The 144,179-nt window shown below is 33.9% G+C and overlaps 6 protein-coding genes, 1 long non-coding RNA gene and 3 pseudogenes across 12 annotated transcripts; 2 read left to right on the forward strand and 8 right to left on the reverse strand.

Annotated features, from left to right (window-relative positions):
* LOC142617947 (UPF0481 protein At3g47200-like) overlaps positions 1–3,641 on the reverse strand; it is a 4,225-nt pseudogene extending 584 nt beyond the window's left edge.
* A 34,767-nt stretch (positions 3,642–38,408) lies between these two features.
* Positions 38,409–43,624, reverse strand: LOC142617780 (UPF0481 protein At3g47200-like). Of its 2 annotated transcripts, XM_075790740.1 has the most exons (3): positions 43,419–43,624; positions 42,388–42,484; positions 38,409–40,035 (listed from the first exon to the last, which is right to left on the reverse strand). In XM_075790740.1, exons 2-3 carry the CDS (start codon positions 42,436–42,438, stop codon positions 38,665–38,667), a joined length of 1,422 nt encoding a protein of 473 aa, XP_075646855.1. In that variant the 5' UTR covers positions 42,439–42,484; positions 43,419–43,624; the 3' UTR covers positions 38,409–38,664. The 2 variants fall into 2 exon arrangements, with proteins under 2 accessions (XP_075646855.1, XP_075646857.1); XM_075790742.1 differs by lacking the exon at positions 42,388–42,484 and having other exon boundaries at positions 38,414–40,035; positions 43,419–43,620.
* Positions 43,625–60,565: 16,941 nt separating this feature from the next.
* Positions 60,566–62,359, forward strand: LOC142617695 (uncharacterized). Its single transcript, XR_012841022.1, has 2 exons — positions 60,566–60,738; positions 61,335–62,359. It is a non-coding gene; the product is annotated as an uncharacterized LOC142617695 (long non-coding RNA).
* Positions 62,360–66,010: 3,651 nt separating this feature from the next.
* Positions 66,011–70,416, reverse strand: LOC142617781 (UPF0481 protein At3g47200-like). 5 transcript variants are annotated; one of them, XM_075790746.1, is made up of 4 exons: positions 70,225–70,416; positions 68,991–69,086; positions 68,404–68,465; positions 66,011–67,462 (listed from the first exon to the last, which is right to left on the reverse strand). In XM_075790746.1, exon 4 carries the CDS (start codon positions 67,433–67,435, stop codon positions 66,089–66,091), a length of 1,347 nt encoding a protein of 448 aa, XP_075646861.1. In that variant the 5' UTR covers positions 67,436–67,462; positions 68,404–68,465; positions 68,991–69,086; positions 70,225–70,416; the 3' UTR covers positions 66,011–66,088. The 5 variants fall into 5 exon arrangements, with proteins under 5 accessions (XP_075646861.1, XP_075646860.1, XP_075646859.1 ...); XM_075790745.1 differs by lacking the exon at positions 68,991–69,086; XM_075790744.1 differs by lacking the exon at positions 68,404–68,465.
* Positions 70,417–71,934: 1,518 nt separating this feature from the next.
* On the reverse strand, positions 71,935–74,958 carry LOC142617950 (UPF0481 protein At3g47200-like; annotated as a pseudogene).
* Positions 74,959–94,143: 19,185 nt separating this feature from the next.
* On the reverse strand, positions 94,144–102,498 carry LOC142616666 (UPF0481 protein At3g47200-like; annotated as a pseudogene).
* LOC142615329 (uncharacterized) lies at positions 95,253–96,560 on the forward strand. Its single transcript, XM_075788071.1, has 2 exons — positions 95,253–95,836; positions 96,050–96,560. The coding sequence occupies exons 1-2, from the start codon at positions 95,253–95,255 to the stop codon at positions 96,558–96,560; spliced, it is 1,095 nt and encodes a 364-aa protein (XP_075644186.1).
* Positions 102,499–109,028: 6,530 nt separating the features above from the next.
* On the reverse strand, positions 109,029–114,131 carry LOC142615187 (UPF0481 protein At3g47200-like). Its single transcript, XM_075787887.1, has 3 exons — positions 113,788–114,131; positions 113,564–113,636; positions 109,029–110,533 (listed from the first exon to the last, which is right to left on the reverse strand). The coding sequence occupies exon 3, from the start codon at positions 110,504–110,506 to the stop codon at positions 109,160–109,162; it is 1,347 nt and encodes a 448-aa protein (XP_075644002.1). The 5' UTR covers positions 110,507–110,533; positions 113,564–113,636; positions 113,788–114,131; the 3' UTR covers positions 109,029–109,159.
* Positions 114,132–120,835: 6,704 nt separating this feature from the next.
* On the reverse strand, positions 120,836–126,427 carry LOC142615183 (UPF0481 protein At3g47200-like). Its single transcript, XM_075787879.1, has 3 exons — positions 126,288–126,427; positions 125,614–125,937; positions 120,836–122,316 (listed from the first exon to the last, which is right to left on the reverse strand). The coding sequence occupies exon 3, from the start codon at positions 122,287–122,289 to the stop codon at positions 120,943–120,945; it is 1,347 nt and encodes a 448-aa protein (XP_075643994.1). The 5' UTR covers positions 122,290–122,316; positions 125,614–125,937; positions 126,288–126,427; the 3' UTR covers positions 120,836–120,942.
* Positions 126,428–130,970: 4,543 nt separating this feature from the next.
* Positions 130,971–135,228, reverse strand: LOC142618007 (UPF0481 protein At3g47200-like). Its single transcript, XM_075790986.1, has 2 exons — positions 135,016–135,228; positions 130,971–132,524 (listed from the first exon to the last, which is right to left on the reverse strand). The coding sequence occupies exon 2, from the start codon at positions 132,510–132,512 to the stop codon at positions 131,178–131,180; it is 1,335 nt and encodes a 444-aa protein (XP_075647101.1). The 5' UTR covers positions 132,513–132,524; positions 135,016–135,228; the 3' UTR covers positions 130,971–131,177.
* Between the last annotated feature and the right edge of the window lie 8,951 nt (positions 135,229–144,179).

Raw genomic sequence — 144,179 nt, forward strand, 5'->3', positions numbered from 1 at the left:
TGGTTTACCCACACTTTTTCATCGATTTCCCCATGATTTTCGTTTCACATTTTTCAGAAAACTGAGAAATGGAAGTCACTCTTTCTCTCATTCTCTCAGCAATGGTGTTCAAGGTTTCTCGCGTTGAGACCAAGCCAATCGATGGCCAAAAGCCTGGTACCTCTAGTCTTCCCAAGAAGGTTCAATTTCCCTTTCTTTCTATTCAATTCGATTCGATTCGATTCGATTCTTTCACTGTTGCGCTTTAATGTTCGTTGCTTTTTATTTGATCTATTGCGTTTCACAGAATCAATCACTTTATTGAAATTAATCCATGCAAATTCGATCTCTATTTGATTGAATTGATCAATTTTAATGCAAAATCAGATTATTCGAAAACTTGTTTTTTTCATTCAGATTCTCATCGAATTAGATTTTAGTATAAGTGCACTACTTGCTTGGATCAGTGAGGCTTGTGAAAATCAATTTGAATTCGCTGCCTTTTCATATTCTGACTATGTTGATGAACGAATTAGATTTTAGTATAAGTGCACTACCTGCATTTTATAGTTATGTATTGCCTTTTGTACCATATGATTTTTATATTTTATAAATTACTTGACTTCCTACTCTTCATTGGCATTAACTCTTCATTGGCATTAACTCTTTATGCTTGCTTTCTCAGTACTTGCAAGTACTTTTACATTCCCTACTTTAGTCTTGTCATATTCTAATCCCCCTAGATTCATTCTAGGCTGATGTAAAAAAGTATCAGCTCTGTTATGCTTTGTCTTTTATTTCTTTCAACAGATTTGTTTTCTGTTCTGACTTGTAGTCTCCCTTTTTTTTATTTACTAAAAGGCCTTTTCTATTCTGCCCTTCTTCCTAAGTTCTAGTTATGTCAACTAGAAAAAATCATATGATAGAAAGGACTTTATGGGGTTGATTTGATAGATGGTGTTTCATCTTCATGAATTGTGCACGCACGCTATAATATGAACAGAACACAACACAAAAGCCAGCCCAAAACCACCAAACAATAAAATAATCCCAGGCCAAATCCACTATGATTGGCTTGACTGTTAATGTTCTTTTGACACTGACTGTTAATGTAAGGTGTTGAAAGCCTGCGGAAAGGATAATATGTTGAGGAGATGATTGAAATAAATAGGGAAATGAATAGTTCACTTCCTAAGTATACTCTTGCAATGGTTAATATTTCCTTTACAATTATGATGTCTAATGCAGGCCATCTCAATTTAAAATCTGCTTTCTTAACTGCAAGACTTACTGTATTCTCTCATGTATTTATCTGCTATGCAATATGTTAGGATAGTTTACAAATTTTTATATGTAATTGAAGACCACATGTCATTAATGGTCCCTATAAAGATTGTTAAAATCATAGAACTTGGCAAGTTATTAAATATATTGAAATTTGGTCAATTTTACACAAGTACTATTGTTGTATGATCTATCTCAATAGTATTTTTTTTGCAAACTGAATGCCTTTCAAAACTGTAACGTTACTACAGTTGTGGTTTGGAGTAGGAAAGGGTGCCTCTAGTATAGGATGCCATGATTACTATGCTTGTTTTAAGATCTATGTTGTGGCCCTTTATTAGTTTATATAGGTGTAAGCTTATTTATTGGATGATTTGGTATCTCACTAGTTTTGGTTCCACTGAAGTCTGTTCTTGCTTTTAGGTTATTCTTCATGGTTTTCTTCTGGTGTTCCTTACATGTTTCAATTTCATAGTCTGTATCATTCTCTCTTTTTCAGAAACTTGAGAGCACCCATAATGGCTGAAATGTTCAATTGCACTAGCTGAGAACTTCTTGCTTTGGAGATGATGATGATGAAGAATAAAATATATCAAAACTTTTAACTCTTGGACAAATTGGTCTTTGTACAGTGTGGTTGATATCTTTTCTCTTAAACAATAATTGACATATCACTTTTGAGACCGTTGATATCACTTTCGCTATACATCAATATCATAGCATATCATTTCAACAATTGTAAATTTTTTTGTGTGTATAGATTTTGTGCATGATTGTGGTTTTTTTTTTTTTAAATAAAATAAAATCTTATTTTAAGGGTCAAGAGACCCTCTTAAATAACCTTATTTATCAAGGGTTGTAAATGTAAATCTTTTAAACTTGCTAAAAGGTTATTTAAGGGTTTCTTGACCCTCAAAATAAGATTAGAGCACTTATTTTGAGGGTCATGAAGGCCTTCAAAATTTCATTTTCAACGGTATAAGTTTTGAAGGTTATCAAGGGTCAGTAGAACTCTTAAAATAATATTTTTCAAGGTTTTTAAGTACTTTTTTCAAAGATTTTGACCCTTGAAAAAAGTCAAATTTGTTGTAGTGGGCCACAAGGACTATGATCCCAACAACAGTTGCTGTTCCTCTCCAAATATCCCGAAAATATACTGTTTTTAAGGATGCCATATTTTGATTCCACAGGTTACGGTAGTAACTATTAAGATCTTCAGCAACATCATGGTAATAGGAATTTACTTCCACAATTTCGTGGCCAAGTTTGTTAACCATTTCGGCAACTGCTTCATTGCTGCCTAACGAGTTGACAATAACTCCTTCCTCAACAAGCAACTCCACATCATCTTTATTGTTGATAAGAAAATCCAATAGCAAGATATAATTGCATATGTAAGCTTCTTTTGGATAATGACACTGCTCAAGGGCCATGAGATTTCGAAAAAGGTCTTCAGTTTTGTTATCTACCACAAAGTGTGGAACTACCAAGTGAGTTTGCATACACTTCAAGTATGGAATTTTTTTCAAGCACGGTATGCAACCCCAGAGCCATGAGCAATTGAAGCATGGAAATATTTATTACACTTCTGGATTTGTACGTTAAGTAATCTCTTTTTTTCTGGTCCTTTTTGAGTTTGGAATATCAATCCCGCCATCTCCAGTTTTGTTGCACTATGTCGATGTTCAATAGGATCCCCAGGATTCTGGTTGGGTGGTTTGAAGAAATATCTCTGCAAATCAGTGAAATGTTTTACTATCTTCTCATCGCATATTTCCTCCTCGCTGTTAAAAAAGTACTTACAAGCAAGCGTAAGAAAGGAAGTTTGAATGTCTGTAGACTTTGCAAAATCTTGATACAACTCATCAACAATAACAAATGGAACCTGATTCTCGAGTAATATCAAGTCTTGCCTTATACCATCCTTTAGCCACGGTTTACTTAGTATATAATCCTTTTCTTCTTCCTCATCATCAGTACTCCTCAAGAAAAGCTCAATGATAAAGATAGAATCCAGGAGAATCATATCCACAAAATGTTTCCCTTCGGGTAGAGTGATCTCTTCAGCAAAACAATGGCCGACCTTATCTTTGTTTTTTTCGACGATCTTTTCAAAATCCTCTCGGATTTTCTTAGTTCGAGAAAAGAATATATTGAAATATCTTTTTTTCAGAGTTTCCATGATCTTCATGTCCTCCGGTTCCTCCCTGTTGTGATGAACAGGGCCAATTAAAATAAGCTTTGGAGTGTAGGCTGCATTCTTTACATTGCGAAGTCTTTTGGGGACCTTGCAGATGCAACAATCCGTGTCCCAATTAGGGACCCTAAATAGTGATATGTCAATGATAGTCTCTTCTGCGTAACTGGTAGGCATGGCAATCTTTTCCTAGTGACAAAAACAACAAACATTAGCACTAGAATACAATCACCAACTCCAAAACTTATTCCGAGAGGCACCATTTGCAGCCAATTCAGTTGAAATTGAAACCAAAAGGAGTTTAGATCTAATAGTTTAGAGGGTGTCAAGGAAATCTTACATAAAATATAAAAGGAAAAGTTGAGAGAAAATTTAACCAAGAATCTAAATTAGATTCTAATTGCACCCCAATTTTAAATTGTGTATTAATTATGTTTGCATGCAAATTCATGTATTTAAACTTATAAAATATAGACAAGGGTCTTGCAGCTCAATTATCACATCTTAATATTTTCAATAAAGATATTCATGATTCAAATTTTCCAAAATTCCGACTATCAGTGCATCCAAAAAAATCTCAGAAAATATGTAGGCATCACAATTATTTCATGAGAAATTCCGTTACATCATAATTACAACATGAATAAGTGATGATATGTGCACTATCTTGTGCTAAGAAATGTAAAGAGTCCAAAAATCTTCAATAAATAAGTAACTTCGATATTAGGAAGCTACAGAATCACGTTAGTATAAGAGAATTATTCACCTATTATTATTATTATTATTATTTTGAGAATAAATCAATAACATAGTGTGCATATGTCAAGCAATGTTTAGACAAAGGTCCTTACACAATGAAATATTTGTATTTTCTATAATTAAGTTTATAATTATTTTTTGAAGAAATAAAATTTATATTTCTACCGTGTATTTTTTGGAAATTAATCAAGCATTTTTCCTCCTATTCTAATTAACTTTATTTTTGTATAAATACGATAGATTTACATTTGTGGCATTGGCTCTATAATGATTGATCTTTATTATTAGACTATGGCACAAATTAGTTTTTTTCGTTAAATAGGCACCTACTATTATTAAACTATTTGTGTTACTATTATACATGTGAAGGGAAAAGAATAAATAAATAAACAAACCAAAAAACATAAAGTTTTCTATATGTTTCCAATTTCGACAGTTTTGAGCATGATTAAAATTCTTTACAATCATGATAAAAAAATCTTACATGCTAATAACTCATAACCGTAATTCTTAGTATTACATGTTTACAACTTGAGAGAAAGATAGATCCTATTGAGTACCGAAAAGCATATATTTAATGTTCACACACTTCAAATTCAAAGTTCACTAATGATATGGACTTTTGAATTTTTTTTTCTTTTACTTTAGTTTTGTTTGGTGCTAGTTAGACTTAGTGTTAGTAATTTAGTCTTAGTATTTAACTTAGCGTTAGATTGTTAGTAGTATAGACATGTAGTTATAGACGTTTTTGCCTTTTGAATTTTTTTCCTTTCAGCTACCTATTATTATTATTTTTTTTTTAAAAGTAAAAAAAGGGCTAGATCACTAGTTAGCTGTCAGGTTGGGTTGACCCGCAAAAAAGAACAGGTCATAGATTGACCCTTTTTGGATTCAAATCTTCTAGAGTTCCTAGGATACTCTATCAAATAGATTTCTTTTAATCTTGACTCTTCATTTTATAATAAATATCTTAGATGATGCTACATCATTAATTTAATAACAAAACATTAAAATAATGATGCTATGTCCCCTAATTGAAAAAAAAAAATTTGACATGTCAGATATTTTAACATTTTTTAATTTTCATAAACTTTAAAAAACACAAATCTAAAACCCATTCTCACAGCCGTGACCCTCGCCGGTGGTTTAAAACACAGATCTAAAACCCAATCTCACAATCATGACTCTCGCCGGAGGTAGATTGTGCCATCAGTGTCCACCAATTTCATGATCATAGCAGGCCCTTAATCTCATAGTTACGTTTCAACTTTTGGTGCCATCATTGGCTTTTTTCTTTTCTCTTTCTTTGTTCTTTTATTAATTACTGTTCTCTTTTTCTTTACGGCTTGAAATTGATTTTGCATAAATCTATGATATAGATGCGGCCTCATTCAAATACAAATCACAACTTATTATACCAATGAAGGTTTACATTGTATTAAGTAAAAAAAGAAAAAAAAAAAAGCACATAATAAGGATACAATTTCATTGGAACGAGTTGAACTATATAAATTGCACTCTTTGAGATATATTAAGAGAGAGAGAGGGAGTGTTGTGTGGGTTTAGATGTTAAGATCTTAGAGATTGGGTTGCGTGGGACTTCATCTTGATCAAATTTTCTATCGTCGTTGGTGTCGAGATCTCGCTAGAGACAAGCTGTGCTGTTAGTGTTGGCAGAACTGGCGGTGAACAAAGAGGTGAAACGAAAGAGACGGTAATAGAGTTTCTGACTTAAAATCTGATGTGTCAATTTTATTTTTTAATAGCTAATGTGTCACTTGTATTTTAAGGATATTTTTAATTAAATTAATGATGTGGCATCATCTGAGACATTCATTATTGAAAGTTCAAAAAGTGTGTAAAACACTTTTGAATGTTTAGACTCCAAAATCACAAATTACCAATTCAAGCTTATTAACAAACAATGTATGTGCGGAAAATGTAAATAAGCTAAAATAGAATTGATAACATAACCTAAACCAGATAAAATCATATCCACAACAGAAATTAAATGGCAAAGATTAATGGAAGAGAGATGCAAACACAAGGACAACACAACGATGTGTTATTGAAAAGGAAACCGAAGCCCTCGGCGTAAAACCTCTTTGCCACCCTCCAAGCGGTTAATAATCCACTAAAAAATGTAGTTGGGATACATGGACAATAGAAGACCCTCCAAGCTCCTACTCCAACGAGGTTGCGTCGAACCTATTTCTTCTTTAGTTTACCGGATTCCGCTAAAGCCCATAGCATCAACCAATATGAAATTGGTCCCTTCTTAACTACTTCCCAAAGCACCAAACAGCCTTCTCACAGATATAGGTATGGTGAGAAAAAGTTTTGGTAATGAACCTCTCAAGGATGTAACAATGGAGAAGAAGAGAGTAGAGGAATTTGAAAAGTCTCTATGTAAAGATTGTGAATGAGTCAATCTTGTTTTTCTCTAGGGTTTCTCTCTCAAAAGTCTCTCTAGAAGCTCTCTATATTTTGTAAGTATAAGGGATATTTATACTAGAATGAGAATGGAATTCAAAGAATTAGGTTTTTCTAAACAGAGCTGGCTAACGGCTTGGCCTCGCGACTTGACTAAGTCACGAGTTCAAGCTGCGAGCAAACAGAATGGCCAGACTGGACTTTTTGTCCTGTAGTGCTCCAGTTGGAGTGACTGTTCAACTTCTCTGCATGCTTCACTTGTGTGCAACATCTGGCGGCTTGCAAGCCGCGAGCCACCTGCGAGATCCAGCCGCGAGTCCCTACTTCACTGCACAATCTAGAGCATTACTTTACACTTTCTCACACACTAGCCTTACATGGATCCCACCTAAAAACAGGGTTTCTAAGTGCTGAATTACAAGAAAATTAGTACGGAATAAAGCCAACAAAATGATTGATAAATTTCAAGCTTACATTTATAAAATGAAGAGTTAAGATTAAAAGAAATCTAATTGATAGAGTACCCTAGAGTTCCTAGGAACTCTAGAAGATCTAAATCCACCATTTTTATTCGGGTCAAAGTTCACCTTTGACTCAAGTCAACGTGCATTCTGCCATGTCTATGTAAAAGTATAGATTTAGAAGACATACTGCATACGGTATCTGATATTTTCTTTGTTGATCAAACCAACCGCGACACATACCGCATTTGATATTTTCATGCTTGGAAGAATCATAGGCCACCGATTTCAAACCCAGACCTTCGATCTCTCTTCTTCCCCAAGAGTACTCCTTACTAAATTTGTCATACATCTGAGATCATTAGAGAGAAGGGTAGGCCTTGACCGATTTGGTGGAGGTGTGTGTAATTGGTTTATTGGTCTTGGGTGAAGGTCTGTTGTGGTGGTCGACAATGTTATAACGACATAGAAAAAGAATTGCATTGAGAGAGAAAGAGAATGAGTGGAAAGGTTTTGGAAAAGAAAGAAAGAAACAGACTTAGCGGTTTATAACTCTCCTTTCAATTTCATCACGCTAAAAATCTTATAACTTTGAGAAAAAGTTTCCCAATTTTCTCATAGAAGAAAGACTTTGAATTTGAATTCCCCTACTTATTAGAGACCCACCTCGCAAGGTATATTTTTTTCAAACTAAAATCCCGAAGTTTACATGTTACGGAGTATGAACTCAATCAATTTATTATATGATCAATTATTTTGGCAAAATGTATCTTGAAGAACAAAAAAAGAGTGAAAGGATGAAACAAAGAACCTGCAAATTTTATTTTGAAGAGAATGCTTGAATGCTTAGCTCCCCTGGGACAGTGCAGTCAGCTAGAGATCGTGCCTGATGAAGCAAGCTTTTGGATTTGGATCTCTCAATTCTCTATTCGGCATAGCTAAAACTCAATCATAATAGACAATATCTTGTACATTGATAGTACTTCCTAAAATCTTCTTGCGCTCCTATTTTATAGTGTGATCTCTCACAAGATGCATAGAAGCGTAGATGTGAAAGAGCCAATCAAAATCAAAATTTAAGGAAGCTTTATGAATTATTCAACTTTTAAGGGCTAGCATTGTTGTATATTGTAAAATGTAAAGCAATGTGAAACGAAGACTTGCACAGTTGCAGTAATATATAGCATGCTCTTTAATTTAGTCATAAGGACCATTGCCATTGTTATTTTTCAGAAGAAATTTATTAGGTAATTCCTGAGAAATACTTGCCTCTCTCACATGAGGAGTGAGCCCCGTGATTGGACCCACTCCTCATAGGGAGCACTATTCTCAAAATATCCAATAAATTCACCTTCCAAGAACCCAACAATGGTTATTTTGATGCCACTACCAACTTATCTACTGGATCCCAGATGGCGAAAAGCCCTAAGTCTTTCGATTGATGTGGGATTGAATTGCTTTCGGAGTCTTTGTGGGACAAGAAGAGAACTCACACATGAGCTAATTTGCTTTACTTTTACATCTTGCTGACACGAAATTGTAGAAACAGGACCCAAATTCTGTTCTATAAGATATAATTTTTGTTTGCTGAATAAATGATTTCATTAGAAAGAACAAAACAAACAACAAAAACCTGACAAGAGCCAATAGGGGCTAGGCGGCTAGCACATCTCACGCACTCGATTGCACATGCGTGCCTTATGATTGGTCCCATTGTGTTTAGCAAATGGCGGACCAAACTTGTAATTAGGATTATTGAAGTTGTTTAGATACTCAAATTAATACAAAATTTCTCTTAGGGATGACAATTTTGTTCCGTCCCACTTTGACCTGCCTCGCCCCGTGCGGGTTTTCCCTGCCCCACAAAGGTGGTGGGGCGGGGATGTGACAATATTTTGTCCCCGCACCCCGGGGCGGCACGGGGCGGGGATGGGTTTAGTATTTTTATCCCCAACCCGCCCCGCCCTGTCCCCCACCCGCACTAATAAAGACTATAATTATAAATTTAGTAAACCCTAAATCACTAATATTTAAAGTGAAACACAAGAATACAAGATATGAGATAAAATATTTTTTATTCTAAAACCCTATTGTTGTTGCCTCCTTTGACCCATCCTTCTTCTCTGTAGTACATACGTGTTTTTCAAGGTTCATCTCATTCACGTTACATAGTGCTTCCAGACTTCCAGTAGGCAGGTTTGTTTCATGTTTTTTGCTCATTTTTTTGCACATTGTTTCGTATATTTGACTATAGTAGGCAGTAGGTTTGTTGATATATTCGGCCCCACATTATTTCATGTTTTTGCACATTGTTTCATTATGTATTTTGCACAGGAGGGGAGAGATCTTCTATTCGGTTATATTCCAAAAGCATTAAAATAATTGCAAAACTGAATGTTCAAAATTTCTTCAATTCTAGAACAAGCCAGAATAGTGAAGGGCCTACACTTAAAAAGAGTTTTTTTTAATTTTTTTTATTTTTTATTTTTTATATATATATATCTCACAGTAGTTGAGTTTTATTTATATTTTTATAACCAACTTATTTTTTTCTTTACTATGTGATAGAGTCATAGTTTTTAAAACTTATTTGATTGATAATCTTAAAGATTTTATCTTTGTTAATGTGGTTAAATACTTATATCTATATCTTTCTATTGACAGTATTTTTCCTTGAAATGTGTGAAAGCATTACACACACAATTTAATTTACTTGAATTTTTTCATAAGTGATGTAAGTTTATCTTTTACATTGTTCTACATTGTTTGTGTTGGAGACTTTTGGCTTAGGTTTTGGTGTATGTATATTACTTTTTTATGATTGCTAAGTTACTAAATTATCATAAATAATTTTTTTAGGAATGACTTCAAGTGAAAACAATGGTAGGTCCAATCCATCTATCACACCCATTAGCAGCCATCAATCTCCAATGATGGTAGATGAAGATAATACAAGTCCCTATTCAACTCCATTGGATAGGCCAGAAGATGCCCAAGCCCAACCTAACAATGAGATTGCTTGTAGGGGGGGGGGGGGTCTAAAAATGGTACTAAACATTTGCATGACCACTTAAAAATATGTCCTAGGAAAAAGTGTAAGGACATTAAGGGATATGAAACAAAAAATTTTGGTGAGGGATCAACATAATGTGGACTCAATGGCAGGTGTGAATGCTTATCATTTTGATCAAGATGAATCAAGAAAAGAACTCGCACATATGATCATCTTACATGAGTATCCCCTTTCTATAGTTGATCACATGGGCTTTAGAAGATATTCAACTTCTCTTCAACCATTGTTCAAGATGGTTTGTAGTAACACAATCAAGAAGGACATTATGAGCATCTATGATCATGAAAGGGAGAAATCAATGCATGAAATAGAAAAGAATCGGAGTAGAATTGCTATTACCACTGATATGTGGACTTCACAAAACAAAAGGTGAGGGTTTATGGTTGTAACGGCACACTTCATTGATGATTTCTGGAGATTACAAAGCCGAGTTATGAGGTACATTTTTTTAAGTATATATTCATTTTTTTTTTCAAATATTGTATGAACTTATTTCACTGTTAGTTATAATAATTTAAATTTCTTATTTTAGGTTTATTTATGTGCCATCTTCACATACAAAAGAAGTGCTTTTTGATGTCTTTTTACAAACCTTGTTGGAATGGAACATTAATAGGAAGTTATCTACTATAACAGTGGACAATTGCAATACCAATGATGCATTTATAAATATTATACTAGACAAGCTTCAACATAGTACCCTTGTTATGCGTGGATCAATGTTGCATATGCGTTGTGTAGCACATGTTCTTAATTTGATTGTTCAGGATGGTTTGAATGTTATTGGATCATGCATTGAGAAGGTTCGTGAGAGTGTGGGATTTTGGACTGGATCAACAAAAAGAAGGCAACGGTTTATAGATATGGCTCGACAATTACATGTTGAATGTACCAAAGAAGTAGCCCTTGATTGTAAGACTCGTTGGAACTCTACCTATCTTATGCTTTCTACTGCTATAGAGTATCGAGATGTCTTTTTTCGATTAAGCCAAAGGGAGTCATCTTATAAGTGCATTCCAAAAGAGGAAGAATGGGAGATGGCTAGTAGTATATGTGAGAGATTGGCATTGTTTTACAAGGTTACAGAGCTATTCTCAGGTACCTCATATCCTATAGCTAATCTTTTTTTTCTTAAGGTGTGTGAAATAAAAATTGCTTTGAATTCTTGGTTCACAAGCCCAAGTGATATAATTAGGAGTATGACATTTAAAATGTTAGAAAAATTTGACTGTTATTGGAATGTGATTCATGGTGTTATGGCTGTGGCAACCATTTTAGACCCAAGATATAAGATTGAATTGTTGGAATATTATTTTCCTCTTATTTATGGTCATGAAGCTGAAAATGAAATTCAAAGAGTTAAAGATACTTGGTATGAAATGATTCGTGACTATACTTCTGGGAGAATGGGTAGGGAAGGTACTCGTGGCACTTGTGTAAGTGAGGATCCACAAGTTGATGACTCCCTTATGGACTTTGAAAGATATCTTAGTTAGAAAAAAAAGGGTGGGAATATTAAATTGGAGTTGGAGCATTACCTTGAGGATGATCTAATGCCAAGAACGTTGGAGTTTGATATTTTGGCATGGTGGAAATCTAATGGGCCTAAGTATCCTACTTTGCAATGTATTGCACGGGATATCCTAGCCATTCCAGTGTCAACTGTTGCTTCAGAATCAGCATTTAGCACAAGTGGTAGGTTGCTAAGTCCACATCACAGTAAACTTCATGCAAAGACCGTGGAGGCATTGATGTGTACTCAAAATTGGTTATGGGCTGAAATCAAAGGTAATCAAATTTACTAGTTAGTCTATTTAATGATTCATGTTGCTGCATTCTTCACTGTATTTTTCAATTGTTTGATTAAATTTATTTTACTTGTTTTAGGCCCTTCATCTATTGTAGATGGAATTGAAGCTAATACATTCCAAAACATCCTTGATGATTCTGATGATGAAGAAGAAAGTGGTGTCACTACATTGGGAGAAAGCGAAACTTATTCTTAAAGAACTAGTCAATTTTTATTTGTTATAAGACAATGTTTATTTTGTTATAAGAAATTTTGAATTATGTTGTTAAGTATTTGACTATTTAAATACTTGGTTTATTTAAATGCTTGGATTTTAAAACATTTTGTTTTGTTGTGATTTATATTATTGTACCAAAAATTTTATTTATATATATAATTGTATTAAGGGCAGGTCCCCGCGGGGCCCCAAGGGGCGGGGATGGGGCAAGATAGTTTTCCCCGCACCCTGAGGCGGGGTGAGGATGGAGAAACGCAACAACCATGCGGGGTGGGGACAAAGATCGCATCCTCCGGCCCCGCCCCGCCCCGCCCCATTGCCATCCCTAATTTCTCTCCCTCTAACCATACTTTATGAGACATCTTTAATGATATTATAATCACCATGCTATCCCTTGGACAATTATAAGAGCATTCACATCTCAAAATTCTATGCCATCCTATTTTACCATTCCAAAAAGTTATTTTATCAATTATACCATACCATTTTATAATACTCTCAGCATCTCAACTTTTATTTTACAATACAACACATTAAAATAATATTTCTATACAATAAAATAATATATCTCAAAACCCAAATAAAAACAAAAACCCAAAACCTAGTGAGAGAGAGAGAGAGGGGGGGGGGAATTGATAAAGTATATATATATATATATATATATATATATATATATATATATTTTAGGATAGAGCTACAGGGCAGTTCTAAAGATAGAATTGCACTGTAGCACTATTGTAATTTTTTTTGCAATAGTTGGTGTTTGCAAGTCCTGATGCTGGGCTTGTTTGGTGCATTAATGCTAAAATTATTTTACATATAGCATTTGCAATACCAAATGCAAATGCTCTAAGTCTCTCTTTAGTCTTTAGTTATAGCAGCTGAGGAATGTTTGCTTATTGGATGATTAAATTAGTAACGTTTGTTAAAAGTTTCTTGAAGGCTATAGATGGATAATTATTCCTACAAAAAAGTTTGCCTACAAACTTAATTGTAGCCTAGGCTATAACTTTCACTAAAAAAATTAACATAATTACATTTTTTAAAATTTAACTATTGAATTCCATGTCCTTTATATTTTTAAAACATATGCCAAATTTCATATCAATAGGATGGAATTTATTATTCGATCTATAAACTTATTTTTAATACATAATTTTAAACTACAAAAAAATTAAATTTAAATATTTAATTAGTTAATGACATAACTATCAATTTTTGATCTTTTGGAAATTTTGTAAGTATTAAGGATAAAAGAAAAAAATACAATCCAGTAGTAGAGTTTTTAAAATTCATATCCAATAAAACGATATTGAGTGAAATTGTAATCTTAAGTTACAACTAAATTTGTTGCCAAACTTTGTCCTGTTACATATAAACGTTTGTGGGACGGGCTTGATCTTGGGATTATACATCTGCTAATGTGAATATGGCTCCACTAGGCTCTAAGCACAAAGAACGATTGGCAACTATTACTTTTTTAAAATAAATAAATAACCCATGAAATTAAAATTCCAAGTCCGACAAAGTCAAAGTCTCAAATCCTATTTTTTTTTACTTTGGTTCTTTTTTCCCTCAAACTATTTATGTTAGATCAATTATGGTCCAAAGTTAAGGCACAAAGTTCTCGAAAAGCCCAAATCTCTATAACTAGGTATTTACAGGACAAGTCACTTAGGCCTATTAGGATTTGTATGTGCAAAATTTTGGATTTTCAAAATCTTATTAGAAAACTTAAAAATGATAATATATATCTCAAAGATTTTCATTTTATAATATATATATATATATGTGTGTGTGTGTGTGTGTGTGAATGTTCTAATGTTCAATTTTATGAAATGGATATCAATTTAGCTTGCTTCCTTCTTCCATTGCATTTAGAGTCAAAAGTTTGAACCCACTTAGAGCAATCTCCTCACTATGTTTGCTTTCTATAGAACTTTCTGTCACTAATGAAAATCCTCTAATATGTCAACACCAGTCATAGTCTAGCCTCTTCTCTCTCAATTTTCCACTACAGTGATTATAGACTTAGAGCATTCGCATCAGGCCGTCAAAAAGTTTTCGTCTATTTTAACATAACCACCTACTTTTTCCATTTTACACAAGTACTTTGCAAAAACATGGACATTAAATTTTTTTATTATACGCAGTATTCTCTTTAAATAATCAAATTTTTTATTATTTTACCTACCCACATTAAAACACACTTTCTCTCTCATTTTCCAACATGATGGTCTAGCCTCATTTCTTAAAAAAAAATCTCTCTCTCTCTCTCTCTCTCTCTCTCTCTCTCACATGGCAACAACAAGCTCTCCACGGTAGTGTTGGGTTGGGTTTTGGGTTGATTTAGGTATTTCTGAATAGGTTTTTGGTTGTGTTTTATTTTGAGTTGATTTTGAGTTGGGTTTGTGATGAGTTTGAGTTAATTTTGGTTTGATTGTGTTTGAATTGTGTTGATGTTGTAATGGGTTGTGGTGTGGAGGTTGGTTATGGTGATGGGTGGATGTTTCTCTCTTCTTCTTCTTCTTAATCTGAATTTGAACATTGAAGAGAGGATGAGACTTGAGAGAGAGAGAGTTTGACAATGCAAGAGAGGATAGAGAAAAAAAGCAAATAGAACGCTACAATAACCGTGTAAGTATACACGAAAACTGTAGTAAGTTTTTATATGAACAGTGTTATAGATGGATTAATGTGGATAATTTTTGAGTAAAAATGTGTAAAACTAAACACTTTTATTTTGTATTAATTGATGCAATTGCTCTTAGAGGTCCATACACTAAGAAAATATTCACTCTCAATCATAGTTGTGAACTTAATAATCTCTCCAATCAAGTGTCTGTTTGACATTACTGTAGAAGAAGAAGAGCTTGAAGTTTTATATTCTGTTTGGTTAGATGTTTGGGGAAATGAAAAAGAGTGTTTTTAAAACATAAAACTCTGTTTTGTAATCATAACTCCTCATAGTTTTTTTACAAATGCTTATTTTAAAATAAGAACAAAATTTTCTAACAACTTTCACAAATGCACCCTTAACTATTGAGCGGTTCTAGGATCATGACTTTTTGCCATAACTTTGTCACAATTGACCACACATTGTTGAGTGGTTGATTATTATTTTAACATAAATTCACAATTTTTCTCCATTATTTATAGTCTACAACATTAGAATTGTGGCAAAAACAATCGCGGTCCAATATTTGGTAATGACTGTCTAAAGAGTTTTGGCATGTAAAGTGTTGGGATGTAAAGTGTTGGGTTCTAAGACTTTAGGTTTAAATGTATTAGAACTTCATTTTGTAATATTGGCAAACCATGATCAAAACGTTTAGTCTTGTTTTTATACTTGCTCAAAGTATGTTTTTGTGTAAAGTTGGAATCGAGTGCACTACAGGATTTACTGTGTAAATTTGTCTAGCTTAATCGATCGAAAATTAGACTCGATTGATCGAAGCTCGTGCAGATTTTTTTTCTACAGAATTTTTCCAACTCAGCCCAAGCCCGTTTGACGTATAGGGTTTTATGTTTTTCCCTAGGTATAAAAGGGAAAACCCTAGCTACGTTTTAAGGGTTGTTGCAGTTGTTGTTTATGTTGTGTATGTGAATCTCTTGTGAGATCTAGAGGTATTTGCCTTCACATATACTTAGGGTTATCAAGATCGAGATTGATGTCAAGAACTTGATGATCATTCAGTTGCTGCATTAAGAACTTAAAGATACACAAACGGGAGTGCTTGTACTTGCTGAGAATTTAAGAAAGAAGTAGTCAGTGGACTCGGAGCTGTCATGTGGTCATGGTAGCAAGTTTCCTACTCGAGGTGGCAATAGGATGTGGTGGTAATAGGATGTTAGTGGTCTAAGTCGCTATTGTGTAAATTTCAATTCCTTCATAGTGGATTCGTTTTACCTTGAGGATATCTAGGTTAAATCCTCCTCAGATTTTTTACCGGTTTGGTTTTCCTGGGTTATCATACCATTGTGTTATTTATTTTCCGCACTGTTTCAATAATATGATTTATATGTATTAACCTAGATTTGCATAATTTACCTAAGTTAACCACTTTGGCTAAATAACTAGGTTAATATGGTTGTGTTTAAGGGGTCTAAAAACGTACAAGTGGTGTAGAGTGGGTTAACTCTTGTGTTTAGATCCTTTGATTTAGGAGTTGATCCTTGACCCTTGTTGTCATGGAACACGGTCACTCTCTTGTGATCCCACCTCACTTTGATAGGAACAACTATGTCTATTGGAAAGTAAGGATGAAAGCATTCCTAAAATCCATTGATGAGAGAGTCTGGAATTCCATTGAGTACGGATGGGAGAAGCCCACTACTTCAGTTAGTGAGTGGCAAACTTCACAGAAAGAAGCAGTCGTTTTTAATAGAAAATTTATGAATGCTATTTTTAATGTTGTTTCTATGGAGGAATTCAAGAGAATCTTAAATGTTGAGGTTGCTCATACTGCTTGGAATATTCTCCAAACTGTGCATGAAGGCACAAAGGCAGTTAAAATCAATAATTTGAAGCAATTACCAACTAGATTTGAAAGCATTAGGATGTCTGATTATGAAAGTTTTGATGAATTCTATGCTAAGCTTAATGATATTGTTAATTCTGCTTATAATTTAGGTGAAATCTATGATCAACCTAAAATTGTTAGGAAAATACTTAGATCTTTGACTGAGGATTTTTGACCCAAAGTAATTGTCATCATTGAAAGTAAGGATGTGGACTCTGTCCCTATTGATAAACTTGTAGGATTTCTTCAGTCCTATGAGTTGGACCTACCTAAGACAAGCAAATCCAAATCAATGGCTTTTAACTCTGTTGATGTAAATGGATTTGATGATGAACTCTCTGCTATAGAGATTACCTATCTTGCCAAGAATTTTAGAAACTTTCTTAGGAACAATAACAGAAGGGTAAGAGGTAAAAACAATGTTGAACCTAGAAATTTTAGGAGGAATGATCTCACTAAGGTTAATAACACTGAAAAATTCAAAGAGAAAGTAGGTCAACCTTCTAATAATTCTATGAGTCAATAATGTTTTGGTTGTCAAGGGTACGATCATGTGAATACCGAATGTCCAACATTCTTGAGGTCTAAGGGTAAGGTTATGGCTGTAACCCTTAGTGATGATGAAGTTTCTGACAACGAGTCTGGTAGTGATAAGAATGGAAATTTCATTGCTTTCATTGCTACTGCTGTAGTTGATGAAAGTGTTGCTGTTAAGGAGAACCCTTCTGATGGGGAACTCTCTAAGGATGCATATTTGCAAGAAGCCTATAATAAACTTTGCAAAGTTGCTGCAAAGGATGCTGTAAGTGTTGATTTAGGCTTAAAGAAAATTGCATCTCTTGAATTTGATAAGAAAAATCTGCTTGTGAAACTGTTTGATGCTAATGAATTGTTGAATAATGTGAAGACTGAGAACAAGCTTTTGCTTGATAAAGCCAAGAATTTGGAACTTGAACTGTATGTTGCTAGAGAACAAACTACTAGGTCTGAAAGCTCCAAACTTAAGCACATGCTGAGTGTTCAAAAGTCTCCCTCAAACAAAACTGGTTTAGGTTTTGTAGAAAGTATCTCTGAGCTTGAAACTCATTCCACAAACTTTGTTTCTTCTTCTATGCCCCTTGTGAGTAAGGTTGTCAAATTTGTAGAAGTTACAACTCCTAGGAAAATTTGGGTTGATCTTTAAGAATCCAAATCTTAGACTCCTAATCCTCTTAAGGGCAAGTTGCATGACAGACCTGCATGGGTTTGTCATTTTTGTGGAAAGTCTGGGCACATTCGTCCAAACTGTTTGCTAGCTGCTAAGCGAGCACATAAGCCAAAAGTACATGTGTCTCAAGCACAAGATCCTATGGTACTTATTGGTGAGTTGGTAAAGTCTTTAAACCTTTATTCTAAGCCTGGAGTTGCTCATCATTCTAATAAGAATAATAACTCCAATGCTAGAGTTGCATTTAAAAAGCTTTGGATGCAAAAGGCTCAATCTAATTGAATTTTTTCTGACATGGTCCTTGTGCTTCTTTGCTCTTTTCTTTGTGACCATTCTTCTTTTGTTGTTGTTTTTTTCTAGAATTTGCATTGCATAACATTCATGCATTTCATTCTAGGATTGTCTTTGTTATTTCTTTTCAAAAAAAAAAAAAAAAAAAAGGAAAAGGAAAGCAAAATGTGTTTTACATTATTTTTCTTGGATTTGAAATCAAGGTTGGCCAATTTATTTTTACATAACATGTCAATGTACCTTATTTAGCTTAGATGAGCTTATTTATTGCACTTTACTAGTTTTAGCTTTGTAGTGCATGTTGTGTGGGAAGATGTTTATAGTTCTTGATCATATGATCTTGATTTTGAAATCACATGTTTTTTATCGTCGGGCTTGAACTTGTTGAGAAATGCATAAATAACCATCACACCACTGTTTACTATCCAATCATGAACACCTTAGTGCATATCTTAAGATTTTGTGCTCAAGAAAGTGTAGCACATGCACAAAAAGAACATAAGGTATAGCCTCAGTTTAAATGCTTAAATTGGTGTGTACATTATTTGACTATTATTAACTCAATCAAATAAAATTGGTGTGTACATTATCTTTGCTATTTTAATAAGTTTCAAATCAAATAAAATTGGTGTGTACATTATAAGGCAAATTCAAGAAACTTACATGATTGCAAGCTTTTATTCTAGGAGATGTGGTAGTTATATGATGTAACTCTTTAAGAGATAGTCTCTTTTAAATTTATGTGATGGATTTTGTAGAAATTGTGATTGCTTACTATCTACTTATCACCTCACATGTATCTCAAGTTTTTGCTAGTTGCACACACTTCACAAATTATTCTTTGCTAAACTTGGCACATGTTATTATGTGTGATCTTGTTGTGTCCATCCAAGATTGAAAAAACCTTGATTTTGATGCAAAATGTGTTTAAAGAGTTTTTGAGTACAATTTGATTGAAAATCTTACTTTTGGATAATGAGAGTTAAATTCAAGGGTTTTTGAAAAACTTTTCATCTCATACTCATAGATTTTATTCATAAAATACTATGCTTTGAGGAGTTTTTGCATTAAAATGATCTTCTTCTTTTTTCAAAAAATTTGTTTTTCCAGTTTTTCAATCGATCGAGTGTGTTTTTCGATCAATCGAAAATGCGATTAGAATTTTGGTTTGAATCTGTCTGTTTCGATCGATGCTCAATTGTTGCTGGATCAATCAAATGCAATTTTCAATTGATCGAACCTATTTTTCAATCAATTGAAAATCGTTCAAAAGGTTTTTAAAATTTTTAGCTTTTCACGTGTTCATCCATTTTTCAAAACTTTCAAAAGCTTTTCTCTCTCTCTTCGATCGGTCCAGATTCAAAGTTGATTTTTTTGTCGTTTTCTCTCCAATTTTTTGCAAGGTTTTTGTCTTCTAAAGCCGGTAAAACTCTTTTGCCCCTCCTTTTTCATTTATTTTCATGTTTCATGCATTTTTTCATGCATTTTGGGGAGAATTTCGAACTTATGAAAATTGGGGTTTTTTGGTGTTTTCAATCAATTCATTCAAAATTGATCATTGGTTTTTGTTATGGGATGTTGTTAAACTGATCTTTGTGGTTTAATTTGATCAATTTGTTGATTTGGGACAAATTGAATTCTCTAGGGCTTGAAACTACCCGAATTGGGGATTTTGTTCAATTGAGCATAAATTGATGATATTGGCTTGTTTGCTTGATTGATTTGGTCATTATATTTTGTTATCTATCTTGTGTAATAATCAATTGATCAATTTGTTGGGATTTTTGAAAGTGGGTTTTCAAAATTTTGGGGGTTTTGATAAAAATTCTTTGCTCAAGCCAATTTTTTGATTTTAAAGTGAAATTGAACTTATTCTTACTGAATTAGAGCATGCATCATTTGTTGATATTGTTCATGCATCATATAGATTGTTATCTTTCTATATTTTTGTGCTAACTTGCAGTCTGCCCTTGGTTTTTTGTTTTTCTTCTTTCTCTTTGTCTCTTTTGTGTCTATCCTTTTGATCCTTAGCATCATGACTAGGAAGACTAGAGCAAATAGGAAATCCAAGAGACGCATGAGAAGCTAAATAGTCTTAGGTCTGTGTGGGCTAAGCAGAAAGTAGTATTAGATGAGTTAGATGGTGAGATTTGGAGAAATTTTGAGAGTAGGGGTTGGCTTCCTTTGCTGGACATTTCACATCCCCCTCTAGCTGCCTTGATTAGAGAGTTCTACTCGAACTTCTCCATCCATTCCTATGATTCCAACACTCTGGTGAGGAGTTGGATACAGGGTGAAGAGTACACCATTACTCCTTCGGTAGTGGCTACTGCTCTCAGGGTGCCTTTGGTTCAGCATCTTGTTTATCCTTACGATGAGTCTCCACCCCTTGATTACATTATGTCATATCTTACTGGGTCTTCTATCCAGTGAGGTTCTGATCCTCGGATCACTTCTCACGAGTTGACCGAGATTCATTATCTATTTTTCTAGATTTTGTGTCATTCCATCTGACCTATCTCTCATTGGCACACTATTCCTTTAGAGCGATGTGCATTTTTGTATGCGCTTGTCATGAATGCTTCTATGATTTTTGTTCATCTTTTCATTCGTTCTTTGATTGAGGTTCATAGGAGTAGTTCTGTTTCTCATGGTTTGTTCTTTCCCATTTTTATTCATCGAATTTTATTTCATCTAGGATTGGATGAGTTTCCAGGGGTTGAGCTCGTTCATATTATAGCTCCTATAAGTGCCACCTTTCTTAGGTAGAGGGTTGCTCATATGTGAGCTAGCTCTAAATGTCCTAGAGTAGAGTCTTCCTCTAGTGCACCACTTCCTCCTCCTCCTTCTATAGGTGATCTTGCTGCTGATGATTATGTCGATCCGACTATTGCTGCTACTCCTCCACCATCTACTTCGGATGTTTCTAGCATTCATCGTGATTTGGATACTATCATGACCGTTCAAGCGGCTCATGGTCAGCTTTTAGTGGACGTACTTACCGAGCTTCAGGCTTTGAGAGCAGATTTGGCGAGTTTTAGGCGGTCACCTCCACCACCTCCTTTTGATGATGAGTAAGTGCCCTTTGGCAATTCGTCACAAAAATGGAGAGTACATATGGATAGGAGTTTTTGCTGATAGGGGGAGAGTTTTTTGTTGTTTTGGAGCTATGGAGATGTAGATTGTATCTAGGTGTCTCACCATGTATTTATTTATTTTTGGGTTGTCTATGATAAGGGGAGATACTATGATATGTTTGTCTTTGTTTCTTGTTTCACATTGTGCTACATTGATTATTGATTTATATTTATGAGGTTATTAATGATATATATCTTGTAGTTTATGATTATGTGAAATCAAGAATTTATTTTGTGTATTTATATTTTTCACACATGCGTTTATGTGTTTGTTAAGTGTTACAGGACTATACAAGTTGATTTAGTCATGGTGTTGTCTACACTTGCAACTGATAGAGAGTAATTAGGTTGAATTTGTATTTGTTGGGCAATGTTTTGTAATGGGCTGCTTTTGTAACTTTGAGCACTTTGTTAAATTTGTGTTTTGTCATGGATTGCCAAATGGAGAGTTTGTTGGGTTTTAAGACTTTAGGTTTAAATGTATTAAAACTTCATTTTGTAATGTTGGCAAACCATGATCAAAACGTTTAATCTTATTTTTAGACTTGCTCAAAGTATGTTTAGGTGTAAATTTGGAATCGAGTGCACTGTAGGATTTACTATGTAAATTTGCCTCACTCGATCAATCTAAAATTAGACTCAATCAATCGAAGCTCATGTAGATTTTTTTTTCTACAGAATTTTTCCAACTCAGCCCAAGCCCATTTGACATGTAGGGTTTTATGTTTTGCCCTAGGTATAAAAGGGAAAACCCTAGCCACATTTTAAAGGTTGTTGCAATTGTTGTTTATGCTATGTATGTGAATCTCTTGTGAGATTTAGAGGTGTTTGCCTTCACATATACTTAGGGTTATCAAGAATGAAATTGATGTCAAGAACTTGATGATCATTCAGTTGCTGCATTAAGAGCTTAAAGATACACAAGCGGGATTGCTTATACTTGTTGAGAATCTAAGAAAGAAGTAGTCCGTGGATTCGGAGCTGTCACGTGGTCATGGTAGTAAGTTTCCTACTCGAGGTAACAATAGGATATTAGTGGTCTAAGTCACTATTGTGTAAACTTCAATTGTTTCATAGTGGATTCGTTTTACCTTGAAGATAGCTAGGTTAAATCCTCCCTAGATTTTTTACCGGTTGGTTTTCTTGGGTTATTATATTGTTATGTTATTTATTTTCCGCACTGTTTCAATGATATGATTTATATGTGTTAACTTAGATCTATATAATTTACTTAAGTTAATCACTTAGCTAAATAACTAGGTTAATCTGGTTGCATTTATGAGCTCTAAAAACGTACATAAAGTGATAATAAAGGACAAATAAAAGTATGTTGTATTTTAGAATTATTTGATATAAAATAAAAGTGCTACTAATTCATTTAATGGCAACATGTATTCAATTAATAAACTCTAAACAATTAATCCTAGTTTTGAACTAAACATAAAGTTTTAATTTCTATCAATTAAATCATGTAATTAAATAATCAGTTCAGTATTGTCATCCATAAGAACTCTCTCGTCTTTTGTGGGAATACTAGTAGAAAATTGAAAGGAAGCCCACATGAGAGTCGCCATTCAAACTAGTTTTTTGAAGTGAAGCAGTGATTTTGATGAAGAGCTAATTGACCAAGCATGAGACATTAGATGAGAAGGCTTCACCACATTCGTGGAGCATAGAGGGGCGTCCAAGACCTGCCAACTATGACCCGCAAACCCAGCACCAATAAATTTGATGACTCCAACGGTTGATGATGGGTCTCCACCATCTAGAAAGTCTCACCTTAAACCAGACAAACTTGACTCGGCCATGAATAAGCCTTAATCAGGCAAGCTCTAAGCATTTTGGCAAAGTGCCTATTCTAGCGACATATCTAATTGATACATATCCATCAAATTGGATGAGATCTTTACCAGATCTAATGAGATCTATACCAGATCTTTTTTTTGGATATGGTGAGTTTTCTAACCTCTCTCTTCCATTACTGGTTTCAATCAAATTGACCACCACCCAATGATACTCAACTCTTTTGATTAGTATCCCTTGCCGATTGGCAGCAGGTCTAATTTTTCTCCTCCCGGTCTAACTGGGTCAATTGCAAGTTGGGCATAAATCCACCCTGAACCGACTCGTAAATACCTTGAGCATAGAGCATCTAAAAAAAATATTAACATTAAATCATCCAATATGTCCATAATTCTTTTGCAAATTATTGAAATGATTTCTTTCAAAAAGTTTAATAGTGAAGGTGTTTTCCAAGGCATAAATAGGCCTTGTAAACTTTCAAAGAAAAAAAAAAACATGTCATATCATGAGATTGGACAAGCAAGTTATGGGATTCACCAAAACTTATTAATACAAAAAAAAAATAAATAAAGAAAAACAACGTTCCTTGAAGATATGTCGGTTCATACATAAGAGCAGTAGCATCTAATTTCTATAAGATATCTCATTTACGATTTCAAAAATTACTTTATTTATTTTACAATATCATCTTACAACTCACCCAACATCCTAATTCTTATTTTTCACATCACACTCAAATTCTATTTAATTTTTTTATTCATTTCATTCTCTTTGTTCCTCATTGTCTCTCTCTTCAATTCACTCTCTTCTCCTCCCCATTTCTCTCTCTTCACCCACAATCAAAACCAATCACCACCTCCACAATCAAAGCCAACGAACAAGCAATTGAATGTTTCTACTAGTGTACTACTTGTTGCTTCTTGTAATTTATGCAATGGCCTTTGTGTTTTTTTTTTTCTTGCATAATTGTTGGTCTGCAAATTAGCTTTGCTTTGTATAATGTAATGGTCTGCATAACCTACTGGTCTACAAATCAATTTTCTTGGTTCCCCTGATGGTCTTGTCTCAGGATTTATAGACATTTGTATTTTTTTCCATCAATAAAATTTCGTCCTTTTATCTCAAAAAAAAAAAAAAACAAATACAGCCACAACAACCACAACCGATCTACGACCTCTACCCCGATCTCCACCACTAACCGACCACAATTCCACCACGATCTCCGCGGCTAACCCACTGCGAACCCACTCGATCTTTACCCACAAACACAACAAATACCCACCAATGCAAGACCCACCACCACCATGAGATTCAACACCACCGAACATAGCATATACTCATCACCACAGAGATGACGAGATTGACCTCCACCTAGTTCGTTGCCCCACCTAGAGGAATTTTGGCACTAGATCAAAGAGAGAGGTTAAGAGTTTAGGGTTGGAAAGAATAATCACTGCTCACGATGGTGGTGACAGAGAGAGCAAAAAAAATCGGAGAAGAGAAATGAGACACAAAGAGAGAGACAAAGAGTGGGAGGAGAGAGATTAAATTAATTAAAAATTATACAATTGTGTTACAATAAACTCATACATATAATAGGTTACTGTAGCACAATTTTTAAAAATTTTACAATTAGAAATTCGGGTAATGCATTGGTTTTATGCTTTGATGCTAAAACATAACAAATTTTTACAATTAGAAGCTCGAATACTAAGAGCATTCACATCCGCTATCTTCAGACTATTCTATTTTACCCTCTCAAAAGCTATTTTATCAATTATATGATACCATTCTATAGCACACCTAACATTCCATCTTTTATTTTCCTATACAATATATTAAAATAATATATCTACCCAAAAAAATATGTAACCCAAAATCCAGCACATCTCTCAACCTCAATCTCACCACCGTGAACAAACCTAACACGACCACCCTTCAAACCCAACCACCCCAGCACCTGCCACCATCAACAACACCACCACCACCGGCCACCACCATCATCAACAATACAACCACCACCCAAACCCACCACCCCACCACTGTTGCACCCCCCAAATAAACCTAACAAATCACTACAAACCCATATCAAAATCACCCAAATCAACCCAGTAAATTCCCAAAATAACCCACTGCCACCACCACCAATCCAAACACAACACAACCCATTGCCACCAAGCCAAACACCAACCACACTAGGACCAAAACCCACCACTACATGAATCAAAACCCACTGTAATCTCAAAGAATCAAACCCATAGAAAAACCCATACCAAAACCATCCAAGAATCAAACCCATAGGAAAAAAAAAATTACAAAGGATCAAACCCATTGAAATCTCCACCGCAAACCCCCTGCCACCAAGCCAACCCACCAATCAATTCATCGATCTCAACCCACATCAACCACCACACACACAACATCGAAACCAAAAACCTACCACAGGCCGATCTCCTTCACAACGGGCCGAACTCCAAGCATCATCTCCATGCCAATCTAAGAGAGAGGAAGTAGTGAGAGAGACCGAGACAAAGTGAGTGCGGAGAGAGATGGAGGGAGGTTGGCTTAAGAAGAGGGAAAAGTGATTCAGGGAGAGAGAGAGGAGAGACAAGTGATTTAGAGAGAGAGGAAATTAATAAAATATGGATTAACAAGTTTTACAAGTTGCTACAGCACTGTCATACATATAAGACAGTACTGTAGCACTATGGCAAAAGTTTTTGCAATTAGAAGACTAGATAATGCATGTTATTTATGCTTTGATGCTAAAATATATCATATTGTGCCATATACAAGTCTGGATGTGAATGCTTTAATGCTCAAGATTGGACAAGATTTGATGAGCATTTTTATATATTATAAAATATATATCTAAGTTTGCCTCACATGATTTCAATATAGTTATGGTCACAAACTTTAACCATCTCACCAGCACGCCATTAATTGGTTGTCACTTTCAACTTATAAGCTGCTTGGCTAAAATGGTCATATATTAATGGCCACACTTAAAAAATGACTAGCTCTTAGTCTTTGTGTGAAAAGAAGAGAAACAGGATCCACTCACACATGACCTGATTTAATTAAAAACATTAGAAACTAACTTGCAAGGTATATACTTCAATTAAACTCCCGAAGTACACGTTGCAAATTACAAAATATGAAGTCAATTAAGAACATTAGAGCACTCATAGCAGTAAAGTTAAAGGTAAATTTTTTACCTTCATTGCTACAATGCACAGCTACATGTGGTTGTGCACTGTAGCTAAAAGCTAAAAAAATAAAAATAAATAAATATTAGTGTTCACACTACTTTTTTTTTTAAATTCTTTCTTGTTTTCATTCCCCTTTCTCTATGTCTCTCTCCTCACTGCCTCTCCATCTCTTCTTTCTTCCTCCACAGACCCATTTCTGATCTACACGAGCCCAGTCACCATAGAGCCATCGCCGCCAACCCATGCTTAACCGCCGACCTAACCCATCTCGGCCTCTCTTCTCTATTTTCGACGTTTTGGCTTTACGTTTCAGGCTGTGCTTATGTTTCGGCTTTGTGTTTCGAGCTGGGTTTTTGTTTCGGGATATGGGTTTCGGTTTGGCTGCGTTGATTTTTCTGCTTTCTTTTTTTGTTCTTCTTCACTGGTTTTGATGGGCATGGCGGGGTTGTGGTTGTGTAGTGATTTTTATGGGTTTGATGGTGGTTGTGGTTGTGTGTTGGTGGTTGAATGAAATATTATTTTATTATAGTGTTTATATTATTTTATCGTATTAAAAACTAAAATAGCTCCACTACTGTAGGATGTGAGAAGGTAAAATAGATAAAGTGACTTTTTGTGTAGCTAAAAAGCTAAAAATTTAGCTCCACTACTGTGGATGCTCTTAAGTTACTAAATTATCAAGTTTTGGCGAACATTATCTTGTAAAACAAAAATATACTATGGAAAAGTGGAGAAAAAAACCTGTAAATTTAATTTGAACAAAGATAAAAAGTGAAAGGATGGAGCAAAGAACCTGCCAAGAAACATCACAATCTGATAGAGATCTTGAACCTTTAAGGGCTCATATGGTATATTTGTTTAAAAACTGAAAATTGTTATTTGAAAACATTTATGGAAATATGTGTGGGTGAAAAAGTGTGTGAAAAAATTTTAAATATTGTTTAAAAACTGAAAATAGTTGTTTGAAAATACAAACCAAACACCCTCTAATTCTCTCTCTCCTCATGGCTAACACTCACTCATCAAAGAAAAAATCTTGTACTTTTGTACACTCATAGCAATTCTTAAAATCTTCTTTTGCTCCTATTTATTGAGCGATTCCCCCCCCCCCCCGCCCCCTCTATCTCTCTGTTTCTCAACCAGAATAAACACGTCTCAAAAAACAAAAACAATATAACAAAAATAACAACAACAAACAAAACAAGGACAACAGTTTCTAACAATGACCTCTTTTTGAGAAACTTACAACCATAAAGTTATTCATTAGTAACAAAAACCAATGCCATAGTCCCTTTTTTCTTTTTTTCCTCTCGAAGACAAGAATGGTTAATGACCACCCAAGGGTGTGGTTCAACATTGGAAGTCATTGTTACCCCATCGCACGTGCTTGCAAGAGTTGTGGAATTCAAGCAGTAACACGTTTTATTGTTACTCTAATAATATTTATGTTATTATTCATTGCCGTCACAAAGCGTAGGATCGATGAGTCCAAAAAAAAAAAACTATTTTTAGTTTAAAAATATTATAAAAAATAAAACATAAATAAAAAAAATAAAAGAAAGAAGAAAAAGAATGATTGATGTTGTCACTTTCAGCTTCAAAAGCTAGTAGATGAAAACAATCAAAAAGAAGGGCCACACCCCATTAGCGATTAATGTTTTCTTGACTTGTTTTTAGTCTTTGTATAGTTTTTAGGTTCTAAGGATTTAAAATCTAAATGTATTAGAACTTCAATGTGTAATGATGGCAAACCATGATCAAAACTTAGAGTCTAGAATTAGGCTGCTCAAAGTGTATTTATTTGTATAGTTGGAATCGAGTGTACAATAGGATTTACTATGTTAATCTGCAAGGCTCGATCGATCAAAAATTAGACTCGATCGATTGAAGCTCCTGCAGATTGTTTTTCTGCAGATTTTTCAACTCAGCCCAAGCTCGTTTGACGTGTAGGGTTTTATGTTTTTGGCTTGAGTATAAAAGGAAAAACCCTAGCCACAGTTTTAGGTTGTTGTTTATGTTGTGTGTGTGAATCTCTTGTGAGATCTAGAGGTGTTTGCCTTCACACATACTTAAGGTTATCAAGATCGACATTGATGTTGAGAGCTTAGTGACCGATTCAGTTGCTGCATAAAGAACTTTCAAGAAATACAAGTGGTGTACTTGTGGATGCTGTGGATCTGAGAAAAAAGTAGTTTGTGGACTCGAAGCTATCACGTGCTCATGATAGTAAGTTTTCTACTCGAGGTAGCAATAGGATGTTAGTGGTCTAAGTCGCTATTGTAAAACTTCAATTCTTTCATAGTGGATCTTGTTTTACCTTGAGGATAGCTAGGTTAAATCCTTCCCAGGTTTTTTACCGGTTTGGTTTTCCTAGATTATCATATTCTGTGTTATTTACTTTTTTGCACTGCTTTACATGATATAATTTGTTTGTGTTAACCTAGATCTATATAATTACCTAAGTTAATTACTTGGCTAAATAACTAGGTTAAACAACTTATGTTTTAAGGGGTCTAAAAACGTACAAGTGGTATCAGAGCGGGTTAGCTCTAGTATTTAGATTCGTTGATCTAAGAGTTGGTCCTTGACCCCTGTTGTCATGGATACTTAGAAGTTCTTATTGCTAAAGTTTCAATTTTTCTATCTTTGGTTTGTGTCTCTTGTTGCTTTTGTTAAGTCTTTTCTTGAGTATCTTGGTATAATTACATGTGATGATAATTATGTGTGTTATACTGCTTTAACCACCTTAAAGGCACGAGATTCTTGTCTTTGGTATTTGGATAGTGGTTGTTCCAGGTATATGACAGGGAATAAAGCATTATTCAAGACACTTTTTGAAGGAAAGATTGGTACAGTCACCTTTAGAGATGGAAGTAAATCTGTGATCGGAGGCATTGGAACTATGGACATCCCGGGGTTGCCAGTTTTTTAGGATTTTTAGTATGTTAATGGGCTGAATGCTAATTTACTCAGCATCAGTCAGATTTGTGATAATGGATTAAATGGTCTCTTCACCAAGTATGAATGTGAGATACTTGATGGAGGAGGTGACTGCATGTGTATTGGTTTTAGGACAGCTGACAACTGTTATGGTATAACTCCAAGCATAAGCAACAAGTGCTTTAGTGCAAAGATAAATCAAGTAGACCTATGGCATCAACGGTTGGGACATACAAGTCACAAGCAATTAGAGAAGATCTCCAAGTGTGATGCAGTTATTGGTTTGCCCAAGTTTGAAAAGATGGAAAAGTGCATGTGTGGACCATTTCAAATGGGTAAACAAGTGAAGTCCAAACATCCGTCTGTGACTGAAGTTCAAACTTCAAGACCTTTAGAGTTGTTGTACATTGATCTCATAGGTCTTGCCAGAGTACAGAGTTTAGGTGGAAAGAAGTATATTCTAGTTGTTGTGGGTGATTTCACTAGATATACTTAGGTTGTGCTTTTGAGAGATAAAGCTGAGGCTCCTGAAAAGATGATACATTTGTGCAAGAAATTGCAAGTTGAGAAAGAAATTGTGATAGCCAGAATTAGAAGCAATCATGGTAGGGAATTTGAAAACACAAAGTTGGCTACCTTCTGCAATGATTAAGGCACACATCAAGAGTTCTCTTTACCCAAGACACCATAACAAAATGGAATAATGGAACAGAAGAACAAGGTTGTTCAAGAAATGGCTCGTGTCATGCTACATAATAAAAAGATGCCCAAGTCCTTCTAGGGAGAAGCAGTTAATACTGCTTGTCATACACTTAACCGGGTGAATTTCAGACCAGATTCTAAGAAAATTCCTTATGAACTTTGGAGAAGAAATAAGCCGGTTGTCAAATACTTCCAAATATTTGGCAGTGATTGTTATATTCTGCGTGATAGGGAGAATCTAGAAAAGTTTGATGCAAAGAGCGATAAGGGATACTTTCCGGGATACTCCTCCACTAGTAGAGCTTACAGAGTATACAACCTGAGAACTAAAACAGTCATGGAGTCTTCAAATGTGGTGATCAATGATGAACTGTGTTCAGAAACTCTGTCAGAAAACATTCCTCCGGTTCAAGAAAAGACTGTGGAAATTAATGAACCTATTCTTAATGATTATATTGGGAAGCATAGTGATGAAGAGCTACTATTGTTGAACGATGTTATTTCAGTACCATCAAGTTCAGAACCATCTACGCTGGTTCATGAAACTCAATAAAAACAAAGTGAGTCTTGTCCTTCATCGGAACAAAAAGGTACCTCCACATCTCTAGTCAAAGGTCCATCTTCAAGAGTAAAGTTAAATCACCTCGTCACAAACATATTGGGTAGTTTGAATGATAATATGAGATTGAGATCCAAAGCATCGAATGTCATGACTCACTCATGCAATCTATCCCAATTTGAATAAAAAAAGGTGGATAAAGCACTTCAAGATGCTGATTGGGTTAATTCTACGCATGAAGAACTTCATCAATTTGTTCGGAATGATGGGTGGGAATTCGTTCCTAGACCAAAAGGAGTAAATGTTATTGGAACTAAGTGGATTTTTAAGAACAAGTCAGATGAACATGGTACTGTTATTCGAAATAAATCAAGACTTGTTTCTCAAGGTTACACACAAGTGGAAGGGGTTGATTTTGATCAGACTTTTGCACTGGTAGCAAGACTGGAATCCATTAGGATATTGTTGGCCATAGCTAGTCATATGAATTTCAAGCTGTATCTAATAGATGTCAAGAGTGCTTTCTTGAATGGAATGTTGCAAGAAAATGTATATGTTGAACAACTAAAAGGTTTTGTTGATCCTCACAGACCGGATGATGTCTACAAGTTGAAGAGGGCCCTCTATGGTTTGAAACAAGCTCCTAGAGCATGGTATGATAGGTTAACCGCTTATCTCATTGAGCATGGATTCAAAAGAGGATTTGCTGATACTACTCTCTTCGTATGAAAGGATAAGAATTATATTGTAGTAGCTTAAATTTATGTTGATATATTGTTTTTGGTGCTACTAATGATTCTCTTGCTCAATCTTTTGCAGATGAAATGAAGAAGATGTTTGAAATGAGTATGGTTGGTGAACTAACTTATTTTTTGGGATTACAAGTGAAGTAAAAAAATTTTGGAATTGACATCAACCAAGCGAAATATGTTAGAAATCTAGTCAAAAGATTTGGACTTGATAAGGCTGCACATGCTAGAACACCAATGGCTGCTAATGCGAAGCTAACCAATGACCCTTCAGGTGAGCCTGTAGATGTTATATTATATAGAAACATGATTGGTTGCCTTTGTATTTAACTGCAAGTCGTCCAAATATTGCTTTCAGTGTTGGTGTATGTTCTAGATTTCAATATAATCCTAAAGTTTCACATTTGAATGCTGTTAAAAGAATCATAAAATATGTTAGTGAAATTTGTGATTATGGTTTGTTCTATAGCAAAGAGTCAACTTTGTCTCTTGCAAGATTTTCTTATTCAGATTGGGCCGGCAATGCCGATGATAGAAAAAGCACCACTGGTGGGTGTTTTTATTTATGTAGGAGCCAATCTAGTTGCTTGAATGAGTAAAAAGCAAAATTTTGTCTCTCTTTCTACTACAGAAGCAGAATATATTGCTACTGAAAGTTGTTGTTCACAAATTCTTTGGATGAAAAATCTTTTGAGTGATTATGGGATAACACAAGACACCATGGTTGTTTATTGTGATAATTCTAGTGTTATCGATATCTCTAAAAACTCTGTGCAACACTCTAAGACTAAACACATAGAGTTTAGATATCACTTCATTAGAGATCTTGTTGAAAGAAAGATTGTGGCTCTTAAGTATATTCCTACTGATCGTCAGAATGTTGACATCTTCACCAAACCTCTTGATAGAAGTAAGTTTGAGACGCTTCGTCAAGTAATTGGTGTGATCCTGTGTCCCTAATCATCTTTGGCTTTCTTGGTGCTTCATCTTTCTATCCTTTGTAACCATTCTTCTTTTGTTGTTTTGGTTTATTTTTGTTCTTAAGATTTGCATTGCATATCATTCATGCATTTCATGCTAGATTTCTTTTTATTTAAAAAGGAAGAAAAATGTGTTTTGCATTAACTTTCTCTTGGTTTTGAAATCAAGGTTGGCCATATTAGTTTTACATAACTTGTTTATGTACTTTATTTAGCTTGGATGAGCTTATTTCATTGCACTTTGCTAGTTTGAGTTCTGTAGTGCATGTTGTGTGGGAGATGTTTATAGTTTTTGATCATTTGATCTTAATCTTGAAGTCACATGCTTTTGATTGTTGGACTTGAACTTAATGAGAAACGCATAATTAACCATCTTACCACTGTTTTCTAGCCAATCATGAACACCTTAGTGCATATCATAAGATTTTGTGCTCGAGAAAGTGTAGCATATGCACAAAAAGAACATAAAGTGTAGCATCAGATTAATGCTAAAATTGGTGTGTACATTATTAGGCTATAATAACTTCACAATCAAATAAAATTGATGTGTACATTATCCTAGCTATTTTAATAAGTTTGAAATCAAATAAAATTGGTGTGTACATTATGAGGCAAATTCAAGAAACTTACATGATTGCAAGTTTTTATTCCAGGAGATGTGAAAGTTATATGATGTAACTCTTTAAGTGATAGTCTCTTTCAAATTTATAAGATGAATTTTGTAGAAATTGTAATTGATTACTATCTACTTATCACCTTACATGTATCTCAAGCTCTTGCTAGTTGCACACACTTCACAAGTTACTCTTTGCTAAACTTGGAACATGTTATTATGTGTGATCTTGTTGTGGCCATCCAAGATTGAAAGAACCTTGATTTTGATGCAAAATGGGTTTAAAGTTTGTGTTTTTGGGGACGAATTGATTGAAAATCCTGTTTTTGGAAGATCTGGATTAAATTCAAGGATTTTTGAAAAACATTTCATCTTATACTCGTGCATTTCATTTATAAAATACTATGCTTTGAAGAATTTCTGCATAAAATTGCTCTGTTTTTCCACAAAAAAAAAAAATTCTAGATTTTCGATCGATCGAACTTGTTGCTTGACCAATCGAAATTGCGATTAAAATATTGTATTGACTCTGCCTGGCTCGATCGATGCTCAATTGCTGCTGGATTGATCGAATGTATTTTCAATCGATCGAATCTATTTTTCGATTAATCGAAAATCGTAAAGAGAGTTTTTTAAAAACTAGCTTTTCACGGGTTCTTCACTGTTTCAAACTTTTCAAAAAGTTTTTCTCTCTCTCTTCTAGATCGGTCCAGATTCAACATCAATTTTTTGTCATTTTCCCTCAAATTTCCTTCAAAATTTTTGTCTTCTAGCACCGGTAAGACTATTCTACCCCTCCTTTTTCATTTTAATCTCATTTTTTCATGCATTTAAGGGAAAATTTCGAACCTATAGAAATTTGGGGTTTTTGGTGTTTTCAATGATTTCTTTCAAAATTGATCAATGAGTTTTTGTTGTTGGATGATATTAACATGTTCTTCATGGTTTAATTTGATCAATTTGATGAATTGGGAAAAATTAAAATTTCTAGGGCTTGAAACTACTCAAATTGGGGATTTTGTTCAATTAAGCATAATTTGATGAAATTGGCTTGTATTATTGATTCATTTTGTCATTATATACTGTTATCTAACTTGTGTAATGATAAATTAATCAATTTGTTGGGATTTTTGAAAGTGAGTTTTCAAAATTTGGGGTTTTTTATATAAACTTTATGTTCAAGCCAATTCTATGTTTTTGAAGTAAAATGGAACTACTTTCACTGCATTAGAGCATGCATCATGTGTTAATACAATCCATGCATCATATAGATTGTTATTTTCAATATTGTTTTTGCTCTAACTGTGTTTGATGCAGTTTGCCCTTGGGTTTGTCTTGAATTTTTTTTTCTTTTGTCTCTTTTATGTCTATCCTATAAGACTTCCTCTTCTTCTTGTACTCCTTCTTTCAATAGTGAGGGGTTTTTGAGTGAGAAAAACCAAGAGATGTATGAGAAGCTGAACCTTCTTAGATCTGTGTGGGCTGAGAGGAAAGTTGTTTTAGATGAGCTTGATCCAGAGATTAGGAGGAACATTGAGCACAGGGGCTGGTTACCTTTGTTGGATATAGACCATCCTCCTCCAGTTACCTTGATTAGAGATTTCTACTCGAACCTCTTTGTTCACTCCACTTCTTGCAACATTCAGTTTATGAAGAGTTGGATGAGGGGAGATGAGTTTACCATTACTCCTTCAGTAGTGACTTCTGCTCTTGGGGTGCCTATGGTACAACATCCTATGTATCCTTATGATGAGCCTCCTCCACTTGATGATATCATGTCCGATATCACTAGTACTTCTATCTAGTGGGGTTCAAATCCTCGAATTACTTCTCATGAGTTGACCGAGATTCATTATCTCTTTTTCCAGATTTCTTGCCATTCTATCTGGCCTATCTCTCATTTGCATACCATTCCTATAGAGAGATGTGCAGTTTTGTATGCTCTTGTCATAGATGCTCCTATGAGTTTTCCTCATCTTTTCATTCGATCTTTGGTTGAGGTCCATAGGAGTAGTTCTTCTTCTCATGCTCTTTTCTTCCCGGTTTTTATTCAACGGATTTTGTTGCATCTAGGTTTAGATGGGTTTCCTGCTTCTGAGCCCGTACACATTATAGCTCCAATAGGTATCACCTTCCTTAGGCAGAGGGTTGCTCAGATGAGAGCTAGCTCTAAATTCCCTAGAGTTGAGTCTTCTGTGGGTGTTACACCTCCACCTCCTCCTCCTTCTTCTTCAGGTGATCCTGCTGCTGAGGAATTTGTTGTTCTGACTGCTGTTGCTGCTGCTGATCCTCCACCTTCTATTTCGGATGATTCTAGCATTTGTCGTATGTTGGACATTGTCATGACCTTTCAGGCAGCTCATAGTCAGCTTTTGGTGGATGTCTTCACAGAACTTCAGGCTTTACGTGCAGAGTTGGTGAGTTTTTGGCGGTCCCCTCCACCACCTCCTTTTGATGATAAGTCTTGATTGCCCTTGGGCAATTCGTAACAAAAAGGGGGAGTAAATATGGATGGAGATAAGGGGAGATTTTTGTTGTTTTGGAGTTTTTGGAGCTTTAGATGGTATCTCGGTGCTTTACATTGTACTTATTCTTTTTGGCTCATGATGTATTTATTTGGTTGTCTTTCCTTTTTATGAGTTGTATATGATAGGGGGAGACATTATGTTTTTATTTCTGTTTCTTGTTTCACATTATGCTACATTGATTATTGATTTATATTTATAAGGTTATTCATGTATATGTCTTTTATTTTATGTTATGTGAAATCAAGAATTTACTTTGTTTTACTAATATTGTTCACACATGTGTTTATGTGTTTGTTAAGTATTTCAGGAATATACAAGTTGATTCAGTCGTGCTGCTGTCTACACTTGCAACTGATAGATAGTGGTTAGGTTGCATTGTGTTTGGTTGGCTATTTATGTAACTTTGAGCATTTTGTTTATTTTGTGTTTTGTCATGGATTGCCAAAGGGAGAGTTTGTTAGATTCTAAGGATTTAGGATCTAAATGTATTAGAACTTTAATGTGTAATGTTGGCAAACCATGATCAAAACTTAGAGTCTAGAATTAGGTTCCTCAAGGTGTATTTATTTGTATAGTTGGAATTGAGTGTACTGCAAGATTTATTATGTAAATCTGCAAGGCTCAATCGATCAAAAATTAGACTCGATCGATCAAAGCTCGTGCGGATTTTTTTTTTCAGAATTTTCCAACTCAGCCCAAGCCCGTTCGACATGTAAAGTTTTATGTTTTGGCTTAAGTATAAAAGGAAAAATCCTAACCACATTTTTAGATTGTTGTTTATGCTGTGTATGTGAATCTCTTGTGAGATCTAGAGGTGTTTGCCTTCATACATACTTAGGGTTATCAAGATCGAGATTGATGTCGAGAGCTTGGTGACCGATTCAGTTGCTGCATAAAAAACTTTCAAGAATTACAAGTGGTGTACTTGTGGATGCTGTGGATCTGAAAAAGAAGTAGTCCGTGAACTTGGAGCTATCATGTGGTCATGGTAGTAAGTTTTCTACTTGAGGTAGCAATAGGATGTTACTGGTGTAAGTCACTATTGTAAAACTTTAATTCTTTCATAGTGGATTTTGTTTTACCTTAAGGATAGGTAGGTTAAATCCTCCCCTTTTCTTTTACCGGTTTGGTTTTTCTGGATTATCATATCGTGTGATATTTACTTTTCTGCACTGCTTTACATGATATGATTTATTTGTATTAACTTAGGTCTGAATAATTTACCTAACTTAATCATTTGTCTAAATAACTAGGTTAAACAACTTGTGTTTTAAGGAGTTTAAAAATGTACAATAGTGAACAAAACAGAAACATGATCCACTCACACATGACTTGATTTTTTTTGGGTAAATATCACAAGACCTGAATCACTTACATCTTACTCTCAAAGATGGGTAGCTAGAAATAGGACCAGAGTCGGCCTTGTTCAGAGAACTAGTTGCATTGAACTAGCTGCATTCATAAGAGATGTATGCACACATAAAACACACATGATAAGTTTTACTGTAAATGAATGCGTACCATAGGTGCACCAAGTTAGTATTATTGAAGTAATTACTAATTAGGTACTCAACTCCACCTTCCATTCCCCACTAACACTAATTGTTAAAAAAAAAATACTCAAGTCAATGCAAAATTTATTGCAACTGACTATTTTTTTTTTATAATTCAATTATTTATAATAATGGAGAGAATGATTTAAACTTTGATTTTTCTAATAAAAGATTACAGATTATTATTCTACTAAGTTACACATATCTTGACTACAAGTCTCTCATTGGTCACAGCAGTTGACATCTTTGTTCATAGGGTTGTTAAAATTAATAGCCCTTGGTAAAAGTTTGCACGTAGGAAAAAATAGTGAGAAATATGAATAAACAAATACAATAACTTCAAGAAGTCATATATGAATAGCCCGAAGAAGGAAAATGTTAGGACTACAACTTTTGCCATAATTTTTGTCACAATTTATTTATGCAGAAAGTCTTGTAGTCAAGTAAAAGTGGTAGATCCACGTGGGTCTATAATTTCACCAATCACAATTTGGTACATTCTAATTGATTTCAATAATTATTTGGTACATTCATTCTAAGTCATAACAAGTTTAAAAAATAATAAAATTAGCTATTATTTTAACAAGTTTAAAAATAATTATTTGGTACATTCATGCTAATTGATTTCTATATATATATATATATATATATATATATATATATATATATATATATATTCTTTTATAAAAAATTAGCTATTATTCTACCATTTTTGGAATTTTTTTATAGTATAGTTTTGGGATTTTTGTTTTTGGTTTAATGAAGACTTGAAACCTTAAAAAAATTTAGGATAAGTGGGGGCCTAAGGCCTAGGGGTTAAGTCGGCACTAGTATCGATAGGGAGTGTTGAACATTAGGTTTGAATTCTTGCGAGACCACAACAGCAACTTTCCCTACACACATGCTGCAGCAGTAAATTTATTTTAGCTTTCAACACAATAAAATAAGATATCTACTACAATAAAATAATATATCTACTACACACAACCATCACAGCCACACACACAACTGAGCAGGGAATAAAAAATTGCTTTTTTTTTTAGCTCTAAGCTACAATGCACTTCTATAATTAATAGATGTGCACTGTAGCAATAAAGCTAAAAAAAAAAAATAGCTATAGCTCCACTGCTGGATGGTGGTTTTTTTGTGTTTTGATGGAGCTAAAATAGCTATATAGCTTTTTAGCTTCACTGCTGCAAGTGCTCTATGGGCCAAGGGGTAGGAAGTGGATCATTGGTACGAGGGTTGAACCTGGTTAAGCTTAAGCCACCCTATTTAATCTTCATGGACATTCTCTGACCTGTAACTGGTCTGTCAAAAATTATTTTGTAAGAAACTCTTATACAAACTTACCAGCAGAAGAATGCAATTATTGGGGTAATACAAATTATACAATCTGATGTTAAACTGAGAAGGGTATATATATAACCCTTGTATTTGGGAACCAAGAGGATACAACTTTACTTTTGGGAAAATAAGAACTCTAGATCGTGCTGAAATAACGTTTGGACTTTGGAGCATCCAAAAGGTGAAGTACAAAATTAGAACTTTTTAGAAAGGAAACAATAACACCAAATGAACAGATTGACAATTTCAAAATCAATACTTGCATTGCCAAACTTCCACCTAATATATAATATTTCAGAAACAAAAGTTAAATATGCTTGAACACAAAAGGCCTAAGGAAATTCATGACAGTTACCACAAGAACTATAATCCCAACAACAGTTGCAGTTCCTCTCCAAATATCCCGAAAGTATACTGTTTTCAAGGATGCCATATTTTGATTCCACCAATTGCGGTAGTACTTATTAAGATCTTCAGCAACATCATGGTAATAGGATTTTTTTTCCACAATTTCATGACCAAGTTTGTTAACCATGTCGGCAACTGCTTCATTGCTGCCTAGAGAGTTAACAATAATCCCTTCCTCAACAAGCAACTCTACGTCGTCTTTATTGTTGATAAGAAAATCCAATAGCAAGACATAATTGCATATGTAAGCTTCAGTTGGATAATGAAATTGCTCGAGGGCCATGAGATTTCGAAAAACGTCTTCAGTTTTGTTATCTACCACTAAGTGTGGGACTACCAAGCGAGTTTGCATACGCTCCAAGAGTGGAACCTTTTTCATGCACGGTAAGCAATGCAATAGCCATGAGCAATTGAAGCATGGAAATATTTCCGAAAAGTTATTACCCTTTTTGATTTGTACGTCAAGTAAGCTTCTCTTTTTTTCTGGTCCTTTTTCAGTTTGGAATATCAATCCTGCCATCTCCAGTTTTGTTGCACTATGTCGATGTTCAATAGGATCTCCAGGATTCTGGTCGGGTCGTTGGAAGAAATATCTCTGCAAATCAGTGAAATGTTTTACTTTTTTCTTATCGCATATTTCCTCCTCGCTGTTAAAAAAGTACTTACAAGCAAGCGTAAGAAAAGAAGCTTGATAGCCTGCAAACGTTGCAAACTCTTGATATAACTCATCAAGTATAAAAAATGGAACCTGATTCTCGAGTAATATCAAGTCTTGCCTTATACCATCCGTTAGCCATGGTATGCTTAATATGTAATCTTCTACATCTTCATTTCTATGACTCCTAATGAAGAGCTCAATGATAAAGATAGAATCCAGTAGAACCATTTTCACGAAATTTTCATTTTCGGTGCGTAGAGGAATCTCTGGTGCATAACATTCGCAGATCTTTTCATAGTTATCTTCAATGATGCGTGCAAACTCCTTTTGGCCTCTACAAGGCCGAGAAAAGAACGCCTTGAAATAACGTTCTTTTACCATTTGCATGTCCTTCAATTCGTCTTTATTGTGATGAACAGGGCCTATTGAAATTAGCTTTGGAGTGTAGGCTTGTTCATTTATCTTTCTAAGTCTTTTGGGGACCTTGTAGATGCAACACCCGGGGGCCCGCTTAGGGTCCCCGACGCGTGTGATGTCAATGATAATCTCTTCGCATGGAAGTCCATTTTCTAGTGAAGTATCAGTTGCACCGGTAGCCATGGCCAACTTTTCCTAGTGACAAACAACAATCATTAGCAATAGAATGCAATCACCAACTGCAAAACTTATTCCATGAGGCACCATTTGCAGCCATTTTGAAATCAACACGAATAAGATTATGTTTTCTAGATCTAATAGTCTAGAGAGTGTCAACCGTCGAGTAATTTAAAAATCTTATATAATTTCTAAAAGCAAAAGTGAGAAAATTTAATTAATAATTCAAATTATATTATAATTGCACTTCAATTTTATGTCAAGTGTCATTATGATTATTCCATTATATAATTGTGTCAATTATGTTTAACGTGCAAATTCATGTATTCTAAACTTCAGAAAGCGTGTATCTTTGTTGATGATAACATTCTCTTTTTCCATACCACCCTGGACGAGCTAGAAAATACATGAGATTCTATAGGTCTATGAAGAAGCATTGGACCAGTAAATGAATAGAGACAAAACTTCGATGTTCTTCAATAGGAACATGTAGAGGAACATCTAGGAGAAAATACAAGTTGAGTTTGGCATCAAAGGAAGTAAAATATTGGGCAAATACTTGGGCTCACCCGCACTCATTTGCCACTTAAAAAACTGAATTCTTTTCGAAAATAAAAGAGCCGATTTGAAAAAGTTAAGGGATGGAAAGAAAATTTGCTATCACATACGCAATAGAATATTCTCATCAAAGCCGTAGTTCAAGCGGTCCCTCTCTAAATATGTCATGAGTTGTTTCAATCACTCTTAATTCTCTATGACCAGATGGTGATCGAAAACGTTTTGTGGGTTAGAAGAAGGGTGAGAGGAAGATTCATTGGGTAAAATTGAGTACATAGTGTACCTCAAAATGGAGAGGTGGGATGGGATTTAAGGACCTATGAGTTTTGAACTCAACATTCATGCCTTGTAAAGGTTAAATTACTAATTATTTTAAAAGTTCAAGCTATTGAGATATGATAAATTTAATAATTTAACCCCATACTTTCTAATACTTCCCCTCACATGTAGATTCAAACTCTCTTTTAATAAGTGAGGCACAACTTATGAGATTTTAAATGAGAAGTAGAGTGGAGGATATTTGATACTATGTTAAATAACTGATTTTCCCAATAAGTTATGGCCTGTTTGGTAACGGATTTCAAGCATTGTTGTTCAAAATGATGTGAAAACTATGATTTAAAAAATATTGTAAAAACACATGTTTATAATACTTATAATAAAAAAAATTTGTTTAGTACCATATTTCATACAACATATTTTAAAATGCAAAAAAAAATATAATTGTGTGTTTGATATGTTTATGTATTTTTTTTAATAAAAAAAAGTGGGTATTTTCTGAAATGAACAGTAAATAAATATTTATTTATTCTCACTGACAACACAGACGCTCCTTGTTCATCCAAGAGACCCTCCCTGCTCATCCCATCTCTCTCTTTGCTCTTCCAAACTTAACACAACCTTACCACATATCAAATTAACACAACCCACAACACAGCAGCAATGAAAGAAGACTGTGTGAAAGAGTGGACAAAAAAAAAAAAAAAAAAACATGACGAAGACAGTGTGCAAGAGAGAAAGAGGAAAAAAAAAAAAAAAAAAAAAAGAGAGAGAAGAAGCAGAGATCGTGCAAGGGAGAAAGAGGCAAAAAATAAAGACAAAGAAAGAAGAAGAGGAAGAAAGAAGAATAACAAAGTGCAAGAGAGGGAAAAAAGAAAAATCATGCCGCGTAGAGAAAAAAAGAAAGAATATTATGGGTCCGTTTGGATAGAATTTATTGCTGAAAATTAAAAACTAAAAACTGAAAACACTGTAACAAAATAATTTTTAAATGTATAAATAGTATTGTGGGACCCATTTTGAATAAAAAAAATAGCTGAAAATAAAATTTGTGGGTCCGTGAACAGTACACGAACACACTGTTCACGATAGAAAGCAGCTGAAAAATCAGATATATACAGCTACGGTTCATGAACAGTAGCCGTTTGTCCCTGAAAAGCGTGTTGTTGCAGGAAAAAAAAAAAGAAAAAAAAGAGGAGAAACGCAGGACAGTCAACAAGTGTGGCTGGGGAAAAAAAAAGAAAAAAAAAAAGAGCAAAACGCGTCTGGACTAAACGCAAACACGGAAACGCTCAATCCAAACACTCACTATGTTTTCTTGTCACTTCAGTGGGTCCCACAATTTTCTAATCAGTCATTGAGCAACATTATTTGATACTTGAAAACTGGTATGAGGAGCTTTTTAAATTCAGTGTGAGCAACCTAATTCAAATACTCCTTAAAAAAATAATCATACCAAACATGTTGTTTAAACACATATACAAAACAGGCTCTTAAGCTTTTGGACAAGTGAATTCAATAAAACACCCATACCTTACTACACCAAGCTTGCAAAGCTAGGTACTTTGCATTATGCTCCTTCATGGTGGTGTAACAGAAACCAGATGCATCCTATGTGTGGAGGGGCATCCTTGAAGCTCAATATAGCATAGTCAAAAGATCAAGTTGCAGGAGAATCGGGAACGAAAATTATTTAAGATATGGGGGAGGAGGAGGGGACAACTAACTACCAACACCCATAGCCTTCAGAGTTGCTCATGACAAGAAATATTTTGAATTGAAAATATATTCTAAGAAACTTCTTATTTTCTAGTGTTAGGTTGCATTCTTAAGAATGCTCATCAAAATATTTTCCGAAGCTTGACTTCTATAGAAAGCCACCGTAAAAAAGGACATCAATATTACGACAAATCCAATTTAAATCAAATACCCTAATAGATGAGGTGGGTGGTGGGTGGTGGGTGGTGGGTGGGGAAGGGAGGGATCGTCGAAAAAGTAGCGACACTAGCTAAGCAACTGACTGCCTGCCAGAGTAGGGAGGGGGTGGTTTGGGCAAATTTCTTGATAATTCAAAAATATATTTGGTTTTTATCAAATTAAGTTGATATTTGGAGTTTCTATATAATTCTAATCTAGTATTTTTTTTCCTTCTTATATTCTAGGGTGTCATGCTCATATATTATATATATTGAAGTGACTGAACTAATCTACATTCCAACGAGAAAAAAAAAATGCATCTTCTAAAACTTTTTTTTTTAATTTTTTATTTGAGATTAGCGTCTCCTAATACTTGTTAGAGGAAGTAAATTAGTTGAGTGAAAAAACCAAATCAGAAAGTACAAACTATAAAATATAATTAACCAACCTTAAAATGCATATTTTTTTAATTAAAATTATTAAATATGAACTCAATTAAATTAATGAATTATAAAAAATAAGAAATAAGAAATAAACTAGATTATCAGTATTTGGCGAACTTTATATTGTAGAACAAAATTAAAGTGAAACGATGTACTAAAGAACCATGCAAATTCTATTTGAAAAGAAAGGATGGAGAAAAGAACCTGCAAATTCTGCTTGAAAGAAAAAACTAGCAGAATATGATAGAGATCATGTCCAACGAAGCAAGGCTAAGACTATTTGATTCTCTCTCTTCTCTCTCATAGCTTAAACTCATTCATATAAGAAACAATCTTCTACTTCTGTACACTTCATAGCAATTCTCAAAACCTTCTTGCCCTCCTATTTATTGAGAGAACCCCCCAACCCTTATTTTCTCTACGTCATAACCATGACGTCTTTTCTGACAAACATACAACTGTTGATTTTACTTGTCATTAATTTGTGCATTATTGGTCACAACTAACAAGCATCATCGCCAATGTCGCATTTACTATTCGACTTCACAAGCTGGCCGGTGAAAACAAACAGTCATGATGGAGGGCCACACCCCATGAATGATTAACGTTGCCTTGACTTGTTTTTAGTCTACACAGACAGACATGACCTGATTTTTTTTAGTAAACATGACATGACCTTATTCACTTACATCTTAATCACACAGAATGGTAGCTAGAAGCAGGACCCGGGTGTGACCTATAAGAGAAATATACACATTGAATTATGGATGCGTTTGGTTGGGTGTTAAAAATCTGGTGATTAAAAATATGAAGGTAAAAAAGTGAGTGATAGAAAATATCTTAATTTTTACTTATGATGTTTGGTTTCTGGGATGAAAAGTGAGGACTAGCAATTTTTTTTTTTCTTATTGAAAAGAAAAATAAGATGATGAAAAATGTAGTTTGCGAAAATTTATTTGTATACCACTATTAAATTAAAAAATAGTAATGAAATATTTTTATTAGAAAATTATGTGTGGATAAGCATTTCATTTACAAAAGAAAAACAAAGTATAAAAACCTGCAAATGAGGAGGAAAAAAAAAACCAAAATAGATGAACACAAATAAAAATAAATTCACAAGTCCTGCAAATGAGGCATCATTATTTACCTCACGAAGTTTCTTGGGGACCCGGTAGTTGCAGCACTCAGGCCACTGGACTGGCTCCATGACTAGTGTTATGTCAATGGCTAACTCTTTGCAACCCATTTCTTTTTCTAGTGTATCCAGCCAAAGAAATAAATTCTTTTCTAAATGATTCAGTAGATTAATTGGCCGTTTTATCCAATAATAATCAAATTTACTTTTCCTAGTGTCAGGCAAATAACAATCTTAAGCACCGGGATAGAATCTTTAATTACAAAGGTAATTTCAATTAAAAACATTTATTGATAATTACACGCAGTTACAAATAAGATTAAACCGGGCTACATCCTATATGCAAAAAAAATTGATAAATCCTTTCCCAAGTGATTCAGTAGATTGGCAAATAATCAAGTTTACTTTTCCTAGAGTCAAACAAATAACAATCATAAGCACCGGGATAGAATCTTTGATTACAAAGGTAATTTCAATTATTAAAAACATATATTGATAATTTACACGCAGTTACGAATGAGATCAAACCCGTGGTCAATTGCCACCATTAAGGATAATATACCTATATGCAAAAAAAAAAATAATAATAAAAAGATATCATTTTTCTCATACATTTTTATTTTATTCTTTGTAGTTATCATCATTACCATCATCCTGCTTGGGGCAAGATTGAAAGATAATTTGTAGGCAATTGAATTCGAAAAAATTAGTGAAGACAAAATTTAGTGTCTTTAAATAGTGTGAAATTTTAAGTTTTAATATGTGCTTATAGAAAAGTTATCCAATTGCATCAAATTGACATTTTATTAGTATTATATAATAATAAAAATAAAGCCAATTAAGGTTTTGTAGTAGAATGAATTTAATTCATGAGAAATTTACTGACTATTACAGTTGCTATATGATCATATGAACATTATCTTAAGCCGAGAGATGTAAACGTGTAAATAAATAAATTAACTTGACATTTGGAGTTTCCTCAAAAAAAAAAAACTTGACATTTGGAAGCTACAAGTCCAAGATCAAATTAGAGCAAATCAATTATTCACCTATTAAAACTTTAGTTTCATAATATATCAATAAGAGTATTCAATATAAATCTTTATAAATTGTAGAAATGAAAAAAAGAAAAAAAGAAAAAGAAAAGAGGGTAAATAGATGTATAAATGGATATAAAATTAGAGAAAATTGGTATTATTTTTTTAAAAAATCTATATAAATAATAGAAATGAAAAAAAATAAGAGTAAATAGACATATAAATGGATATAAAATAAATTTGAATGAAAAATATGGAATTAAAAGAATGGCTATATTTATCAAGTAGTTTCATTTATTATTTTTAAATTAACTTGTGTATGTTAGTATTCTTACCGATTTTGGCCAATAGCACCATATGCTTTAGTGGATGTGTTGAGTCAAGGATATTAAACTACATGGATCAGTCCTAATATGTCTTATTTAATAATTACGTCAAATGTTTTCAACCTTAGCATGACATGTTTTTTTTATTTTTTATTTTTTTGAGGAAAACATGACATGTTTATTAAGTGACTTGACATGACATGATCCATGTAATATGTTGGGTTGATACAACCAAAACCTTATTTTAACCCATTTTTTTAAAAACCAAAATGATTAATATATTTTTAATTAGAACATAAGTATAATAATTGTAAACAAATAAATTCTACACAAATTATATTTTAGAACAACATTGATTAAAGTACTAATAACATATAATCTAAATTTTCTTATTGCATCCCAATGATACCACCCCAAAAAAAAATTTTGCTTTCTCATAAAATTCAAACAATTTGATTTTTAATTATTTAAAATCTAATATACCTAATTACATATAATATGATACTTAGATCTAATCCTTCGGATTATTAAAAAATAAAAATTTATAGATTAAAGAAATAATTCATGATCATGGAAAAAAAATGAAAGTGTTGATGTTTAGTAATAAATAGTAAAACATGGAAATTGAAATAAGGATCTACTAATTTTACATTCCCATATATATAAAATAACGCAAATTATCACAGTAAAGAATTATGTTGGCAGTATGAGTACTATAGTTTAGTCAAGGCGAATCCCCCTCTTTATTATAGTATATATGGAATTCCCATATTACAAAAAAACGTAGAGTATATCTTTTATTCTTTTAAATATAGGAAAGTATGAACTTTACAATTTTACAAAGTATTACACTTCGTATGGTAGACTAATTTTTTTAAGATAATAATAATTATGGTATATCATTTGTACTATACTAAATATAAATACAAAAACCATTATGCACATGGTTACTTTACAGGTATAATGTTTTTGCGAGATGGGAAGGTGCAAAGCGAGGATTCCAATTTTCAGTAAAAAGCTTCACATACGTATATACTTATATCAGGTTAGAATAGAATATCTATTTTGTATTTTAAAAAAAAACTATAAATACAATAAGGCAAATTAAAATCTTGAGAGTTGTCAAGATAACTTTATCTTCGAGTCCTTAAATAAGCCAAAGCCCATGAAATTGACCAAAAATTTTAGCAAAACTAGGACTTAGGGGAACAGAATTGATGAACTTTGCTAGGCTCCCAAGATTTTCGCCTTTGGGTAGTAAACACTGAAACAAAATTATTTTAATTTTTATCAAATCGAGGTGATATATGAAGTTTCTGTGCTATATTTCTTTATCTACGATTCCCTTTTTCTTTATTCCATTGGAACAAAAACAAAGTGAAGGGATAGAGCACTACAACAAAATGTAACTACAGTGACGAATTTTAGTGAGGAAAATTTTTTCGCCGCAAAAAAGTACCATATAGCGACGAAATTTATATTTCGTCGCTATTTATAAAAAAATTGGTGACCTTTAGCGACGAAATATTGATTTCGTCGCTATAGGGATGCTGAATTAGTCGTGCGGATCAAGTGAGCCGGCGCGAAACCAAAATGGATTTACAGCGACAACTTTGTTCGTCGCTAAAGGTGCTGAAAATTATGTTTTTAGTGACGGAACATCTTTCGTCGCTGAAGGTGACAATTAGCGACGAAATATTTTCGTCGCTAAAAAGAAAAACATAAGATTTGTGTGGAGCAATAGCGACGAAACTAAATTCGTCACTAAAGGCTATGAATAGCGACGAAACATAGATTTCGTCACTCTAGAGGTTGCTGAATTAGGGGCGCCAATTGAAAGGGTAGGCGCGAAATCAAGTGGAGCTACAGCGACGAATATATTTCGTCGCTAAAAGTTGTAGTTTTGCGACGAAAAAAGTTCGTCGCTAAAGGTGCAACTGTCATACTTTTAGTGACGAAACCATTTTCGTCGCTAAAGAAGACAATTAGCGACGAAAAGCGTTCGTCGTTGAAAAAAAAACATATGATTTAGCGACGTAAATCTGAGAGGAAATTAAAATCGTCGCTAAAGCTAATATATAGTGACGAAATTGAATTCGTCGCTATAGCTATCCTATATATACTTCTTTAACTCTCTTTTTTTTCCTCACTCATTCAGCAATACCCAAATCCTTTCACTGATACCCACTCCCTCACACATTACCCACTCCCTCACACACCCAAATCGGACCTCCGGCGATGCCCAAATCGCACCTTCAGCGACGCTTCGGCACCGGCGACCTGAGGCGACGCTCCTACACCGGCGACGTTCGCATCCCGACGGTTTCACATCGCGTTGCGCCGGTTTGCAACGCGTGTTGCGACGCTTCGTATCGCGCCGCGACGATACGCATCGCGCTGCGACGCTTCTCCGCGACGCTTCGCCACGACAGTTCGCATCGCGCCGCGACGGTTCACGTCGCGACGATTCGCAACGATCCAGTGACTCGCCGTGAGACTTCAGCGACTCACCGGCGACGCTCAGCAACTCATTGGCGACGCTCAGCAACTCATCAGCGACGCTCCGGCGACCCTTCAGCTTCCATCTCCATAAGTAATTTTATTTTCTTTTTGGGATTTTTGTCATTTATTTTTTATTTTCTTTTCTGGAAATTAGATGTGTACATGCATTTCAATAAGCCTGACCATGTTTTAATCAATTTATATTTGGTTCATTTACAATGATTTGGAAACTTGTTCAAGTGGCATATCTGTGCATCTTGTTTCAAAATGAAAATGGAGTGGAAGATCTACTTTTACCTAGGTATAGACAAATGCTGAGGTATAAGGTTTTACTAACAATATTTCTTGTTGGATGAATTTCAAGTGAATTTGGTGCTATTGGATTGCATACAAGCATTACTTCAGGTAACCTTGTCACATTTCTCTCTTCTATGTGGATTTGAGTTAATGTCTATCAGACAATGATTTGTGAATTTTGAAGCAAAACTTTAAGGTTATAAGTTTTTATCAATCTAGCTATGGTATGAAATAAGCATTAATTTTAGTATTCGGTCTTGAATATATTCCTTGCAGTTCAAAAGTTGCAGGTTTCAAACAAGTTTACATGTAAAGTAATATTGTTTTCAAATTATAATGGAACCCTATATATTCAAGAGGAAATGTCCTATTAGTAGTTATGCTTGCCTTTAAACTGTGTTATTTTCTACTATGCATTAAGGGTTGTTAGAGGGCGTGTGTAGCAACATTTAGGAGCCTAGTTTGCAGTCTAGTATGTACCATTTTGGCATTCGTTGTACACTTGAGAGGGAAAGGCCTTTGGATCAAATTCTTGACAGGGTCTACTGAACAAGCATTTCTGTTTTCTCATGGAATTAATTTAATTAATAAGCAAAAACAGATTAATAGGCAATCTTTGAAGTCGTTCCTTTCTTTAAATTTGCTTCCCTAACCCATCATTTCCCTCTTATTGTGCAATTTATGTTCAATTTACTTAATGGGCACTCAAAATAGAATTGTGATAAAATTTTGTTTGGTTTAGAAGAGAAAATGTAGTGTGACACCATTGTTGAAATGAGAATATTTTTCATGACTTGTTGAAATTTGTAACTTAGTTTTATGTCACCTTATTTCATCTTTGTACAATGCTTCATCTTTGACTGAAATTTTGATTAATTGAGTTGGATGGAAATAGAGATGTTTTGGAAGTGCCTATGTTGTTAGGGGAATTATTGCGTCAAAATGTTTTGTCTTATAGATTGAGTTTTAAGTAGTTTAGCTTATTTAATTACTTTTTGCACCTATGGTTTCAATCAACTGAACTACTTCTCATTCTTTTCCTTCAATCTTACTATTTAACTCTGAAGTCTAATGGTAATGAAATTGGGCTAAATGTTTCATTGTCTAAACTCAATGACATGCCACCTGTATGTGATTCAGAGAAGCTACAACTGGTATGTTGACCAGTTTAATAATGAGTCAAAATTTTGGTGGAAATATGTTTTATTTTGACCTTTCATGGTACCATGAAGATTTTGCATAAGTGTGAAGAGATTTGTTAAGTTTGGGTTCTAATCATTGTAAAAGACGTGCTATGCATCATGAGTTCAATTTATTGTTTTCACCAAAGAGAAGTTATCATTAGGGACTTAATTTTGTTATGTCTTCTAGTTATAACGTTATTTATTTATTTATTTATTTTATTTCTCCTTTGCAGGCTAAATATACATTGTTTGCAATAATTTTGGATTTTTTCCGAAAGTTGTAAGCTTAGCTTGAGCAAAGTAAGTAAATTTTAGTTAAAAACTTATAAAACTCTATACTTATGATGTTGGAAATTGAATTTGTGGTGGGTTGTTATGTTGGAGCAAGCGGGTGGCTTGCATGGTGTTATAAGGTAGTTTAAATACATATTAGGAGTGTTTTTTCAATTCTTACAAATGTGAATGAGCATTGTTAATTAGATGTGATGAAAGAGAAATTTATTAAATTTCAATACTTGTAAATTCTATACTTGTGATGTTGGAAATTGGATTTGTGGTGGGTTGTTGTGTTGGAGCAAGCGGGTGGCTTGCATGGTGTTATAAGGTGGTTTAAATACATATTGGGAGTGTTTTTTCACATCTTGCAAATGTTAATGAGCACTGTTAATTAGATGTGATGAAAGAGAAATTTATTAGATTTCAATACTTGTAAACTCTATACTTGTGATGTTGAAAATTGGATTTGTGGTAGGTTGTTGTGTTGGAGCAAGTGGGTGGCTTGCATGGTGTTATAAGGTGGTTTAAATACATATTGGGAGTGTTTTTTCAATTCTTGCAAATGTGAATGAGTATTGTTAATTAGATGTGATGAATATTACTTTATTAGATTTCAATACTTGTAAACTCTATACTTGTGATGTTGGAAATTGGATTTGTGGTGGGTTTTTGTGTTGGAGCAAGCGGGTGGCTTGCATGGTGTGATAAGGTAGTTTAAATACATATTGGGAGTGTTTTTTCAATTCTTGCAAATGTTAATGAGCATTGTTAATTAGATATGATGAAAGAGAAATTTATTAGATTTCAATACTTGTAAACTCTATACTTGTGATGTTGGAAATTGGATTTGTGGTGGGTTGTTGTGTTGGAGCAAGCGGGTGGCTTGCATGGTGTTATAAGGTGGTTTAAATACATATTGGGAGTGTTTTTTCACATCTTGCAAATGTTAATGAGCACTGTTAATTAGATGTGATGAAAGAGAAATTTATTAGATTTCAATACTTGTAAACTCTATACTTGTGATGTTGAAAATTGGATTTGTGGTAGGTTGTTGTGTTGGAGCAAGTGGGTGGCTTGCATGGTGTTATAAGGTGGTTTAAATACATATTGGGAGTGTTTTTTCAATTCTTGCAAATGTGAATGAGTATTGTTAATTAGATGTGATGAATATTACTTTATTAGATTTCAATACTTGTAAACTCTATACTTGTGATGTTGGAAATTGGATTTGTGGTGGGTTTTTGTGTTGGAGCAAGCGGGTGGCTTGCATGGTGTGATAAGGTAGTTTAAATACATATTGGGAGTGTTTTTTCAATTCTTGCAAATGTTAATGAGCATTGTTAATTAGATATGATGAAAGAGAAATTTATTAGATTTCAATACTTGTAAACTCTATACTTGTGATGTTGGAAATTGGATTTGTTGTGGGTTGTTGTGTTGGAGCAAGCGGGTGGCTTGCATGGTGTTATAAGGTGGTTTAAATACATATTGGGAGTGTTTTTTCAATTCTTGCAAATGTGAATGGAATTTGTTGATTAGATGTGATGAATAATACTTTAATTGATTTCAATACTTGTAAACACTCTATACTTGTGATATTTGTGATTGGTTTTGTGGTGGGTTGTTGTGTTGGAGCAAGCGGGTGGCTTGCATGGTGTTATAAGGTGGTTTAAACTAATATTGGGAGTGTTTTAGTATTAATATAGATTTATGTATTCATGAATGAGATAGAATTTTATCTAAGTAGCTTATAGACTTAGATGTTAGAATACATTATGAATGAGTTGTCCTTATTTTACTAAAGTAGCATTCACTTTGCAATTGTAGTCGAACATGGATAAAAGTTGGATGACAATTGGTAAGACACCGGATGGCAGATTAAGTCGTCCATATATTGAAGGGGTCAATGCATTTCTTAATTTTGCAAGAGCGGTTGTGGACTGTAGTGGTAATATTCTGTGTATTCACTATGTGAATTGCTATCGACATTCTCTTCAAACTGTGCGTGTACATTTACTTCATCGTGGGATTATGCAATCTTACATTAATTGGTATAATCATGAAGAACCACGTGTATTAAACGAGAACATTCATAATAATGAAATGTCGGATGGTGATCATATGGATGGTATCGATGCCTTGGTAGGTGACCGAATTAGAGGGGAACCAAGAAATGCAACCGAAGATGAGGAAGTGCGTAATTTTGACAAACTTGAGGAAGATGCAAAGCGTGAGTTGTATCCGGGTTGCACTGATTATAGTATCTTGAAGTTTGTTATTAAGATGATGTGAAGGTCATGACCAACTTGAGTAATAAGGGACTTGATATGATGCTAGAATTGCTGACGAAAGTTTTACCGAAAGGTAACTTGGTTCCAAGGTCAACTTATGAAGCACAGAAGATACTACGTGACTTGAGCATGTCATACGAGCATATAGATGCATGCAAAAATGATTGTGCACTATTTTGGAAGGAAAATGAAAACCTTGATAAATGTCCGGTGTGTAAGGCACCTAGGTATAGGGATACACGTGCCCAAGGTAAGAAGATTCCTCATAAGGTATTGCGTTACTTCCCGTTGACCCCGAGACTGAGGAAGTTGTACATGTCAGGCCAAAGAGCTAAGGACATGAGATGGTATATAGACAAACGCGTGGACGATGGGATAATGAGGCATCCAGTTGATAGTGAGGAGTGGAAGGAGTTTGATTTGCAACATCCTGATTTTGCCCTCGAACCTCGCAATGTAAGGTTGGGGTTGGCTACAGACGGATTTAACCCTTTTGGGAATATGAACAAGAACTATAGTATGTGGTCTGTCATACTTATCCCCTATAACCTACCGCCTTGGTTGGTTATGAAAGAGCCATATTTTATGTTGTCATTGCTTATTCCTGGTCCTCATCAACCGGGAAATGAGATTGATATTTACTTGAAACCATTGGTTGATGAGTTGAAGGAGTTATGGGAAGAAGGTGTAGAAACTTATGATGCTTATAGAAAAGAGCATTTTTAAATGCGTGCAATTTTGTTGTGGACAATACATGACTATCCTGGATTTGGTAATGTGTCTGGGTGGAGGACAAAGAGTTATCATTCTTGTTACACTTGCAATGATGAACCATATTCAGAAGCTTTGGAAAGTAAAATTGGATTCATTAACTATCGAGCTTATTTTCCTATGGAACATCGTTGGAGACATAGTCGGTTGCATAATGGTTTATCAGAGAAATGGAAGAGATCTTTAGAGTTACAAGTGGGAAAGATACAAGAATAGCTAGAGAGAATGCCAAATATAATTTTAGGAAAACATCCAAGTAACAAAAAGAGACAACTCATTGGGGAGCCAAATTGGTCAAAGGTAAGTATTTTGTACAAGCTTCCATACTGGAAAAATAAGAAGCTTAAGCACAACATCGATGTCATGCATGTGGAGAAGAACATTAGTGAGAGTACTTATGGTACTTTGTTGGGCATTGAGGGGAAAAGCAAGGACACCGACAAGGCACGAATAGACTTGCAAAATATGAACTTTAGGCACATGTTGCATTTGAAACAACGTCCTGATGGATCATATGACAAGCCTCAGGCTTTCTTTTCATTAAGCCCAAATGAAAGGGATGGTTTTTATGACTTTTTGAAATCAGTCAAGTATCCGGATAGTTATGCAGCCAACATATCAAGGTCAGTGAATGCAAAAAATGGTAGATTATCTAGTTTGAAAAGCCACGATTGTCATGTGCTACTACAACGAATTCTTCCAATTGGGTTGCGAGGATTTGCACATAAAGACATTAGTTTTGTATTGTTTGAGTTAGGCAGCTTCTTCCAAGACTTATGCTCAAGGACCCTAAAGCGAAGTGAATTGGAGAAACTAGAAGAACGTATAGTTCTTATACTATGCAAGCTTGAGAGGTTCTTTCCTCCAGCATTCTTTGATGTTATGGTCCACCTTGCTGTTCACTTGCCTCGAGAAGCAATTCTAGGAGGCCCGGTACAATATCGGTGGATGTACCCAATTGAAAGGTAATTAGATCATTTGATACATCCATCAATTACATCTTTCTCATGTGGTATAAAATCACATAATTTGCGTATTTTTTCCTCGTAGGTACCTTGGAAAATTGAAAAGATACGTTTCCAATCGAGCTCGACCAGAAGGTTCGATTGCAGAGGCTTACATTCTCAAAGAATGTATTAACAATTGGTCTTTGTATATTGATGGGATCGAAACTGTGCATAATCGAAGAGAAAGAAATGAAGATTTTGGTGAATCTAGTGAAGGATTGATAGTTTTTTCACAAACTGCCCGACCTACAGGTGGTAGGCGGAATGATGACAACTTGTCTCGTGCATTGCTTGATACTGCTCATTGGTACTTGTTGTATAATAGTCCTGAGTTAGAGCCTTATTTAAAGTATGTGATTTCATATGCATGTATTGTTTGATTAAGTTTTGAATATTATCTGCAATGCTTAGCTGAAAATAAATCACCTTATTTTTAATAGTGAACACAAAAGCACATTGCATAATCCTACTAGTGAAGCCATAACTCAAATCCAACGACAAGAGTTTCCCAAGTGGTTTAGAGAACATGTAAGACATTTGAAACTTCATCACACAAATAGAAATTAAAATTTTAAATAGTTTCATCATTGCTTATTACTAATTAATATCACTTGTTGTATATCATTATAGATGAATAGATTGAAAATTAGCAAGTCACCAGAAGCAACTAAACAGTTATGGTCATTAGCAAATGGTCCTAAGCCGCATGTGAAGGAGTACACAGTTTGTATGGTCAATAGTGTAAAGTTTCATACAAGGGACCTAGACAATATTCGTGTAACCCAAAACAGTGGTGTATGTACCGAAGGGGACCATGAAAGAGAAATGCACAACTTCTATGGTCATGTGTGCAAAATTTGGGAATTGGAGTATGTGTTTCGCCATAAAGTTGTTTTGTTCCAGTGTGAATGGTACAATACCAGTACCAATGGTTGAAGGAGAACGATAAGAACTGATGCACACTGCACAAGCATTGATGTTACAAGTCGGTGGTATGAAAATGACCCTTTTATACTTCCTAGTCAAGCGAGACAAGTTTTCTACCTTCAAGATACCAAATTGGGTGAACTTTGGAAAATTGTGCAATCCATCCAACATAGGGGAGTGTTTGATGTCCCGGAAGTCGGGGGTGGAGAATCCAATGATAATACAAAAGATAGTGACGCATTTCAACAAGAAGCAATTGTTGATGTTGTCTCTGTTAATGTTGAGGACAATATTATTGAGTATTGTATGGGTGATGTTGAAATTGAGGTTGTTCTTGAAGGTGGAACTTCAGGAGATGCTAATCAAAATGAACTACATGACATACCTGATGTTGATCTTGATATGAATTATGATATGTAGAATTCATAATAATTGTCTTAAATGTTGAGTGTTTGTCTTAAAGTTTTATACTTGTCTAAGTAGCAATTGTTTTAAAGTTTTGTACTTATCTTGAACTTGATATGGATATTGATGTGATCATTTTTTATGTTGAGGTTTTAGCAATTGTGTTCAAACTTAGCACTTGTGAATTGCTCGATATGGATAATGGTATGGATAATGGTATGGACTATGATATGTAAAGTTAGTAGTAATTGTTATTGAGATGTTTTGTACTTTTCTTTAACTTGATATGGATATTGATGTGGTATGTACTTATCTTGAACTTGATATGGATATTGATGTGGTCATTTGTTGTGTTGAGTTAGTAGCAATTATATTCAAATTTTGTACTTGTGAATTGCTTGATATGGATAATGGTGTAGACTATGATATTAAGTTAGTAGCAATTGTACTTATCTTTCATGTCAATACATAGTTTCAAAAAATGCCCAAAAAGGCCAAATACACTCATAATATACCAAGGTATGAGATGGCAAGATTGGATAGAATGAGGCAAAACCAAGAGAGAATTGATGCTTTGGGATTGAAGCACATCTCAACTTTTCTAAAGGATTCTGCTCAGTCCAATTGTGCAAAAGGAAAAAGAAGTAGAGCTAGTGTTATGGTAGATGATGATTATGTACCACCTATTGGTGACGATGACAATGATGATGCGTCATCTAATTCTATAATCCATAAGGTACAATAGATGTTCTATAGGGTACAATAGATGATAATAATTTTGTTCCATTATTTGTAATGACTTTGTTGTTTCATTAAATGTATGTTTGTTAGTTACAGATGGCACCAGGACGGCTTACACGCTCGCGAGGTGAGGCATCTATTCCGGTGGTCCAATCTACGGTCCAATCTACGGAAACACCTCCTGAGGCAAATCCTCTTGCCCAAAGTTCTTCTAGTGCAGAGGCACAGGCTACCGATGCATTAACTAGCACGACTAGTAATTACACAGATTATACTTCACTTAATTTACTATTGAGATTATACTTCACTTAATTTAACATTGATAATGTTTAAATAGGATCGGCTAGCAGAAATACCCGTGGAACAACACGAGGTATAGCAGTACGGGCACTTGTTGAAAAAAGTGGTAAGTTGCCAGTACGTATAGCTACAGAGTACGATGCTCCTGTGGGAAGAATGCATGCAAGCTGGTCAATCAAATTGGCGTACAAGTGCGAAGTAATTTGTCTAATTACAATGTGAAAAATTGGAAAAGTGTTGATGTTGCTACTAGAAATGTGGTGCTTCAAAATATAGCGATAAATTTACATTGATAACGTCTAACTTGTCTTTGTTTTCATTAAGCATATTAAATTTATATAATAATATTTTTATAATACATATACACTTTATTTTACAGGATCAGTTTAAGCTACACGGAGATTCCAACTTGGTAACAAAAGCATTAAATACAAAATGTGGAAGATTATTGAGTTGCAACTCCAATAAGTTGCATCAAACTTATAAAAAGCTTGTAGAATCTCCTAGTGTTGACTATGCAAGAAGCCACCTGCCAAAGAATGTCACACTTGAGCAGTGGAATGGACTCATTGATGGGAAATGGACTAATAAGGATTGGCTGGTAAATTATTTATGCGTATATTTTTATTATCCAATGTTTACTATATTATGTTGTCAAATGATTAACTTAAGACTTAGATGAAGTAAATGTATACTGTTTTATTCATGATTTAATAAGTATCTTGAATGTTCAGTATTAGGAAAAATCAAAAAAGAACTCTGAAAATAGGAAGAAAACTTCAGGCAAACATAGATGCGGGACAAAGGCACTTGCTGTTAGGGTTGATGAGGAGGTGAATATTTTTTTCATTTTCTTAAACCTCAATATATTACATGTTGTGATTAATTAACTATATCTATCTAACCCTCGAATGTTAATTAATCAGACAAATAATAATGGCGGTCAAGTTCCTAAATTGGCAAAAATCTTCAAAGATGTTCATTTCAATCCAAATACAAATATGTGGATTCACCATGAGGATGAAGTGACATATGTATGTGTAGCATTCCATCCCTATCATTCCATTTATATCATGTTTGTAAAGCTATAACATATGTAGTATTAATGTTGTGATTGTTTGTTTCATTCTCTCTTTCAAATGATAGGAAACTATTCTCAAAGTGCAAAAGGATCATTGTCAAGATCCTAATGCAATTCCCCTTACACAAGAGGAGATTTCAAACTTGGTTTTTAAGAAGAAGTCAGGTATTGTAAAAGGACTTGGCATGAGACCATCTTCTTCTCTAGTAACTACCGCTTCATCTAATTCCTCGATGGAGTATATCCAACGGCTAGAAAATGAGATAATTGAGCTCAAAGAGGCAAGAGCTAGGGACCAAGAGGAACGAGTTAGGGAGCGAGCTAGGGACCAACAGGAGCGAGTTAGGGAGCGAGCTAGGGACCAAGAGGCACGAGCTAAGGAGCAAGAGGCACGAGCTAAGCAAGAAGAGGTCCAACAGAATACTCTTAACTTTTTGAGGAGCAAGGGTTATGATGATGCTCTTACCTATGGGGTGGTTCATCTTCAAGTTAAAACACTTATTGGTTAGTACTTTATATTACATTTGAAAATTTATATTTGCTTTGTACAACTTATAAATTAGGAGTTGTGATTTTAATTCATTAGTGTGGCTACTCTTAATGCATTGTTAGAAATGTTTCTTATAACATAGTTTATGTTTTTACTTTATGATTTTAATGTAGTATTGTTTTTATATTTGTGCAGATTTCTTATTGGTGGCTTTTAGGAGATTTACTTTTGGCATTACTTGAAGACATATGAGGACATCTTTCATTAGTTTTAATTATATTATGCTACACTTTTTGTATTGTTATAAAACATCTTGAGTTATTGTATGTATTGTAGACTTTTATTGTATGGAAGTTGTTTGAATTGGATGCTTCTTTTATTTTTTACTTGTGGAATGTATAGATCTTTTTTTATAAATGTGTTGTTTAAATTTGAGGTTTTAATAATGTAATGACAGGTTACAGGTTAATATCAAAGCTAGGAAAAAAATAAAAACAGAAAATAAGTTTTAGCGACAAATTTTTTCGTCACAATTATTGCAACAAAAAATTGTTTTAGTGACGAAATATATCGTCGCTAAATGTAGCAAAATTTTGTAAGAAATGGTTTTAGTGACGAAAATTTTCGTCACTATATGTGCTTGAATTTTCTTAAAAATAGTTTTAGTGACGAATTTTTTCGTCACTATATGTATCCGAAAATAGTTTTAGTGACGAAATTATTCGTCACTAAATATGATTTAATAAACTGAAGTGTTTTTAGTGACGAAATCATTTCGTCACTGAATAGTGTTTTTAGCGAGGCAAACATTTAGCGACGAAATATTTTCGTCGCTAAAAGTTTTTTCTTTTTAAAACAAATCGGACTTTTAGTGACGAAAATTTTCGTCGCTAGGACTTTTAGTGACGGGGTTTCAGCGACGAAATGAGTTTCCTCACTAAACGTCCAATTTCGTTGCTAAAGGTTTTTAGTGACGAAAAACTGGACTCTTAGTGACGAATTTTTTCCTCACTAAAAATACATTTTGTTGTAGTGGAGCGTAGAACCTGTGAATTTTATTTGAAAGGAAATGCTTGAATACTCAACTCCAAGAAACAGCTTAATTGGCGGCTAGAGACAAAGTATTAGTGTATTACGATATAAGAAGCAAGTCTACACACTCTCTCTCTCATAGCTAGTACTCATTCATGGAAGAAAAAATGTTGTTTTTAATTAGTAATTTATTAAACTTCATGGTAGTAATTCTTAAAATCTTCTTGTGCTCCTATTTATTCTGTGATCCCAGATCTCTCTATTTCAAACAGGAAAAACACAGAACACGTAATTACGATGACGTCTTTCACACAAAGTTACAATGATCTCACCCACTTACCATTAATTTATTAGTAATTAGTTCATGATTAGCATGATTTAAAGTTACAATTATCTCACCTACTTTCCACTACCATTGCCTGTTTTTCTTTTCTTTTTTTCCTTTTTATTATTATTATTTTTTTAATGAAGACAAGAATGATGCAGGGCCACACGTCAAAATCTTGCAGTTGGTGGGTGGGATTGACTTGCTTCGTAGCTTGACTTGCTTTTAGACCTCTATGTAATAAGAAGATGCATAATGCACACGTGAAACGTGCATTCAGTTGTTGCACATGCCTGCTATATGATAGGTTCTTTTGTGAATGAATATGCACCATAGTGCATAGCATAGGTGCGCCAAGTTAATATTATTGAAGTAATTAGGTACTCAACCCCACCCTTCCCTCTTCCACTACATGCATCTATTTAAAAAAAATAAATAAATAAATAAAAAAAGAAGAAGGTAATTAGGTACTCAAGTTAATGCAAAATTTATTGCGAGGAAAAGGTTTATTAACTTTATTTATTTATTTTTAATAATCTAACAATAATAACACTAAGAAGAGGGATTTGAACTATGATTCTTTTAATAAAAGAGAACAAATTATACTACTAAGTGACATGTTATTTTTCTTCTCAAAAAAAAATAAAAAATAGTTATATGTCACTTCGTTATAAGTCTCTCTTTGGTCACAATAGTTGACATCTTTGTTTATGTGGGTTATTAAAATTAACAGCTTGGTCAAAGATAGGACTATCCAAACTCGACTGATACTTTCCATACCAAGAAATTTAACTGAGCTTGATCTGCTTAATGTGACAATGGCCTATTTCGAAATTTGACAACTTCCAAGTCGAGGATGGGTCATTGCAAGGAAACCCAAATCCAACATATTTGACCAATCTCCACCCGTAGACATCACCATTCTCCACCGATATGATAATTTCCCTATTGTCTTTTGCATGAATCTAGCTAAATCTTAACCAAATATGACAATATCTCAATGTATTCTAAGAAATCTTGATAGATCTTGGTAGATCTTGACCAAATTTGGTACTCTACCCTTTATCTTACCAACTTCGACCACACACCCTGTAACGTCCTAGACAATCAGATCAAAAAAAAAAAAAGTTAGCTTTTTTTTAGTGGACTACATGTGCCCCCACCTAACCCCCTTCCCCACCACTCATTTTCACCCACCTCTCCTCTCTTTTGGCCAGGTCTCTCTTTTCTTTCTTTCATTTTCTTTCTCTTCTCGTTACTTAAACACACACACTCACTTCCACACTCACCCACCGGACTTCACTCCAAACCACACCACCTCACCATCATTTTTCCGGCAAGATCACCGGAAAAATCCTTAAGAACCCCTAAGCATCTTCATCCTTTTATTTGAGGTAAAAATTTCTAATCATTTTGGTGGGTTTTACACTTTTGCTTGAGGTTATATTTATCTAAGCTTTAATAATGATACCCATGTGATTTATGAGCATTGGAAGTGATATTTATGTGTTTTCTTGTATGTGTTTTGTATTGTTGGAATTATTTGATGAGTGGGTATATAATTTGTGCTAATAATGACTACTTAACGTTTATGTATGGTGGAAAATTTAGGGGCTTTAAGTTATAAAATGTGATGGTTGGTAAATTTAATTTTTCCATTGCCATTGGATATATTTGGAGTTAGTTGAAGTCCTAAATCTCTTGTCTTGGAGGATATTTTGATTTTGCATTCATGCGTCTCTTAATGATGTAGTGTAAATTTTATGGAAGCTAGTCATAATGTTGAAGATGATATTAAATGAGTTAACTTTATAAATTGGAGTTGATGCCTTGTGAATCAATTTGTTGAGAAACTTTGGAAGTGGTATATATTATGAGGTTAAATATTAGGCTTACCTAATTAAGTGCTTATTTAGCAAATCCTAAATTGTAGCTAGATACAATTTCAAGCTCTATGTTTATTGTGATAGGTTTACTTGATATTGTTTAGGTTCTAGCTAATCTCCTTGGAGCTTGTAGAATTAGGATTTTGCGGTTGCGAGGTAAGTAGCTTCTTAATGGAATATTTTTGGAAAATAACCATGTTTCATAAATGATGTTTTTGGGTCAAACACATTTTGGAAAATTATATATGGATATATGTTTTCTTAAAAGTGTTGTGTTGTGACCCCATTATATATGAAAATGCATCATATTTGATATTGCATTCGGGGAAATGCATGAATTGTTGACATGGAAAATATGAGCATCTTTTATTTAATCTTTGATAAGGAAATTATGGATTTTATGGTTTATTAGAAAATTTAAAGATGCTTATCTTGTCTTGATATTGGAAAATTGATATAAAACTTTTTTGACAAGAATGAAGTTGAAAACCTTACAAACTTTGTGGAAGTTAAATTATCTAAGGTTTTCTTGAAATTACCTAGATATAAACTATGTATTTGAAAGTAATGTAACATGTGTGCTTTATGTGGTTTTAACACCATACTATCTGTGATTACTCGGTGATCACCCGATTTGGTTTCTGTAGTCTTTGTGATAACGGAATCAAATCCAGGTCAGTGCCCTTTCACTTTGGATGATGTGTTCTTCTTTGCTACCTATGAGGGGAAGAGTTTCCTTGATTGTGAGTGGGTGAGGCTGCTGCCTATGGGGCCAAGAGACCACATGCAAGAGAGGTCCTATTTGACGCGCTCTCTCTGCTGCCCATAGGGGGAGAGAAAAACTTTGAGGGTATGGGTGAGGCTGCTATCCATGGGACCAAGAGTCTGCATTCCAGAGAGGACAATATCATGCCATTGTGAATGGATGGATCTCCTGACTGGTCTATGTGGTCGTGTGGTATATTTGTGATAATTTACCTTATGTTAGATATTATTGTTTTGGAAATTATATTGTTGGCGCTCACAGATTATAGTATATAGTTTCAAGGTATTTACTTTGAGAAACTTTGTGTTTCATTATTCAATCATTCTTGTCATATTATTATTATTGAAGATGAAACTTACATTTCCTCCACTCCCATTAATTATGCTACTTACTGGACTCTGTCTTATTCCATTAATTTATAAATTTTTTCAAGTAGGCAACAATATTTTGAGACAGCGTTTTGGTGGCTAAGAGTAGTTAGATTGACTACTAATGGAGGCTAAACTTTTGTAATGGAGACATTAGATAATGTACATCTTAGAATAGGCTTGACTCATTCTTTTGTATATTATAGTGGTTGTGACTTTATTCCCACTAATGGAACAAGCTGATGATATGTAATTATTTATTCAGACATCTATTCTTTTGTGACCAATGGTCCTTGTTATTATTGCTTAGAGCTTTGACTTACTTTAAGACTATACTCAATAGAATTATTATGATAATTCTTGATGTTGGTACTTGATATGATTTTTGTGGATTGGATTGTCAAAAGGGAAAAAATCTACAGGTACTTTAAGACGTCTTTCTCATGCTTTGGACCCTTTGGGGTTTGGGGCATGACACACCCACTAAGACCCAAGCTATTAGAACCACTACTCCTTCCAATTTAACGATGGGTTTCATTCTTTCCCACTTAAAGTGATTGGGTTGAGCATAAACCTGACTCAGCTTGACCTATAGGCACCCCTAGTTAAAGACATATGGTTATAGCATTACCCATTTCAATTGTTGTGCTTTCTTAAATTACATACCTATATATGGGTTCAAGTTTAATTTGCTCAATAGTGTCTACAAAAGTACAGACCTTCTCAAGGCATTCTAGGGCATGCTCAAACTTTGTTGAAGGATCAAAAGGTGATAACATGTTGATTAGACGACCTCCTTACACTTATCTCTGTATGAGCCAAAGGGACAAACGAGCTAGACGGCAAAGACTCAAGGTATATTAAAAAAATGACTCTCTTAGTACATTAAAAAAATATATATGTTATTAACAATACATTTACAATTGCGTCTATAAAAATAAGTTTTTTTTTATTTAATAAAATCCTATTTAAGATTGATTATGTTATAAAAATAATTAAAGTTAATTAGCAATAACATCAATTGAAATGGAAATATTAGCATAATTTAAATATGAAAACTTTATTAGTAATTTTTTATTACAAAAGGTAAGAAAACTATATTTAAATAAAATATATATATAAAAAATTTAAATAAACATTACTTTATTTATATTTAAATAAAAAATAAAAAAATGCCCTTTAATGCTGTCCATTAGGCCTCAAAACACATTGTGGCGACCCTACTTTAGCCCGAGTTTAGTAAGAGTTATTTACCCAAGCTTAGTACGGATCATCTAGCTAGATTGGTCATTTAGCGCCTCTTTTAGTTCACTCTACATGGAGTCAAATATTGGGTCTAAAGCCTTCTAATAAATAATAAGAAGAGAAATTTTGGGCATGAAATTCCAAACCCATAGGTGTCCCGTTGGGTCTATTAATTTCTTGGGCTTTGTTTATGCCCAAACCTTACATGAAGTAGCAATTTTTGAATGTGTTGGAGCATATAAGTTTGCCAATAACGTTGTACAATATGGCACTGAAGTGAAATGGGGGATGAAACTCTTCATTAGGGAACAGAGTTAGGGTGTGTGTCATGGTATTGTTGGAGGATATAACTCTTTTATAGATCGTGTTAGGTTCTAAAAGTTTAGAATAATTGGCAAATTATGAATCCAAACTTGTCTAAATATAGATTCCTAAGTTTGTAGGTTTGATTATAAAAGTTTGAATTTGTGCAAAAACACAAGAGCTTATTCAGACTCCTAATAAAAAGTACGGCTAGATTGTTTTTACTCTAACTTAAACAAAATGTGGAACAAAAGTAAATAAGTGCAATGAACCGATAACACTATCTTAAGCCATATTCATCTATCATTAATAATAAAATGAAAGCTTAAAGAGTAGGGAAGAAAGATGCAAACACAAGATAACACCAAGGCATATTATCAAAGAGGAAACCGAAGAACTCGGCGAAAAACCTTTCCGCCACCCTTCAGGTTGAAATCGATCCACTAGAGAATAAATTTGGAGTACACGAATAACAACAAACTCTTCAAGCCTAGACTACCCCATGTACTTGAGCCCTTCAAGCTCATGCTACTAATGGACTTCTCGAAGTCTTGTTTTCTTTAGCTTTCTAGATCCCGCAATTCAACCCGATTGTATCCACCAACAAATGGCTCCTTCCAATGCTTCCCAACAGTACCAAAATCTCAATTGACACTCAAAATGGGTGTGGTAAGTGTTTGTGCTAACAAGCTCTCAAGGATCTAGAGATGGAGAGGTAGGAGTTGAGGCAACTACAAGCAAATGTGTAGATGATTGTGGGTATAACAATCCCTAACTCTCAAGTGTATTTGCTGGGGTTTTCTCTCTGAAAAGCACTCCATACAGTTCATGGGTAATGAGGGTATTTATAGTGTGGGTAAAGAATTTGGTAAAGCAACTTAACTTTTTGCCAAACAAAAAGTTTCGCTGGTACTTCGCGGGATGGACATTCTCGCGAAACACTCGCAAACTTGATAGTCTGGCATGACTCTTTAGCTTCCAGTCATGTGCTTCATACGTGGCCTTTTTCGCGAGTTGCTTCTCGCGAGCTAGTCGCGATTTCCACTGATTCACCTCTTGAACATTGATTTTTCACCGATCTCTCACACTTATCACTTACAAATAAACCCACATACATATAAGAAAAATGATTGAAGAAATTAAAATCAAATTTGATACGGAATTAAAGCCAACATAAGTTAGTTGGAAATCACAACTTTACAGATTAGACAATGCTCAAGGTGCTACAAGTCAATATATATGAAAAAGGAAATTGCAGGTTCAAAAATTTGAAACACGCTAGGTTCGACCGATCGAGAACAAACCTCAACCGATCAAGAGAAGGGTTCTACAGAATTTTAATTTCGGCCTAACAACCCATTGGCGTAGTAGTTGATTAGGGTTTCAGATCTATTTCACATAGTATTTAAAGGAAACCCTAAGACATGTTTTAAGAAGATTTTGGAGGTGCTCTTATGAGATCTAAAATATACTATGCCTTTTCCTTTCAAAGTCATTACCAAAATTCTATCTATTCATCTTTAGAACTAGTAGATCTGAAGTTGCTGCAACAAGATCATATATAACTGATGATTTAAACATTCAAGGGAGGTCTTGGAGTCTCAAATTAGAGAGTTTGTGTTGCTAAACCTTTGATTGGGTTCTCAAAGTTACAAATGTGAGAGTTTGTGTTCAGCAAATTCAAAATAAAAGAGTCCATGGAGTTAGAGCTACATGTGATCGTGTTAGTAAGTTCTACAAGAAGTACCTTCAGATTTAGGATTTAAATCTACTGTAATCTTCCATTCTATCTTAGTGGATTTGTTTATCTTAAAAATAGTTAGGTTAAATCCTCTCCAAGTTTATACTTTGAAATAGTTGGTTTCATTAGATTTCGTAAGTAACCATTTCGTTGTCTTATCTATTTTTTTGCACTGCATGATATGATCTATTACTATTTAACTTAGATTTCATAATTAACCTAAGTAAACACTTGGCTAGTATATTAAATTAACAATCTGTTTTAAAGGGTCTAAACAAACAAACAAATTGACACTTTATTAGCCCAAATGCAGACTATGAATGGGTGCTGAAACAAAGTTTGAAACATCCAAAAATGTGAAGTCCAAAGTAAAACTTGTTAGGAAGGAAAGCATATCACAAGCTAATTTGTGAAAGACAAAAGGCCTAAGGAAACTTATTTGTGAAAGACAAAAGGCCTAAGGAAATTCCCAATAGTTACAAACAAGACTACAATTCCAACAAAAGTTGCTGTGCCTCTCCAAACATCACGGAAATATACAGTCCTTAAGGATGCAATATTTTTATTCCACCGGCTGCCATAGTGCTCATTAAGATCTTTAGCAACATTATGGTAGCAGGAATTTTTTTCCACAATTTCTTGGCCAAGTTTGTTAACCATTTGGGCAACTGCTTTATAGCTGCCTAACGAGTGAGCAATAATCTTTTTCTCAACAAGCAACTCCGCATCTTCTCTAGTGTTTATAAGAAAATCCAATAGCACAATATAATTGCAAATGTAAGCTTCAAATGGATAATGACACTGCTCGAGGGCCATGAGGTTCCGGAAAAGGTCTTCTGTTCCGTGATTTATCACAAAGCGTGGAACCACCAGTCTAGTTTGCAGACAGTCCAAGCACCAAAAGCATTTTAAGCATGGTAAGCAATGCAAGAGCCACGAGCAATTGAATCTTGGAAAAATTTCTGAGAGATTTGGCTTCTCTACTTGAATGTCAAGTAAAACTTTATCTGCTTGATTCTCCTTACATACCTGGAATTTCAATCCCGCTGTGTCCAACTTTGTTGCACTATGTAGATGTTCAATACTGTTTCCAGTTTCCAGGTTCCGGGGTAAGTAGAAATATCTCTGCAAATCAGTAAAATGTTTTACTTCCTTCTCAATGGGTTTTTTCTGGTCACCCGGAAAAAAGTAATTACAGGCAAGGTTAATAAAGGACTTATGAATGCTTGTAGACCTTCCAATGTGATGATGTAACTCGTCAAGAATGAAAAATGGAAGCTGATTCTCAAGTAATATCAAGTCATGCTTTATGCCTTCGTCTAGCCATGGTTTACTTAATATATAATCATCCTTTTCATATTCTTGCCTTGTAGCAGTCCTCAAGAAGAGCTCAATGATAAAGATAGAATCCAATAGAATCATTTTCACAAAATCTTCCTTTCCGGGCAGAAAGATGTCTGCTGCATAACAATGGCGGATATTTTCTTCATTTTTGTTAACAATGTTTTCAAATTCCATTCGGTCTTTCCATGTCCGATGAAAGAATTCCTGGAAATATTTTTGTTTAAGCATGTCCATTTCATTTGATGCATCTATGTTGCGATGAAGAGGGCCTACTGAAATTAGCCTTGGAGTGTAGGCTTCCTTCTTTACCTCACGAAGTCTCTTGGGGACTTTGTAGATGCAACACTCGGGGCGCCACTGGGGATTCTGAATGATGATTTCTTTGCATTCAAGTTCTTTTTCATAGGAAGACTCAGAAGAAATGGTTGACATTGCCATCTTTTTCAAACGACAGGTTCCTTTTTCCTAGTGACAGGAAAACAACAATTATTAGCACTAAACCTAAAACTTATCACAAGATACCATTTGCAATATCTTTCATTTTGATCTAAAGATATCTCATGCAATGGACAAATGCATCCTCACACTTACAATGTGTGGATCATACATAACTATGGAATTCACAATTATTCCCGGTAAGGATGCATACTAGATATGTGAGATAATATAGCATTATGACACTAGCTCTAAGTTCTAGCCCAACCCCAATCCCATATACTTATCTTCTTTTGTGGTTATCACATTATCATCATCCACAGGGGCTAAGATTGAAATATAAATCATTAATTAGGCAGTTATATTATGTATGTGAGTACATATATTCTGTATTTATGAGAGTAATTTTTGGTGTTCGGGTTTGGCTTTGGTAGTGTCTATACACTAATTTGTATTCTCCAAATCTTTTAGCAAACTTTCTTCTTGTTGTTGGCATTGTTGCCCATGGACATAGGCTCAAAGCCAAACTACATAAATCTTAAGTATTTTCTTTTGTGTGAAATTTTAAATGGGAAGTAGAGTGGATGAGACATAATTTGAACTTAGAACCTCTTTTTTTTATACCATATTAAATAATTGATTTTCGCAATAAGTTAGGGTCCGTTTGGTAATAGTTTTCAAGTATTGTTATTCAAAATAATGTGAAAACTTTAATTTAAAAAGTGTTTTGAAAACATCTGTTTATAATACTTATAATAAAATAATGTGTTTGGTACCATATTTCATACTACATATTTTAAAATATGAAAAAACATAATTGTGTGTTTGGTATGTGTATGTGTTTTTTTTTTTTTTTTAAAAGCGGGTATTTTCTAAAATAATTAATTGTGTGTTTGGTATGTATATGTGTTTTTTTTTAAAGCGTGTATTTTCTAAAATGAACAGTAAAATAAATATTTATTTATTCTCACCAACAACGCAGACCCTCCTTGCTCATCCCATCTCCCGCTTTGCTCTTCCAAATTTAACACAACTATACCACATATCAAATTAACACAACCCACAACACAGCAGCAATGAAAGAAGACAGTACTGTGTAAGAGAGGTAATAAAAAAAGATATATAAAAATTTATATAAAAAAAAAAAAAAACAACAAGGAAGAAGAAGACAGCATGCAAGAGAGAAAGAGGGGGAAAAAAAAACAAAGAAGAAGCAGAGAGCATGCAAGGGAGAAAGAGGCAAAAAAAAAAAAAAAAAAAAAAAAAAGGAAGAAGAAGAAGAAGAAGAGGAAGAAAGAAGAATAACAAAGTGCAAGAGAGAAAGAAAAAAGAAAAGTCATGCTAGAGAGAGAAAGAAAGAAAGAAAATTATGTTGTCTTGTCACTTCGGTGGGTCCCATGGTTTTCTAATTATTTACCACAATACTAATGTTGTTTGATATTTGCGCACCCATTCGCAAACACTCCTAAAAAAATCCTACTAAATATATTGTTTGAACACATATACTAAACAGGCTCTTAAGCTTTTGGGGTAGGTGAATTCTATAAAACACATATACCTTACTACACCAAGCTCTGAAGGCTAGGTACTTTGCATTATTCTCCTTTATGGTGGTGTAATAGAAACCCGATGCATCCTATGTGTGGAGACGCATCTTTGAAGCTCAATATGTCATAATCAAAAGATCAAGTTGCAGGAGAATTAGGAACGAAAATCATTTAAAATATGGGGGAGAGGGAGGGGACAACTGAAGATTTTCAAGAAATCCTTACCACATAAGGCAGAAACAATACTTAATACACCATAAACTCAAGATTTTCGTGTCTATAATTAACATGTAAATAGTTTAATAAGTCATGTCTATAATATTAAATATATGTTTTTAACTCAAATTTAAGGTTAGGTATTTTATAGGTCAAGTCAACAAATTTTGACTTATTTTGTCATGGCTATATACTACTCGCCCTCGCATGATGGAAAAAAAAAGTTTGTACTTATTTCGACATAAAATATTTTCCATTCAAAAATATTTTCAATTGAAAACATATTCTAAAAAACTTCTTATTTTCTAGTGTTAGGTTGTATTCTTAATAATGCTCATGAAAATAGTTTCTGAAGCATGACTTCTATAGAAAGCAGCCGTAAAAAGAGACATCAATATTATGACAAATCCAGTTTAAATCAAATACCTTAATAGATGAGGTGGGTGGTGGGTGGGGAGGCGAGGGGAGAGATAGTCGACAAAGTAGAGACAGTAGCTAAGCAACTGACTGCCTGCCAGAGTGGGGGGGGGGGGGGGGGAGGGATGGGGTGGTTTGGACAAATTTTCTTCATAATTCAAAAATCTTTTTGGTTTTTATTAACTTAAGTTGATATTTGGAGTTTCTATATAATTCTTATCTAGTATTTTTCCTTCTTATATTCTAGGGTGTCATGCTCATATATTATATTGAAGTGACTGAACTAATCTACATTCCAACGAGAAAAAAAAAATGCATCTCCTAAAACTTTTTATTTTATTTTATTTGAGATTAGGGTCTCCTAATACATGTTAGAGGAAGTTAATTAATTGAGTGAAAAAACCACATTAGAAAGTATAAACTATAAAATATAATTAATCAACCTTAAAATGTATATTTTTTAATTAAAATTTTTAAATATGAAATCAATTAAATTACTAAATTGAAAAAAAAAAACTAGATTATCAGTTTTTTGCGAACAAAATTAAAGTGAAACGATGTACTAAAGAACCATGCAAATTCTATTTGAACAGAAAGGATGGAGAAAAGAACCTGCAAATTGTAGTTGAAAGAAAAAGCTAGCACAATATGATAGAGATCATGTCCAACGAAGCAAGGGTAAGACTATTTGAGTCTCTCACTTCTCACTCATGGCTTAAACTCACTCATCTAAGAAACAATCTTCTACTTCTGTACACTTCATAGCAATTCTCAAAACCTTCTTGCCCTCCTATTTATTGAGTGAACCCCCCAACCCTTATTTTCTCTACGTCATAACCATGACGTCTTTTCTGACAAACATACAACTGTCGCATTTACTTGTCATTAATTTGTGCATTATTGGTCACAACTGACAAGCACCATTGCTATTGTCTTTTTTAACTCAGGGCAACAATTATTAAGGTTGTTACTATTCAACTTCACAAGCTGGCCTGTGAAAGCAAACAGTCAAGATAGCGGGCCACGTACAGCCCATAAATGATTAACGTTATCTTGACTTGTTTTTAGTCTTTGTGACGAGAAATATGATCCACACACACATGACCTGATTTTTTTTGTAGTAAACATCACATGACCTCATTCACTTACATCTTAATCACACTGAATGGTAGCTAGAAGCTGGACCCGGGTGTGACCTATAAGAGAAATATACACGTTGCATTATGGATGCGGTTGGTTTGGTGTTAAAAAGTCTGGTGATTAAAAAACAGTGAGTGATAGAAAATATCTTAATTTTTACTCATGATGTTTGGCTTCTGGAATGAAAGGTTGAGGAGTAAATTCTTTTTTTTGTTTTTTTTTTTTTTATTGAAAAAAAATGAGATGATGAAAACGTAGTTTGCGAAAATTTATTTGCATACCACTATTAAATTAAAAAAAAGTAATGAAATATTTTTATTAGAAAATTATGTGTGGATAAGCATTTCATTAACAAAAGAAAAAAAAAAGTGTAAAAACCTGCAAATGAGGAGGAAAAAAACCAAAATAGATGAAAACAAATAAAAATAAAAATAAAAAACCCTAAATGAGAAGCAACAGAAAAGGACAAAAATAGAAGAAAAAATAAAAGACAAAAGCTAAAACAAAAGTAAGTTTATATTTTATGTATAATTTTAAACTATAAAAAATAACAATTTAAACAATTGGTTGATGACATAGCTATTAATCTTTAATTTTTTAAAAATTTTGCAAGTATGAAGGATATAAGAAAAAGATGTAATCCAACAGTTGAATTTTCAAAATTCATCTCCAATAAAAAGATATTAAGTAAGGTTATAACCTTAGGCTATAACCAATTTTATAGCTAAACTCTGTCATTTTCTCTCCAATTTTCCCACCCCCTAAAATTATCCCAACTAAACAAATCCTAAGAGATGCATGCACACATGAAATACGCATTTAGTTTCACATGCCTGCAACATGACAGGCTCTTTTGTGAGTGAATATGTACCATAGGTGTACCAAGTTAGAATTATTGAAGTAATTAGGTACTTACTCCACCTCCCCTTCCTCTACTATTTTTATTTATCTAAAAAAATCAACAAACGTAATCAGGTATACAAGTTGATGCAAAATTTATTGTGACAACAATTTGTTTTTTAATCCAATAGTTATAATAATGGGAGAAGGGCACGAGGGAAACAAAAAATGGTGTGAGACTCCAACAAAAAACAAAAACTTAACATATTGGCAATTTCGAAACCAACTACAAGCAATGCCATGCAAACTTACAACTAATTGAAAATATCACAATAAAAATAATTAAATATTTATCTTGAAGAAAAAAGGCCTAAGGAAATTCAAGATAGTTACAAGCAGGACTATTGTCCCTATAAAAGTTGCAGTGCCTCTCCAAATATCACCAAAATATATTGTTCTCAAGGATCGCATATTACGATTGCAATCGTTGGCATAGTACCCATTAAGCTGTTGAGCGAGTTCTTGGTAACAGGCTGGGATGCACGGACGCGGCACCGGAGGTGCCGCACCCGCGTCCGACGCGGCGGGACTCGCCGACGCGCGAGGGACGCCGCTGCTCGCGCGTCGGTGCGGCGTCCGGCCGAGTCGGCCACGTGGCATCTTTTTTTTCCCGCCGACTCGCGCCGACGCGGCTTGAATCGCGCCGACGCGGCGCCGATTCAAGCAGATTCGCGCCGATTCGGCCAGAATCGGGCTGTTTCGGCCGTATCGGTCCGTATCGGCCGGCGACCGAAACGGCCGAAACAGGCCGAAACAGGCCTCTAATCATGCTGCAACCTCCGAAATCAGCTCTAAATGAGACCCAAAAACCCTAAATCTATCCTTCCTTAATTTTATTTTGAATATTTGTTGCTTCTTTTGTGTTTTCTTTTTGGTTTTGTGTTGTGTTTTGTGTTTCTTGCTTTTTTCTTTCTTTGTTTTGTGAATCAAGGCATAGTAAATTAGTAATATGTTTTTTAAGAATATTTTAATAGTAAAAATATATAGAAAATATAAATAAAAATATTTTTAATAATTTTTTAATTGCCGAGTCCCGCCGCACCCGCACCCACTTTTTTCAAAAATTGCCGAGTCCTGCACCCGTACCCGCACCCGCACCCGCACCCGCACCCGTGCTTCATAGGTAACAGGATCTCTTTTGCTCTATTTCAAGCCCAAGTTTGTTAACCATAATGGCAACTGCTTTATTGCTACCTAACTTGTTAACAATAATCCCTTTGTCGACAAGCAACTCCACATCTTCTCTAGTGTTGATAAGAAAATCCAATAGCACCATATAATTGCATATGTAAGCTTCAAATGGATAATGGCACTGCTCGAAGGCCATGAGATTTCTGAAAATGCCTTCAGGTTCGTCATGCACCTCCAAGCGTGGGACTTCTAAGAAAGTTTGAGAATTCACCAAGCACGGAAAGCGTTTCAAGAACGGTAAGCAACGCAAGAGCCATGTGCAATTGAAGCAAGGAAATATTTCCGTAAGGTTACTCTTCTTGAATTGTATATCAAGTAACCTTCTCCCATCAGCCTTTTTGAAAATCACTCCTGCCTCGTCCAGTTTTTTTGCATTATGAAGAGTTTCAATAAGTTGTCCAGTGCTGTTAAACTCCCAAGGGATAGTAGAAATATCTCCTCAAATCCGTAAAATGTTTTACATTCTTCTTATCAATGTTTGTTTTTTTCTCAAAAGATGAGAAAAAGTAATTGCGGGCAAGCTTTAGAAAGGAAATACATTTGTTTTGTTCAGACTTGGAAAATTGTGTGCGTAACTCATCGAGAATAAAAAATGGAAGCTGATTTTCAAGTAATAACAAGTCTTGCTGTATATGATTCCTCAACAATGGCTTACTTAGGTTGCATTTGCTCAACGTAAAATGTTTTTTGAGTGTAAAATATTTCCAGGTGAAAATATTTTTCAAAAATGAAAACATTTTCAGGTGTTTGGTTGCATTCCAAAAAATGCTTTGAAAAATATTTTCTAGTGTTTGGTTGTGTTCCTGAAAATGCTCTAGAAAACCCATTTTTATCATGTTTCTCACATTTTCTTAGCATCCAAACAAATATTTATTACAAAGAATCAAAATATATAAACAATAAAAGAAACAAAAACGAAAACAAAAAAAAATCAAAATCACAAGAGAGAGAGAGAGAGAGTGACAAAGAAAGAGATCGGTTTGTGGGTGACTTGGTGGTGGCGACGATATGGCAACATGGACACGGTGGGTCGATCTAAAGGTGGCGGCTTGATCCAAGAGTGGGTCACTCACTGGGTGGTTCAATCTAGGAGTGGGTTGCTCATACAGTGGACATATCAGCTCAGGGGTGGGTTGCTCATGGTAGTCCGATTGGCTCAGGGGTGGGTCGTCCACTAGTTCATGGATTTACGGTGGTCCGATCTATTTTCTAGTGGCTCTTGCTCTCTCTCTGTGCTCCATTATAAGTGTTCTCCTCTCTTCTCACTGGCGCAGAGGGGAACACTGCTGTTCTGCTTGTCAGAGTGAGGGGTGGACCTCGGACTGGTGTCGAAGTGTGGGGTGGAGCTCTGTCTCTCTCTCGTTGGTGCTTGGGGTGGAGCTGAGGTGAGCTTGGAAACCCATTTCAAACCGTGTGAGGAGTGTGGGAGAAGAGTGTGTGAGGAGTGAAAAATTACAAAAATGGTTTGAAGGTAAAATGAAACCTAAAATGAATTTACGGGTCTGAGGGCTGAATTTTAGAATCAATGCAATCGTTTTCCGTTTGACTAAATTTTACATGCACAACCAAACACCCGGCAGGGTATAAAATATTTTCAGAAATCCATTTTCAGCCGAAACAAACGCAACCTTAATATGCAATCCTTTTCATCTCCTCTAGAATTGTAGCATCCATCTTCTTCACTTGCATAGCTTTCATCCTCCACACGTAGGGGTCCTATTAAAGAGCCCATCACTTGCAGCAGACCTCAAGAAGTGCTCAACGATAAAGATTGAATCCAATACAACCATTTTCACAAAATCTTCATAACTGCGAAAAATCTTTAATTCATTTGTTTCAATGACGCCTGCAATATCCTTGTAGCATGTCCCAGTTCAATAACAAAATTCCCTGAGATATCTTAGTTTCAGCATTTCCATGGCATGTAGTTCACATTCCCCATGGTGAAAAGGGCCTATTGAAATTAGCTTTGGAGTGTAGGCATCTTTATTTATCTCACGAAGCTTCTTGGGGACCCGGTAGATGCAGCACTCAGGCCACTGGACTGGCTCCATGACTAGTGGTATGTCAATGGCTAACTCTTTGCAACCCATTTCCAATAATAATCAAGTTTACTCTTCCTAGTGTCAGGCAAATAACAATCATAAGCACCAGGATAGAATCTTTAATTACAAAGGTAATTTCAATTAAAAACATCTATTGATCATTTACACGCAGTTACAAATGAGATCAAACTCGTGGTCAATTGCCACCATTAAGGATGAAATATCGGGCTACATCCTATATGCAACAAAATTGATAAATATCATTTTTCTCATACATTTTTTTTTTCTGGGGTAGTTATTATCGTTACTGTAAAGTTGTTATCTACAACTATTTTGTGTTGACTTTAATTCCTTGCCAAATTTTATTGTAATTCTCTTCAATCATTTTTCCTTGTATTTTATGTGGGATTTTACTGTAAGGGTTGTGTGTGAGAGAGAGTGTGAAGACTCAAAGCTCTAATTGAAGATCAAGTGGTGGATTTCGCAAGAAGATTCACGAAAAGCTATCCCGCGAAGTAAGCCACGTGCAGAGCACATGACTGGAATGTGAAGAGTCATGACAGCTTGAGTTTTCACAAGTAATTCGCGAGTAAGGCCTTCCCGCGAAATACGCTCGGGTAAGGCCTTCCCACGAAATATTCGCGAAACATTCGGTTTTGCTATTTTATCATTTGTGCTCCACCAAGTCTTCACCCACACTAAATATACCCTCATTACCCATATATTTTATAAAGTGCTTTTTAGAGAGAAAACCCTAGAAATTACCCTTGAGATTTAGAGGTTTTTTTACCCACAATCCTCTACACATTTCCTTGTGGTTTTTCTCTACTCCTATCTCTCCATATCCAAATCTTTGAAAGGTTGATAGCCCAAACACTTAACACACCCAATCTAAGTGTAAAGTGAGGTCTTGGTGTTGCTGGGAAGCATTAAAAGAAGTCAATCATTGGCGGATGCAATTGGGCTGAATTATGTGATCCAGAAAAGCTAGAGAAGATAAGGCTTCGTCAAGTCAGTTGGTAGCAAGAGCTTGGAGGGCTCAAGTAAATGGGGTAGACTATGCTTGGAGGGTCCTTTGTTATTCGTGTACTCCAATTTATTCTCTAGTGGATCAATTTACCACTTAGAGGGTGGCAAAGAGATTTTTCGCCTAGTTCTTCGGTTTCCTCTTGGATAACACGTCTCAGTGTTATCTTGTGTTTGTATCCTTCTTCCCTAATCTTTTATCTTTCATTTTAGTGTGGATATTTGATGAATATGGCTTAGAGTAGTTTTATTATTTGTTCGCTCACATTTACTCTTATTCCGCACTTAGTTTAAGTTAGAATAAAAACAACCGAGTTGTAACTTTTAATTGGAGGTCTAAATAAACTCTTGTGTTTTCACACATATTCGAGCTTTCAATTGGTATCAAAGCGGGTGCATTTGTTGTGGTTTTATTACCTAAGTGTGATCCTAGACCCCATTTTAGATGGATCGATCTCAATCCCTCAATGCACCTCCCTACTTTGATGAGAGAAATTACACCTTTTGGAAAGTGGGTGTGCATGCATTTTTATATTCCATTGATGATAGTGTTTGGGACGTTGTTGAGATTGGATGGACTAGGCCGGAGGTCGCCAAATTTACTTGGGATAAGGTAGTCCTTGCGGCGAAAAATGCTAATAGCAAGGCTTTAAATGCTATTTTTTGTGGTGTCTTACCTAAAAATTTTCATAGGATCTCTCATGTTACAATTCCCAAGGAGATGTGGCAAATATTGAAGACGACTTATGAAGGCACCAAAAAGGTGAAGGACACCAAGTTGCAAATGCTCATCACTCGTTTCGAGGAATTGAAGATGAGTCGTTTGACTCATTTTATGGAAAGCTAAATGTAGTGGTGATTGGCAAATTCAATTTGGGAGAAAAGACGGAGGACTCCAAGATTGTGAGGAAGATTCTACAGTCATTACTGGAGAGCTTCTGTTCAAAGGTTACTTCATTGAAGAGAGCCAGGACCTTGATGAGATTAAAATTCAAAAATTCATCGGTTCTCTTCAAACCTATGAACTATCTCTACCATCACAAAGGAGGAGAAAATCTCTTGCTCTCAAGACAATCAATGAGATATTGGAAGCTCAAGACTCCTCGGATGAGAATGAGGTTGAAAAGGAAGTGGTGTACCTTGCTAAAAACTTTCGTAAGTTCTTAAAGTTCAAGAGGGATGGGAAGTCTTTTGAGAAGGGAAAATTCTCAAATTTCAAGAAGGATAAGAAAGACTTCAAGAAGAAGGATTCCAAAGATTCTTCTCCATCTCAAGCGGTCAAGTGCTTTGAGTGCAAAGGGCATGGGCATGTGAAGAAAGAACGCCCCACATATTTGAAAGCAAAGGGTAAAGTTTTCGCAACTACCCTTAGTGACTCAGACGGCTCCAATTTAGATTCGGGAAAAAATTGTGATGGAGAAGGAAACTATTTCGCATTTATGGCTATTGCAGACATGGATTCTTTGGAAGATTTGAGCCTTCTAGTGGAAGAGCTCAGTGAGCACACTGGAGTTAAGTCTATACCGAAGAGTATACCGATGTGTGTCATCATTTCTGTATGATTCATATGCACATTTTTAGGGGGAGAAATTCTACCTCATGTACATTCGTAGGAGGAGAAAGTCATAGGCAAGATGCATATACTAGGGGGGAGAAGACAACTTTTTTGAGAAAACCTTGTTTTGCTTTGTTTTACTTTATGCTTGTTTTCTCGCTGCTTTATGGTGCTTTGAGTTACTTTTAGTATCTATGCTTTATTGCTCTCATTGCGTCGTGTTTACGTGTTGGAACACACTTGTGCCCTTGTTGGATCTTGTATCCTTGATGCAATTCCTTTTGTGTTTTGCATTGGTTGTGTGTTGGATGTGTATACATTCTTATGCTATTGTGCTTTATTGGTTTCATGTTCAGATGATCATTTGCTTCACTATGTGATCATTATAGTCATTTATATAGGACTATTTTGGTGTATGATCAAGTTGCTCATATGTTTCACATCATGTGATCATTATAGTCATTTATATATAACTGTTTTGGTGTATGATCAAGTTGCTCATATGTTTCACATCATATTTACTTGATCTATTTTATTTGTTACATTATACTTGTCCTTTTACCACTTAATTTACCTTGAGGGTTTAATGCGTTTTGTGTAAGTGTTTCAAGTTACAGGTATATATGTTCCAAGTACTTCAAAGCTTCTAGATTTAGGTGTGAGTGAGTTTTGTCATTATTCCCAAACTTATATTTAAGTCTAGAGTCTATTATAAAGTATTTTGTCACGGAATAGCCAAAGGCAGAGAGGTTTTTCACCGAGTTATTCGGTTTCCTTTTTGATAATACATCGGAGTGTTATCTTGTGTTTGCATCTCTCTTCCCTACTCTTTTAGCTTTCTTTTTACTGCTGTATTTTGTTGAATATGGCTTAGAGTAGTTGTATTGTTTGTTCGTTCACATTTACTGTATTCCGTACTTAGGTTAAGTTAGAGTAAAATCATCCGAGCCGTAATTTATTAATTTGGGGTCTAAACAGCTCTCGTGTTTTTAATATAAATCCAAGCTTTCAGAGTCTATAGGGATTAGGGAAGAATCCAATGATGAAGATGAAGGAGCAAAAGGATTGGAAGAATCCTATAATTCTCTTCTTGAGAAGACCGAAGAGTATGCTAGAGTGGCTAAGGTAGCCATTAGAAAAATGAAGAAAACTGAACAAGACTACAAGAGCATACTCATGAGGTACAAAGAAACGAAGTGTGAAGTTGAGGCGCTGAATGAAGAACTAATCGAAGCCTATTCCAAGATCAAGTTTCTTGAGCTTGAAGTGATTCAAGCTAATTCCAAAGCGGAACATGTTGCCTTCAAGAAACTTGACGAGGTGCTTGCACATCAAAAGCCTTTTTCTAACAAAAGTTGCTTAGGACACACCAAAGAATGTAGTTCAAGCACCAATGTGTCTAAGGAGATGAGGTTCGTTAAAGCCATGGAACCAATGGTAGTGACTCCAAGTGTTGAGAATGTGAAGGTTGAGAAGAAGCCAAATGGAACTGCTCAAAAGGTTTTGACAAAATCTCAAAATCAATTTGTGGCCAAACCCAAGGCTAAAGGGAAGTCTCTTCCGTAGTCTCAAAGAGGTTCTCAAGTTCAACACTTTTGCCACTATTATGGAATCTGAGGACACACAAGACCTAATTGCTATAAACTTCACGCATTGAAGAAGACAGATTCTCAAAGGCTAAGAGGACAAGGAAAGGGGAATTGGAATGCCAAGAAAACAAAAGAATGAGAAGTCGATCCCGGTATTGGTGATGTAATGAAGATGATAGACACCATCACTTCTTATTTGGCATACTTCACCCAAAGGTTTAAGAATCACAGCTCAAGTACCTAATCCTCTAAGGATATCACCCCAAATGCAAGTGTCATGTGGGTGAAGAAAGGTACACATGCATAAGCATTAGACCATGTCCATGCATCAATTTTTTCGATATGTTGTGACTTTGTTTGGTGGTTTGCTTATTTTTTTCATTTTAGCATGTTTCTTTTTCAAGTTGTTTTTGTACTTGTTGTTTTTGTTGATCTTACTTTTCATGTTCTGTTTTTGAGTGTGTTGAAAAATTCAAAAACTCATAAAAATTGAAAAATCTCCAAAAAATTTGATCGCTTGTGTTGTGTATATCTCATGAAAGTTGGGCCTTGTACCTTCGTACTAATGGCGTAGTGCATTTATAAGCTTAGCTTGTTATGTATGCACATGTTCTAATTGTGAGCAACATCTAGAAATCTATGTTTGATTGTTTTAAATATATTTTCAAACTTGTCATGGATGATTGGTCAATAGACTTGCTTGATCTTGATACATGCGTAGACTTGTGTCTATATATCTCCTCACATTGTTTTCTTTTTCCAGAGTTCTACAAATGTCAATCTTGAAAAGAAAATTTTGAGCTGAAAAAGCCATCGCACATACTAGTATTTGACTAAGAAAAAGGGAAACCGATTTGTACTAAAATGTATGGTACCAAAAGTCAGAGGCTAAATTGTCAAAGTTCATTCAAAATGTTTATGGCATTGATTCTCAAAACTTTGAGTTGTTTGATCACAAGTTTGTAAAATGGAAGCAAATCAAAAAGCTTTCAATCAAGTGTAATCACATTGGTGAGGGGTCATATATGTTCATTTCTACAAGTGAGATAGACCACTTGACTTAGTACTAGTCGTGTATGACTTGATTGAATTGATCATTGAAGCTTCATATTAAACTATAGAGTAGTTCATACTTGATCCATACACACAACACACAAGTCTATTGTTCAATGAATGCTTATTTCATTTGTGTGATGGTTCATGTTCAAATGTGATGTGTATACTTAATTACTCGTCAATCAAACCCAAAAAGATTTTTGAGTATTTTATATGTTTTTTAAAGTGTTTTTATGCTTTTGTGTTTAGTGTTTTTGTTCATATTGCTTATTTCATGCTTTTATAACAAAAACTCATTCCGAGGTATTTTCGCTAGAAGTTTCTCAAGTTAGCTCTTCTCGCGAAAATGGAGATGGCAAAAATTGAAAACACCAAAATTCAGACAGAAACTTTCGTGACTGTCTCGCGAGAAAATCTTACCCACGAAACAGTTTCAATGCTTTAGTGGCATTTTCACAAGTAACTTTGTGAGAAGCTTACCCATGAAAAACGTGTGTTTTTAGTTTTTAAAGAGCTGAGTATGACAGTTTTCAAAACACACTTTTTGTCTCCCTCGAGCCTCTCTCAACCCCAAACTACTTTTCTCTCAAAAACCCAATAAAAACTAAAGTTCAATCTCCTCTAAGTCTTCACTAAGGTATGTTTCATCATTCTTTAATCTTTAATTCCTTAGTTCAAGCCTTAGATTCTAGGTTTTCATGGGTTGGGTTCATTTTTGAAAGGGTAGGGAATTTTTTTGTTTTTAAGCAAATCTTTTGATTTTTGAGCAAACCTTTTGAATTTCTTGATTGGGCTCTATCCCATTTGCTTTGATTGTGTTTGTGTTGGCCCCATGTGGCAGTTTAACATGTATTTAGGCAAGGTTTCCACATGTTCATGCATTATTTACATGTTAGTTGTGTTTGTGCATACTAGGTGTTTGATAAAATGCCCAAATGACATTTTGATGTTGTTTTGGACTTTGATGAGTACCAAACTTTGGGAATTACCATGATTATGCATGTTTAACATGTTGTGATCATTGGTTGTGTGTTTTACACACTTTGACCCAAATGTGCTTTGTCATGACTTAATCATGCATCACATATGCACACCACATACACAGTTGATGCACACACTTGTTCACTTAACATGTTTTGCATATCACTCATGCTAGATAAGTTTTGTTAAATATTTAGCACTTATAACATGTTCTTGTGATATCGTTTATGTTTTTTTGGAATTTGTGGTTGATTTATGGACTACCTCGGTACTAATCAAGTTTGTGTTTGTACTTGTCTCTTTGTGTTTGTGAATGTTTTTGCAAATGTCTCCTATTAAGCAATCAGCCTCAAAGAAGTCATTGAAGTGTCCACACACTGATTCTGAAAATTTCTGAAGCATTGAGGCAAACTTGGCCTATAACGACTTCTACAATGGGGCCCCGATCATCATGGAAAGGGTTATAGCAATGGAAACCCTTGAAAACACTTTCATTCAGAAAGTGTTCAAAGAAAGGACATGGACAAAGTTGATGAACCCAAGTGGGAATGTGTATGCCGAGATCATAAGGGAATTCTTTGCTAATGCTATTGTGGAAGGGGAACACATAAATTGTTGGGTGAGGGGGAGAGATTTTCTGTCACGAGGGAATCTATCCAAGAGATATTGGAAGTTTGTTCATCGACTCAACAATCTTATATCCAATATAATGATAGATTGGACTCTCTTGTACCAATTGCGGAACTCCTTGGTGGTGATCTCAAAAAGAAGGCACTGAACACAATTCCTTTCATCCTGGAGATGAGGACATTGGCCTACATATTGCTTCACAACCTCTACCCGATAAAGAACTTGACCACCTTGTCCTGACTAAGAGCTATTTTTCTGCTTGATCTCTTCACCAGGAGATCGACATATACGATCACATCTATTACCTATTCACCAAATGCATCACCAAGAGGAATTCGAGGATAGTCTTGCCATTTCCAAGTCTCATCATGGCTCTTATAGCAAGAGCAAGGGTGAAGCTTCTAAGTGGTCTTTTCGTGGTGCCAACGGACTATCTGATTAGTGCTCAAACCATGACTCGAAGCAAAGCCCATATCCCCGGACCACCTATTAGTATTTCTCAAATTCCAAGGGATGATGTTGAGGAAGAAGGTGGGGACACGGAGGAAGAGATAGACAGGTTCACATCAGCCCGGAGGGCTCTGTACAACCCTCTTCCTAAGCATGTGCACAGGCACCCGATTGCCTTGATTTCTCATTGCATGGGTTGAGCAAATGTATGGTATGCTAGAATCTTATGTGCAGAACACCTCGAATCAATTTACCTACATCGAAGGCCATATCACTACAATCTCGTCTCAAATTGATGACATTATGTTGAAGCAGCAGCAGCAGCGACAGTAGCAAGAGGGCTCCGAATCTGAGTCCAAGCAGTTCTAGCCTCTTTGGCCATTCCAGTTTAAAAGGGGGAGAAGTTTAAAGGGAAGTTGCACAGCTTGAGGGGGAGCATAGCATAGCATATCATAGAATATTGGTTTATTTTGGTGGTGGTTTAGTAGTTTACTTTCGTTTACCTTTTAAAGTTTTCATAACTTATGGATATTTACATTACTTTCTTTTAAAGCTTTAAAGTACTTTAATTTAAATTTCAGTTTATCTTTAGTACTTTGTTTATGTATACTTGCTTTGTAGCTTTTTAAGTACTTTTAGATTATGCATACATTATCTTTAGTACTCCACACTTGTGCCCTTGTTGGATTTTGTATCCTTAATGCAAATACCTTAGTGTTTTGCATTGGTTGTGTGTTGGACATGCAATTGATTTTTGCGTTGCTTGTAATTGCATTGCATGTCCGGGTGATCATTTACTTGATAAATGCTCATTGTAACTAGTCATTCTTTAATGACTGTTCATGTTTGATCAAGTTATGCTTCATAGATTATATCTTGTTTAATACCTTGATCGCATTTTACTTGTTCCAACACGTACCTTGTGCCAACTTGTCACGAGCTTAATGAAAGTTTTGTTTGTGTGCGAGTGTTTCAAGATATAGGTGCATACGGTGCAAGTGCTTCATAGCTTCTAGAATTAGGTGTGAGTGAGTTTTGCCGTTGTTCTCAAACTCACGTTTAAGTCTAAAGTTTGTTTTAGTGGTTTGGTCATGGAATAACCAAAGGGGGAGATTGTAAAGTTGTTATTTACAACTATTTTGTGTTGGCTTTAATTCCATGCCAAATTTGATTGTAATTCTTTTCAATCATTTTTCCTGTATTTTATGTGGGATTTTACTGTAAGGCTTGTGCAAGAAAGAGAGTGTGAAGACTCAAGCTCTTATTGAAGATCAAGTGAATTTCACAAGAAGATTCGTGAAAAGCTATCCCGCGAAGTAAGCCACGTGCAGAGTACATGACTGGAATGTGAAGAGTCATGACAGTTGGAGTTTTCACGAATAATGCGCGGGTAAGGCCTTCCCGCAAAATACTCGCGAAACATTCTGTTTTGGTATTTTGTCATTTGTGCTCCACCAAGTTTTCACCCACACTATATATACCCTCATTACCCACATATTGTATAGAGTGCTTTTTAGAGAGAAAACCCTAAAAATTACCTTTGAGAGTTAGAGATTGTCATACCCACAATCCTCTACACATTTCCTTGTGCTTTTCCTCTACTCCTATCTCTCCATATCCAAATCCTTGAGAGGTTGATAACCCAAACATACCACACCCAATCTAAGTGTAAAGTGAGGTTTTGGTGCTGTTGGGAAGCATGGGAAGAAGCTAATTGTTGGCGGATGCAATCAAGCTGAATTGCGTGATCTGGGAAAGCTAAAGAAGACAAGTCTTCGTCAAGTCAGTTGGTAGCAGAAGCTTGAAGGGCTCAAGTACATGGGGTAGACTAGGTTTGTAGGGTCTTTTGTTATTCGTGTACTCCAACTTATTCTCTAATGGATCAATTTACCGCTTGGAGGGCGGTGGTGAGGTTTTTCGTCGAATTTTTCGGTTTCCTCTTCAATAACACGTCTCGGTGTTATCTTATGTTTGCATCCTTCTTCCCTACTCTTTTAGCTTTCATTTTATTGTTGATATTTGATTAATATGGCTTAGAGTAGTTTTATTGTTTGTTCGCTCGCATTTACTCTTATTCCACACTTAGTTTAAGTTAGAATAAAAACAACCGAGCTGTAACTTTTAATTGGAGGTCTAAACAAGCTCTTGTGTTTTCACATATATTCGAGCTTTTAGTTACCATCATCATTCTTGATGCAAGATTGGAAAATAAATTCTTAGGAAAATTTCTTTTTTTTTTTTGAGAAAAAAAATTATTAGGCAATTGAATTCAAAAAAATTAGTGAAGAAAAAATTTAATGTCTTTAAATAGTGTGAAATTTATTACTATTATTAAAAAAATAAAAAATAAAAGCTGAATAAGTTTTCGTAGAAGAGTTATTTTGATTTTGATTTTAATTTAAGAATAAGGTTTAGTTACAAAATTGATTGTAGCCTTAAGTTATAATATTTAAATAATAATAAAAAATGCTTCTCTTAAAGTTGTCCGCACATACCTTAAAAACGTTGAGAAGGCCCTGATTTAGCCCAGTTGGGGTGCGTCCGTGCGGGTCATCTAGCCGAGCTTAGGAACAGACCATCTAGCTTGACGGGTCTAGTAGCGAATCGTTTAGTTCGTTTGCATGGAGTCAAATATTTGGGTCTAAAACGCACTAATAAGAGGAGAAATTTCAAGCTCATAGATTTTGGGTCTATTTCTTGGGCTTTGTTTATGCCCAACCCAAACCTTACCTGAAGTGGCACTTTTTAACGTGCTGGAGCATGAAGTTTGCTACTAAGGCAATGTTCCACGAATACAAATAATGTCTTCTACTTTTTACTTCCATATTTGGCCTTTTACCAATTATGATATACCATGTGTTTCAACTTTTTCTATTTCATACTTTAGTTATTTTATAAGGAAAGTCAAACAAATATATAACAAGTTATAATTACTTAGAGCATATAGTGGAATACAAGAAATAAGACAGAATTTGTATTCATGTTTGGTGCTGAAGTGAAATTAGGGATGAAAACTATAAGGGAAGAGTCCATAGTATTGTTGAAGGATATAACTCTTTTAGAGGGCAAAACTTTATTGGCCCAAATGCAGACTGTGGATGGGTGCAGAAACAACCTTTCAAACATCCAAAATGTAAAGTCCAAAGCAAGACTTGTTAGGAAGGAAAAGATATCACAAGCTAAACTTAATCATAATTAATTTTAAAAACAACTTCAACCAAAGCCAGATTTGCAACTGATATTACAGTATCATAGTAAAGGAAACTTATTTGTTCAGGAAAAAAGGCGTAAGGAAATTCCCGATAGTTACAAGCAAGACTATAATTCCAACAATAGTTGCGGTGCCTCTCCAAATATTACAGAAATATACTGTTTTCAAGGATGCGATAAATCATTGGGAAAAATGTAATTCCAGGCAAGGTTAAGAAATGAATTATGAAAGCCTGGAAAGCTTCCAATGTGATAATATAAATCATCAAGAATAAAAAATGGAAGTTGATTCTCAAGTAATATCAAGTCATGCCTTATGCCTTCCTCCAGTCATGGTTTACTTAATATATAATCATCCTTTTCATATCCTTCCCTTGCAGCAGTCCTCAAGAAGAGCTCAATGATAAAGATAGAATCCAATAGAATCATTTTCACAAAATCTTCCTTTTCGGGCAAAGAGATCTCTTCTGCATAACAATGGCGGATATTCTTTTCTCTTTTCTCAATGATGTTTACAAATTCCTTCTGGCCTTTACAAGATGTCTGGCAAAAGAATTCCTTGAAATATCTTAATTTCAAACTTTCCATATTCTCCAGTTCCTTCTTGTGGTCCTGTTCCATTTTGTTGTCCTGTTCCTTCTTGTGGACATCTTTTTCATATACCAGATTCCTTTTTCCTAATGATAGACATACAACAATCATAAACATAAGTATAGAATCACTTAACAGTCTAAACCCAAACTTATTCCGAGAAGCACCATTTGGAATAGCTTCTATTATGACCATAAGATTTTTTACTGCAAAAGATATTTAATCCTCTGTCTCCCAATTGTAGGATACACAAACTATTAAACAGAGGATACATAATACAAATCCTGTGTCCTTCTTTTGTATTTCACATTATGTTCCACTAATCAAAATATATTATGTGTTTGATTTTTTTTTTTTCATTTTATAAGGAAAATTGAACAAATAAATGATAAATTATAATTGGTAAAACATAAAATATAATAAAAAAGATGAAACAAGATTTGTATTTGACGATACACGTTAAACATGAGATAATATAGCATAATGACAAATTGTCTATGTTCCATCCCAACCAACCCCATGTACATATCTTTTGTAGTTATCACGTCATCATCCGAACACACAAACCAAGATTGAAAGATAAATGTTTAGGCAATTGAATTGAAATACTCACATACATAGCCAAAGTCCCTTTATATAGGAGTGACAAATAAAATATTGAGTTCTACTTAGTTACAAAACAAGGATTCACTTTACCCCTTTGTGGGTCCACCTGGCGCGAATAGTGATTAGTTTCTGATTGAAAACTTTGAAGAACATTGTGGGAAACCAAAAAAAAAAAAAACCAAGATTCACTTAAATAGGCTAAGCTCAGGCAAGACACATGTATAGGGCTTTAAAACTTGACATGAGTAATAAAATGACGATGTTTTATTGGGCAAACAATGAGGAAAATAGCTTTCATGCAAACTTGATCTCTCTAATCATGGAATGTGTTACGTGATTATGTAACCTATTTTTAACTAATCAATAGATTCAATGCAGATCCAAACAGGTATATCAAACTTTCTAGAGACATAAGATAGGGACATGTATGTCCTTGTTGTGTCAATAAGCATCTTCAAGGTTAATTCAATAAGCAAATGAGAATGTGAACTATTGTATGAACCAAAAATCTCACACCTACTCTTTATTGATGATAATATTCTCTTTTGCCACTGGAACGAGGTTGAAAATACATGAGAATTCTGTACGACTATGAAGAAGCTTTGGACCAGAAGATGAATAAAAACTAAACATCGACATTCTTTAGTAGGAACATGTAGAGGGACATCTAGGAGAAAATATTGTAGGGAAATTCCACGAAATTCTCAATCTGTTAGAAACAAAATATAAAGAAAAACACACACTAAAGAAAAATAATCACACGTACAAGACAGTATTTACGCGGTTCGGCAAATTGTTTACATCCACAGAGTTGTAGAGATTTTACTATTATCAGGAAAAAAAATACAAAGTGCGGCTACAGTCTTTCTCACTCTCAAAAACGACAACAACAAACCCTAAAAAAAACCACGCAACATTATTCGGGTCGGGTCGGGTCGTCAACTGAATCAAACACAACTAGGCTCTACAAAGCCTAACAAATATTAAGTTGAGTTTGGCATCCGATGAAGTAAAAGCCTGGGCAAATACTTGGGCTTACCCGCACTCATTTGCCACTCAAAAAACTGAATATTTTTTAAAGATAAAAGAGCCCGCTTGAAAAGGCTAAGGGATAGAAACAGAATTTGCTATCACTTACACAATAGAATATTCTCATCAAAGACATAGTTCAAGCGGTCTGTACATATGGGATGAGCTATTTCAATCACTCTCAATTCTTGATGACTAGATGGTGATCAAAAATGTTTTGTGGGTTAGAAGAAGGGTGAGATGGAGTGCATACCGTGCCTCGAAATGGAGAGGTGGAACGGGGTTTAAGGACCTAAGAGCATTAAACTCAATATTCATCCTTTGTAGAGGTTAAATCACTAATTCTCTCAAAAGTATAAGCTATTGAGATATAATAAATTTAATCATTTAACCACATATTTCTAATACTACTCCTCATGTGTGAATTCAAACTCTCTTTTAATAAATGAGGCCTAACATGTATGATTCTAAATAGGAGATAAAGTGGAGGAAATATAAATAGAAGTCAAGATTTCCTACTTTGATACTATGTTAATTAACTGATTTCTCCAATAACTTAAACTTTTGGGACAAGTGATTGAATTCTATAAAACACCCATACCTTACTGCACCAAGCTCTCAAGGCTTGGTACTTGGCATCATGCTTCTTCATGGTAGCGTAACAGAAACCAAATGCATACTGTGTGTGGAGAAGCATCCTTGAAGCTTAAGATATCATAGTCAAAGGATTGAGTTAGCAGGAGAATCGAGAATGACAAATCATTTAAAATATGGGGGAGGGGTAGGGGACAACTGACTACTAACACCCACAACCTATAGAGTTGCTCATAACTAGAGTCTTGTAACTTAATTGACATTGTTCTATGCACAAAGTACTTAAGAGTTTAAGGAAGAAATAGTTCGAATTGTGAGATTAGAAGCATATTGCAATTATTTTTAAAAAATATATATATATTCATCACATCTAACAATATCTTTTTTCTATCTTTTCCAAGGAGAAAAAAGAAAAAAAAAAAAAAAAGTACGACGCACATGACTTCTTAAGCTATTTACAATGTAAGATAATAGAAAAATGGACACGACCCGTAGCTTCTGTAGATTTCCTTAAGACATGTTGCACCAGTACTGTTGCTATGCTAAAAAAGAAGTTTGAACTCATGTCCGTTTCAACATAAAATATCTTCCATCCAAAAATATTTTCAATGGAAAATATACTCTAGGAACTACTTATTTCCAATTGTACAAATTTTCTAGATAATTCAAAAATCATTTTGGTTTTTATCAAATCAAGGTGATATTTGGAGTTTTTATATAATTCTTATTTAGTTTTTTTTTTTTTTTTTTTTTTTTTGAGGTATAGTTCAATAGAATAAAGTGTAATTTTTTCTATATTAAGTTTACGTGTACCCTACAATAAGTAAAATTTATCTTCTCATAAATCCTTTTTATTGTGTTCATTGAATTCAATCCTCTCATAAATCCTTTTTGTCAAGTTAATATCCTAATTTCTAGGGCCACAAGCAAACAATATTAATACTCCCCTCATCTCAAATTGTTTGGCCTTTATTTTATTTTGGGATGTCTCAAGATTATGTCTTGTTTGAAAAGTCAAATACCATTAATTTATTAACATTTCTTTTATTTCTTAATTTATTTGTGGGAGCATTTTTTTAATTAAAAAAATTAAAAACCTAAATTTGAAATCTGTATACAGTAGTACTCGTATACAGTACTCCGTAGTTTCAAAGTTTTAAAACAGTGATAGAATTCTAATCTACCATAAGTATCATTAAATCAATTTCAAAGCTAGAATGAAGCTATGTAGAGCTTTGTAAATCAAGCTAGAATTATCCACTTATGCTCTGGAAATAATTTAGGATACAAACTTGAGTTACTGTTAAAGAAACGGTGTAGTAGTAGATAGCTAGTAGCAAGATAAAATTCTAATATACCGTATTAAAATTTGATTTAAAAAGATAAAGATTGAATTTGGATTAGGCTTGGTGGCTATAGAATTTGGATTTGAATATAAGTTTGCAATTTGTAAGATTAGTACACTAATAGAATTTGAAATCTAAAATAACTTTGAAAATTGCTTAGCAGTTGGCGCCAATGCTAGAAATTTTATTTTATTTTTAAATAATTTTTTGATAAATTTGTTTATGAGTAATTTAGAAAATTTATAACTTTTTTTTTTAAGTACTGCTGTGATGTTTCCTTAACTAAATGGATTTTTCTAATTAGACCAAATAATTTGAGACGGAGGGAATAGATTTAAAACTTTTTAATTTTTAAACAATATTACATGTATTTTTACACATTTTTTTACTCATATATATTTTACTGAAAATTATTATTTAAACACAAATACCAAATGAAGTCACTCATCTAAGAAACAATTCAGTACTTTTGTACACTTCATAGCAATTCTCAAAACCATCTTGCCCTCCTATTTAATTATTGGGTGAACACCAACACCCCCCCCCCCCCCCCCACCTTTCTTTTCTCTACGTCATAACGATGACGTCTTCCTGACAAACTCACAAACATACGACTGTCTCACCTGCTTGTCGTTAATTTGTGCATAATTGTTATGTGGTATCAAGGACCATTGCCATTGTCTTTTTCCTCAGGGCAACAATGATTAACGTCGTCACTTTTTATCTTCACAAGCTGGCCAAACAGTTAAGTTGAAGGGCCACACCCCATGATATTAATGATTGATGTTTGTCCACTTTTCCATGATCCTGAAACCTTCGTCAAATGGTGGGAAGAAGTTCATGATTTTTTAGATTAGATCGAGATCTAACTGAGGTGGAATGGTAAGAATAACCTAATTAATTTAATAATTATTTAAAATATAAATAATTATTTTAAATTAGTACAAATAGAAAATTTGATTAAAATAGACAAACTAAATATAAATCCATCTGTTCAGTATACTTTTCATATCACAACTTTCATTAGTGTTTCACAATATTATCAATTGATAAACAAAATAATAATAATAATAATAAAGGAAAATTATTTATTTATTTATATATACAAATTTATATTATAAACTAAATAAATGCGTGTAATATTATACACTATTATACAAATGTATATAATATTAAACACTTTTTATACAATGTTTTACCCATTTTTTTAATCTACAATTACAATGACAGTACATAGCCAATAACTAAATTTAATATACAAATCGGTGGGTGTGTAGTAAAGGACCAAATCACATGTCACTAGTAAACTATACCAATAATGAAGCAATCAAATAAAAAAAAATTGGAAAAAATTACAAACCAATTGAAAGGTGAAGACGTAGCCACATGTCCAACTTTTCACAAAGAGAAGGGTATTGCCTGTCAATGACATAGTGGTGGACAACTCATTGAAAAAAATAAAAATAAAATTTTAGAGGTGTTTGATACATGTTTTCAAACAACAATTTTCAGTTTTTAAACAACATTATACGTATTTTCACACTTTTTCACTTACACATATTTTCACACATATTTTCAAATAACAATTTTCAGTTTTTAAGTGTATGTACCAAACACCCCCTTAGCTTTTGGATACAAGTGACTAGTGACAGAAAAAGAAGGAAGAAAAAGGAAAAATGAAGATGAGAAGGAAGAAGAAAAGGTTTGTGCTTTTCATTTTATTTTATGTGGATTTATCGATTTAGTGTGTTTTTGGACTGCAAATGCAAATTTGGGGTTGAGATAGAGAGATAAAAAGACAAAGAAAATGACACAAAGTGGCAAAACAACTCAATTTTATTGGAGATGAATGGATGAAGTCTTTTTTTCTTTTTCAAAGCTTTGGCATGAACCGTGAGACCTAATAATGATTCTCAAATCTGGGCAGTTTGATTACGGTTTATACGGTCTATTTGATTTTTTGTATAAAGTGGGTTTTGAATTGACTTATTTTTAGTCTTTGTGATAATAAGAGGAACATGATCCACTCACACATGACCTGATTATTATTATTATTATTATTATTATTATTATTATTATTATTTGGTATACATCACATGACCTATTAGAGAAATACTTGTCACATTCATATTAGGTTATGTTTCGTCAGGTTTAAAAGGTGGAGGATAAAAGATAAAAAAGGGGATAAAAAAGTGGGCGATAAAAAATATTTTAATTTTTTCTCATAATGTTTAGGTTATGTTTGGTAACAGTTTTTGTTTTTCATTTTCAAAAACTTGTTTTTGGAAATATAAAGAAAAAACAATTTTCTTGTATTTTTGAAATTAAAAACATTTTTGGTTAGTTGAAATTAAAAAAAAAAAATTTGAATAAAAAAAATAGAAAATACTAAAATAGGTTGTTATTAGGATTTGTACTCTAATGCTAACTTATTAAATAAGACATATTTATTAAATTAAATACTTGTTTTCATTGACTTTTGAAAATTAGAAACTGATAACAACATTTTGCATGTTTTTAGTTTCCTTCACAAATTGAGTTTTGAAAACAGTTTTTGTTTTTTGTCCATTTTGGGTTTCCAAACAAGTTTTTTAGTCTCAAAAATAAAAAATTGTTTTTGAAAACATAAAATAAAGAGAAAAAAACAGTTACTAAACATACCCTTAGTTTTCGGGTGGAAAAATTGAGGAATAGAAAACTTTTTTGATTCAGAAAAAAAAAATATGAAAATTAGATTTTTAAAAAGTAACATTTTTTTTATTAGAAAATTGTGTATGGATAAGCATTTCATTCAAAAAAACAAAGTACAAAAACCTACAAATAAAAGGGGAAAAAAACCAAAATAGATGAACACACCAAAAAAAAAATTTCTAAAATGAGAAGCATCAGAAAAGAAAAGGACAGAAATGGAAGAAGAAAAAGACAAACGAAGCAAGGCTAAAGACTATTTGAGTCTCTCACTTCTCACTCATGGCTTAAACTCACTCATCTAAGAAACAATCTTCTACTTCTGTACACTTCATAGCAATTCTCAAAACCTTCTTGCCCTCCTATTTATTGAGTGAACCCCCCAACCCTTACTTTCTCTACGTCATAACCATGACGTCTTTTCTGACAAACATACAATTGTCGCATTTACTTGTCATTAATTTGTGCATTATTGGTCACAACTGACAAGCACCATTGCTATTGTCTTTTTTAACTCAGGGCAACAATCATTAAGGTTGTTACTATTCAACTTCACACGCTGGCCTGTGAAAGCAAACAGTCAAGATGGCGGGCCACGTACAGCCCATAAATGATTAACGTTATCTTGACTTGTTTTTAGTCTTTGTGACGAGAAATATGATCCACACACACATGACCTGATTTTTTTTTAGTAAACATCACATGACCTCATTCACTTACATCTTAATCACACAGAATGGTAGCTAGAAGCTGGACCCGGGTGTGACCTATAAGAGAAATATACACGTTGCATTATGGATGCGGTTGGTTTGGTGTTAAAAAGTCTGGTGATTAAAAATATGAAGGAAAAAAAAGTAAGTGATAGAAAATATCTTAATTTTTACTCATGATGTTTGGCTTCTGGGATGAAAAGTTGAGGAGTAAATTCTTTTTTTTTTTTTTTATTGGAAAAAAAATGAGATGATGAAAACGTAGTTTGCGAAAATTTATTTGCATACCACTATTAGATTAAAAAAAGTAATGAAATAATTTTATTAGAAAATTATGTGTGGATAAGCATTTCATTAACAAAAGAAAAACAAAGTATAAAAACCTGCAAATGAGGAGGAAAAAAACCAAAATAGATGAAAACAAATACAAATAAAATAAAATAAAATAAAAAAAACCCTAAATGAGAAGCAACAGAAAAGGACAAAAATAGAAGAAGAAAAAGACAAAAGCTAAAATAAAAGCAAGTTTATATTTTATGTATAATTTTAAACTATAAAAAATAGCAATTTAAACAATTGGTTGATGACATAGATATTAATCTTTAATTTTCTAAAAATTTTGCAAGCATGAAGGATATAAGAAAAAGATGTAATCCAATTGTTGAATTTTCAAAATTCATCTCCAATAAAAAGATATTGAATAAGGTTGTAACCTTAGGCTATAACCAATTTTATAGCTAAATTTTGTCATTTTCTCTCCAATTTTCCCACCCCTAAAATTATCCCAACTAAACGGATCCTAAGAGATGCATGCACACATGAAATACGCATTTAGTTTCACATGCCTGCAACATGACAGGCTCTTTTGCGAGTGAATATGTACCATAGGTGTACCAAGTTAGAATTATTGAAGTAATTAGGTACTTACTCCACCTCCCCTTCCTCTACTATTTTTATTTATCTAAAAAAATCAACAAACGTAATCAGGTATACAAGTTGATGCAAAATTTATTGTGACAACAATTTGTTTTTTAATCCAATAGTTATAATAATGGGAGAAGGGCACGAGGGAAACAAAAAATGGTGTGAGACTCCAACAAAATACAAAAACTTAACATATTGGCAATTTCGAAACCAACTACAAGCAATGCCATGCAAACTTACAACTAATTGACAATATCACAATAAAAATAATTAAGTATTTATCTTGAAGAAAAAAGGCCTAAGGAAATTCAAGATAGTTACAAGCAGGACTATTGTCCCTATAAAAGTTGCAGTGCCTCTCCAAATATCACCAAAATATTTTGTTCTCAAGGATCGCATATTACGATTGCAATCGTTGGCATAGTACGTCCATTAAGAGCAACCACATCAGCTCGTGTAAAAGATTCCGTCTATTTTACACAAAAAACCTACTTTTTCTATTTTACACTATCACTTTTACACAACACCTATATCAGTTTATCTATTTTACAAGACTTTTCAATAAAATATTCATTCTTCATCAATTTTTTATTAATTTCCCTAATGGTCATACTTTTTTAATTTAAACTTATATTTTAAGTAAACTACCAACACCGGTGGCCCGGCCAATGGAGCCACTTGAGGTGGAGGTCCGATGGCCGAACCGCCAAAATAGTGGCTCCGGCGAACGCCGACGGATTGGTCTCGCCGCCCACCATACCGCCGAATAGTGACCCACCGGTGGGTGGATTATTAAAATAGTGGCTTCAACAAACGCCGCTGATGCCAAACTACCAAAATAGTGGCTTTGGTGACCACCCACCGGACTAGTGTCTCCGACCATTGTACCGCCATCACCGGTGAGCCGATTGTCATAATAGTGGCTCCGACAACCATTGCCGAATCGATGTCTCCAACCGCCGTATTGCTAGAATCGGTGACTGAACCGATGCTACCAAATCGATGTCTCTAACCAACGGTCTTTTTTTTTTTTTACCCAACGGTCATAATTTTTATTGTTATATCCACTAGTCATAATTTTGAAATTCAAACGGTAAATTCAAACCTAACTTTAAACCCAATGGTAAATTCAAACCTAAAGGTCATATTTTTTTAACTTTAAACCCAATGGTAAATTCAAACCTAAAGGTCATATCTTTTTTAACTTTAAACCCAATGGTAAATTCAAACCTAAAGGTCATATCTTTTTTAACTTTAAACACAATGGTAAATTCAAACCTAAAGGTCACATTTTTGCTCTATAAATATGACCATTTTCTCTCTAATTTCCATCCACTTCTACAAAATTATCTCTTCCATTCGGTTTTTGTTCTCTCTTAATGGATTTCCATTATGACATTGATTTTATTTTTCCAAATGATGAGCCTCCATTTGACTCATCTTCTGATGATGATGAGTTGGAACTTACTCTAGCTATTGCCATAGAAGAATTAAACAATGAAGGAGCATCAACATCACGTCGTCGTTCGGTTCAACCTCGCAGGTTTATCTGGCGTAATCCTTTGCAAGGTCATGACAGGCTTTTCTATGATTATTTTGCTGAAACACCAGTGTATCCTCCTAATGTATTTCGAAGGAGGTTTCGAATGAGTCGTTCTCTTTTTCTACGTATCCATTCAAGAGTTGAAGCTACGGAACCATACTTTGTTCAAAAAAGAAATGCAGCTAACACACTCGAGTTGTCTTCCCTTCAAAAGATGACCGCCGCAATCAGAATGCTTGCTTATGGAGTGTCGGCTGATTTCATGGATGAATACTTGAGGATTGGAGAAACCACTGCAATAAAAAGCTTTAAAAAGTTTGTTAAAACGGTAGTTTCAATCTTTTCTGAAGAGTACTTGAGGTCACCAAACAACAATGACATTGCAAGATTGTTAGCGGTTGGCCAACACCGTGGATTTCCAGGAATGCTAGGAAGCATCGACTGCATGCATTGGAAATGGAAGAATTGTCCAAGTAAGTGGAAAGGTCAATATATTGGTCATACACGTGATCCAACGATAATTCTGGAAATCGTGGCATCGTATGACCTTTGGATATGGCATGCATTTTTTGGGTTACCGGGGTCTCACAATGACATCAATGTCCTAGAGCGGTCTTCTGTATTTTCTGAGCTTGCTGAAGGGCGTGCTCCTCCGGTTAATTACTCGATAAACGGTAATGACTATTCGATGGGGTACTATCTTGCAGATGGTATATATCCATCATGGGCAACATTTGTCAAAACAATTCCAGCACCACAAGACTGTAAAAAACAACATTTTGCTTCTGCACAAGAGGCGGCTAGGAAGGATGTCGAACGTGCATTTGGAGTACTTCAAGCGCGATTTGCAATTGTTCGTGGGCCTGCACGTTTTTTTCACCTTGAAACGCTTAAGGACATCATGATGGCATGTATAATATTGCATAATATGATCGTTGAAGATGAGCGACATACTTACCTTGGAGCAAATGACTACGATTATGATCAAATCGATGATAATGGACCTGAACCGGTGTCACATAATCCCACTTGTAATACTATGCAGTTCATTGAACGTCATAATTCTATTAGAGATAGAGGAATTCATTCTCAACTTCAAGCGGATCTCATCGAGCATCTATGGCAACTACAATGCCAGTCGTAGGATTTTGAAATTTACTAAGTTTAATGTGAACCTTCATTGGAATTTGAAACTTACTAAGTTTAATATTACTAAGTTTCCAAAAGGGACATTGTAATTTTTATTCTAATATTAAACTTCATTGTCACTCTATTAAACTTCATTGTCACAAATTTGAAATTTACTAAGTTTTTATTTTAGATAAAAGATAGAAATTTTATTTTACAAAATTTGCAAAGAGTACACAAAACAGAAAAATAACACTATGCAGAAACACAAAACAGTTTCTGCAGAAACACACTATGCAGAAAAATTATTTTTCTGCAGAAACACAACAGTTTCTGCAGAAAAAAAACACTATACAGAGAAATTATTTTTCTGCAGAAACACACTACGCAGAAAAATTATAGTATGCAGAAAAATTATTTTTCAGCAGAAGCACACACTATGCAGAAAAATTATTTTTCTGCAGAAACACAAAACAGTTTCTGCAGAAAAATAACAGTATGCAGAAAAATTATTTTTCTGCAGAAACACACAATGCAGAAAAATTATTTTTCTGCAGAAACACACTATAACAGATATGCAGATATGCAGAAACTATAACATTGCATCTGTTTCCTTGCACAATACAAAATTTACAAACTAAACAAGTGCTATTGTCCGTGCACAATACAAAATTTACAACATTGCACCTATTTCCTTGCACAAGTGAAGACTACAAAAATATATCTAACATGATTAGAGATTGAATAATCATGTTCCTTGCACAAGTAAATACTACAAAAGATATGTCTAACATCAAATCATCTATGCCAACCATGTGCTAGTATCTTTGCACTATACAAAAAATTACTTGATTAGATATTGTCAATAATAATATCCAAATTATGATGGAAATTTTGACTTTAACCTATCCAAGATTTCCAAACGACGTAGACGAATATATTCTTGTTGCTCAAGATCCATGGTTCTTGTATCTTTCATCATAATTTCATCTTCTATTTTCCTCTTTTCTACTTCATTCTTCTCTTCCTTGAGACGAATCAACTCTCTTCGTTCTTCGGATGCAATGCACATTAACTCCCTTCGTTCTTCTAATGCAATGCGCATACTTTCCTTCTTCTCCTCATGCATTCTCCTCTTTTCTTCCTTGATTTCGTCCAATTTGGAGGAAAGTATTGGGACCACGTCATCACAATTCTTTCTTTTCTTTAATTTCTCCTTTTCGGCCTTCTTGCCTATGGGTCTCTCCAAGGTTTCGCCGGAGTTCATCTCATCATTATCTTCATCTAGATTTATTGAGCTTACAAAAGTACGAGAAGATTGTGTGGCTGACTTTCTTTTGCGGGCGTTCAAATTTTCTCTTAGAATCAACCACTTAGCTTCATTCTTCAAAATTCTCCAACAATGTTCCAATTGAAATGCATTTTTGCTATTATTTAGATAAAGAGTTTTTGCATCTTCAATCTACAAAAGTAAAAAATTGAAAATAATGAGAATCATAAAACTAAAAGTGTATTGATGTACAATACATATTAGATGTTGAGTCAAAATACTTTGTCATGCTCAGTTTTACCACTTTGATTCCGGTTCTCAATTTGGGCCAAGCATCCACAAAACTTGTTGGTCTCCTTTTGAATAATAGTCCACCGACTATTTAAAGAATCCTTGGAGCGGTTAAATTTCTTGTCATTGTGGAAGGTGGACCAAATTCTTTCCCAAAATGTTGTGTGCTTTTGGTCCGTTGATGTCACGGCATCTAAGCTAACATTGAGCCACGTTGATACTAGCTTAACATCTTCATCTATGGTGAAGTTGATTCCCCGTTGACCTCATCTCTTAGTAGTTGATTTTTTTGCAATGGGGGGTATAGATTGTCCCATTTCAACTTGGGGTGGAGATTGATGAACATTTACGTCAGAATGTGGAGTGGACATCAAAATACTACTGTCAAAGGACTCAAAACCTTGTTCATTGTCTTCTAAAATGTCAAGGAGGAAAGGATTTTGTGAGTCCATCACCTATAAAAATGAAGTTGTGTTGCTTCTGGGAGGTGCCCTGGATTCAATTCCACATATCAGTACATTTAAGGATTTCAATGTAAAGACTTAAAAGATCACAATATATAAAGCCCCTTGCCTCCCCAACCCCAAAATTCAAGCACAAACATGAAAAAGTGCTAGGCATGATGTGTGTAACATTTTTTTATCTAAAAAAATACGATTAAAAGAAAAGAGAGACTCTTGTATACAAGACATGTACAGGACAGTAGAATCAAGGAAATCCAAAAAAAGAAGAGGAAGAAATGGAAGAAGCACTGTCTCTTCATTCAATCTTATAATGATATGTGTACAAATATAGACCCTAATGCAACTCAAAATTAAATTCTCTTAACTTCTTTGAACTCATAGAGAATAGAAAGTGGTAAGTAGTGATTTCTCAAGCTTAAAAGGCTTTCTCAAAAAAAAAAAAAAGAGCTTAATGTAGATCATCACAGAAGAAAGAGGGTCTCAAGGAGAGATGAGACAGTTATGGACAAAGTTCTCTATTACATGTTGGTTTTGTTTTGAGTAATTTTGAGCAAGTCTATACTCTATTGCATGTTTGGACAGTAATGGACAATTATGGTATTTGGTTTTTATTTGATGTGTAAGTGTAAGAATACCTATCTGACACATGTTAGGAACATATCATGTCTAACCCATGTCTGATACTCGGACACTGCATCCCAACAGCATGTTAGTGCTTCATTGACTAGACATGCCAAAATCCCCCAAATGTGAAAGATGGATGAACAAGAAATCTAGTATTATAAGCAAGAATGAACAAGGGACACTGCACCAATTCACCCCTACAGCATGTTAGTGTAACATAGACTAAACTGTCTGGCATGTGTTATTTATGTCATGAATCGAAACAACACATTTTCTGAGTTTCATCTGCATTGATGTTTGAGTCATGGCATATTCTTTTTTTCTTGTGGAGGAAATTACCTTTCTTCTCGTTTCTTAAAAATTTCATAGTCCTACCAAAAGCTAGAGTAATAACTTTTGATTTCCCTTTTATTCTTCCAATCTTATCACTTAAAGCTCCTTGGTTTGGGATATTTCTTCTCAATGATCCAAACCATTAAAAAATAATACATTTTATGACTTCAAAATTTGGTATCTATCTTTCCCTTATAAATCTGAAACTCTGAAGAATCCCAAGGGATGGACAATTCTTTTTTGATAATCAAGAGAATTTTATTGTAAACAAGTTAGAAAACTAGAAATAAGGCCAAAGGCCACACAATTGGAGCACACTAACAAAGACCAACAACAACAGTAACTACAATGCCCATACCCATGGCAGCAAACACACAAAGCCAATACAAAATCTATTCACCATACAACATTGCCCTAAAGGGATGGACATTTCACAGGTTCAAGACTGCAAGCTCCAAATCAACCAGCATGTCAACATGATAGCAAATTTTGCATATTTATGATTTTATTTGACCATTAGTATCAAATACCATAAAGTTTCTCCTTTGGGTCGAAAACTCCCACCCAAGTGGTTCTAACTTCTCAATTGCTCAGAACCCAGTTACCTGAGGTGCAGTTATGTATCCATTGAAAAATCATGATATCCTTAAATGTTGGGTCTATAAAAATGTATTTTGTTCTATTGATATTTGACTGCTTTGTCTTTCCATTTACCTTGTGCTTTACAGGAAGCTAAAAGGAGCAGAGGAAAAGCACAGTTGACACATTGGCTTAAAAGTAAGAAAAAAAAACAAGTGCAACTACAAATATATGGCATTCATGCATAATGCTATGTTGATAATACAATGCCAAACTCACAAACGAAACTGCGGAGTGATGAACACAAATATTTATAAACAAATACATAGAAGCCAAAAAAGAAAAGAAAAAGGGAACTTACTATGAAGCTGTGGTCTTTAAAGGAGGTGAGTCATGGGTCAGTCCGAAAATCCATTTCCATTGGAATATCTCTCTCTCTCTGTTCAATCAGTCCGAAAACCCATTTCCATTGGAATATCTCTCTCTCTCTCTCTGTTCAATCAGTCCGAAAATAGGGGAGAAACAGGGTGTGCTCCAAAGAATCCCTAAAAAAAAAACCCAAACCAGAAAAAATTTGAACAAGAAACTCCTAAGAAACCTTAAAAAAAATTAGTTTAGAGAAACTCCCAAAAATTGGTTTAGAGAAACTCCCAAGAAACCCTAAAATCTTAATGAGAAAAACCCATACCTATGTAGAGAAATTAGCCCCAAATCTGTCAATAGAGAAGATGAGTCTCTGGTTGCAAAACCCCCCAAACCGATCACATTTTGCTTCCCGTGATGATGAGAATGAACAAAAATAAGAACCAGACAAAGAGAAAAGATGAAAGGAATAACTCAAGAATGAAAGGAGGAAAAGAGAAGAGAGACCTGTGAGTGGCGTGGGCTCAGTGAGAGGAGAGAGAAAAAAAAAGAGCGAAATTGATTTTTTATACTGTACAACTAATATTAAAAAACCGAATAACTGAGCTACAGTACCGTGTATATTTACACGGTACTGTAGCTTGTTTAGGAGTTTCCACGTTTTTGCACTTTTATACACCCACTGATGTGGGTGATTTTTTGCACAAAATATGTAAAAGTTGTACTTTTTTTCATTTTACAAAATTTTAGCTGATCTGATGCAATTGCTCTAAGCTGTTGAGCGAGTTCTTGGTAACAGGATCTCTTTTGCTCTATTTCAAGGCCAAGTTTGTTAACCATAATGGCAACTGCTTTTTTGCTACCTAACTTGTTAACAATAATCCCTTTCTCAACAAGCAACTCCACATCTTCTCTAGTGTTGATAAGAAAATCCAATAGCACCATATAATTGCATATGTAAGCTTCAAATGGATAATGGCACTGCTCCAAGGCCATGAGATTTCTGAAAATGCCTTCAGTTTCGTCATGTACCTCCAAGCGTTGGACTTCTAAGAAAGTTTGAGTATTCACCAAGCACGGAAAGCGTTTCAAGAACGGTAAGCAACGCAAGACCCATGAGCAAGTGAAGCAAGGAAATATTTCCCTAAGGTTACTCTTCTTGAATTGTATATCAAGTAACCTTCTCCCATCAGCCTTTTTGAGAATCACTCCTGCCTCGTCCAGCTTTTTTGCATTATGAAGAGTTTCAATAGGTTGTCCAGTGCTTTTAAACGTACTCCCAAGGATAGTAGAAATATCTCATCAAATCAGTAAAATGTTTTACATTCTTCTTATCAATGTTTTTTTTTTTTCTCAAAAGATGAGAAAAAGTAATTACGGGCAAGCTTAAGAATGGAAATACATTCATTTTGTTCATACTTGGAAAATTGCGTGTGTAACTCATCGAGAATAAAAAATGGAAGCTGATTTTCAAGTAATAACAAGTCTTGTTGTATATGTTTCCTCAGCAATGGCTTACTTGATATGCAATCCTTTTCATCTCCTCTCGCATTGCAGCATCCATCTTCTTCACTTGCATAGCTTTCTTCTTCTCCACACACAGCGGTCCTATTAAAAAGCCCATCACTCGCAGCAGACCTCAAGAAGTGCTCAATGATAAAGATTGAATCCAATACAACCATTTTCACAAAATCTTCGCTGCTGATATCAAAGATCTCTTCATAACAGCGACGAATCTTTAATTCGATTGTTTCAATGACGCCTGCAATATCCTTGTGGCATGTCCCAGTTCGATAACAGAATTCTCTGAGATATCTTAGTTTCAACATTTCCGTGGCATGAAGTTCAAATTCCCCATGATGAAGAGGGCCTATTGAAATTAGCTTTGGAGTGTAGGTATCATTATTTACCTCACGAAGTTCCTTGGGGACCCGGTAGATGCAGCACTCAGGTCACTGGACTGGCTCCATGACTAGTGGTATGTCAATGGCTAACTCGTTGCAACCCATTTCTTTTTCTAGTGTATCCAGTCAAAGAAATAAATTCTTTTCTAAATGATTCAGTAGATTGGCCGGTTTTTCCAATAATAATCAAGTTTACTTTTCCTAGTGTCAGGCAAATAACAGTCATAAGCATCGGGATAGAATCTTTAATTACAAAGGTAATTTCAATTAAAAACATTTATTGATAATTACACTCAGTTACAAATGAGATTAAACCGGGCTACATCCTATATGCAAAAAAATTGATAAATCCTTTTCTAAGTGATTCAGTAGATTGGCAAATAATCAAGTTTACTTTTCGTAGAGTCAGACAAATAACAATTATAAGCGCCGTGATAGAATCTTTGATTACAAAGGTAATTTGAATTATTAAAAACATTTCTTGATAATTTACACGCAGTTACGAATGAGATCAGACCCGTGGTCAATTGCCACCATTAAGGATGGAATACTGGGCTACATCTTATATGCAAATAAATAAATAAATAAATAAAAAGATATCATTTTTCTCATACATTTTTATTTTATTTTTTGTAGTTATCATCATTACCATCATCATGCTTGGGGCAAGATTGGAAGATAATTCGTAGGCAATTGAATTCGAAAAAATTAGTGAAGACAAAATTTAGTGTCTTTAAATAGTGTGAAATTTTAAGTTTTCTATATAATATGTGCTTATAGAAAAGTTATCCAATTGCATCAAATTGACATTTTATTAGCATTATATAATAATAAAAATAAAGCAAATTAAGGTTTTGTAGTAGAATGAATTTAATTCATGAGAAATTTACTGACTATTACAGTTGCAATATGATCATATGATCATATGAACATTATCTAAAGCCGAGAGATGTAAACGTGTAAATAAATAAATTAACTTGACATTTGGAGTTTCCTCATGAAAAAAAAAAAAAAATACTTGACATTTGGAAGCTACAAGTCCAAGATCAAATTAGAGCAAATCAATTATTCACCTATTAAAACTTTAGTTTCATAATATATCAATAAGAGTATTCAATATAAATCTTTATAAATTGTAGAAATGAAAAAAAGAAAAAAAAAAAAAAAGAGAGTAAATAGATGTATAAATGGATACAAAATTAGAGAAAATTGGTATTATTTTTAAAAAAATCTATATAAATAATAGAAATGAAAAAAATAAGAGTAAATAGACATATAAATGGATATAAAATAAATTTGAATGAAAAATATGGAATTAAAAGAATGGCTATATTTATCAAGTAGTTTCATTTAGTATTTTTAAATTAACTTGTGTATGTTAGTATTCTTAAGTCAAATGTTTTCAACCTTAACATGACATGTTTATTTTATTTTTTATTTTTTTGAGGAAAACATGACATGTTTATTAAGTGACTTGACATGACATGATCCATGTAATATGTTGGGTTGATACAACCAAAACCTTATTTTAACCCATTTTTTTTTAAACCAAAATGATTAATATATTTTTAATTAGAACATAAGTATAATAATTGTAAACAAATAAATTCTACACAAATTATATTTTAGAACAACATTGATTAAAGTACTAATAACATATAATCTAAATTTTCTTATTGCATCCCAATGATACCACCCAAAAAAAATTTTGCTTTCTCATAAAATTCAAAAAATTTGATTTTTAATTATTTAAAATCTAATATACCTAATTACATATAATATGATACTTAGATCTAATCCTTCGGATTATTAAAAAATAAAACTTATAAATTAAAGAAATAATTCATGATCATGGAAAAAAAAATGAAAGTGTTGATGTTTAGTAATAAATAGTAAAACATGGAAATTGAAATAAGGATCTACTAATTTTACATTCCCATATATATAAAATAACGCAAATTATCACAGTAAAGAATTATGTTGGCAGTATGAGTACTATAGTTTAGTCAAGGCGAATCCCCCTCTTTATTATAGTATATATGGAATTCCCATATTACAAAAAAACGTAGAGTATATCTTTTATTCTTTTAAATATAGGAAAATATGAACTTTACAATTTTACAAAGTATTACACTTTGTATGGTAGGCTAATTTTTTTAAGATAATAATAATTATGGTATATCAATAAGAGTATTCAATATAAATGTAAATACAATAACCGTTATGCACTTTGGGTGATGGTTACTTTACATGTATAATGTTTTTGCGAGATGGGAAAGTGCAAAGCGAAGATTCTAATTTCCAGTAAAAAACTTTACATGCATATATACTTATATCAGGTTAGAATAGAATATCTATTTTGTATTTTAAAAAAAATCTATAAACACAATAAGGCAAATTAAAATCTTGAGAGTTGTCAAGATAACTTTATCTTCGAGTCCTTAAATAAGCCAAAGCCCATGAAATTGACCAAAATTTTGAGCAAAACTAGGACTTCGGGGAACAGAATTGATGAACTTTGCTAGGCTCCCAAGATTTTCGCCTTTGGGTAGTAAACACTGAAACAAAATTATTTTAATTTTTATCAAATTGAGGTGATATATGAAGTTTCTGTGCTATATTTCTTTATCTACGATTCCCTTTTTCTTTATTCCATTTGAACAGAAACAAAGTGAAGGGATAGAGCGTAGAACCTGTGAATTTTATTTGAAAGGAAATGCTTGAATACTTAACTCCAAGAAACAGCTTAATTGGCGGCTAGAGACAAAGTATTAGTGTATTACGATATACGAAGCAAGTCTGCACACTCTCTCTCTCATAGCTAGTACTCACTCATGGAAGAAAAAATGTTGTTTTTAATTAGTAATTTATTAAACTTCATGGTAGTAATTCTTAAAATCTTCTTGTGCTCCTATTTATTGTGTGATCCCAGATCTCTCTATTTCAAACAGGAAAAACACAGATCGAACACGTAATTACGATGACGTCTTTCACACAAAGTTACAATGATCTCACCCACTTACCATTAATTTATTAGTAATTAGTTCATGATTAGCATGATTTAAAGTTACAAATATCTCACCTACTTTCCACTACCATTGTCTGTTTTTCTTTTCTTTTTTTCTTTTTTATTATTATTATTTTTTTAATGAAGACAAGAATGATGCAGGGCCACACGTCAAAATGTTGCAGTTGGTGGGTGGGATTGACTTGCTTCGTAGCTTGACTTGCTTTTAGACCTCTATGTAATAAGAAGATGCATAATGCACACGTGAAACGTGCATTCAGTTGTTGCACATGCCTGCTATATGATAGGTTCTTTTGTGAATGAATATGCACCATAGTGCATAGCATAGGTGCGCCAAGTTAATATTATTGAGGTAATTAGGTACTCAACCCCACCCTTCCCTCTTCCACTACATGCATCTATTTAAAAAAAATAAAAATAAAAAGAAGGTAATTAGGTACTCAAGTTAATGCAAAATTTATTGCAAGGAAAAGGTTTATTAACTTTATTTATTTATTTTTAATAATCTAACAGTAATAACACTAAGAAGAGGGATTTGAACTATGATTATTTTAATAAAAGAGAACAAATTATACTACTAGGTGACATGTTATTTTTCTTCTCAAAAAAATAAAAAATAGTTATATGTCAATTCGTTATAAGTCTCTCTTTGGTCACAATAGTTGACATCTATGTTTATGTGAGTTATTAAAATTAACAGCTTGGTCAAAGATAGGACTGTCCAAACTCGACCGATACTTTCCATACAAAGAAATTTGACTGAGCCTGATCTGCTTAATGTGACAATGGCCTATTTCGAAATTTGACAACGAGCTAGAAGGCAAAGACTCAAGGTATATTAAAAAAATGACTCTCTTAGTACATTAAAAAAAATATATGTTATTAACAATACATTTACAATTGCATCTATAAAAATAAGTTTTTTTTTAATTTAATAAAATCCTATTTAAGATCGACTATGTTATAAAAATAATTAAAGTTAATTAGCAATAACATCAATTGAAATGGAAATATTAGCATAATTTAAATATGAAAACTTTATTAGTAATTTTTTATTACAAAAGGTAAGAAAACTATATTTAAATAAAATATATATATCAAAAAATTTAAATAAATATTATTTTATTTATATTTAAAAATTTTTTTTTAAAAAATGCCCCTTAAGGCTGTCCATGGGGCCTCAAAACACATTGTGGCGACCCTACTTTAGCCCGAGTTTAGTAAGAGTTATTTACCCAAGCTTAGTACGGATCATCTAGCTAGATTGGTCAATTAGCGGCTCTTTTAGTTTGCTCTACATGGAGTCAAATATTGGGTCTAAAGCCTTCTAATAAATAATAAGAAGAGAAATTTTGGGCATGAAATTCCAAACCCATAGGTGTCCCGTTGGGTCTATTAATTTCTTGGGCTTTGTTTATGCCCAAACCTTACATGAAGTGGCAATTTTTTAATGTGTTGGAGCATATAAGTTTGCCAATAACGTTGTACAATATGGTACTGAAGTGAAATGGGGGATGAAACTATTCATTAGGGAACAGAGTTAGGGTGTGTGTCATGGTATTGTTGGAGGATATAACTCTTTTATAGATTGTGTTAGGTTCTAAAAATTTAGAATAATTGGCAAATTATGAATACAAACTTGTCTAAATATAGATTCCTAAGCTTGTAGGTTTGATTATGAAAGTTTGAATTTGTGCAAAAACACAAGAGCTTGTTTAGACTCCTAATAAAAAGTACGGCTAGATTGCTTTTACTCTAACTTAAACAAAGTGTGGAACAAAAGTAAATAAGTGCAATGAACCGATAACACTGCCTTAAACCATATTCATCTATCATCAATAATGAAATGAAAGCTTAAAGAGTAGGGAAGAAAGATGCAAACACAAGATAACACCAAGATATATTATCGAAGAGGAAACCGAAGAACTCAGCGAAAAACCTTTCCGCCACCCTTCAGGTTGAAATCGATCCACTAGAGAATAAATTTGGAGTACACGAATAACAACAGACTCTCCAAGCCTAGTCTACCCCATGTACTTAAACCCTTCAAGCTCATGCTACTAATGGACTTCTCGAAGTCTTGTTGTCTTTAGCTTTCTAGATCCCGCAATTCAACCCGATTGTATCCGCCAACAAATGGCTCCTTCCAATGCTTCCCAACAATACCAAAATCTCACTTGACACTCAAAATGGATGTGGTAAGTGTTTGTGCTAACAAGCTCTCAAGGATTTAGAGATGAAGAGGTAGGAGTTAAGGAAACTACAAGGAAATGTGTAGATGATTGTGGGTATAACAATCCCTAACTCTCAAGTGTATTTGCTAGGGTTTTTTCTTTGAAAAGCACTCCATACAATTTATGGGTAATAAGGGTATTTATAGTGTGGGTAAAGAATTTGGTAAAACAACTTAACTTTTTGCCAAACAAAAAGTTTCGCGGGTACTTCGCGGGATGGACATTCTCGCGAAACACTCGCAAACTTGATAGTCTGGCATGACTCTTTAGCTTCCAGTCATGTGCTTCATACGTGGCCTTTTTTGCGAGTTGCTTCTCGCGAGCTAGTCGCGACTTCCACTGATTCACCTCTAGAACATTGATTCTTCACCGATCTCTCACACTTATCTCTTACAAATAAACCCACATACATATAAGGAAAATGATTGAAGAAATTAAAATCAAATTTGGTACGGAATTAAAGCCAACACAAGTTAGTTAGAAATCACAACTTTACAGATTAGACAATGCTCAAAGTGCTACAAGTCAATATAGAAGAAAAAGGAAGTTGCAGGTTCAAAAATTTGAAACACGCTAGGTTCGACCGATCGAGAACAAACCTTAACCAATCGAGAGAAGGGTTCTACAGAATTTTAATTTCGGCCTAGCAACCCATTGGCGTAGTAGTTGATTAGGGTTTCAGATCTATTTCACATAGTATTTAAAGGAAACCCTAAGACACGTTTTAAGAAGATTTTGGAGGTGCTCTTATGAGATCTAAAATATACTATACCTTCTCCTTTCAAAGTCATTACCATAATTCTATCTATTCATCTTTAGAACTAGTAGATCTGAAGTTGCTGCAACAAGATCATACATAACTGATGATTTATACATTTAAGGGTGGTCTTGGAGTCTCAAATTAGAGAGTTTGTGTTGCTAAACCTTTAATTGGGTTCTCAAAGTTACAAACGTGAGAGTCTGTGTTCAGAAAATTCAAGATAAAAGAGTCCATGGAGTTGGAGCTGCATGTGATCGTGTTAGCAAGTTTTACAAGAAGTACCTTTAGATTTAGGATTTAAATCTACTGTAATCTTTCATTCTATTCTAGTGGATTTATTTATCTTAAGAATAGTTAGGTTAAATCCTCTCCAAGTTTATACTTTGAAGTAGTTGGTTTCATTGGATTTTGTAAGTAACCATATCGTTGTCTTATCTATTTTTTTGCACTGCATGATATGATCTATTACTATTTAACTTAGATTTCATAATTAACCTAAGTAAACACTTGACTAGTATATTAAATTAAATAATCTGTTTTAAATGGTCTAAACAAACAAACAAATTGACACTTTATTAGCCCAAATGCAGACTATGAATGGGTGCTGAAACAAAGTTTGAAACATCCAAAAATGTGAAGTCCAAAGTAAAACTTGTTAGGAAGGAAAGCATATCACAAGCTAAACTTAATGATAAAATTTAGAAACAACTACAGGCAAAGCCAGTTTTCCAACTAATTTGTGAAAGACAAAAGGCCTAAGATAACTTATTTGTGAAAGACAAAAGGCCTAAGGAAATTCCCAATAGTTACAAACAAGACTACAATTCCAACAAAAGTTGCTGTGCCTCTCCAAACATCACGGAAATATACAGTCCTTAATGATGCAATATTTTTATTCCACCGGCTGCCATAGTGCTCATTAAGATCTTTAGCAACATTATGGTAGCAGGAATTTTTTTCCACAATTTCTTGGCCAAGTTTGTTAACCATTTGGGCAACCGCTTTATAGCTGCCTAACGAGTGAGCAATAATCTTTTTCTCAACAAGCAACTCCGCATCTTCTCTAGTGTTTATAAGAAAATCCAATAGCACAATATAATTGCAAATGTAAGCTTCAAATGGATAATGACACTGCTCGAGGGCCATGAGGTTCCGGAAAAGGTCTTCTGTTCCGTGATTTATCACAAAGCGTGGAACCACCAATCTAGTTTGCAGACAGTCCAAGCACCAAAAGCATTTTAAGCATGGTAAGCAATGCAAGAGCCATGAGCAATTGAATCTTGGAAAAATTTCTGAGAGATTTGGCTTCTCGACTTGAATGTCAAGTAAAACTTTATCTGCTTGATTCTCCTTACATACCTGGAATTTCAATCCCGCAGTGTCCAACTTTGTTGCACTATGTAGATGTTCAATACTGTTTCCAGTTTCCAGGTTCCGGGGTAAGTAGAAATATCTCTGCAAATCAGTAAAATGTTTTACTTCCTTCTCAATGGGTTTTTTCTGGTCACCCCGAAAAAAGTAATTACAGGCAAGGTCAATAAAGGACTTATGAATGCTTGTAGACCTTCCAATGTGATGATGTAACTCGTCAAAAATGAAAAATGGAAGCTGATTCTCAAGTAATATCAAGTCATGCTTTATGCCTTCGTCTAGCCATGGTTTACTTAATATATAATCATCCTTTTCATATTCTTGCCTTGTAGCAGTCCTCAAGAAGAGCTCAATGATAAAGATAGAATCCAATAGAATCATTTTCGCAAAATCTTCCTTTCCGGGTAGAGAGATCTCTGCTGCATAACAATGGCGGATATTTTCTTCATTTTTGTTAACAATGTTTTCAAATTCCATTCGGTCTTTCCATGTCCGATGAAAGAATTCCTGGAAATATTTTTGTTTAAGCATTTCCATTTCATTTGATGCATCTATGTTGCGATGAAGAGGGCCTACTGAAATTAGCCTTGGAGTGTAGGCTTCCTTCTTTACCTCACGAAGTCTCTTGGGGACTTTGTAGATGCAACACTCGGGGCGCCACTGGGGATTCTGAATGATGATTTCTTTGCATTCAAGTTCTTTTTCATAGGAAGACTCAGAAGAAATGGTTGACATTGCCATCTTTTTCAAACGACAGGTTCCTTTTTCCTAGTGACAGGAAAACAACAATTATTAGCACTAAACCTAAAACTTATCACAAGATACCATTTGCAATATCTTTCATTTTGATCTAAAGATATCTCATGCAATGGACAAATGCATCCTCACACTTACAATGTGTGGATCATACATAACTATGGAATTCACAATTGTTCCCGGTAAGGATGCATACTAGATATGTGAGATAATATAGCATTATGACACTTGCTCTAAGTTCCAGCCCAACCCCAATCCCATATACTTATCTTCTTTTGTGGTTATCACATTATCATCATCCACAGGGGCTAAGATTGAAATATAAATCATTAGTTAGGCAGTTATATTATGTATGTGAGTACATATATTCTGTATTTATGAGAGTAATTTTTGGTGTTCGGGTTTGGCTTTGGTAGTGTCTATACACTAATTTGTATTCTCCAAATCTTTTAGCAAACTTTCTTCTTGTTGTTGGCATTGTTGCCCATGGACATAGGCTCAAAGCCAAACTACATAAATCTTAAGCATTTTCTTTTGTGTGTTTATTTTGTCTATATATCTTTCTAGTTCTCTTTGTTTCTATCATTTACTCTGAAAATATTCTAAAGCTCATTCTTCATCATCAACATTGTGTAGGAATGTATTTAAGGCACTTTGTACAACATATTGGTAAAAGATATTCTGGTATTACCACATATTGTTATATGTGGTTTCGCTTTTGAAGGCGGTCCTATATGAATATATAAATCATGACTTATTTTGATCACCTCTAACTCATTGTGATGATATGAAGACCATTATCAATAACTTTTTGTGGGGTTAGATGCAGATAAAAAAATAACAATCAATGCATCAATAAAAAAGAACGAATTTATCTAAATTGAGAGAACAAAAAATATAGTGGAAACCCAAAAATCTAATTAGTATAGTTGTATAAGTAGTAAAAGCGAACATGTCAATTCATGGAGTAGCAAGAATATTACTTTAAATAAAGCATAATGAAGTCGAAGAATACATTTGAATTTTGAAACTAAGACTTTATTTGTTTCTTGCGGAAGAACCGGTAAAAGGAAGATTCTTTGGGAAAAATGGAGTATGTTATGTGCACAAAATGGAGAGGTGATGGCATGGGTTTTATGGACCTAAGATTTATCATCCAACTCTCCTAGCAAAGCAGGGGCGTTGAATCCTAAATAACACCAATACCTTCCTAAACCGAACTTTAATGCTAAGTACTTTGCATCGTATTGCTTCTTCATGCATGGAGGCGCAACTGAAACCAAATGCATCTTATGTGTGGAAAAGCATCCTAGGAGCCCGAGAAATCATAGTCAAAGGATTGAGATGGAGACTAGGGAAAAAAAATCAATGAAAATATTGGGGGATTACAGGATACCAACACGGAAACACAACACCCACAACCTATCGAGTTGGCTCACCAACCATAAGCTTTTTACAAAAAGCACATGTCAGTGCCCTAATAGATGAAGCAGCAAAGACGTGGAAATACAATCGTCATGAACTCCTAGGTTGCAACAAAACTGAGGTCTTATGCGTTTAAAAATTAAAAATTATTGTTTGAAAACATTTATTAAAATAAAAAGTTTAAAAATATAGTTTAAAAAGTAAAAATGATTGTTTGGAAACACAACCAAACACTCCCTGAATATTCTGCCAAGCTCCAGATTCTCGAATGACAAGTTGATTTGGGTAAGACTTCACATGGGATTTTCACGGTAAAAGGTTCGTATGAAGTTGTCACGGAGAAAAGTACGGTGAAGAGTAAAGAACAAACTGAATTGCCTAAAGACCCAATTGCTCAAGATTGACCCAAAGGCCAAGTCAAGGCCATTTGAAGGGCCCATCACCATTAATTGCTTATTTCGTGATCCACAAAATTTAGTAGGGTCTAAAGCAACCATTTCAATTAAATAAAAGCCTAGTTACCCAAGAATAGACAAAAGATCGAAAGAAACAAGTACAACCCGGAACTAACCCATCACCATAGAGTAATTATTTTCATGACACGACAAATTTAACAGGTTTTAGCTTAAAGACGTAACCCAATAGGAGATGTGAGAGAGGAAGCATATATTAGTTTACTGTGTAGCATAAAACCATGTAAAGGCATGCGGTTACTGGTACAAGAGCCAAGTGTCATCTTATTATCCAAAGTCTTTTTCTTTATCCATTAACACACTTAATAACCATCTGCTGTCATCTGCCACCAGCAGCCATTGGGTTCACCAAATGCAAGACAACACTTCACCTTTTCTTAAATAATGACAAAATGTGGCCAAAGTTTCCAAAAGGACTTTCACACTCATTTGGGTTAGAAAGTCCAATACTCATGCCCTAAAATTTAGTAATTCCAATATCGACTATGTGCCATTCCTTCGGCTTCATCATCATTCCAAACCAAAATAATATGAAAATCACCTGAACTTGGCCAAATCTCCTTTCCCTACCATTCACTAATATATATATATATATATATATATGTATGTTATTATGCTTCTATATATCATATCTCTCACGCTCTGCATAATGTTTGTAAACACGATTGGTTATAATTTGAAGATGAAACAAATAATGGTCAGCCACAAGTCTATTATTAGTTGCTAGATGCCGCACAAGAGATTGAGGCATGGAATGGGAATAACTATTTTTATTAAACCCAAACTCTAGATCTTTATTTCTTGTTTTTTTTTTTTTTTAACAGTGAAAATGATGAGGTTAGTTATGGTTCTCTAAGAATACTGACATCCGATTTTTACAAAATATCTTATTTTACTATTAAAAAAATTACTTTATCTGTTATACTATATTATTTTATTACTAAACATGTACCGACATTTCAATTTTTATATTCCAATTTTACCACTACAATTACCTCATAATAAATTTACAAGCTAATTGACGTTATTGAACTACTAATACCCACACATCTACCCTCCAAAGAAATAATAATAATAATGATAATCATGCGTTTTCTAAAACTTGTTAAAGGAAATTAGTTGATAACAAAAACATTAAACCGACCTTGGAAGGTATGGAAGTACTCTTGTGCACCGAACCCAGTCCTTACCCGCAAGGAATATTTTTAATTAAAATCCTGAAGCAATACAAAATATAAACTCAATTGAATTACAAAATTATCAATTTTTTTTTACTTTATCTTGAAGAACAGTAAAGTGAAAGGATGAAGTAAACAACCTGCAAATTTTATTTGAACAAAAATAAAGTGAAAGGATGGAGCAAAGAACCTGCAAACTTTATTTGGAAGAAAATGCTTGTACACAGTACACTTGACTCCAAGAAACAGCAGAAGCATAACTAAGACTCTTTGATCCTCTCTCTCCTCATAGCTAAAACTCACTCATCAAAGAAAATATCTTGTACTTCTGTACACTGGATAGCAATTCTTAAAACCTTCTTGCCCACCCACCTATTTATTGTGTTTTCCTTCTATCTCTCTCACTCAGTAATAGCACAAAACACGTCATAGTTATGGCGTCATTCTCACAAATTTACAACCATCTCACCTGCCATTAATTTTTTATTTAGAAACAAGGACCATTGCCATTGTCTTTTTTGCTGAAAAAAGAATGATATATATGGTGTCTCTTTCAACATATAAGCTGGCTGGCCAAAATGGTCAAATAGGAAGGGTCATACTTTTTCGCTTAATATAGAGGGGCATGCTTCAAAGATAACTTACTTTTAGTTTTTATGTGATAAGAAGAGAAAGGGGATCCACTAGCACAGGACCTGATTTGTTTTTTGGTAACATCACATGACCTGTTTTACACTCACATTGGTATAAATGAAATACTTGTCGCATTCATAAAAGACACATGCTCACAAGAAACGCTTTTTTTCTTTTCTTTTTGGGTGCAGAGATTCTATCCTGGATATTGTGGACAACGCGACAGATATTTTTATTAGAAACATAGAAAATATTAATTAAACCGTAAGACTTCTGGAGGATGTTTGGTAAATGAGGGTGAGTAACGTTGTTGTTTGAATGTTTTTAATATGTGTGTAAATAAAAAAATGTGTGAAAAAATGTGTAAATATATTTAAAATGCTTAATAATATGTTTAAAATAACCTATCAAAGGGCCTGTTTGGTAGGTTCTATTGTAAATGAATGTGTACTACGGGTGCACTAAAATGAGTAATTTAGGAATATTGAAGTAGTTAAGTATATACAAGTTAATGCAAAATTTAATGTGACTACAAGTCTCTTTGGTCACAATATTTGAGTTCTTTGTTCTTGGGGGTTGTAAAAATTAATAGGAGCACTGTTAATTTCACACACACTGTTACACAAGTAGTACATATACTTACAAACAAAAAGAAAAGTCTAAAATTGTAACTGCAAGTCATGTTTTACATTGATTTTTTGTGAGTGTGTATACTATATGTATGATAATATTTTCCCAATTAGTAGTCTTTTTGTATGGTTGCTAAAGGTAGATGTTTTGCATTGTTTTTTTGTGAGTGTGTATACTATATGTATGATAATATTTTCCCAATTAGTAGTCTTTTTGTATGGTTGCTAAAGGTTTGGCTAGGATTTTACAAAGCATCAAAAACCTGAAAACATTAAAAATGTTTAAAGGAAATTATTTTACGCCACATGAACATTACCTATTGGTTTTTTTTTTTTTTTGGGGTTAAATTTCAATAACCTATCTTAAAGTTTGGGTTAATACCAACTAGACTCAAGACATTGAAAAATTGAACAATTTGGCCTCTAAAACTAAATTGGTTGGTTGGTTACTAACTCAAAAAAAAAACTAAATTGGTTACTAAACACCATTAATATGATTAGTCAGCCCTCTCTTCCCTCTCTCACCTCTCTGATTCTCCCCTGCCCCTTTATTATCTCTCTTGCCCTCTCTTTTCTCTGTGTACACCAAACCTAGCCAAACCCATACCAAAGTAGTGAGATACATACACATATTTTGACTAATGAGCCTATCAAATTCTTCTCTGGTACAAAGCCAAACAAAATCACTACATCACCACCATTGTTAGTTGTCACAAACCCACCACCACAAACAAATCTTACACACCACTGATTTAGGCACATATGCACAGTATAAGAGCACCCACAACAAATGTGTTAAATGTGCCAAATGCCAAATATTTGGCACACCAAACACAAAATACACCTTCCATCAGATGTTTTATATGTGCCAAAATTTTACCATTTGTGTCCATAATGCCAAACCAAAAAATATTATTTTATTCGACTTTTCTCTCTCCTCTCATTTCTTTATATGATTTTTTTTCTCTCTCTTCTCAGAATCTGTCTCTCTCTCCCAAGTTCCCAATTCGTGTTCTTCCTCTTCTCACAATCGGATGCGAGCAAGAAGAAGACAACGGCAGCAGCCGAGAGAGGAGGAAAGGTAGCCGCAACTTCGTCGAAATTGGCGGCGACGATTGCAGTGTCGGATTCATCAATGGTGGTAGATGGGTTTGTTGGGTTTGCCATGGTGGTGAATCTCTCTCTTGGGTTCATCGATGGTGGTAGATGGGTTTTAACAGCGGCCAATGGTTGGTGGATTTGGTGGTTGAAAGTGCTGCTTGGCGGCATGAGCTTGAAAGTGGGTTTAGCCGGTGATAGGTTTGGGTTTGGTGGCTGGTGGTTGTGCCGTTAATATTGTTGCTGTTGTTGATGATAATGGGGGAGGAGATAATATATTATTTTAATGTGTAGTAAATATCATTTTAATGTATAGAATTGAATGATAAAATATCTGATAAATGAGATGTTGTAAAATGATGTGGTAAAATAATGAAGTAGAGCTTTAGTGTAGCAAAATGACATTTTTTTTTTTGCCACATCTGCTGTGGATGCTCTAAACCCTAATAGCCAAGCCCAAAAAACCTAGTATCCCATTTTAGAAACCCAAATCAAAATCAAAATCACTAAATCCCTACTGCCAATAAAAAAACTCAATTCCTAAATTAACAAAACCAAAAACCAATCACAAAAAACGTTTTTTGCCATAAACAAAAGGAGAAAATAAATGAGGAAAAAAAAAAGAAAAAAAGAGAGAGAGAGAAATAAGGAGGAGAAGGAATTGGCTAGTGGTTGTGGTGGTGGTGTTGAGCTCAGTTGCCATTAGTGGTGGCATGGACTTCGTGGAGTTCGACAATGATTGAACTTAAGAGAGAAAGATCCAACAGAGAGAGCAACTATGGTGTTGGATTGCGGAAGCTGTGGCTTGAGGTTTTGGGAGCTGATAGTTTAGGGTTAGGGAAAGGGATGAGAAATGTTGAAATGTGACAAAAGAGAGAAAGACGAAATAGAAGAGAGAATCTAAGAGCGAAGAGAGTGAATAGTGGGCTAATATTAATGACTAATAGATGTGGATAGGCTTATCCGTGTTTAAGGAGTAAATTGAACTTAAGGGATTAAATTAATCAATTTTAAAATGTATTGAACCTAGTTGGTGTTAGCCCAAACCTCAATATAGGTTATTGAATTTACCTCTTTTTTTATGAAATCTATATGATTCTTGGAGTTTCTATATAATTCTTTAACTAGTCTTTTTTTCTTTTTTGTTTCCTTTCTTTACTATAGGATATTGTACGTGTATTAAATTTATGGGCTATACGATAAAATGTAGCCTTCTAATAAACTATCATTTTCAATCTTAAATTTGTAGTGCAGCAAACGAACAATAATATATTTATTGAACTACCTTAATTATACCCTAAACACGCTTTCCAATGAAAAAAAAATCATGCGTCTCCCAATATGGTTTAGAAGGAAATTAGTTGATTAAAAAAAATCAAGGTATATTTTCTAATTTCTTCTAAAAAAAAGGTATTTTTTTAATTAAAACCCCGAAGAACATGATGCAAAATACAAATATTGAGTCAGTTAAATTCTAAATTATCAAGTTTTGGCGAACTTTAATTATCTAGTAAAACAAAACGAAACTATGGAAGAATGGAGAAAAAAACCTGCAAATTTTATTTGAACAAAAATTAAGTGAAAGGATGGAGCAAAAACTCACTCATAGAAGAAAAAATCTTGTGCTTTGTACGCTCATAGAAATTCTTAAAATCTTCTTGTGCTCCTATTTATTGAGTGACCCCCCCGTCCCCTCCCCCCGCCCACTCTCACTCTCAAACAGAACAAGCACATGTCTCAAAAGCAAATAACAATAACAACAACAACAAACAAAATAAGCACAACAAACTTCATAACAATGACGTATTTCCGATAAACTTACAACTATCTCACCTAGTTGCAATTAATTTGTTCATTAATAACAAGGACCATAGCCATTGTCTATTTTTATTTTGCTAAAGAAAAAAAAATGATTGATCACTGACCACCTGAGGAGTGTGATTCAATGGTAGAAAGTCCTCGTTGCTGCATCACACACACTTGCATGAGTTATGGAATTAGAGTAGTAGCACGCCCATTGTTACTCAAGTGATATCCGTGGTATTAATAATTCCTATCACGGGCATAGGGACGTTGGTGAATTCACACGGAGAGCCACTTATTTAGTCAGCAAAAATAAAAAAATTTGAATAATGTAGTCACTTTCAAATTTCAACTTCATAAGGTGCCGGTGAAAACAGTCAAATATGAAGGGCTACGGCCCACGAATGATTAATGTTGTCTTGACCTGCTTTTAACCTTTGTGCAGATAATAGGATCTACTCACATATGAGCTAACTTTTTTGGTACACATTACAAAGAAAACAGGATCCACTCACACATAACCTGATATTTTTTTGGTAAACATCACAATTCACAAGACTTGATTCACTTACATCCTATTCTCGAAGAATGGTAGCTAGAAACAGGACCAGAGTCTGTCCTGTTCAGAGAACTAGTGTGGGTGGCACTATCCCTTAATGGGAGCAGTTCTAAATGCTTTTAAGTAATATAATTGTTTTGTTATGAAAAAAAGTATATAACTGTTTCATTAAGTAATAGAAGGTGCAGCTTGATTAGTCGATATATATAAATGGACCCTAGATAGGTGCTAAAACAATGTTTTGAACATAAAAAATATGAAGTACAAAGTAGAATTTTTAACAAAGGAAAGGATATCACAAAGTTAATCCTTTTTGTGTTTGTATCTCATAAAAATAAAATAAAAAAATAAAATAAAAACCAAAAAGCAAACAACAAAATACAAAACAAAACCAACAAAAAACAAAAAATTAACATGTTGGCAATTTCGAAACCAATAATTAATTAGTAATTAATTCATGATTAGCATGATTTAAAGTTACAATTATCTCACCTACTTTCCATTACCATTGTCTTTTTCTTTTTTTATGAAGACAATAATGATGCTGTGCCACACGTCAAAATCTTGTAGTTGGTGGGTGGAATTGACTTGCATTCCTTTTAGACCTCTATGGCTCTATGTGATAAGAAGTGAAACAGGATTCCCTCATACTTGACCACATTTTTTTTGTTTATTAACACATGACCTGGTTTACTTGCATCTTAATTTGTTCACATAGAATGGGAGAAAGAAACAGGACCTGAGTCCGTCCAATAGGAGAGAGACTTGTCGCATTAATAAGAGATGAATAATGCACACGTGAAACATGCATTCTGTTGCTGCACATGCCTGCTATATGATAGGTTCTTTTGTGAATGAATATGCACCATAGTGGTTGCACCAAGTTAATATTATTGAAGTAATTAGGTACTCAACCCCACCTTCCCTTCCTCCCCACTACATGCATCTATTTTTTTTTTTTTAAATGTAATTAGGTACTGAAGTTAATGCAAAATTTATTGTGAGGACAAGGTTTAATAACTTTATTTATTTATTCTTAATAATCCAATAGTAATAACAATGAGGAGAGGGATTTGAACTATGATTCTTTTAATAAAAGAGAACAAATTATATTATTAAGTGACATGCTATTTTTCTTCTCAAAAGACTAAAAAAGAAAAAAGTTACATATCACCTAGCTATAATTCTCACTTTAGTCATAGTAGTCGATATCTTTGTTTACAGGGGTTATTAAAATTAATAGCTTAGTCCAAGATAGGGCTGTCCAAACTCAACCGAAACTTGCCATACCAACAAATTTGACAGAGCCTGATCCACTTAATGTGGCAATGACCTACTTTGAAATTTGACAACTTTAGGTCGAGGATGGGTCATTACAAGAAAACCCAAATCCAACATATTTGACCAATCTCCACCCTTAGACATCGTCGTTCTTCGCCAATATGATAGTTTCTCTATTTTCTTTCTCAAGATTCTAGCTAAATCTCGATTAGATTTGACAATATTTCAATATTTATAAGAAATCTTGATAGATCTCGGTAGATCTTGGCCAAATTTGGTACTTTACCCTTTGTTTGACCAACTCTGACAATGCCCCCATTGAGACCCAAGCTGATAGAATCACTACTCCTTCCAATTTGACGATGGGTTTCATTCTTTCCCACTTAAAGTGATTGGGTTGAGCACAAACCTGACCTAAACCGACACATGGGCACCCTTAGTTAAAGATATATGGATATAGCTTTTTAGCTTAATAGTATTGTCTACAAAAGTAGAGACCTTCTCAAGGCATTCTAAAGCATGCTCAAACTTTGTTGAAGGATCAAAAGGTGATACAAAGTTGATTAGACGACCTCTTTACCCTTATCTCTATATGAGCCAAAGGGACAAACGAGCTAGAAGGCAAAGACTCAAGGTATATTAAAAAAAATTCACTCTCTTAGTATATTAAAAAAAATGTTACTAACAATACATTTACAATTGTGTCTATAAAAACAAGTTTTTTAAATTTAAATTTAATAAAATCCTATTTAAGATTAACCATGTCATAAAATAAATAAAGTTAATTAGCAATAACATCAATTGAAATGAAAATATTAGCATAATTTAAATATGAAGACTTAATTAGTAATTTCATGTTACAAAAAATAAGAAAACTATATATCAAAGAAGTTAAAAGTGGAGAAATTTTGGGTATGAAATTCCAAACCCATAGGTGGCCCGTTTGGTCTATTAATTTCTTGGGCTTTTTTTATACCCAAACCTTACATGAAGTGACAATCTTTTTAATGTGCAGGAGCAAGGAAGTTTGCCAATAATGTTGCACAGTGACGTATGGCACTGAAGTGAAATAGGGGATGAAATTCTTTATTAGGGAATAGAGGGTGTGTCCATGGTATTGTTGGAGGATATAACTCTTTTATAGGTTAACACTTTATTAGCCCAAATGCAGACTATGGATGGGTGCTGAAACAAAGTTTGAAACATCCAAAATGTGAAGTCCAAAGTAAAACTTGTTAGGAAGGAGAGGATATCACAAGCTAAATTTAATGATAAAATTTTAAAACAACTACAGGCAAAGCCAGATTTCCAACTGATATTACAGTATCGTAGTAAAGGAAACTTATTTGTGAAAGACAAAAGGCCTAAGGAAATTCCCAACAGTTACAAACAAGACTACAATTCCAACAAAAGTTGCAGTGCCTCTCCAAACATCACGGAAATATATTGTTCTCAAGGATGCAATATTTTTATTCCACCAGTTGCCATAGTGCTCACTAAGATCTTCAGCGACATCATGGTAACATGAATTTTTTTCCACAATTTCTTGGCCAAGTTTGTTAACCATTTGGGCAACTGCTTTATAGCTGCCTAACGAGTGAGCAATAATCTTCTTTTCAACAAGCAATTCCGCATCTTCTCTAGTGTTTATAAGAAAATCTAATAGCACGATATAATTGCAAATGTAAGCTTGGAATGGATAATGACACTGCTCAAGGGCCATGAGGTTTCGGAAAAGGTCTTCTGTTCCGTGATCCATCACGAAGCGTGGAACTACCAATCTAGTTTGCAGACGGTCCAAGCACCAAAAGCATTTTAAGCATGGTAAGCATTGCAAGAGCCACGAGCATTTGAATCTCGGAAAAATTTCTAAGGGATTCGGCTTCTTGACTTCAATGTCAAGTAAAAATCTTTCTGCTTGATCTTCCTTACACACCTGGAATTTCAATCCTGCCGTGTCCAACTTTGTTGCACTATGTAGATGTTCAATAGTGCTTCCAGTTTTCAAGTTGGGTGGATAGTAGAAATCTCTCTGCAAATCAGTGAAATGTTTTACTTCCTTCTCAATGGGTATTTTCTTTGTTCTGGGAAAAAAGTAACTACAGGCAAGTTTAAGAAATGATTCATGAATGCTTGTAGACCTTCCAATGTGATGATGTAACTCGTCAAGAATGAAAAATGGAAGCTGATTCTCAAGTAATATCAAGTCATGCTTAATTCCTTCTTCTAGCCACGGTTTACTTAATATATAATCATCCTTTTGACATTCTTTCCTTGTAGCAGTCCTTAAGAAGAGCTCAATGATAAAGATAGAATCCAGTAAAATCATTTCCACAAAAACTTCCATTTTGGGTAGAGAGATGTCTTGTGCATAACAATGCCGGATACTGTCTTCATTTCTTTGAACGATGTTTTTAAATTCCGTCTGGCATTTCCAGGTCCGCTGAAAGAATTCCTGGAAATATTTTTGTTTAAGGCTTTCCATTTCCTTCAATGCATCTATGTCGCGATGAACAGGGCCTATTGAAATTAGCCTTGGAGTGTAGGCTTCCATCTTTACTTCACGAAGTCTCTTGGGGACCTTGTAGATGCAACACTCGGGGCGCCAGTGGGGTTGCTGAATGATAATTTCTTTGCATTCAAGTTCTTTTTCATGAAAAGAATCACTAGAAGTGGTTGAATTGGCCATCTGTTTTGATTGACAGGTACCTCTTTCCTAGTGACAGACAAACAACAATTATTAACACTAAACCCAAAACTTATCCCAGGATATCATTTGCAATAACTTCCATTTTGATATGACAAATGCGTCCTCACTTTCACAATGTGTAGATCAAACACAATTGTAGAATTCACAAATTGTCCCAATAAAGATACATACTTGATACATGCAGATAATATAGCATTATAATGATACCTGCTCCAGGTTCCAACCCAACCCCAATCCCATATAAATATCACATCATCTTCTAAACACATGGGCCAAGATGGAAAGATATATATGTATAGACACACACACATTGGTGTTTGGCTTTGTGGCTTTTGTTTACATATTAATTTGTATTCCCTAAATCTTTTAGTGAACTTTCTTCTTCTTGTCGCCCACGGATATAGGCCTAAAATCAAACCATGTAAATCTTTAGTATTCTCTTTTGTGTGTTGTGTTTATATATCTCTCTAGTTCTCTTTGTTTCTATTATTTATTTTGAAAATATTTCTAAAGCTCATTTTCATTATCGACATTGTGTTCGAATGTATCTAAACGTACTTTGTAGTTGTACAACATATTTGCGAAAGACATTTTGCTATTGCCTAAAATTGGGACATGTGCTTCCGCTTTTGAAAGCGGTCCTTACTTACGCTTTGAGCTGTTTTGATCACCTCTAACTCTTTGTGATGAGATGAAGACCATTATCGATAAATTTTTATGGGGTTATAATCTCAAGTTTGATGGAGAATCTCGATCTCGGCAAAGCTTGCAGTGGAGCCTGTCATGGTTGGACAAGCTCAATTGTGGAGAATCTTGATCTTGGTAGAAATGGGTTGTGTGGGTACTGATTTGGCTTTTGTGTTGATTTGGGTTGAGATTGGTAATGGATTTTGTGAGATGATGGGCCCAGTGACTGTGCTAGTTGTGGTGTGGGGTGGTTGGGGTTGTTTTGGCAATTGCTCATGCTAGTAGGGGTAAAGAAATATATTATTTTATTACTATGTTGTGTAAAATAAAGAATGAGACGTGGGTACATTTTTATTTATTTTTTTCTTTTTTCTTTTATTTTCTACTAATGGGAATGCCCTAACAAAAGGAATTTACTGGTAAACTAAAATATTTATGATTTGACCAAGATTTATGAAGCACCAAATGAATACCCCGGAACATTAAAAATGTTTTTAAGAAAATATTTTACGCCACACAACATTGTCTTAATATATTTTCATCAACTTAGGTAATATTTGGAGTTTCTATGTGATTCTTTATCTACTTTTTTCCCCCACTTTTCTTTACTTTAGGGTATCATACGTGTATAAAATTTATGGGATGGACAATGAAATGTAGCCTTCTTTTCATAAACCATCCTTTTCAATCCTAGTTTTGTAGTGGGGTAGTTGCAGTTTAGCTATCCTACAGTGAGGCCAGAAATCACTTTGACATATGTGGTTTGAAAATAGTCACTTTATCCACTTGAAGTCGTCTTTGTTAGATAAACATAACCCTTTATTAGTTATCATTAAAAAAAAACTTTTAAGACCAAAAAGAAAAAAAAGAAGAAATGAAAATGGATCAACAGTCTCTCAAGAAAAATTTTCTCTAACCCTTATGAATTATAGAATCCATCATCCAAAAAATATCCAGAAAATTGAAGGGGATTTGAGAATGGAAGGATACTAGGGCCAGGAGCCAAAAAAAAAGATACACTAATTTCCTTATACTCTATTGGAAGGATTCAAGGCTTGTAAACATTCATTGATATGTTTGGGTCAATGATTCAAAGGTGTATGATATCTTGTCAACGATTGAAATACATAGGCCACAGAGATGCAAAAATAAGTATCAAAAGCTGCAACAAAAAAAAAAAATAAAAAAAAATAAAAATATGGGCTGCAGAACTTCAATCACAATTATGTGGACCCCAAAAAAAAAAAAAAAAAAAAGAAGAAGAAGAAGAAGAAAAAGAAAAACTAGAAGAACTCAAAAGCAAATCCCAGCATCACAATAACCACAGCCAGAAGAACCCCAATCTTCACCATTATTTTCCATCCAGACCTCCAGCCAATCACTACTACCCACTAACAAATGGTTGGTTGTGAGGTAAAGACAAATAGAAAGAATGAAAAAAACTCCCACTCACTCACTCGTAAAAGGATTAATTTGAGGCTGGAAATTGTTGCATTCTTGTAATTGTTACTAGGTAGAATTTGTGGTTGGAATGAGAATATTAATTTTTATAAAACCCTAACTTTAGATCTTTATTTTTTGGGTTTTTTGTTTTTTTGTTTTTTTGTTTTTAAATGTGAAAATATTGAGGTGGTAATTACCCCATAATAATCTATATTACTAGTCAACTGAAGTTATTGAACTAATGAAACCCACCGATCTACTTTCCAATTAGATGATTATAAAACACTATAAACTAGGATGATCGATACTGTACTGGTATCGGCCGTACCGGCCGGTACATACCATACCAGCTAGTGCACCGGTACCCGTACACTTCTATATTGTACTAGAAAAAATATTGGCCGTACTGGTCGCGTACCGGCCATACAGACCAATTTCGAGCAATACCGGCCCGTACCGGGCGTACTAGCCGGTATAGAAAAAAACTTTTTCTTTTTTTTTTTAGTTTTATAATTTTTGAATTTTTGTAAGGGTATAATGATAACTTATTTACATTAACTTATTAGTATTATTTGTTTTCTTAGTATACAATGAACAACTAAGCTTTCTATTTTTTATATTGTGTTTTTTTTTAATTGATACTAAAGTCTAAAATTATGAATAATTTGTTCTGAATTGAAGTAAATTTTATAGTAAACTTTTATATTTACTATAATATAAGTGAAATATTATATGTTTATAAACATGGTTCTAGAGATTTTGGTGTATGTGTATATACATATATATATATATATATATATATATATATATAAAATAGCAGTGAACCCGAAACGGTACACCAGTATTGATCGGTATCTAAAGTATATCATACCGGTGACCAAACCAGTATAGCTTCCGGTATGGTATTGACTTCATCGCTATAAACCAACCTTGCAAGGTACAGAACCAGCTTGGGTCCTGTGCTCTTGTGAATCAGACCCAAACCTTTACCCACAAGATATATTTTTAATTAAAATCTTGAAGTACAAAGCACAAAATATAAACTCAATTGAATTACTAAATTATCAATTTTTGGCTAACTTTATCTTGAAGAACAGTAAAGTGAAAGGATGAAGTAAACACCCTGCAAATTTTATTTGAACAAAAATAAGGTAAAAGGATGGAGCAAAGAACCTGCAAACTTTATTTGGAAGAAAATGCTTGTACACTGGACTCCAAGAAACAGCACAATTCATGTCCAACGAAGCAAGGCTAAGACTCTTTTGATTCTCTCTTTCCTCATAGCTAAAACTCACTCGTGGAAGAAAAAATCTTGTACTTTTTTACACTCGATAGCAATTCTTAAAACCTTCTTGCCCTCATATTTATTGTGTGATCCCTCTCTCACAAACAGCAAAGGCACAAAACACGTCATAGTAATGGCGTCATTCTCACTCTCACCTACTAGCCATTAATTTGTTAACTAGTAACAAGGACCATTGCCATTTATCTTTTTTCCTGAAGACAAGAATGATATATATGTTGTCACTTTCAACTTATAAGCTGGCTGGCCAAAATGGTCAGATATGAAGGGCCACACTTAAAAAATGACTTGCTCTTAGTCTTTGTGTGAAAACAAGAGAATCAGGATCCACTCACACATGACCTAATTTAATTAATAGCATTAGAAAATAGAAACCAACCTTTCAAGGTATATTTTTTAATTAAAATCCCGAAGCACTTGTTGCAAATTACAAAATATGAAGTCAATTAAATTACTAGAACAAAAATGAATTATGGAAGGCTGGAGAAAAAAACCTGCAAATTTAACTTGAACAAAGATAAAGTGAAAGGATGGAGCAAAGAACCTGAAAATTTTATTTGGAAGAAGATGCTTCAATATTTAACTCCAAGAAACATCACAATCTGATAGAGATCTTGAACCTTTAGATTTCTCTCTCCTCAAAGCTAAAACTCACTCAAGATCGAAGAAAAAATCTTGTGCTTTTGTACAATTACAGCAATTCTTAAAATCTTCTTGTGCTCCTATTTATTGGGTGATACCCCCTCTGTCCCTTTGTCTCTCAAACAGAACATGCACATGTCTCAAAAAACCAAAAACAAAGGGTCCGTTAATGTGTGCAGCACACATTGAACCATTAATATTTAAAAATATTTTTTAAAAATTTAAAAAAATTATTAATACTTTTTCAATTCTCTTAAAAAATATTTTTTAAAATAATTAATTATTAAATACCCATCCATTAACAAAATTCAAAAACAAAAAAAACAGCAACAATACAACATCAACAAATAGAGCAGGTACAACAAGTTCATAACTATGACGTCTTTCTGACAAACTTACAAGTCACAACCATCAATTTGTTCATTAGTTGCAAGGACCAATGCCATAGTCCTGTTTTTTCTTATCTTTTTTTCCTTCTCTGAAGACAAGAGTGATTAATGACCACCCAAGAGGTGTGGTTCAACCATAGGAAGTTATCGTTTCCCTATCATTCGTGATTGTAAGGGTTGTGGGGTTTAAGTGTGACACATTTCATTATTGTTCGATTGATACCCGTATTACTCATTGTATTAGAGTTGCTGAGTACATGCCAGAAAAAACTATTTTTAGTTAAAAAAAAATTAAAAAACATAAAATAAAATAAGAAAGTAGAAGAAGAATGATTAATGTTGCCACTTTCAGTTGCATAAGCTGGCAGGTGAAAATAGTCAAAATTAAGGGCCACGCCCCATGAATGATTAATGTTTTCCTGACTTGTTTTTAGTATTTGTATAGTGACTAGAACAGAAACAGGATCCACTCCGACATGACCTGATTTTTTTTTGATAAACATCACAAGACCTGAATCACTTACATCTTATTCTCAAAGAACGGTAGATAGAAATAGTACTAGAGTCTATCCTGTTAAAGAAATAGTCACATTCATAAGAGATGTGTGCCCACATAAAACACACATTCAGTTGCACGTGCCTGGCACATGATAGGTTCCATTGTGATTGAATGTGTACCATAGGTGCACCAAGTTACTATTATTGAAGTAATTACTAATTAGGTATTCAACCCCACCTTCCACCATTAATACTAATTATTTGAAAAGAAGCACACGTGACAATTTTTTTTATAATCCACTTATTTATTTGGGATTTATTAATGTGTACTTTTAGGACATACTTTAGTAAATCATTTTTAAAAATTTATATGAAAAAAAATGAAAAGTAACTAACCATTTTAATAGTTTTTTCAATTCTTCATAAATTTTTTTTTTAAATAAATGGTTAATGCATACTCTAAGGAGATATTAACCGGACTCTATTTATAATAATGGAGAAACTGATTTAAACTCTGATTTTTCTAATAAAAGATAACATAATATTATTCAACTAAGTTACACATATCTTGGGTACAAGTCTCTCTTTGGTCACAGACTCATGGCAGTTGACATCTTAGTTCATTGGTTTGTTAAAACTATTAGTCCTTGGTAAAAGTTTGCCCCTAGGAAAACATGATGAGAAAAATGAATAAACAAGTACAATAACTTTAGGAATTCGTACATAAATTAGCTTGAGAAAATAAAAGGAATTTTGGATACATATATCTTCACATAATAGTGAATTCCACACTATATTTACATCCTCCCACTCATGTGAGAATGAGCCCCATAAATATGAGGTTCACCTCATATGAGTGGAATGATACATGCATTCAAAATACTTTATCCCAGCTCCTTCTCAAGACGTTCCAGGGCATGCTCGAAACTTTTTTGAGGGTCAAAGATTCAAAAGGCCATACAAGGTTGATTAGACAACCTCCTTATCCTTATCCAGATGAGCTGAACTGCTAAAGGTACAGACGAAATAGGAGGAGAAGGCTAAGGACCAATTAGGGATAGTTCATTACCTATGCGGTAGATTTTAATGATTTTTTAAAATATCTAAATAGTTTTTATTTAACTTTTTATATTTTTTTAATGATTACTTGGTACATTCATTCTAATTCATAATAGCTTTTTAAAAAAAATTAATTTCAATTGTATTAAATTTCTATTGGCTCAATATTTATGAAGACTTCCTAAAGATATAGAAATGATGCAAACTCCACCCCTCCCCCCTCCCCCCTCTCACCTCCCACACGCATATATATATATATATATATATATATATATATATATATATAGTTCTTTTTCTTAAAAAAAAAATTAGCAATTATTCTACCATTAATGGAGACTTGAAACCTTCAAAAAGAAATTTAGGATAAGGCCTAGCTCTAAGTGGCTTAGGTGTTGACTTGGCATCGATACCAATAGCATTGGCCGCTCCACTTTCAGTTCAGGATGGTCATAGGACCACCTTGACTTAGAAAAAAAAAATTATTATATATAGATTTTAAAAATTTATGATTTTTTAATAGTAACGGCTTCAAGAATTTTGTTTAGGGAGGGTCATTGAAAAACTTAAATGAAAAAAAAAATTAAGAAAATGAGAACTTGAAAATATCAAGTTATTGACAACAACAACAAAAAAAAAAAAAAAAAAAATTTTGAAGTTTTACAATTTTCTTTTACAAGTTTTCAAATTTTGAATTGTTATATGATAGTTCATTATGAGTATTTATTGTCATTGTGGGTAGCTATGACTATTTTATTTTGATAAGTTTGTCTAACATTTTTATTTTTGTGTACTTGTTATTAACTATTTGTCTTTGTTTTTATAAAAATATTTTAAACTAAATGAATCACTCATTGGTTTTGTATTAATTATTGATGAAAACAACCACACTCATTCATACATAAATAATACACCACATGTCTACTTAACCAATCAAATACTTGAACAATCACTAACTCTACAATTTTTTTCTTGAATTTTTCTGACTTTATAACAGAAAGTTATTATAACATGATAACAATACACACACATGCAACAAACCCTCTCTATTTCCTAATTACTAAATTATATAGAGTAATTGTTATATTTCCCATGAAAGTTATGTTAAAACATTTCCCTTATATTTATACTTTACACACAAACTTCCAACACACATCACTATTTACACAAATAACATTATAACAAAAAGTAATGCACACAATCAATATTAGATACACTCACACACATATAATATAAAGAATAATGCTAGAGATACAAACTATTTTACAAAAAAATTTACAATCTGCTAATGTGGTAAGTGATTATTAGTAAATGAAAAAATAATATTAATGGTGGATCTATATGAAAACCAATAAGAGGTTGGCCACATACACATTTTTTTAAAATGTTATAAAATTGTTTATGGTTGTAACATTATTCTAATATAAATTTATGAGAAAGAGTGACACTTACAATTCACAAACACTTATTTTTACTTCTAGAGTTGGAAATATTTGTAATAAAGGTGTAAAAAAATTAAGTAAGAGTGTGCAAAAGTAACAATTTTTAAGAATAAATTAAAATATTAAACTAAAAAAAATATTATATATATATATATATATTAAAAAAAATAAATTTTGAAGTTGAAGTGTACTGCCGCCCCTTTTTTTTAATCCTTAAAAAATATTTGTGACCACCCTAAATTTTTTTAGGGCAACATATTTAAATTTTAGACAAAATTTAGTAACAAACTTAATTATAAACTAAGACTATAACTCTACTCAATTATTTGTTTATTATTAAACGTGAATTTTGACAAATCCACAAATAGATATCATTTTCTTTATCCTCCATACTTGCAAAATTTCAAGAAGATCAAAGATTAATAGTTATGTCATCAATCAAATATTTAAATTTTGAGTTTTTTGTAATCTAAAATTATACATAAAAATAAATTTATGGATCAAAAGTAAATGACATATGATTGACATGGAATTTGACATGCGATTTAAGAACATACAGGACATGCAATTCAATAATTAGATTTACAAAATATGTGGCCATGTTAATTAATTTATTTAACGAAAGTTGTAACTTTAGGGTATAATTAAATTTGTAAACAAATTTTGTCCTTAAATTTTAGTTCCCTTAACAATATATTCGGTCCTAACAAATAAATAAATAAATCCTAAGAGAATTTTTATCTAACTAAAATTTTTATAGAGATGTAACTTGTAACATTGGTAATGAAACTATCATGTTAAAAATTTCAAAATAAAAAAATTTGTAGAAAAAAATTGTAAGACTTTATGTATTTGTGCGTGTGCATTTTTTTTGTTAGATCAATATATGAAGTTTTTTTTTTTAATTAAATTTTATGTAATTTAAGTTTCTTAACGATCAACCTGAAAAATAATCCTGGAGCTGCCATTAACCACTGGGATTGTTGAACCTATTTAAGTCACCCTATTTAATTTTCTTGGACATTCCTGAGCAAGTGGATCATTAGTCTGAGTTTACTAATAAACATGTTCTGTGACCCGTAATTGGTCTGTCAAAAATTATTTTGTAAGAAACTCTTATACACTCTGACCAGCAGAAGAATGCATTTATTAGTGTAATACAATCTGATGTTATAGTGAAAAGGGTATATATAACTCTGGTATATATTAGGGAACACAAAACATACAACTTAATAAGAACTCTAGATCGGTACTGAAACAACGTTTGGGACAGCCAAAATTTGAAGTACAAGGTAGAAATTTTTAGAAAGGAAATAATAACACAAACTAAACAGATTCACAACTTCAAAATCAGCTACTTGCAATGGCAAACTTCTAACTAGCATGATATTATTTCAGAAACAAAACTTAAATATGCTTGAAGACAAAGGGCCTAAGGAAATTCATGATAGTTACCACAAGGACAATGATCCCAACAACAGTTGCTGTTCCTCTCCAAATATCCCGAAAATATACTGTTTTTAAGGATGCCATATTTTGATTCCACAGGTTACGGTAGTAACTATTAAGATCTTCAGCAACATCATGGTAATAGGAATTTACTTCCACAATTTCGTGGCCAAGTTTGTTAACCATTTCGGCAACTGCTTCATTGCTGCCTAACGAGTTGACAATAACTCCTTCCTCAACAAGCAACTCCACATAATCTTTATTGTTGATAAGAAAATCCAATAGCAAGATATAATTGCATATGTAAGCTTCTTTTGGATAATGACACTGCTCAAGGGCCATGAGATTTCGAAAAAGGTCTTCAGTTTTGTTATCTACCACAAAGTGTGGAACTACCAAGTGAGTTTGCATACACTTCAAGTATGGAATTTTTTTCAAGCACGGTATGCAACCCCAGAGCCATGAGCAATTGAAACATGGAAATATTTTTGACAACTTATTACACTTCTGGATTTGTACGTTAAGTAAGCTTCTCTTTTTTTCTGGTCCTTTTTGAGTTTGGAATATCAATCCCGCCATCTCCAGTTTTGTTGCACTATGTCGATGTTCAATAGGATCCCCAGGTTTCTGGTTGGGTGGTTTGAAGAAATATCTCTGCAAATCAGTGAAATGTTTTACTATCTTCTCATCGCATATTTCCTCCTCGCTGTTAAAAAAGTACTTACAAGCAAGCGTAAGAAAGGAAGTTTGAATGCCTGTAGACTTTGCAAAATCTTGATACAACTCATCAACAATAAAAAATGGAACCTGATTCTCGAGTAATATCAAGTCTTGCCTTATACCATCCTTTAGCCATGGTTTACTTAGTATATAATCCTTTTCTTCTTCCTTAGCTTCACTCCTCAAGAAAAGCTCAATGATAAAGATAGAATCCAGGAGAATCATATCCACAAAATTTTTCCCTTCAGGTAGAGTGATCTCTTCAGCATAACAATGGCGGATCTTATCTTTGTTTTCTTCAACGATCTTTTCAAAATCTTCTTGGATTTTCTTAGTTCGAGAAAAGAATTTCTTGAAATATCTTTTTTTCAGAGTTTCCATGATCTTCATGTCCTCTGGTTCCTCCCTGTTGTGATGAACAGGGCCTATTAAAATAAGCTTTGGAGTGTAGGCTGCATTCTTTACATTGCGTAGTCTTTTGGGGACCTTGTAGATGCAACAATCCGGGTCCCAATTAGGCTCCCTGACTAGTGATATGTCAATGATAGTCTCTTCTGCGAAACTGGCAGGCATGGCAATCTTTTCCTAGTGACAAAAAACAACAATCATTAGCACTAGAATGCAATCACTAACTCCAAATCTTATTCCGAGAGGCACAATTTGCAGCCAATTCAGTTGAAATAGAAACCAAAAAGAGTTTAGATCTAGTAGTTTAGAGAGTGTCAAGGAAATCTTACATAAAATATAAAAGGAGAAGTTGAGAGAAAATTTAACCAAGAATCCAAATTAGACTCTACTTGCACCCCAATTTTATCTCAAGTGTGATTCTGATTATTCTATTATTTAATTGTGTATCAATTATGTTTGCATGTAAATTCATGTATTTAAACTTATAAAATATAAACAAGTGTATTGCAGCTCAACTGTTACATTCTAATATTTTCAATAGAGATATTCAAGATTCAAATTTCTCAAAACTCCGACTATCAATGTATCCAAAACAACTTAGAAAATATAAAAAATACTTAATCCAATTAATTATACTTCTATTTAATAATATAAGTTAGTTTTTTTTTTTTTTTTGAAGTCATACTATAAGAAAGTTTTAGTAATATGATACTAGATATATCTTTAGATTCGTAATATTACATATGAACTATAAAATTAATCTCTATTGTAATAGCTTCAATTCTAACACCTCTCTTATATATATATATATATATATATATATATATATATCCATGGTTTTTTTTTTGTTTAGTTTTTTCTTTCTAATTTTTTACTATTAAATTAAACATCGTCGAAACACCAAACAAGACCAGAAGATAAATTGTTATAAAATTGAATTAAAAAAGGAATTAATGAACAAAATTTTAAGGTCTTTTTGAGAGAGTTTCAACCTATGGCGTCTGCTCTTGATAATAGTTCTTTATTATCAGACCAAGACACCAATCAGTTTTTAGTGTAGGCGGGAATAGAACCTCAGATCTCTTATACAACCATCAGAGACTTTACCAGCTAACTAGAACCCACAAAATTTTAAGGTCTTAATTAAACGTAATCTTACTCTTCATCTATTATTATAAAGCATACATTAAATAAGAAAATATCGTTTCTTAGCAATTGAAATTAAATAAATCAATAACATAGTGTGCATATGTCGGCAGGTTTAGAAAAAGGTCCTTAAACAATGAAATATTCGTATTTTCTATAATAAAGTTTATAATTATCTTTTGAAGAAATAAAATTTATATTTCTACCATGTATTTTTTGGAAATTAATCAAGCACTTTTCCTCCAATTCTAATTAATTTTCTTTTTGTATAAATACAATAGATTTACATTTGTGACATTAACTCCATAATGATTGATCTTTATCATAAGACTATGGCACCAATTGGTTTTTTCGTTAAGTAGACACCTACTATTATTAAACTATTTGTATTACTATTATACATGTGAAGGGCAAAAATAAGATAAAAAATAAACAAACCAAAAAACATAAAATTTTCCATACCTTTCCAATTCTAACAGTTTTGAGTATGACTAAAATTCTTTACAATCATAATAACAAAATCTTCCATGTTAATAACTCATAAGCATAATGCTTAATATTACAACTTTACAACTTGAGAGACATAGAGATCCTAACGAGTACTAAAAAGTTTATATTTTAAGTTCACATACTTCAAATTCAAAGTTTACTAATGATATTGACTTTTGGATCTTTTCTTTTACCTTAGTTTTGTTTTGCGCTAGTTAGACTTAGTGTTAGTAAATTAGTCTTAGTATTTAACTTAGTGTTAGATGGTTAGTAGTATAGACGTGTAGTTATAAACATTTTTGCCTTTTGAATTTTTTCCCTTTCAGTTAATTATTATTTTTTAAGTAAATGGGAGCTTGGCCGCTGCCACTAGGTGGATACTAAATGGCTAGACATAGTGCAGTATTTTTTTTCTTTATGTCTATACACCTAGCACCTTGGCATGTAGTTTGAATACTTAAAAATAAAAAAAAAAGAGTCAGATCACTAGTTAGCTGGGTTAAGTTGGATGGCCCGCAAAAAAAGAACAAGTTGACCCTTTTTATTCGGGTCAAAAAGTTCACATTTGAGTCGAGTCAGGCCAATTTTATCTGCCATGTCTATGTAAATGTATAGATTTAGAAGACACATACCGCATACCGCATTTGATATTTTCATGGTTGATCAAAGACAATGTTACAACGACATAGAAAAGAATTGCATTGAGAGGGAAAGAGAATGAGTGGAAAGGTTTTGGAAAAGAAAGAAAGAAACAAACAAACAATCTTCTTTCAATTTCATCACGCCAAAAATCTTATAACTTTGAGAAAAAGTTTCCCAATTTTCTCATAGAAGAAAGACTATGAATTTGAATTCCCCTACCTATTAGAGACCCACCTCGCAATGTGTATTTAAAAGTTAAAAATTAAAATCCCAAAGTTTACATGTTACGGAGTATGAACTAAATTAAATTATTAAATGATCAATATTTTGGCAAACTTTATCTTGAAGAACAAAAAAAAAAAAAAAAAAGTGAAAGGATGGAGCAAAGAACCTGCAAATTTTATCTTGAAGAGAATGCTTGAATACTTAGCTCCCCTGGGACAGTACAGTCAGCTAGAGGTGCATGCCTGATGAAGTAAGCTTTTGGATTTGGATCTCTCAATTCTCCATTCGGTCATAGCTAAAACTCAATTATAATAGGTAATATCTTGTACATTGATAGCTTTTCCTAGCTAAATTCCTCTTGCGCTCCTATTTTATAGTGTGATCTCTCACAAGACGCATAGAAGTGTAGATTTGAAAGAGCCAATGAAAATCGAAATTTAAGGAAGCTATATGAATAATTCAACTTTGTAGGTCTAGCATTGTTGTATATTATAATGCAATGTGAAACGAAGACTTGCATAGTTGCAGTAATATATAGTATGTTCTTTAATTTAGTCACGTGGATCATTGTTATTGTCATTTTTCAGAAGAAATTTATTGAATGCTTCTTGAGCAATGCTCTTCCCTCTCACATGAGGAGTGGGCCCCATGATGAGACCCACTTCTCATAGGGAGCAACGCTCTCCAAATATCCAATAACTTCCCTTTCCAAGAACCCAACAATGGTTATTTTAGTGTCACTACCAACTTATCTACTGGATCCTAGATGGCGAAAAGTTCAAGGTCTTTACATTGATGTGGGATTGACTTGCTTTCGGAGTCTTTGTGGGACAAGAAGAGAACTCACACATGACCTAATTATTTACTTTACTTTTATATCTTATTCACTCGGAATTGCAGAAACAGGACCCAAATTCTGTTCTATAAGATATAATTGTTGGTTGCCGAATAAATGATTTCATTAGAAAGAACAAACAAAACAAACACAAGGACAAGAGCCAAAAGGGGCCAGCACATCTCACGTACTCGATTGCACATGCGTGCCTTATGATTGGTCCCATTGTGTTTACCAAATGGCGGACCAAACTTGTGGTTAGGATTATTGAAGTTGTTTAGGTACTCAAATTAATACAAAATTTCTCTCTCCCAAACCATACATTATGAGACATCTTTAATGATATTATAATCACCATGCTATCCCTTGAACAATTATAAGTCTCTCTTTAGTCTTTAGTTATAGTAGTTGAGGAATGTTTGCTTATTGGATAATTAAATTAGTAACGTTTGTTAAAAGTTTCTTGAAGGCTATAGATTGATAATTATTTGTACAAAAAAGTTTGCCTACAAATTTAATTGTAGCCTAGGCTATAACTTTCACCGTAAAAAGTAGCATAGTTACATATTTTTCGAATTTAAGTATTGAATTACATGTTCTTTATATTTTTAAAATATATGTCAAATTTCATATCAATCGGATGTAATTTATTATTTGATATATAAATTTATTTTTTATGCATAATGATAGACTACAAAAATTGAAATTTAAATATTTAGTTAATGACATAACTATCCATCTTTAATCTTCTGAGAATTTTGCAAATATGAAGGATATAAGAAGAAAATGTAATCCAATAGTAAAGTTTTCAAAATTCACATCCAATAAAAAGATGTTGAGTGAAGTTGTAATTTTAAGTTACAACCAAATTTGTTACCAAACTTTATCCTATTATGTATAAACTTTCTTGGGATGGGTTTGATCTTAGGATTATACATCCGCTAATGTGAATATGGCTCCACAAGGCTCTAAGCACAAAGAACAATGGGCAACTATTACTTTTTAAAAATATATAAATAACCCATGGAATTAAAATTCCAACTTCGACAAAGTCAAAGTCTCAAATCCTATTTGTTAAGTTTTAGACCCCTTAACACAATATGGTTAACCTAATATTAAGCCAAGTTGATTAACAAGTTTGTTAATTAAGTCTAGGTTAAATAGATGTGTAAAATAAATATGATGAGGAAAGTAAAGAACACAAAGATCTGATGACCCAAAAAAACCAAACCGGTAAAAAACCAAGGGAGAATTTAACCTAGTTATCCTCAAGGTAAAAATAGATTTACTATGAAAGAATTGAAGTTTGTACAATAAGACTTAGACCACTAACATCCTATTACTACCTCGTTTAGAAAACTTACTACCACGACCATGTGACAGCTCTGAATTCACGGACTACTTATTTTCTTGATCTGTAGCAACCACAAATTCGCCTACTTATGACATTAAGACTCTACTCAAAGGTTTAAAATCTTCTTTAAAGTTCTTTATGTAGCAAATGAAACAACCATTAAGTTCTTGATGTGAATCTTGATTTTGATAGTTCAATGTGTGTGTATGAAGGTAAACACCTCTAAATCTCACAAAAGATTCGACACACAACTCAACAAAGACTCTAGAGAGCTTTTGGATACAAAACCTTAGATCTACAAAAGAGGCACATTCTTCTCTCTTTGAAAAACCTTTTAAAAACATGCTTAGGGTTTCTTTTATATACTAGAAGAAGCAGATCTGAAACCTTAATCCTTAATGGGCTTGAACTGCTGTTTAAGCTGACTTAAAATTCTGTAGATACGTGTTTCGATCAATCGAGCCTGTCTTTCAATCCATCAAACCAGACAGTTTCTGAACTCTTCTTTCTGCAGCTTGTATATTTTTGAATCTTGACTTGTATCACCTTGAGCATTGTCTAATAATACCTATAGACTTTAGGATCTATATCTAGACAAGTTTGTGTTCACGATTTGCTAATTATTCAAAACTTTTAGAACCTAACACTATTTTCCACTTTCATTCTTTTTCCCTCAAACTATTTATGTTAGATCAATTATGGTCCAAAATTAAGGCACAAAGTTGTCAAAAAGCCCAAATCTCTACAAGTAGGTATTTACATGACAAGTCACTTAGTCCTATTAGGACTTGAATGTGCACAATTTTGGATTTTCAAAATCTTATAAGACAACTTAAAAATGATAATATCTCAAAGATTTTCATTTTATAATATATATATATATATATGTGTGTGTGTGTGTGTGTGCGTGCGCGCGCGCGAGCATGTGTGGGTGGGTGTGGGTGTCTTCCAATGTACAATTTTATGACATGAATATCAATTGAGCTTGCTTTTTTTCTTTCATTGCATTTAGAGTCATAAGTTTGAACCCACTTAGAGCAATCTCCTCGTTATGTTTGCTTTCTATAGAACTTTCTGTCACTAACGAAAATCCTCTAATATGTCAACACCTGTCATAGTCTTGCCTCTTATTTCTCAAATTTCCGTCACAGTGATTATAGACTTAGAGCATCCGCATCAGTTCATCTAAAAATTTTCGTCTATTTTAACATAACAACCTACTTTTTCTATTTTACACAAACACTTTACAAAAACATCGACATCAATTTTTTTATTATACACTTTATTCTCTTTAAATAATCATTTTTTAATTCTTTTACCTACCCACATTAAAACACACACTTTCTCTCTAATTTCTCAACACGATGGTCTAGCCTCATTTCTAATAATAAAAAATCTCCCCTCTCTCTCTCTCTCATGGCAGCAACAAGCTCTCCACAGTAGTGGTGGGTTGGGTTTTGGGTTGATTTGGGTATTTCTGAATGGTTTTTTTGTTGTGTTTTATTTTGAGTTGATTTTGTGTTGGGTTTATTTTGAGTTGGGTTTGTGATGAGTTTGAATCAATTTTGGTTTGATTGTGCTTGGATTGTGTTGATGTTGTAATGGGTTGTGGTGATGGGTGGATGTTTCCCTCTTCTTCTTTTTCTTAATCTAAATTTAACATTGAAGAGAGGGTGAGACTTGAGAGAGAGTTTGACAAGGCAAGAGAGGAGAGAGAAAAAATTTTGAAATAATCAAACAGAATGCTACAATAACCATATAAATGTACACAGTTACTGTAGTAAATTTTTATATGAACAATGTTATAGATGGATTGATGTAGGTAGTTTTTGAGTAAAAATGTGTAAAACTGAACACTTTTATTTTGTATTAATTGATGCATACACTAAGAAAATCTTCTCTCTCAATAATAGCCTTGAACTCAATAATATCTCCAATCATGTGCTTGTTTGACATTATTTTAGAAGTAGCGCTTTAAGTTTTATGGTCCGTTTGGTTAAATGTTTTGGGAAATTAAAAAGTTGTTTCTAAAACCTAAAACTCTGTTTTGCAATCACAACTCCTCATATTTTTTTTACAAATGCTTAGTTTAAAATCAAAACACAATTTTATAACAGCTTTCACAAGCGCACCATTAATTGTTGAGCGGTTCTAGGATCGTGACTTTTTGCCATTACTTTGTCACAATTTTGACCACACATTGTTGAGTGGTTGATTATTATTTTAAAATAAATTCACAATTTTTTTTTGAGCAAAAATTCACAATTTTTTTCTCCATTATTTATAGTTTACGACATTAGAATTGCGGCAAAAAAAATTGTGGTCCTATATTTGGTAATGAATTTCTAAAGAGTTTTGGGATGTAAAGTGATAATAGAGGACAAATAAAAGTATTTTTTATTTTAGAATTATTTGATATAAATTAAAAATGCTACTAATTTAGTAGTTTTGCTAATTTATTTTACAAATACTTATTTTCAAATTCAAATCTAAATATTCATTTAATGCCAATATTTATTCAATCACTATTAAGTGAAATTAATAAACTCTAAACATTTAACCCTAGTTTTGAACTAAACATAAAATTTTAATTTCTATCAATTAAATCATGTAATTAAATAATCATTTTAATAGTGTCATCCATAAGAACTCCCTCGTCTTTTGTGGGAATACTAGCGGACAATTGAAAGGAAGCCCACATGGGAGTCACCATTCAAACTTGTTTTTTGAAGTGAAGCTAGGATTTTGATTAAGAGCTAATTGACCAACCATAAGACATTAGATAAGAAGGCTTCACCACATTCGGGGAGCATAGAGGGGTGTCCAAGACCCGCCAACTATGACCCGCGAACCTAACACCGATAAATTGGATGACTCCAACAGTCAACGATAGGTCTCCACCATCTAGAACTGACTCTTGTGGGTCAATTGGCAAGTCTCTCTTAAAACCAGACAAACTCAACTCAACCATGAATAAGCCTTAATCAGGCAAGCTCTAAGCATTTCAGAAAATTTCCCAAAAAAATCTAACGATATCCACTCATTTCGGTGTCATTTTCAGCCCATTCTAGCGACATATGTAGTTGATATATATCTATCAGATTCAATGAGATCTTTACCAGATCTAACGAGATCTACACCAAATCTTTTTTTTGGATATGGTGAGTTTTCTAACCTCTTTCTTCCAATACCAATTTCAACCAAACTGACCACCACCCAACGATACTCCAATCCTTTTGACTAATTGCCCTTGCTAATTGGCGGCAAGCCTAATTTTTCTCCACTCAATCTAGTTAGGTCAATTGCAAGTTGGGCATAAATCCACCCTAAACTGACTCGTGAATACCTTGAGCATAGAGCATCTAAAAAAATATTAACATTAAATCATCCAATATGTCCATAATTCTTTTGCAAATTATTGAAATGATTACTTTCAAAAAGTTTAATAGTGAAGGTGTTTTCCAAGGCATAAATAGGCCATGTAAACTCTCAAAGAAAAAAAAAATGTTGTATCATGAGATTGGACAAGCAAGTCATGAGATTGACCAAAACTTTAATAATTAAAAAAATAAAATAAAGAAAAAAATGGTTCCTTGAAGATATGGCAGTTCATACATAAGAGCATTATAGCATTCGCATCTGCTATCTTCGAACTATTCTATTTTACCATCTCAAAACCTATTTTATCCCTTATATCATACTATTTTATGACTCACCCAACATCCCAACTTTTATTTTTCCATACAATACATTAAAATAATATATATACAAATAAAATAATATATCCCAAATCCATCTCTATTCTCTCCCATCTCTCTTCCCCTGCCACTACAACCACCTACACCCATCACCACCACCATGAACAACCCAAAAAAACCTACCAAACTGAGACAAACCACCACTACCTCATTGCCTAAAAACTAAATTTTCTAGTAGCTAAATTAAACATTTAAACCATCACAACAGATTAGCAAGCAATCAACAACCATGAAAACCACCACAGATTAGCAAGCAATCAACAACCATTAAAACCACCACCATCAATCACCAACTCCACCACCATCAATCATAAACACAACCACACCCATACTCATCAAACCCACCATCACCAAAAAAAAGAAAAAACTCATACCCACAGTCACCATCAATCATAACCCTTCCATACCCACAGTCAAAACCCATCACCCACGGCCAACACCACCCACGCCAATCTCGCAACCATCAACGCACCAAACCCACGCCAATTTCGCAACCAACACCATCAACCCATTAGACCCGATCCTGAAACCCATTAGACCCGATAACCATCTATTAGGTTTTAAAGATTTAGATTTAAATATTTAGAATCATATTTGTGTTGTGTTGGCAAACCAAGAACAAAACATGTCTAGACTAGGTTTTTAGGCAATGCTTAAAGGTGGTTGTTTCAAGGTTCAAGTCCAGCTGATTGTAGAAAAAGGAAGTGTGGTTCTACCTTGCTTGACCGATTGAGAATTAGGCTCGACCAATCAAAAATCACAGGTCTAGTTTTTTTTTTTTTTTTTTTTCTGCAAAATTTCAAACAGACCCAAGCCCGTAAAATCTTTTAGGGTTTCATCTAAACTTCTCCACATATAAAAGGAAAACTCTAGCCACGTTTTGAAGACTTGTGTGTTACTCTTTGTGAGATTTGAGAGGTTTTGTACATTCTAACTCCATAAGATTCTACCGTGGCCAAAACTACAATCAAGTGTTGATATAACATAGTTGTTACATCAAGATTATTACTGAAGGTGATCTGAAACCTTTGAGTGGGATCTCAAAGTCACAAGCAAGGCGGCTTGTGTTGGTGTAAATCCAAGAGGAGAATGAGTTCGTGGATTCAGAACTTGCATGTGGTCGTGTCAGTAAGTTACTACATGAGGTAGCAATAGATTTAGGGTTAAATCTAATTGTAAAAAGGTGAAGAATGAAGACAGATGAAGACTGAAGAGAAAGTGATGAAGACTGAAGATAGAGAAGTGAGTAAGGGAAAAGGATGAATAAAAAGAGATATTTTATTTTTGCAATTGAGCTACAGTACCATCATACATTTAGGATGGCATTGTAGCATAATTGTAAGTTTTTTTACAATCGGAAAACCGGGTAATGGGGGGTTTTTGGGGCTTTGATGCTAAAACATACTAACATATGGCATTTGAGAGACCCAATGTGAATGCTCTTAACATCCGGTTTTTATGAATATCTCATTTTACCATTTCAAATATTACTTTATTTATTTTACAATACTATTTTACAACTCACCCAACATCCCAATTCTTATTTTTCACATCACACTCAAATTCTATTTAATTTTTATTCACTTCATTCTGTTCTTCCTCACCCTCTCTCTCTTCACTTCACTCTCTTTTCCTCCCCCATTTCTCTCTCTTCACCCACAATCAAAACCAATCACCACCTCCACAATCAAAGCCAACCTACAAGCAATTGAATGTTTCTGCTAGTGTACTGCTTGTTGCTTCTTGTAATTTATGCAATGGCCTTTTTGTTTTTTTTGTTTTTCCTACATAATTGTTGGTCTACAAATTAGCTTTGCTTTGTGTAATGTAATGGCCATGGTCTTGTGTTATTTTCTGCATAACCTACTGGTCTGCAAATCAGTTTTCTTGGTTCCCCTGATGGTCTTGTCTCAAGGTTGTTAGATATTTGTATTTTTTTTCATCAATAAAATTTCTTTCTTTTATATCAAAAAAAAAAAAAAAAACACACACACACACACAGTTATCAAATGCACAAACCCATTGCAATCGAAAGCCAAAAAAAAATACAGCCACAACAACCACCACCGATCCACGACCTCTACCCCGATCTCCACCACTAACCCACCACAGTCCCACCGCGATCTCCACCGCTAACCCACTGCGAACCCACTCGATCCTCACCCACAAACACAACAAGTACCCACCAATTCACGACCCACCACCACCACAAGATTCAACACCACCAAACACATCATATACTCACTACCACAGCCACGACGAGATTGACCTCCACCTAGTCCGTGAGCATCGCACCACCTAGAGGAATTTTGGCACTAGATCGAAGAGAGAGGTTAAGAGTTTGGGGTTGGAAAGAATAACCACCGCTCACGACGGTGGCAATAGAGAGAGCAAACGAGAGAGCAAAAAAATCAGATTAGAGAAATGAGACACAGGGAGAGAGTGGGAGGAGAGAGAATAAATTAATTAAAAATTATACAATTGTGTTACAGTACACTCATACATATAACAGGTTACTGTAGTATAATTTTTAAAATTTTTACAACTAGCAATTCGGGTAATGCAATGGCTTTATGCTTTGATACTAAAATATAACATTTTTTTACAATTAGAAGCCCGGATACTGATGCTCAGGATTGGACAAGATTTGATGAGCATTTTTATATATATTATAGAAGTTATATCTAAGTCTGCCTCACATGATTTCAATATAGTTATGGTCACAAACTTTAACCATCTCACCAACACGCCATTAATTTGTTGTCACTTTCAACTTCTAAGCTGCTTGGCCAAAATGGTCAAATATTAAGGGCCACACTTAAAAAATGACTAGCTCTTAGTCTTTGTGTGAAAAGAAGAGAAACAGGATCCACTCACACATGACCTGATTTAATTAAAAACATTAGAAACCAACTTGCAAGGTATATATTTTAATTAAAATCCCGAAGTACACGTTGCAAATTACAAAATATGAAGTCAATTAAATTACTAAATTATCAAGTTTTGGCGAACACTGTCTTGTAAAACAAAAATAAACTATGGAAGGATGGAGAAAAAAACCTGCAAATTTAATATGAACAAAGATAAAGTGAAAGGATGGAGCAAAGAACCTGCAAAGACATATCACAATCTGATAGAGAACCTTTAATTCCCTCTCTCTCCTCAAGGCTAAAACTCACTCATCAAAGAAAAAATCTTGTACTTTGTACCCATAGCAATTCTTAAAATCTTCTTGTGCTCCTATTTATTGAGTGATGCCCCCCACCCCCTCTGTCTCTCTGTCTCTCAACCAGAATAAACACGTCTCAAAACCAAAAATAACAATATAACGAAAATAACAACAACAACAAATAGAACAAGCACAACAGTTTATAACAATGACC

The sequence above is a fragment of the Castanea sativa genome, chromosome 11 (genome assembly GCF_040712315.1).
Source record: "Castanea sativa cultivar Marrone di Chiusa Pesio chromosome 11, ASM4071231v1".
NCBI classification, from domain to species: domain Eukaryota; kingdom Viridiplantae; phylum Streptophyta; class Magnoliopsida; order Fagales; family Fagaceae; genus Castanea; species Castanea sativa.

Excerpts from the sequence above, each read along its gene's own strand:
- LOC142617780 (XM_075790740.1), bottom strand. The coding sequence starts at position 42,438 with ATGAAGGAGCATAATGCAAAGTACCTAGCTTTGCAAGCTTGGTGTAGT. Across the intron at positions 40,036-42,387 it reads TGCAAGCTTGGTGTAGTAAG|GAAAAGTTGGCCATGGCTAC; the intron begins GTATGGGTGTTT and ends GTTTGTCACTAG.
- LOC142617781 (XM_075790745.1), bottom strand. The coding sequence starts at position 67,435 with ATGGCAATGTCAACCATTTCTTCTGAGTCTTCCTATGAAAAAGAACTT.
- LOC142615329 (XM_075788071.1), top strand. The coding sequence starts at position 95,253 with ATGGATTTCCATTATGACATTGATTTTATTTTTCCAAATGATGAGCCT. Across the intron at positions 95,837-96,049 it reads GGCCAACACCGTGGATTTCC|TGCTGAAGGGCGTGCTCCTC; the intron begins AGGAATGCTAGG and ends ATTTTCTGAGCT.
- LOC142615187 (XM_075787887.1), bottom strand. The coding sequence starts at position 110,506 with ATGGCAATGTCAACCATTTCTTCTGAGTCTTCCTATGAAAAAGAACTT.
- LOC142615183 (XM_075787879.1), bottom strand. The coding sequence starts at position 122,289 with ATGGCCAATTCAACCACTTCTAGTGATTCTTTTCATGAAAAAGAACTT.
- LOC142618007 (XM_075790986.1), bottom strand. The coding sequence starts at position 132,512 with ATGCCTGCCAGTTTCGCAGAAGAGACTATCATTGACATATCACTAGTC.